This window comes from Melopsittacus undulatus, chromosome 7 (assembly GCF_012275295.1).
Source record: "Melopsittacus undulatus isolate bMelUnd1 chromosome 7, bMelUnd1.mat.Z, whole genome shotgun sequence".
Taxonomy (NCBI): domain Eukaryota; kingdom Metazoa; phylum Chordata; class Aves; order Psittaciformes; family Psittaculidae; genus Melopsittacus; species Melopsittacus undulatus.
In genome coordinates this window covers 72181931-72322486 of record NC_047533.1, presented here as the reverse complement: position 1 = coordinate 72322486, position 140556 = coordinate 72181931, and the positions used below count along the sequence as shown (strand labels likewise).

Genomic DNA, 140556 nt, shown 5'->3' with positions numbered 1-140556 from the left:
GATGCCCCTGAGTCTGCCTCTGAGCTTTCAGATGCTGCTCCAGAACAGCTCAACCCTTCTGAAGGTTGCATGATGTCCATGTCAAGTGCATGGTGATGTGCTTGGCCCTTCAGGACAGAGCAAATGGCAACACATTTCTACCTGAGGGCAACCAAAGTTGATTTAGGGCATTTCCCTGCATCTGTCTCCTGCCCTGCAGGTTATGTGATAGTTTCCACCACCACTCATAGGAAAACATGCAAAGAAAGTGGTTTCTTAGTCCTTCAATTGAAAGGAAAACTAAAATAAAGCTTTTAAGACTGTTGGGAGGAGGGATTGGGAGATCTGAAGTAGTTTCATCTTCTTCAAATTTAGATAAATAAAAGCTGAGTCATTAAATCCGAGTTTTGTGTCTCCATCTGTGCTCAGTGAAGGTGTTTCTGTAGCTCCAGGATTTGTTCAGATAGAGTGAGCTGCAAGAGTTCATGTTTGAACACACACATACACACACACACAGACACACAAACACAAACACACACACACACACACAGACACACACAGACAGAGCTTTCTCCCCTCACTGTGTTCCCATCCCCATCACAGCCTGGGCTCAGGCTGCATGAACTGGGCTCCTTTCAGACTCTTAGAACCAACCAGGCTGGAAAAGCCCTTCAAGCTCATCCAGTCCAACCATTCCCAGCCCCGCCAAGGCCACCCCTAACCCATGGCACTGAGGCCTCGTCTCCATGGGATGTGAACCCTTGCAGGGCCGGTGTCTGCAGCCCTGCCCTGGGCAGCCTGTTCCAATGGCTGAGCACCCTGTGGGGCAGGAATTGTTCCTCAGCTCCATCTAAACCTGCCCTGGTGCAGCTTGAGGCCGTTGCTTCTTGTCCCATCTTTTGGACTAAAACAAACTGGAAATAGGTTTGAGGGGGGCAGCTGATCCAGTTTGACCTCCAGGAGGCTTCAGATCCTGACTGCAATTAGGTTAATCCAGAGAAAGCTATTCTGAGATGCACAGACCATGCACAGAGGGTCCATGGTACAAGTCCTGATGTTCAGACCTGTTCTGAACCACATCCATCCTCCCCAACTGCCCTAGGATGTGATAAAACATCCTTTAATTCCCATCCATTCTAGAAGGGACCTGACTATCTCATAACTAGACAAGGAATTGTAGATGCTGAGTCAGGTGACCCCATTCCCATGCTTATTCTACAAATCACATTGATAATGGTAGAAACACCACATTTCTGAAAGCCAGTCAGGCATGGAGGATGGATGTAGTGGACTTGAGCTTGCCTCACAGCTTAACAGACACAAGAAAATCCATCCCAAGGCAAATAATGGCAAGAAGTTTAAAGGATGGGGTGTCATTGAGGAGGTTCAAAGGTAAGGACAAATGCAATGACCTTCCCCAGCTCCCTTTATTAGGGGCTAAAAAGCAGGAAGGGACAAAGCACCCCATTAGCAAGAACCACATTATCTGCACAGGTCATGAAGACAAGGATGTCTCTTTAAAGAGAGAGTATGACCAAGCTTGTATGGGCACAGAAAGCCTCCAGCAGGCCCCACATCCAGGCTTTCACAAGACAAGCAGTCACAGCTATTTCCATCACAAGTGATGCTGCTCACTGGTCCAAAGCAAGAAGTGCTCCTTGGGGACCAACCACCCTTCCAGGAGTCATCAGCTTTAACAAGACCTTCTGGGCTTTACCAAGGAACTTTCCTCATCACCACAAAAGCTTCTCACAACACTTGCATGTGACTTACCTCATTCTTCATAACAAGACACCAGAGATTAATTAGCTGGGGAGAGCAAGAAAGAAACTTTCTTCTTTGTGAACAAAGTTCACTTCTACAGCTGCCTTGCTCGACAGAGCTGGTCCATGCCCAAAGGCAGTGAGTTGGAGGGTCAGTGTGTTGGCATGTTTGTGTCTTAAGGACAATTTCATGGGCCTGGATCATAGAATCCCAGCCTGGTTTGGGTTGGAAGGAGCTTAAAGCTCCTCCAGCTCCAAGCCCAACCCCTTCCCATGGAGCAGCTGCTCCAAGCCCCTGTGTCCAACCTGGCCTTGAGCACTGCCAGGGATGGGGCAGCCACAGCTTCTCTGGGCACCCTGTGCCAGCGCCTCAGCACCCTCCCAGGGAACAGCTTCTGCCTCAGAGCTCAGCTCAGTCTCCCCTCTCTTGGGCAGGTTCAAGCCATTCCCCTTGGCCTGTCCCTACAGGCCCTTGTCCCAAGCCCCTCTCCAGCTTTCCTGCAGCCTCTTTAGGCACAGACAAGTTTATGGAGAAAAGTTTCTCTCTTATTGCTCTCAAAGGAGCAAACCAACACCAGTATTTTCTAAGGAAGAATTTCCTATCCATCTATGCAGAATATAAACCCTTCTTCATTAAGTTAATATCTGTCATTAGCAACCTTGATAAAAGCAAACACACAGCCAGGACACTGCACACATCCATTTTGCTTTCCTGCTCTGTCCAAGAAGTGTTTTATGGATGCTGAGCATTGAGGCTCAACTGCTTTAGAAATTCTTGATCAATAGAACTGATGGAGGCCAGGTTGGATGGGGCTTGGAGCAAGCTGCTCTAGTGGAATGTGCCCCTGACTGTGGCAGGGTCTGGAACTGGGTGAACTTTAAGCTCCTTTCCAACCCAAACCATTCCATGGTTGCATGAAAGCTGCTTTCACCTCCTCACTTTGGAGTGGGGTTTCTGAAGGACCCCAACACATCAGCACAGTGAGCTGATGTTTCCCATTAGACTTCAACTGACTCTTCAGGCTATGGCCTGTGTCTGCTCTCAACACAAACCACATTGCAGCTGTGTCTGCCCATCACCCTTCACTGCAAGTGCAGAGAACCAAACACTTTTTCCAGAAGAAACCCCTGATATGGAGGTTTAAAATAGATCCAAACTGAATCCAAGCCCCAGATGCATCCTTGTCTCCATAAGGGGAACCTTTGTTGATTAATTCCGATGTGGCAACTTACAACTAGATAGAATAACCCCTTGGACCTGTGTGACTCAACCCTCAGACCATGGAATGAGAAATCATGAGTAAGCAGCAGCTGGGATGGAAAATCAGCTTTGCCTGGATGGACAGACATAAGGAGAAGAGGAGGTGATGGGGGAGCTCTGGACAACACCAACAGTCTTTGAGCCATGAAACAAGTTGGGCACATCTGGATACAACATATGGCCAGAAGCATGGAGCATCTGTGTCATCAGCATCAGATAACAGACAAGGAAAAGCCAACACTGCTCAGACAGGGTCTGCAAAGGCTGTTCCCAGACCAAGTTGCGTGACTGCTTATCACAGGGGATGAAATTCCACCCTGCTCCTAGGTCAGCATGGTGGTAGCTTTCCATGGGGCAGGCCCACCCAGGAAAGCAAGACACCAGCTACATCCTATGGAGGAAATAAGTACATTTCCTAGGAGGAAATGAGTAGATGGGCACATGAAGCTGAGAGCTGCTCTGGATGAGGTTCCCACCACCATGGGGATGGAGACCAGTAAAACACTCACAAAGAGCAGCTTCTACAGGTTGGAGAAGCCCAAGAGGACAAACGTGGTCACACTCAAGTGGTTTCCTCCAGCCACTCTCTTGGCAGCAGGAGACAAAGAAACATGGGAAGAGGTTGGATCACTTCTCCCAGCTCATAGGAACACACAGGGCATGAGGTTAAGGCAGGATTTGGGGTTTCCTCTGTGAATGCACCCAATTACTTACAGATAAAACCATGATGGGTGAAGGTCATAAACAATATATTGAAAAATAATACATTGATAAAATAATAGTCAATAGTTCATGTATGGAAATAAAATTATCTTAAGGCTTAAATGGTAAAGCTCTGGCTGGGCTGTTATGGAAGGAATTGGTCCTGCAAAACATAAGCATCTTCTCATGAACGTCTGAATTCTTCTTAAGAAGTAGGCTTGTTTGGGATGATTTCTTTCCTGTTGGAGGTATTGATCTTTAAGGACAAGTAAATACAATAATATAATGCCTTCATTTGCCACATGAATTAGTGTTGCATTAAATAGATAAGAGGTCACATTGCAGTGATTTTCTGACTCTGTAGTCATGTTTGGGTCAATTAAAGAGAGACCAGAATCCCTGATTGCAGTTCCATGGACTTGTAGCTTCAAGGGAAAAACCAGCCCCTTCTCATCTCAGTTACATTTGCATGTATTTCTTCCTCTGTTCTTATACTTAAAGAACATCTGTATATATAAACCTGTATGACAAGATGACTGCTGCTCATGTTACCCTTAAATATGCATTGACCTTAAAATGATGAGATAACCTTAAAATAAGCATGGTGCCTGGTGAGAAATGAGCATTACTCCTCCTTCCCCTCCCACTTCCCTCTTCCCATCAGCCCCTTTCCCAGCAAGATGACCATTTCTTCAGCACAATTCACCTTCTCCCTCCACCCTTCCCAAAGCAGCTTTGACTTCCCCATTCCCCAGCCTGTGCTCAGATGTTCACTGCACAAAGGCCCTTGACCCACCACCAATGCTCTTCTCAGGGTGCTGGTGGCTGCCTCTGCTGCAAGGACACATTGATGGCTCCTTTCAACACAGAGGACACCACAACCACCTTGTCCCTCTCTGCTAAGGTGCCCCCAGCCTGTCTTGGTGCTTGGAGCAACTGTTCCCCATGGGCAGGACTCAGCATTTTCCCTTTTTGAAGTCTGTGTGATTCCACCTGCACATTTTGGACCCAAAATTGGCCTTTGAAAAGCCATTTTGCTTCATATTCTCCAAATTTAAATATCCTCAGGGTGGCTCTTTGGTGTGTGCAAAAGGAGGAAATGAAACCAAGAGTGGGACATATTGCATGTAGAGAAAAGCAGCTGACAGCAGACAGGGTTTTGGTAAAGCTTTAACACCTTCAGATGGGTTCAGAAGTTCCAGCTGAAGTTGTCTACACCAACCTCAGGCAGGGGGATGAAGGCAACTGCTGTTTCCCATTGCTAATGACTCACACACTCAATGGCCATCTCCTCATCCTCATTCATCTCCTTCACTTTGGGTAGTACTTATATAACTAAGTTATAGATATATAAAGAGCAGACATCTCAGACATAGACCTTGCATCTAACAACAGCAAACCAGGTATTCTCAATACCACTGGTTGTGTAAACAGTGCAAAACATCACCCATCCCACATCTTCTCATGCATGGAAGCATCCTTTTCTCTGTGGTCTCAGCTTTATACACACACATGATGACACTGCAGGTGTCTAAAGCCAGCTGAATGCAGTCCTGCCCATGGGTCTGTCCTTGCTCAACCCAACCTTCCCCTTCTCACTTTCACCCTTTCTCATGATACGGGAAATGCAAATTTCTCCTTTTGGGTTCAAAAACCATAAATCAGAATCCCAGAGAGCTGTGGGTTGGAAAGAACCTGAAAGCTCCTCCAGCTCCAACCCCTGCCACGGGCAGGGACCCCTTCCACTGGAGCAGCTGCTCCAAGCCCCTGTGTCCAACCTGGCCTTGAGCACTGCCAGGGATGGGGCAGCCACAGCTTCTCTGGGCACCCTGTGCCAGCGCCTCAGCACCCTCCCAGGGAACAGCTTCTGCCTCAGAGCTCAGCTCAGCCTCCCCTCAGGCAGGTTAAAGCCTTCATGGGGGTTATGGGGAACCTCCACCTACAGCCAAACATGACAGGAAAGTGCATGTCACACGGATCAGCCTGATCCCCCAGCAGTGCACACTGCCACAATCATGGCATCATTTGGGTTCCAATCCCTTCCAGAGCCTTGTCAAGTGTACATCTGAACAGACCAAAAAGGAGGAGGAAAAAAACCAACAGGCAATAAACAAGCAGGAACACAGACCTGGGCCAAGTTCACCCAAGGCTCCAGAGCATCAGCAGAGCTGGTGATGAGGAGGCAGATTCAAGACCAAGCCAAGTCAGGTCGAGTCAATCCCTTGTGCAGGACCAGGTGCAAAAACTGCTAGGAAGGTGTGTGAGAAATCCTTGGTCACCCCCAAAAGATTCCATAGGTGTGCTGAACTGCTGCTAAACTGGAAACCACAACTGCTCTAGTAAAGCTCAATCTGCCTGTTCTGAGCTTAAATAGAGATGGGGGAAAATAGGAAGAGGGTGGGGATGGAGCCCCAGCTGAGGCTGCTCAGGGGGATGAAGGCCTATTAGTTAAAGCTGGGATAATTCCTCCCTGCCTCAAAATGCCTGTTTTTCCCCCTTGAATACAGGGGAAGTCCTGAGGCCCCAGCTCAGCTGCAGGACATACAGGCACTACATGTGGATAACCCCAGTGGGGATGGAAAACTGGGCTTTCCCTTCACAGAGGGACATCAGCAGCTCCAGAGATGGAGTCACTTGTGCTTCATGTCCCTTTTGAGGACTGTGTGCAAGATCTGGAATGTCTCTCAACCCATTCTCATTGTGTCAGTCTGTGCAGACCAGAACCTTTGCATGGTCCACAAGTATGTCAGAAGCATCCTATGAGCCCTCATCACTGCTGCTGTGCAGCTGTGCTCAGGCATGGCTCATCCATGCCATGTCTCTCAGATGCCCAAGCACCACAATGCCTTTCAGAGGTGATTTCACACCCTTTGCTTTTCCTTCTCTTTGTTTTCCTCTGCTAAAGCATGAGCAGCCCTGGAGGCTTCCTCCCAGGAGAGCACATGCAACTGTATTTACAGCCCCAGCACCACAAGCTGGGCTCTTGCAGTCTGGCAGGAGCTCACCTCTCTTCACATCAGGAGCTGAACAGAGCTGATGCTGGCACCTGGATGTTCTCTGCTGCACTGGGGATAAACCCTTGGCTCCCATCCCTGGGAGGCAGAAGGAAGGCACAGGAGGTAACACCAGCACAAAGCAGAGCCTCACCTGCATTGATGCAATGGGCTTGCTTCTGCATGTCCTCAGTTGTCTTTTTTTCTGTTTTTGTCAGAAATCAGCCTTACCAAAGTGGGTTTTCCTTATAGTAAGAGGGATCAATGTCTGATGCTGGTAGTTTTTCTTTTACACAGGTAGCTAAAGCAAGATGCACTGATTTATTCAACAGTTAAATGAGGATGAATCTTGTTTTGTTATAAAGAAATGCAATATTCCAGATTGTCAGCAGAATATAATCACTTACAAATCAGCCCTTGGAATTAGGTTGGTATAACATCAACTCCTTTGTAAAGCAAGTAACTTAAAGCTCATGGGTTCAGGATGCTGCAGTGTGCTGTAGTTCAGAAAGGTAGAAATCAGTAATTTTACCATTGTGAGTGTTATCTACTGTGAATAAGCACAAATAGTTTGATAAATGCTCCATCACTGGCAGTGTTCAATACCAGGTTGGATGAAGCCTTGGGTGCTATGGTTTAGTGTGAGGTGTCTCTGCCCATTGCAGGGGGTTGGAACTGGATGATCTTACGGTCCTTTCCAACCCTAACTGTTCTATGATACTATGAAATGTGGTTTGGTGACCGAATGATAATCAAAAGCCAAGGGAAAATGTCTGGAGGTCATTCATAGAACTGGGACTTTCTTTTGCTCCACATTCACATCTGATCTTATGAGGTTTGTCTGAAGTGTCTTCTAACGCAAATTTCCTTCAAACTGAAAGAGAATATAGATCTGATTTTTTGTTCAAACCTGAAAACTTGTGTGCTTGACTAAATCCAGAGTTTTAGTTGTCCCAGCATACAAAAACAAAAATGCCATTTGCTGCTTCAACAAACTGCCTCTTTTTTTCTGAATTCCTCATCTGAAAAACATAATATATATATATTGGTTAGAAAATATACAGGAATATTTTAAAATGTCACAGATTAAATGGTCATTGATTGGAGTTAAATATGGTTCAAATCTGAATCTCTATTTTTGATCAGTGTGATAATTCTCATGCTTTTGCCTCAGCAGGGAACACCTGGTCATGGGAGGAAATCACACACAGACTAAATTCATCCTCTTGGGAATTACAAACAGCCCTCATGTACAAACCCCACTTTTTGTCTTGTTTCTACTGATTTACATTGTGAATCTTGTAGGGAATGCTGGAATTATCATCTTAGTTCGGGTGTCTCCCAGCCTCCACACCCCCATGTACTTCTTCCTCACCCATTTTGCCTTCATTGACATCTGCTATTCCACAGTCATCTCCCCCAGGATGCTGGCAGACCTCTTATCAGAGGACAAAACCATTTCTTTCACTGCCTGCATGATGCAGTTCTTCACCTTTGCTTTCTTTGCTACTGTTGAGTGTCACCTGCTGGCCATGATGGCCTACGACCGGCACGTTGCCATCTGCCAGCCCCTGCTCTATGTGACCATCATCTCCAGCCGTGTCTGCTGGCAGCTGGTAGCATCATCCTACCTATTCGCCTTCCTCAGTGCCATCGTCTACACATGGTGTGTGTTTGGAGGTTCCTTCTGTGGTCCCAAACTCATTGACCACTTCTTCTGTGACGTATCCCCTGTGCTAAAGCTCGTGTGCTCTGACACCCACAGCAGTGAGATGGTCATCTTTGCCTTTGTCACCATTAATATTGTGGGAACAAGTGTGATCGTTGCGGTCTCCTACATCTCTATCATCTGCACCGTGCTGAGAATGTGCTCAGCACAGAGAAGGGCCAGAGCCTTCCACACCTGCACATCCCATTTAATGGCTGTTGCCTTGTTATATGGGTCAGCATTCTTCATGTACCTACAACCTCCATCTAGCCACAGGAGCCTGGATAAGGTGGCCTCCATCTTCTACGCTGTGGTCAATCCCATGCTCAACCCATTCATCTACAGCCTGAGGAACAAGGAGGTGAAGGGGGCTCTGGTGATGTGCAGGAGAAGGTTCTTAAACCACTGGCAACATAAAACAGTTCTGTCATCGAGGACATGAACAATTCATCTCAAATGAGAAAGCCTACAGGGCACCAAAACAATGGCATTTTCCCAATTACATCCATGAATTGATGTAGGTTGTTCCACAGTTCCTGCACAATGGCAATGACATAATTGAATGAGAAATGGACTCCCCAAATCACATCAGCCTTCCTCAGAAGGAAACCAAGAATAGTGGAACCTCAGACTTGAACTTAACTCTCAGTTACCTGCTTGGAGGAACAAGTTTCCCTCAGTTATCCCAGGCCTCTTGTCCTCACAGAAAACACCAATCAGGTCTATTCATTTAGAACTTTTCTCACTGATAAAGATGTGGTTTTTCTTGCAAGATTCTTGACCTTGTCCCTCAGCTCCAATAAAATTCCTCACTCTTACCTGTGAGCTCTTTATTAAAGCTGCTGGGGTGGGAGGGAACAGGAAGTGCAGTTTTACATTTGCTGGCTGAGAAAGAGTCAGAGAAAAGGCTTCAAAAGATTCATTGCATTTGTTTGTGCCTTTCAAAGAGCAGAAGTTGGTGGGAATCCACCTTTCAAGCTGCTCCATTCAATATGAAGGGGAATTCCTCCCCAGGCTGCAGCTTCAGACTGAGTTTCACCTCAAGGAAGAAATTGTTGACTTAATTAATTCATTGTAACTAATGTCAGGATGGTTAATGCATATAATTATGTTACTTTAATAATAATATAATTAATAATATAGGCTGAACTGTGCTAACACCACCCAGTGTTAAGTACAATTGGGGCACATCAAGGGGTCCTCCTATTCATCCTAAGCGCCCTATGCTTACATGGAGAGATACATGGAATTCCAGCTGGAGATAAGCACCCATATCCCTTTAGCATGAGCTGGGCATGAAGAAGCACAAAAGGAAAAGGATGTATTTCATTGACAAATGAAGCCTGTGGCTCGTTTCCGTAGATGAAAGACCATCTTGAGCACAGAATTGCTGGTAACTGAGAGCTGTATGTGTCTCAAAGAAGCCAACACACACTGGTGTGGGATAATAACTTTCCTTTGCCTGTTTGAGTGGGAAATAACTTATATTGAGAAAGTATATGGATGGTGAACAGTCTCTTTTGTGTGCTCTGGCAAACACAGCAAGAGAGGAGATGTTGCCTTAGGTCTCAGGGAAATGTGGTTTCTACCTGTGGCCAATGATGGAGACAAGAAAAAATGTCATTAAATGCTGAAGAACTTAAGAGGACATTTGATATTAGACAATTTCCTTGAAAAGATTCAACATAACATGTTTTCCTACTTCTTGTTACATGGATATCTTGGCTTAGATTATATGTATAGAATCACAGAGCCACAGGAATCCCAAGTTGGACCTCAAAGGATCATCTGATCCAATCTTTTGTGGGAAAGGGAGCCTAGATGAGCAGTGTGATGTGTAGGGCTCATCCCTGCTTGATGAATTACCCCACTCTGCTGTCCTTATCTCCTCTTGGGATTCAGGAAGTTTCCAAAGCAGAGACACCTGAAATGCTTAAAGGTTTACCCACACTTGGTGCTACATTCCTAAGGGAGGCCTGGATTGCCATAGTCTTGTGTTTGATGGATCCACATCAGGGAACTGTCCAGGGGAGGCACAATTGTCAGTTCCAGCAATACAACAGGCCTCAGGTTTTGGAAATACGTTTTATACTGAGAGCATCATTGCATGATTCTGCTTCAGTCATTGCAGGGGAAAGGGTCTACACAATGCAGAAACTCCTGCTGGAGACACAAAATGCACACACCAAATATATACCAGATTTCATCTCAATCAAAGTCTAATATTACACTTGGAAAAGGACAAGTCACTATGGACCAGAGAATGACACTTGTATATAATGTTCAGTTCTTTACCCTATTGCTCTCACGGAGAACACTAGCTCCTATTCTGCCCATGCAGGAACATGTTCCAAATAGAGAGGGACAGTCAGAGCAGTGAGCACTGTTGGGTGCAGAGGATGATAGCTCTGCTCTGCAGGAGCCTGGGGACTGCCACAGGGTTTGTATCGTTCATCTCTTTAAACAGAGCCAAAGGGGACAGCACAGTGAGCAGGGACCATCCCACAGTACCTGAACTACAGAAATATGGCAGGAACAGAGACATGGGCCAAGTTCAGACAAGACTCCAGAGCATCAGGAAATCTGGTGATGATGAGGCAGGTCCAAGAGTAAAAACAAGACCCAGATGAAGTAAATCCCCTGGTCAGCATCAGGTCCAGCAATGGCCAGGGAAACCCATTAGGAGACCTAGTCACCATCAAAGAATTTCCTAAGTGTGCACAACTCCTTCTAAACTGGAAACCACAATGCCTCTGATAAAACCCAACCTCCCTGGAGTGAGCTTAAATAGAGATGGGGGCAATTGGGCAGAGGGTGGGGATGGAGCCCCAGCTGAGGCTGCTCAGGGGGATAAAGGCCTATTAGTTCAGCCTGGCACAACTCATCATTGCCTGGAAATGCCCATTTCTCACCCCTGACTACAGTGGAAGCCCAGAGTCACCAGCTCAGGTGCTGGACATCCAGGCACTGCATGTGGATAATCCCACTGGGGATGGAAAACTGGGCTCTCAAGTGTGCACAGAGGGAAAACAGCAGCTCCAGAGATGGAGTCACTTGTGCTTCATGTTGCATTTGGGGACCCTTTGCAAGATCTGAAATGTCCCTAAAACCCATTCTCATTCTGTTCACAAGGTCAGACTAAATTCCTTGCATAGTCCACAAGTATGTCAGAAGCATCCTATGAGGTGCTCATCATTGCGGCTGTGCAGCTGTGCTCAGGCATGGCTCATCCATGCCATGTCTCTCAGATGCGCAAGCACCCCAATGCCTTTCAGAGGTGATTTCACACCCTTTGCCTGACAACAAGCAAAATCCACAGGAAGCATCATTCTCTTCATCTCCAGGGGCACTAATAAACCCCAGGAACAATTTGCTGTAAATATGTGGATTTGGGGACATGTCTTTCCCCTTCTTCCACACTGAGTGGAGGCAGTGCTGGCAAGTGACTGTCTACCTAATTCACCACTGATTATTCCCATAACTTTTTAAACTGGCTTTTCCAATGCTACTTAAAGAGGATTTCAGCCATGCAAAGAAGAGTTCCTGCAACCATTTCTATTCTCACCATTGCCCCTTGTTACCACCTTCCTGTAAACTCACTCCTGACTGTGGTGCCTGACATTGCTGATGGACCCTGGTACCAGCTCCCATCAGCAATGTTCCCCTCAGCTCCCTGCCATGATAATGCCAACCATGGCCCTTGTGCAGCTGTAACTGCCTCAGAAATGCTCCAAAAGTGGATGTGAAAGGTGGGGTTGTTGTGTGGTTTGCTCTAAGGGAGCCCAAAGCCCTGTTGCTTGCTCAAGCTGAGGTCATCTCCTCTGGGTACACTTCATCCCCACACTAATCAGCACAGACAAGAGATAATGACCTGCTGTGGGCTTTGTCACCTCCTGGGGCACAAAGACATTCACAGTCCCCACATCCCCACATCCCATCAAATAGGAAGGGGCTTTGCTGATGCTGGTTCATTGCCAGGCTCCCTGCACAGCTCCAGCCACCTTCATCTTCACATCCATCTGCGAGAGCATCAGGAGGGCAGCAGAGACAGAGCTGAGATGTAAGTGAGGGGCAGCATCTTTCAGCCCATCATTCTCCTGTGCTTCTCTCTTGGCAACAAGCAGCAGCTCCTGTCTTCATCTCCTGCCCTCCTGCAGGCTCCTGGGCTTCTTGATGATGCTCTGGGCTTCCCAGGGAGCTGCTTGTGCTGTGTCCTCCCCATGCAGCTGCTGAGAAGGCAGGTTTGGAGATCAGCCTCCTGGAGAACACACAGGAGGGAGGGGAAACCAATACAAACCTCTGTGTAAACTTGCATAAGATCATAGCTTGCATTGGAAGGGACCTTAAAGCTCAGTCAGTGCCAACGCCCTCCATCCACTACAGCAGGTTGTGGCTAACCTACACTTTCTATACCTCAGGAATCCATTCCAGTAACGAAGAAGCCCAAGCAGAGAGGGAAGGAGCAGGTGGTTGGGAAATGCCCTCAAAAGCATGAAGGATCAACTCTGCACTGTGAAAGCAACACGTTTCTCTGTGTTCCAGGTGGAGCCGTATGGTCTGCAAGCCCCAGGCTCAGCACTAACGCAGGCAATGAAGTGCAGCACTAAGGTAAAGCTGCTCGGGTGTGCAACCTCCCCACTGCTTTCCACAGGGCTCATTGCTCAGCATCTGCAGGTGAGCCAGAGGAGCAGGCACCACCTTGTGCCATGGTGTTGAAGTGCTTGAGCACCCCTTTGTTCTCCCTGTGCTGGGACAGGACTTTCCCCAACCTGTTCCTCATTGATCTGTGCCTCAACTCTCCCTTTACATCCTGCAGGACTGTCTCTGAGCAGCTCCCAGCACACAGAGGCTTTTGCACCTGGCACATCCCTGCCTGCTGGACAAGAAACCTCCAGCCAGCAGCTCACACACAAAGCACCATCCAGCCCATGGCACAAAGCAACTGCACCCAAGTGACCCAGTTCAGCCTGGTGGGGTTCACAGAGGAGCCGGTGACTCAGGGCAACTTGTTCCTGCTCTTCCTGCTCACCTACCTTGTCACCATCGTGGGCAACCTGGGCATCATCATCTTGATCAGGGCCAGCCCCCACCTCCACTCCCCCATGTATTATTTCCTGGGCAACCTGGCCTTTGTAGACCTCTGTTCTTCCACCATCATCACCCCCAAGATGTTGGTTGACTTGATGTTGGAGAAGAAGAGCATTGCTTATGCTGGGTGTGTGGCTCAGGTCTTCCTCTTTCAACTTTCTGGGATTACTGAATGCTTCCTGCTGGCTTCGATGGCCTATGACCGTTATGTGGCCATTTGCCATCCCCTGCTCTACCCCCTTGTCATGTCCCCAAAGTGCTGTTTCCAGCTGGTGACTGGCTCCTACCTCATGGGGCTGACCAATGGTGTGGGACAGACCATCAGCATATCCACCCTGTCCTTCTGCAGCTCCAGCACCATCGACCTCTTCTTCTGTGACATTTCCCCTCTCATCTCCCTCTCCACCTCCGACACCACCCTCAGCCACATCATCCTGACCACTGCAGCATCTCTCCTTGGTGTGTCCAGCAGCCTGGTTGTCCTGCTCTCCTATGTGGCCATCATCCCCACCATCCTGAGCATCAATTCAGCCGAGGGCAAGCGCAAAGCCTTCTCCACCTGCACCTCCCACCTCACCACTGTCAGCATCTTCTATGGGGCATCCTTCTTTATGTATTTATTCCCCAGCTCACACAGCTCAAGAGGAGCAGATAAATGGGCTGTGGTGATCTACACCATGGTGACTCCCATGCTGAACCCCTTGATCTACAGCCTGAGGAACAAGGAGGTGAAGGAGGCTTTGAGGAGACTCTTGAAAATAAAGTGATATTGAATGTTTTAAGTTTAGGAGCAGACAGAATGGAGATGTGGGGAGATGCTCAGCTGTTTGTTAAGTTTCTCAGATGGACAACATTTGCTGGGGGAGTCTTAAGCACCTTAACTTCCATGATGCACTGGCTGCTTTGATATCACCACCTGCATATACAAATAAGAACCTTGCAAAAGCTTTAACAATTCTCTGTACAGAGAGTTGATTTGTGGTGGAAAAACAATACATACAGGAAAAACCACCAACACATGCCAATGTGTGCATTACCTCAGCCCATAGAGCTGCAGCCTCTCCAGGGCTATGGTGAATCCTGGAGCCATGGCTGAGTCTTAGGGCTATCCTAGAGACACAGAATCATGGAATGCTTTGTGTTAGAAAGGAACTTGAAGCTCCTCCAGCTCCAACCCCTGCCACGGGCAGGGACCCCTTCCACTGGAGCAGCTGCTCCAAGCCCCTGTGTCCAACCTGGCCTTGAGCACTGCCAGGGATGGGGCAGCCACAGCTTCTCTGGGCACCCTGTGCCAGCGCCTCAGCACCCTCCCAGGGAACAGCTTCTGCCTCAGAGCTCAGCTCAGTCTCCCCTCTCTTGGGCAGGTTCAAGCCATTCCCCTTGTTCTGTCCCTACAGGCCCTTGTCCCAAGCCCCTCTCCAGCTTTCCTGCAGCCCCTTTAGGCACTGGAGCTGCTCTCAGGTCTCCCCTTCAGGAGCCTTCTCTTGTCCAGGCTGCCCCAGCCCAGCTCTCTCAGCCTGGCTCTGGAACAGAGCTGCTCCAGCCCTTGCAGCATCACAACACATATCAACCACATCCCATATTCACAGCTCACACACACACAATGATGTGCTCAGCTTTGCAGCACAGTTTATGTCTAAAAAGACAAGAGCAACATTTTATGGCAGGTATCTAAGGTAGGAAAAGCATCATCAGCTTGAAGTATCATGAAGTCTGCCTGATTGTGTCTGGGTTATTGGTTTAATCATGCTCAATATCCCATTCATTAAATCTTAGTCACTCAGGAGCTACATAAAAACACAATCTGTGCTTGAGTGTGCCATGATGCCAAAATCCTCCTATGAATCTTCATGTAAAGACATACAGAAGGCAAAACTTATCCCAAAACATAAAAGTCTGTTGGGTCTGTGTGGTTTCTTTCCCTAAAGAGACAAGGTTTGGGTCCATAACTCCCTAACATTTGTCCTGAGAATGAGAGAAGACCCCCAGGCAAATGTCAATGCCTAAGAGAACTCTCATCACCTGCACTTGAAGCTTCATTTCATTCCGGTATCATTTCAACACTGACTTGATGAGCACTGAGTTGTCTAAAGGGGACAAAATGAATCATTCAGTGGCTTAAGCATGTGATGCACAGACTGATGTCAGTCACTGTGGCCAATCCAATGCATTGGGATGGGATTTCTCCCAGTGCCTCTCAGCCTGCAGCACTCCAGGAAGAAATGCCAAAATCCAATTGGAAAGAACATTTGGGGTTGCTCTGCTTGGGTTTGTCTTTAACAGATCAGTGCTTATACTGAGCACACCAGCTACATCTGATCATGAGTTAGCTGAATGCTGTTCTTCATCTGACCATTCGCACCCTATTGTTGCCAGCTCCTCTAAGAAGCAATTCACCTTACTCCAAAACAACCATCCTAAATAGCTTAATTCAGTACTACCTAGGAATTCCCACTTCTCACTGTTGACTGCAGAGCTCAAGTTATTCCCTGCACCAGGACAAAGGGATGTCATAGAATCATGGAATGGTTTGGGTTGGAAAAGACCTGAAAGCCCAACCCCTGCCATGGGCAGGGATGCCTCACACTAGATGAAGTCACCCAGGGCTCTGTCCAACCTGGTGCCTGTTGACTTCACCCTGATAATCCCCACATTGAGAGCCCAGATCCACATCTGGAGGAGCACAGAGCTGAAGGATGCTCTGGGAAGACTCCTAGGAAAAGTTCTTGTTTCCTCCCACATTCAGGCTGGTAAAAAGATGTAATAAACTCGATGTAAAGAACATGGATGTTCTTGAGATTGCACCTTTGTTCTGCACCTACAGAGATGGTAACAGTGAGCACATAACATGGAGAGCTCTGAAAGCTCTGAAATAGACTTTAGGTTGCAGGGAGTAACTGAGGGCAATGGTGCAGAACACTTCATTGGGTGCAATGGCCACACTGAGTATCTGCTTCAAGGACCTGATCCTTAGGGAAATACAGGATGAAGCAATAGAGCAATATCCCCAACCACACAGCACAGGCAATGCAGGGACAGGAGAGGATGCACCTGCGTGCTCTGCCCTGGCAGATGAGCTGCTGTGGGGTTGTCACACAGACATCTTCAGCCTGCTTTTGTTCTTGTGCTCTCTACACTTGTGACCCCACCTTGGACCCTCACTGTGGGGATATGCTCTAGCTCACGGCTCCATGGGACATGTGGGACCCTGCTGGACAAGACCATGAGTGAGTATTCCTGGGTAAAAAGGGTCAGCAAGGGACACAGAATCACATTAGCCAATAAGGTAAATCTTCAAGGGGATTCATCTTTCTTTTCTCTGTCTCCTCATCTCTCTGCCCATCCCTTGTGGTACCTGATGACAAACACTAGAATCAACACATGAGGCCAGATAAGAAAATCATCAAGCCCATTGAGGAGCATCCAGCTGGAGAGGCAATTGAGAGAGGGTCCTCCAAACCTGACTGGAGCAGAGGGGAAGCTGCAAGGAAGCAGCAGGGCACAGCTCATCTTCTGGTCTTCCTATGGAAGGGTCTATCACTTCCATTGCCTATGGAAGGGCTGAAGTAACTCATTCTTAGGCTGGCAATGTCAGGTGAGATGAATTTAGGTTCTGTGCCTGTACTCAGCTGTGCAAACACACACTAGCACTGAATAACTGCTGCTTTCAGTAATGTGCCTAAAACCAGAGCTCCTAACATACACACATTGTAATTAAGGCTTTTCAGTGCACATCCAACCCTTCAGTGTTTGCTCATGCAAAAGAGAAAGCTCAATGAGACAATGTTTTTACTGCTAAGACTGATGACAATGAATCCAACCAGACTGTGTTGGGCTGTAGCAGATGGGGACTCCACATGCATTTGTCTTCAGCCTCTATCTCCAGTTTCTGCATATGAAATTCAAATTAAAGAGTCTTAATGTATGAGCAATTTAATGTGACACCGAGATTGAGATCTCATATTCATAGAAGTCAGGGAATGCAAGGAAGTGTTCAAGGCCAGGTTGGATGGGGTTTGGAGCAACCTGCTCTAATAGAAGGTGTCCCTGCCCTGGACAGGTGGCTGGAACTGGATGAGCTTTAGGGTCCTTTCCAAACCATTTCATCATTCCCTGATACAACACCTCAACCAAACTATAAGAGTGCAGATTCTCTCAATGCTAAATTTACTCTACTTTTCTCTATCCTGTGTGCAGCTGTGCTATGGTACAGAGAGCAATGCCAGCACCATGGAAGCCCTTCCCTTAGCCCATGATCAAGACCCCACACTGCAGCGATGAAACAGCCACTGTGATCCATGTCTCCAGTTCAGTTCCTACACCATGGAAGAGAGGAACCACAGTTCAATCACCAGCTTCATCCTCCTGGCGCTCACCACAGACCCAAAGCTGCAGCTTCTCTTGTTCATGGTGTTCACCTTAGCCTACATCACCACCCTCTATCTGTGACTATCTCATAACTAAAGAAGGAATTGTAGATGCTGAGTCAGGTGACCCCATTCCGGTGCTTACTCTCCAATCCCAATTTCATAATAATAGGAAACCACATTTCTGAAAGCCAGTCAGGCATGGAGGATGGATGTAGTGGACTTGAGCTTGCCTCACAGCTTAACAGACACAAGCAAATACATCCCAAGGAAAAGAATGGCAAGAAGTTTAAAGTATGGGGAGTCATTGAAAAGGTTCAAAGATAAGGAGAAATGCAATGAACTTCCCCAGCTCCCTTTATTAGAACGTCAAAAGCAGGAAGGGACAAAGCACCCCATTAGCAAGAACCACATTATCTGCACATGTCATGAAGACAAGGATGTCTCTTTAAAGAGAGAGTATGACCAAGCTTGTATGGGCACAGAAAGCCCTCCAGCAGGCCCCACATCCAGGCTTTCACAAGACAAGCAGTCACAGCTATTTCCATCACAAGTGATGCTGCTCACTGGCCCAAAGCAAGAAGTGCTCCTTGGGGACCAACCACCTTTCCAGGAGTCATCAGCTTTAACAAGACCTTCTGGGCTTTACCAAGGAACTTTCCTCATCACCACAAAAGCTTCTCACAACACTTGCATGTGACTTACCTCATTCTTCATAACAAGACACCAGAGATTAATTAGCTGGGGAGAACAAGAAAGAAACTTTCTTCTTTGTTAACCAAGTTCACTTCTACAGCTGCCTTGCTTGACAGAGCTGGTCCATGCCCAAAGGCAGTGAGTTGGAGGGTCAGTGTGTTGGCATCTTTGTGTCTTAAGGACAATTTCATGGGCCTGGATCATAGAATCCCAGCCTGGTTTGGGTTGGAAGGGAGCTTAAAGCTCCTCCAGCTCCAAGCCCAACCCCTTCCACTGGAGCAGCTGCTCCAAGCCCCTGTGTCCAACCTGGCCTTGAGCACTGCCAGGGATGGGGCAGCCACAGCTTCTCTGGGCACCCTGTGCCAGTGCCTCAGCACCCTCCCAGGGAACAGCTTCTGCCTCAGAGCTCAGCTCCGTCTCCCCTCTCTTGGGCAGGTTCAAGCCATTCCCCTTGTTCTGTCTCTACAGGCCCTTGTCCAAAGAGATCCTGCAGGTTTCTTGTCATCCCCTTCAGACACTGGAAGCTGCTCTGAGGTCTCCACACAGCTTCTCTTCTCCAGGCTGAACAGCCCCAATGTTATCAGCATGAATCCATACATGAGCTGCTCCAGCCCCTGAGCATCCTCGTTGCCGACCCCTGGACGTGCTCCAGCAGCTCCATGTCCTCCTTGTGTTTGGGACACCAGAGCTGTATCAAACCCTTTGGTCCTTCCCTCAGTTCTTCATTGAGAAAGGTTTATCAAGCAGGCAATGGAGACAGTGGTCACTGCCTTACCTCAAGGATGAGCCTCCTTTTTGGGGGAACTACCGTCATTTAGCACAATTTAGACACAAAACACTATGGTGCTGTCTCAGTCCAGGTAGAAAACAGCTGACCCTTATTTGGACGAATTACTGAAGGCTCAGGCCTTGATTAAAACCACCTGAAGCTGTTTGAAGAAAATGATTTGTTGTGCTGGTTCTCCATACCCTGCACTTGCTGTGTCATCTCCTTGTCTGTAAGAATGAGCAATAGTGAGCAACAAAGGCCAGTAATGATCAGTTCCATGACCACATATCCCACATATTCCTTCCTTACCTGCAAAGCATTGAAGAGCTCCAAGTGTGCTTTCAAAACCTGGATAGATGTGGCAGCAGCTTTCGCTCCCACAGCCTCCTCAGAGCCCCCTGCACCTCCTTGTTCCTCAGGCTGTAGATGAGGGGGTTGAGGGTTTGGGTGAGGATGCAGTAACACAGCGACACCAGCTTTGCCTGATCCCATGAGGATGCCCCATGAGGCTGGACATAGGTGAGGATGGCAGGTGCGTAGAAGATGGTGATGGCAGCCAAGTGGGAGGCACAGGTAGAGAAGACCTTCAGCCTCCTGCTGGCCAAAGGGATGTGCAGGACGGTGTGCAGGATGTAGGTGTAGGACACCAGGATCATCAGGAGAGACACAATGATGTCAAACGCAGCATTGTAAACCTGCAAGACCTCATTAGTGCTTGTGTCTGAGCAGGAGAGCTGCAGGAGGGTGGGCAGCTCGCAGAAGAAGTGGTTGATGCTCCTGGCCTGACAGAAGGACAACCTCCCTGCCAGCGTGGTGTGCACCAGGGAGGTGAGGAACCCCATGGCGTACACCAGCACCATCATGCCATAGCAACGCGCCCTGCTCATGGTAGTGGTGTAGAGCAGGGGCTTGCACACAGCCGAGTACCGGTCGTAAGCCATTACTCCAAGCATGAGGGTCTCAGAGACAGCCATAGCCAGGTAAACATACATCTGAGCAAAGCAACCCCAAAAGGAGATGTGGCTTCTCCCCTGCAGGAAGGTCTGCAGAGCTTTGGGGATGGTAGCAGAGGAAAGGCAAAAATCGATGCAAGATAAGTGGGTGAGGAAGAAGTACATGGGGGTGTGGAGGTGGGGGTCAGTGTTGATGAGCAGGATCATGGTCAGGTTCCCCAGCACCATTAAAGCATAGAGGGATAAGAGTACTGTGAAGATGGTGGTTTGTAGCTCTGGGGCATCAGAGAAACCCAAGAGGATGAAGCTGGAGAGAGCAGTGAGGTTTCCTCCATCCGTCATTTCAACAAGGTGGGGTTTTGGATTGAAATGAAATGAATCAGTGAAATACACCCCTACGAGAGAAACAATGTGGAAGTTTAGTTGGAGTTTAATCCATAAAGTAAATGCAGTAAAAATTGTTGTCTCTGTAATGGTGTGTTTCTGTCTGTAGCCAAAGATCTGAAGAGGTCAAAGAGGTGAAGGAGCTCATTACACAGCCTGAAATTAAAAGAGAATAATTCTAATATGATTGTTATACACGACACTAATGATACCCTGATAAACATCATGTCTATCTAAGAGTAATACAATAAAATCAAATAAATACATCCCCAAATGTGGAAAACAGAAAAGATTTTGTATTTTCTTCACTGATTTCTGAGAATTTTAAGATTTTTTTCCCTCTTTATTGTGTTTTAAATACTGAATCAATGCTCTTCTGTAGCTTCTTTAGTTGTGGTGCATCCTTTTCATCACAACACAAAGCCATGTACTTGAATTTTGCTTTAAGTTCTAAGCGTATTTGCTTTTGAAGAACCCCAATTCTGCATAAGGTTAAGTGAAAGCAGCGGTCTTGGCTCCAGCAGAGCTTTGCTGTGACCGCAGTGAGCTTCCTATGACCAACCCATATATCCACCTGAGGGTGTAAAACATACCAGATACAGACCAAAATGTTAAGGCTTTACTTTGGATATTCTCCGCCAATCAATTCCTCTGCAGATGAATTATCTGATGGAATAACTATGTATGAATGGCTACATCACTGCTAAATTACCACTAAATTTGTTGTATATGGAGTCAGGAATGTGGGGTTTTGAAGCAAACCTATCCCTTCCAGTGCATTTTATTCACACCATGGTCTAGCATAGAATGGTTTGAATCAAAGGTACCTTAAAAGTAATCCAGTCCCAACCTGCTGCCAAAACCCCCACGCTGCATAAGGTTAAGGGAAAGCAGTGCTCTTGGCTCCAGCAGAGCTTTGCTGTGATTGCAGTGAGCTTCTTATGACCAACACAAATATGCACCTGAGGACGTTAAATATATCACCTATAAAGCAAACAGTTAAGGCTTTAGCTTGCATATGCTCATATCCCCCATTCATCCCCTCTGCAGATGGGTTATCTGATGGAAGGTCTAACTATGAATGGCTACATCGCTGCGAAATTACCCCTCAATCAGTTGTAGATGGAGTCAGGAACGTGGGGTTTTGAAGCAAACCTATCCCTTCCAGAGCACTTTTATTCACACCATGGTCTAGCATAGAATGATTTGGGTCAAAGGGACCTTAAAAGTCATCCAGTCCCAACCTGCTGCCAAGAACCCCCACCCTGCAGAAGGTGAAGGGAAAGCAGTGGTCTTGGTTCTAGCAGAGCTTTGCTGTGATTGCAGTGAGCTTCCTATGTCCAACACAAATATCCACCTCCAGGCGTAAAATATATCAGGTATAAAGCAAACATTTAAGGTTTTAGCTTGGATATTCTCAAATCCCCCATTCAACCCCTCTGCAGATGCATTATCTGATGGAAGATCTAACTATTAATGCCTACATCGCTGCTAAAATATTGCTAAGTCATTTGGTCAGGAACGTGGGTGTTTCTGAAGCAAACCTACCCGATACTAGGGCACTTTTATTCACAACATGGGTTATGATAGAATGGTTTGGGTTGAAGGGGCCTGAAAGCTCCTCCAGCTCCAACCCCAACCCCTTCCACTGGAGCAGCTGCTCCAAGCCCCTGTGTCCAACCTGGCCTTGAGCACTGCCAGGGATGGGGCAGCCACAGCTTCTCTGGGCACCCTATGCCAGCGCCTCAGCACCCTCACAGGGAAGAACTCCCTGTTTATCTCCAACCTGAATTTCCCCTGTTCCAGCTTAAACCCATCAGCCCTTGCCCTATCACTACAGTCCCTGAACAAGACTGAAATTCAACATGCCATCCAGTATGTGAGAGGCTGCACACCCAGAGTCAAACTGGACCCAGCACCCATCAAACCCTTTTGTACCTGCTTGGTTAAAGAGGAAGGTGCTGGTGGATGCAGTGCCTGCAGCTCCTGGTTGAACACATGCGATGGGTTGAAGGAGAGATGCTTGTGAGCAGGATGCTGCAGGCTGGCTGGTGGAGGGGTTTTATCTCACAGGAGGCATTACCTCAGAGGCTTGTGTTGTGCAAACTGTTCTCCCAAAGGAGCCTCCTCCATCACATAATTGCTTTGACTTGATCACAAAAATAACCTCTCAATTCCTCTCCCTCCCAACTCCTTCTGGCTGCATCAGCACCTCCAAGAGCAGTTGTGCTGCAGAGACCTGCCCAGGAAGACAGGCCCAGGACACTTTGCTTTGCATTTCCCCATCTATCACATACCTCTTTCTTTCAGTGTTTCCCTCAGGAAGCCCTTTACATCCACAGACATCATCTAATATTGCACTGAAGGGAGCTGAAAGGAAACACAGCAAAGCATCCTCTGTGTGGATGGTTTGCACTGGTCATGGGGAGTCCTTCCATCAGATGCATTTATTTCCATACACTTTCCTAGTGACTGTACAAGAGTTTGCTCAAAAGCATTGTTCTACATGGTTGCTTTGAGGATATAACAGGATGAGCTCAGATTTCCCAGTCTTCATCTGAAGAACCCTGAGTGCTGACGTGTCCTGAAAGCTTCTCCTTGATGAAGAGTCATTACAAAACCCTTACTAGAAATATTAAATGATAACCTTGTCTCAGATATTTAGAAAAGACAAAGGATGGGGCAGATAGAAGAGAAAAGGGAGCTATGAAAGTGTGGGGAAGGAAGAAGGAGAAGTGGCTTTAGATGTTTAGATGGTTTTCTGCTGGAAGGCACCAGACTGTGAGTCCAGGGGATGCACTGGAGGAGGGTAGGGAAGGATTTCTGTGTGGTTTTGAATGTCTTTCTTCCCCATTGGTCACTGGGCTCCACCCAAGGTTTGTGAAGTGGGAAAATCAGTAGAACAGAGGGAGAAATAACCCTCAATCAAAGTTTGGAAAGAAGAAAACTGTGTAATTCAAAGACGATTGAAAAGAAGTACATGAAGGCAAAAAGAGCCACAAAGAATACCTGGGTGTGCTTGTGCAGGGTGAATAATGCAGCTTGAAGTCCCAGAAGCAGAGAGCTGGGTACTGCACTTGCTTCATGAGCTTTGTGAGCGGACCCAGGCCAGCAGCACCTTGGCTGTTGAAGGGGGAGGAAGACCCCAAATCCTCCCTCCCAGCAGCTCTCAGGCTCTTTCCACCCCTACTTAAATTCCCAGCAGAGCAGAGGCTCAGATAGGACTTGTCCCCATTTCCCAGCAGGGCTTTGTTGAGCAACAGACTGTCCCAGCTTTATTTCAGAGCATCCCAGCCCCATATGGGTTGGAAGGGAGCTTAAAGCTCCTCCAGCTCCAAGCCCAACCCCTTCCCATGGAGCAGCTGCTCCAAGCCCCTGTGTCCAACCTGGCCTTGAGCACTGCCAGGGATGGGGCAGCCACAGCTTCTCTGGGCACCCTGTGCCAGCGCCTCAGCACCCTCCTAGGGAACAGCTTCTGCCTAAGAGCTCAGCTCCGTCTCCCCTCTGTCATTTCACATGAGCAAACCTTGTGTTCTGGAGTTGACATACCTGGAAACATCAGTTAGTATTTCCTTAAACCAGAAATAACACCAGAAATCATTTGTTAATATAAAACATGAGGTCAAATACCAACTGGTTTGATGCCAGTAGGGCAAAGCCACCATGTACCTTCTCCTTTTTTCTCTCTGAAGCCTGAAATAAAGTATATTGTTATGTTCAACAACATTGAAATTATAAAATATATTAATTTCAAATAATATGTAAGTAACAATGATGCTGGACAACAACTTTCTTTCCAGTACAGTCACTGTCATGTCTCAGGCTGCAGCCAGAGAATCCTGTCCATCCCAGTACAGCATGTAGCCTTGGTTTAAGGAGTAGTGTGTTTTCCAGGTGTCATGCTTCCTAGTATGTTTAGTCCCTAATTTTTGAAGGTTCTATATCCACCCATCCTTGAAGGTACAATATTCAATCATCCTTAAAGATGCAATATCCAGCCTGCTTCTTCTCCTCACCAGGGCAGTGTAGCCCTTTCCTTTCAGCTGACTAGGAACCATGAATGGACTCTACTTTTTGCTTTCCTCATGGCCTTCTTCATATCCACGTTTCTTAAGCTATAGATGAGGGGGTTCAGCATGGGGACAGCCACAGAGTACAGCATGGAGACCACCTTGTCATGCTTCGAGGACTGTTTGGAGCTGGGGCGCAGGTACATGAAGAGGGAGCTGCCATAATACAAAGCAATGGAGATGAAGTGAGAGGCACAGGTGGAGAAAGCTTTGCGTCGACCAGCCACAGTCGGCATCCGCATGACAGTGGAAAGGACCGACAAGTAGGAGATGAGGATGAAGACCGTGGTGCTCAGTACATTGAACCCCACCACAGCAGAAACCATCACCTCAATGGCATGGGTGTCAGAGCAGGAGAGGGCTAGCAGGGGTGGTCCATCACAGAAGAAGTGATTGATCATCTTGGACCGACAGAATGGGAGACAAAATATGGAAACCGTGTGTATGGTAGAGCTGATCACGCCAGCTAAGTAGGCACCAGCCAACATCCCAATGCAAAGCCTCTGGGACATGACTGTGGAGTAGAGAAGGGGGTTACAAATGGCCATGTAGCGATCGTAAGCCATAGCGGCCAGCACATAGCACTCAGTGGTGGCACAGGTTGCAAAGGAGAAGAGCTGAGTGGCACACCTAGTGAAGGAAATCACCTTCTTCTCCACTAGAACATTCAGCAAGGCTTGTGGGATGATGGTAGAGGAGTAGCAGACATCCAGGAGAGACAAGTGGCTGAGGAAGAAGTACATGGGGGTGTGTAGGCATGAATCCATTCTGATTAATGCAATCACTCCCAGGTTTCCTATGAAGGTAACTACATAGATGACAAGGAATAAGACAAAGCACATCACCCGCAGGTCTTCCCTGTTTGTGAGGCCCAGGAGAATAAACTCAGAGGGGGATGTATAGTTATCTTCAACCATAGTGAACCTGTAAGCAGTTTGACTGTTTTATGTCTTTAAATTGAAATGCTGAATAGGCCCAAATCCCTCAATAATGTTAAGAATGTCAGGTTTTGTCTATCAATCAGTTACACCACTTTAAGTCAATATAGTGTATGTATACATATACACACACACATACATATACATATGTCAATATAAGGTAAATTCTCTTTGAGAGAGGGAAATACCAAGTTCCCAAGGCAGGTCTTGGCTAAACACCACAACCACCACCAACACACTTGGAAGCAAGTGGATATTTTAAGGCAAGGAGGGAGGGCAACACCAGAATGAGTAAACTGCAGGGTTCCTCATAGTTCCTCTCAAGCCATTGACACATGGAAGTCCTTGAATTCCAGAGTAATTGCTGGGAAAAGGGAATTATTTCTCCTCTTTTGGGTGCTGCCAGTCCAGTGTGAGCACATGAGAAATAAATAGCTGTTCTCTGTGTCCCAGGAGCAGCTCTTTGAGGGCAAATGTGGCTTTCCTTAGGGTAGGATGGTGCAGAGCCAGGATTTCTCACCTCACTTTGCTTTAGACACGATGCCTAACTTGGAGATAAAAGATACGTTCAGGCTTGATCAAAGATAAATTCTCCCTGGGAGAAATCAGCAGCTCCTAAAATCACAGCTTACGACAGGTAAAATAAATCCTCATTGATTTTTCCTGCCTAACATTAATCATCACTTGACAGAGTTACACCAGAGAGCAAAGCAGGAGTGCGCATTGCCTGGTATCTGACAAGCAGAGCCATACTGAAGAGTCATCACTATTTGATGACCCATTGCTGAAGGGCTGAGGTGCACCTCCAGAGCCAGACTCCTCATTTCAGATGTCCTATGAGCAACGCATGTGGTCTCCTGGTGGTATTAATGGGGATTTAGAGCTGCTTTTCACTGCTCACATAGAGATGCCAGAGGCAAAGCAGCTCCTGAGACATCACCACAGAGCTGGAAGATGTGACCCAAGTAATGAAAATCGAACTGGTTGGGTCTGGGGCTCAATCCTCCCCCTGAAGCAGCATCCACCTGCCCAGACACACACATCTCCTGCCATTGGAGAACTGACTTGAAGCTCACAATTAACAAAGGCTCACCCTCACTTTTTCTTGCTTGACAAACCAACTGCTTGGTATGAAGCTATCCAAAGTGCAGATATGAAACCTGGGAAGTTTATAAGGCTGCAGCTTGTGCTATACACAACAACTTCCCCCCCAGCAATCTCATCTCCCTGCAGCTTGAACACACTCACTGGAATGGAGATAAACTAAAAACACATACCTTGCCACCCTCATTTAGATATTATCCATGCAGGTTGTGGGTCCACACTCTGCTGAAGAGTTAACTGAATATTTACCCCTGTATTCCTGGAAAAAGGACCTCCATTTGTGGCTTTCCTACTCCGATTTGGTAAGATCTTGTTTTTTGGCCAAGGTTTCAACAAAGGACTCACCAAGCAGACTTGTTGCCAGTGTTATCCAAGATGTAACTCTTGACATTATGGATAGGAGAACGTCCAGCTGCTGTGGAGACCCTACAGCCAAGCAAAACCTTGCAGCACAACCTGCTGGTTAGGTAGCAGTTAGCTTGTTCTCATAGAACCATAGAATCCCAGCCTAGTTTGTGTTGGAAGGAGCTTAAAGCTCCTCCAGCTCCAAGCCCAACCCCTTCCACTGGAGCAGCTGCTCCAAGCCCCTGTGTCCAACCTGGCCTTGAGCACTGCCAGGGATGGGGCAGCCACAGCTTCTCTGGGCACCCTGTGCCAGCGCCTCAGCACCCTCCCAGGGAACAGCTTCTACCTAAGAGCTCATCTGTCTCCATTCTGCCAGTTCAAAGCCATCATAGTGGATGCTATCCTCAAGGTCTCAGTATAGGAACAAGGGGAAGGGGCCAGCTCTATAGAGCTATAACACAGTTTGGATAGCTGCTCTTTCGAGAGTCTTACAGCACAAACTGTCTAATGAATGAAGAAAAGGATCGTTTAAAATGTGAATCAAAAGAGCCCCATGATCACACCACCAGCATCCTTCTGGTTCCTCAAGGTGATGGTTTCTGCTGCCCTGAAATAAAGCAGAGGGGATAAGGTTTGCTACAAATCCTGGGGATCCTGTGGATGCCACAGGACAAAGCAGGGGTTTCATATCAGGGATTTCTTCCTCTTTGCTCTCAGGTCCAGTTGAAATGAGTTTTAATACTCACAGCTTCTCCAGACTCCAGCCAGAAGGGTAATACTGCTCTGTCTTCTCCCATGCAGCATCTACCCATCCTTCCAGAGCCTTGTCCATGTGGTATTCACAGAGCCAGGGATAAAACAAGCCAGGGAATTACACATTAACCACCAGGGAGCTGTCAGACCAGGCAAGGGTCAGCCCAAAGGGCTCCCAGGAGCCAGGTCAGGATACACCCAACAGGGTTTAAGATTAATGGCACCAGAAGGTGTTATTTGAACAATACCAGCTCCAAATTGTTGCCTTTAAGAGTTTTATACAGCCTTCAAATATCCCCACAGGTGGTTTAGTACATATTAGTATGTAGTGTGTCATATCCGTATTCAAAAACAAGATTACCTCTTTGGAAGCACTCTTAGAAGCATTCAACCCTCAGTGGAGGAGAAATCCAGCTCTCCTTTATCTCAGTTTATGCTGCTATTTAGAATGAAAATATAAAAACACAACTTCCTTTTCATTTTGATGCAGCTGCCTTTACTTTTCAATCAGAAATGTTTCCTTTGCTGTGCTCCCAAAGATGAGAGGGGGCTGCAGGGCCTTCCAGGAAGGGACAAAAGTCACCTCTTTGCTCCCAGAAAGCCCTAGTAAGGAATGACCCTGGTTATTCCTGCCTAGCATTTGATGTTCCATAACAAAAGGTGGGGTTCCTACCCCATACAGGTTACCAGGATGGATCCACCAGTAACCCAGGAACTTGGTTACTGTATAGGCATCCTCACCCATTTAATTCAGCATCAAAGAGCACCTAAATAATCCCAGCTGCTCACCTGGGATTGTTTAGGTGGTGATGGGTGTGATTTACATACATCAACAACAAGGAATTAAATCCTTCACCTACATGGGATAGAAGTTGAGGCCTTACCTGTTTTGAGATCTGATGTGTTTTCATTTGCTTTCATTATAAAATCTGGGATGGTTTTGTCAGGACTAAAGATGTGCAATGGGGACACTTTCTGAAAAGGATCTGTGGATCTATAGGAAACAACTGATGGAGAAGGGAGTCATTTAAAATACCAGGAATTAGCACTTCAAATTGTGTCTGGACAGCCCAGACTATTTAAGAGAAAAATCATTTATAAGGCAGAGTGAATTTGATGTCCTCAACATCAGAATGACATGGATCAAGTCCAGAGGAGGCCACGAGGATGCTCAGGGGCAGGAGCAGCTCCTGTTTGGAGCCAGGCTGGGAGCACTAGGGCTCCTCAGCCTGGAGAAGAGAAGCTGCATGGAGACCTCAGAGCAGCTTCCAGTGTCTGAAGTGGGCTACAAGGATTCTGGAGAGGGACTCTTCATTAGGGATTGGAGCAATAGGACAAGGGGTGATGGGTTCAGACTGGAGCAGGGGCAGTTCAGGTTTGATGTAAAGCAGAAGCTGTTCCCTGGGAGGGTGCTGAGGTGCTGGCACAGGGTGCCCAGAGAAGCTGTGGCTGCCCCATCCCTGGCAGTGTTCAAGGACAGGTTGGACACAGGGGCTTGGGTGATGTAGTCTGGTGTGTGGTGTCCCTGACCATGGCAGGGGGTTGGAACCTAGGTCCTTTCCGACCCAAACCACTCTATGTTTCTACAATAACCTACATTTCATACAACCTGAAGCCTCAGCCAAGAATTGCATTAGGAAAAGTGGGGTTTAAAGCATCCTTTCTAAACGTGAGGGGACTTTGAAGCTGTTAAACCATCTGACATTGCTTTAACAGGGTCAGAAAATAAACTATCTACATAGGATCAGCCAATTGTAGAGGCAACATGATGGCCTTAGTTTATTTATCTATTATTGCTCAGTTTCCTGGGCAAGAACAGGCCACTTGGCTATCCAAAGCTTCCCAGCATGTAAGAAAAAGGTTTTGTCTTAAATAAAAAGGAGTGGATATTCCCAACAACGTCCGATAGATGGTGGTGATGTATAAGAAATCCTGATCCATGATTTTCTAGCCACTTACTGCAAATCTTCTACCTTTTGATACCTAAAGGGACTCCTATAACCATTTTGCACCTCTCAGAGGTGACCACAGAGAGCAATGATACCAAGAAGGAACAAAAATCACATAGGAAAAGGAATGGATTTTGTTCAGAAGTGGATGAAATGCAGCTTTTGAGGGGGAAATGGGCATCTAAAAAGCAGGCATATGTGGATACTGTCATGTCCTGCTGGTAACAGTAAGAGTCAGCTTCAGGCTGGTAACTTTAAGAGTAAGAATAAAGAATAAGAGTAAAGAATAAGAATAAAGAATAAATAAAGAATAAAGGATAAAGTATAAATAAGAATAAAGGATAAAGAATAAAGTACAAATAAAGAATAAAGACTTATTTCTTAGTGCTGGCCAGGGTCACATCCCTGTTTGGGTTATTTTCCCCTGTATTAAAGAGTGTTTTTCCCACTGGTGATGCCACAGCTCAAGTGACCACAGGTGGAAAATCTCCATCCAGGACTCAGCCAACCCTTACCTATCAGCCCATCAGCTCCAAATCCCCTCCCGGAGGAGCTTGTTAACACAATTGGATCAGGAACATCTCTCACCTTTGAGTGATGAGCTGCTAAAGAAATAGGGAAGTTTTGGGTGTGTGGGGAAACCCTGTGGTGACTGTTCCCCCTGGTGGCATGGCTGTTTTATAGCAACCAGGATATGGGGGAGCTGCAATTTGTGCCAGGAATTACTTCTTGCATAGCAAATAAAGACTTTTGGTTGGGTTTTTCCATTACTTTCAGTTTTCCTGTTGTTGCAGGGTGTTTGTTTCCATGTTTGCTTTGGGTTTCTCTAATCCCCATTGCCTCAAACCAAAGTGCAACTCTCCTGCGGCAAACCCTACTGATAACATTCTTGCCTTTGTTTTTAACAAACCACAGTGGGGATAAATTAGAAAACTCATTAGAGCCTCGCTTAAAGGCTTTGAGAAAGGCAGAACTTGAGGAGGAAAAATGAAAGGATGAAGTTCTACAGCTGCCTGAAAAGAGGTGGCAAAGCCCAATTTGACTGTGATTTAACTCAGCAGCCTGGTTCCCAACACAGACCTGGTGAAGAATTCGTGTTTCACTCACTTGGCTCATGCACGATATCCCATTGATCCATAACTGCATTAAAACGTCAGATTGGTCATTTAGCTCTTGGGTTTCCATCCTTCCTGGGAAAAGCCCATACCAGCTGGGCCCTGCCCACCCCATAAATCACTGAGACCCCAACTAAACTGAGGCAAGGAAAATAAGTATCATGTGTGTTGGTGTTTGCATTTAACACAAGAATATATTGTGTTACTTATAAATATATACTTTAGGAAGCATTTAATATTGTGTTTTTATATATATACACATATACATATGTGTTTATGTGTATAATTTGCCAGTCATAGGAGCAGTGACCTCCTAGATATCCTTTCTGAACAATAACTATGTCCTGCTGACTTCATCAGGTTGCTCCTGGCCTCATTCAGGCAACTTCTGAACATGTCCATGGGTGGAGGCTCCACAGCCTCTGGGACAAATCCTCATGTTACCCATATCCCTGGATCAGGGTTTTCAAAGCCTGACTTTGATTCTTTCTGCTGTTCTCCTCAGAGCATCCTTCATCTCTTTGTTCCTCAAGCTGTAGACGAGGGGGTTGAGCATGGGGATCACCACCGTATAGAAGACAGAGACCACTTTGTCAGTGTTGAGGGAGTAACTAGAGCTAGGGCGTAAATACATGAAGATGGTTGTTCCATACAACATGGTGACCACAATCAGGTGGGACATGCAGGTGGAGAAAGCTTTTTGCCTGCCTTCAGCAGAACGGATCCTCAGGATGGCAAAGAAGATGAAGATGTAGGAGACCAGAATGGCAGAGATGGTGCTGAGCTCAATGACACCAGCCAAGGAGAAGAGGATCATCTCATTGATGTATGTGCTGGCACAGGACAGAGCCAGGAGAGGAGGAACATCACAGAAGAAGTGGTTGATGACATTGGAGCTGCAGAAGGGCAGCCTGATGATGAAGGTCATCTGGATGATGGAGTTCAGGACACCCCCAATGTAGCACCCTACCACCAGCCCCACACATAACCTCCGAGTCATGACAGAGGAGTAGAGCAGGGGGTTGCAGATGGCCACGTACCGGTCATAGGCCATGACAGCCAGCAGGAAACACTCAGTTGTCACAAACACGATGTAGAAGAAAGCTTGACCCATGCAGCCAGCAAAGGAAATGGTCTTCTTCTCCAATAGGAAGTTCACCAAAGTCCTGGGGGCTACCACAGAGGAGAAGCAGATGTCAATAACGGAGAGGCTGCCCAGGAAGAAGTACATGGATGTGTGGAGCTGTGGGTGACCTTGGATGGCTACAATTATCCCTGCGTTGCCCACAAGGGTGATGGTGTAGATGAGCAGCAACAACACAAAAAGGGCTGCCTTCATCTCCGCTTGGTCACTGAGACCCTTGAGGATGAACTCTGCTGCTGAGCTGTGATTCTGCTCTGCCATTCAGGGCTTTTGTATCTGCCAAGGAAGGAAAAAGTCTGGAAAATACAGGACAGTGGAAACCATGCCTTTATTTGAACTGGAATGGGATAACTTAACAATTAACACCCTGTGCATCGAGGGCATCCCCACTATTCATTTCCAAGGAGCTACAGTGGAATGGACTGCTCTGTGGCCATCTGCTCCAGGCTTGCCCTCCTATGCAGCCCAAGGAAAGAGGAAGCCCCTTCTGAAGTGAAAGCATCCCAGCTCCCCCAAACACCTTTCATTTGTATCACTGAATCCCATTTGGTACCTACAAGTTTGATGAGACCAGTGGCTACAGCAGCAGAGAGGGAGTGATGTGACACAAACCAAGCCATCAGCTCTGCCCCTCATCTCCAGTGATTCAGTTTCTCTGAAGACAGCTCTGATTTTGGCAGCTGTTTCTGGCTGTAACTCATATAAGCCTAAAAGTACTGTAGATTTCCCTTGGTGGTTTTGGAAAAGTCACTGAGATGAAGGAAAAAGAGCCTTTAATTTGCTGGGAATTAAGGAAAGAGAAGGAAAAGGGTGATGCATGACCCTAAAATTCATTTGATACATGAAGAGTTTAATATTGCAGTCTTGGAAATGCTGGGGAAGTGAAGCCAGGAGACTATGAGCAAATTTTGGGTCTGAAGATGTTATTCTCCTAGTACAGTTCAGAGAATATACAATTAAGAGGAGTCAACACCGTAATGAGACCATTGAGCTGTGCTGAACCAAACTCACTCAACACTGGTTGTCTAAGTTAGGCACTAAGTTAAGCTGCTCAACCTCATGGAAGTGTGAATTACAGGTTTCTGCCGCTGATAACATGAAGGTTCAGAATAAAGCAACTAAATCTTTACAGGATTAAAGATAAGAACAAAAATCTTACCCCACCAGATGAGTGTCAGGACCAGAAGACTCAGTGAAGATCCATTTTCCATCAACAGAATATTTCTTCATAGAAATATTCTTTACATTTTAAGGTGAATATCACTATTTCAGGGTCTGTGGCTAGGTTAATCTTTCCTTGAGAGTTTTCTCCTCTCTTCTTCTCCAAGGCTCCTTAAAAATACCATAAGCACCATGATAAGCACCAGTGCCTAAATGGGCTACAAGAAAGACGGAGAGGGGCTTGGGACAAGGGCCTGTAGGGACAGAACAAGGGGAATGGCTTGAACCTGCCCAAGAGAGGGGAGACTGAGCTGAGCTCTGAGGCAGAAGCTGTTCCCTGGGAGGGTGCTGAGGCGCTGGCACAGGGTGCCCAGAGAAGCTGTGGCTGCCCCATCCCTGGCAGTGCTCAAGGCCAGGTTGGACACAGGGGCTTGGAGCAGCTGCTCCATGGGAAGGGGTTGGGGTTGGAGCTGGAGGAGCTTTAAGCTCCCTTCCAACCCAAACCAGGCTGGGATTCTATGAGTACATCCCAGCAGGAATATTTAATCTCTTTAAACCAACAGAGAGGAGAAGATCTTTACCTGGCATAAATCTGAGCAGTCTCTCCATTTGCTGCAGAGATTTCTACCAGAGCAGGGCTAACCTGGACCTTTCATGGTACAGTCTCACATACCTGTGGATGGAGGTCACCTCTTACAGCTGCAAGTTCTCTTCCACATTAGATGACACTGGATATCTGCACAGCAAATCAAGGGGATTATCTCTTGAAGCCATCCTCCTAAGCTTCCAAACAAAAATGTCTCTCCTGAACCTTCAAGTGCTTCCAGCCTATTTTCATTAGATGTTCTTCACTTGCAGCAATGTGTTGCTTTTATATCTCTCCCTGAAGGTCTTTGCAGGCAACTTGGGGTACAAGTGTTTCTCACAGCTTCGGCTACAGTTCAGGTCTCTAAGACACATGCATCTCGATTGTATATTGCTGGCCCCTGAATGAGAACCCATGAGTCACAACAGCCTAAACTACTAATAAAGGCTTAGCTATGCACACAGGCTGATGGAAAATCTCTTCTAATTATTGTCACAAAGATCTATAACCCATTACAACACTCAGCAGCCTCCAGGGACAGGAAAAATAGAGATCCAAACAAACACAAGTTATTCTTCTTGTGAAGAATCAAGGGGGAGGTGAGAAGGTGCAGCCAAAGGGCAGTCTATTTCAATTATCTTAAACACCTGCTGCAAGCAGCTTAGGTAATTACCTCGGGGTGGATGCCTGAAGCAGACAGATGAAGATGAAGGCTGACCCAAGCTTCCAAGCACTAGATGAGCCTGAAAGGCTACTGATGGTTAAGAACAGGGTGAGGGTCTGTCCAGGACCAACTTGTCAGAACATGACTGATTGTCCATTAGACCTTTTTACTATGCTCCAGGTACTTCCAGGAGTATCTCAGCTACCCATTTTTGACTCCTTTTTGCACAGAGTCAGGTCATTCCAGTGCTCCACCTCTATTGCAAGAACCAAACCCATTTCATTACAGCCTGTTTTAAAACGGGTGATGTTAATCCAGTTCTTTCTGCAAACGTTTTGGGAGGGTTGTAGCAGTAAACTGATAGTGTATTCATGGTAACTTCAGTGTCATTTGTCTCTGCTCAACACACTCAATAGACACCAGATTCTTCCAGTGTTTGCAGCATTTTGGGGAGTTTACAATTCACACTGATTCTTTCAGTATAGCTGAGTTTTCCTTTTATATAATAGAAGCCCATTCTTTAAGATTAGACTGACAACATGAACAGAGCCATATTTGGATCAGCTTTGATCCATAAGTGGGATTTATTCATCCATCAGTTGCCAACAGCATTAAGCATTGGTATATGAGGCAACTGTCAAGAGTCTCTTTGCAGTCAGTAGAAACGAAGGTGGTGGCTCAGCTCTTCAGACGTGGGTGTCCAGGACTGCCAGAGACCCACCATACATCCCTCTGCCCCCCCAAAGGACACAAGCCATACCTGCCAGACCTGTGTCCATACATCCCATGATATCTCAGGGGGAATTGGATGGATCAATAGACTCTATGTAGCCCAAAGGAGGATTTGCCATGTCCAGAGAAGAGCCACACATGGTCACATGAACAGACTAAGTTCTCCATCAGAACCAGAGAACACCAGGTAGGAAGGGACATCAAGGATCATCTGGTCCAACCTTTCTAGGCGAAGCATGATCTAAGCTAGATGTTCCAGCACCTTCTCCAGCTGAAGCTTAAGTGTCCAATGTTAGGGAATCCATCACTTCCCTGGGGAGACTGTCACTGAGCTACTGATTTGTATCACTGAGAGCATAGGGGACTGGCTGAGAGATGGACACATGGGATGGGTTTGGGCTCACCTCTCTTCAGTTCAGCGTGACATACAGACTGGCACATGAAGTGTCCCAGGTTATCTTCCAGCCTGTGAACTCCAGTGGTGCCATTCAGTTTGCCAAAGGAATGGGTGAGAAACACTGCAGGACTCACTGGAGCCCATGAGCTTCTGGAGGAAACCATTAACGGCACCAGCACAACCAGCAACACCCTGCACCAACAAACCCAGCTATGGATGGAGAAGAGCAATGCAGACAGCTGTGGTGACCCCAGAGGAGTGTTTGGTTGGGTTTAGCTTCTACAAATGGCAATATTTTAACAGCAGGGTTTATAATTGGGAGGATTCTATGCCAACACTTTCACCAGTGATTCCTGTTTGTTCCCACTTTATCATCAGCCCTTCAGATACAGCTCAAAACACCTTCCCCTTCCCTGAAAAGGTGAATAAAAACACATATTCCAGTTATTGCCAGAATAAACTTATTTTGCTTCTTACAACAGCATGACAAGGAGGAAAAACAACTTGTAGAAAGCAGGTACACAGTCATCAGGTTATTAGGTATAAACCTTCAAAGTGTTTATCACTAAATTCCTTGTCTTGTATCAGCTCTGTTGTGTCTGAGGATGTTTTGAGCATATTCATTTTCCTCTTATAATGAAGGTGGTAATGGAAAGGAGGAGTTTCAAATAAAAAATACATTGAAGTTATATAGAACTGAAATCTGACCTAAGGAAGTGCTATGACCCATAGGCTGGGTGGGCCTCAGCCACCTGAAATTCAGATGTCCTGAAGTTAAATATGTCAGAATCATGATACATGTTCTATATGCAGCTGATATCTTTATATATCTTTATTATATCTTTATGCACCATCATTTACTTGAGCCATTTCCCATGGTGATTTTGCCAAGGTCTTTAGTTCCTTCTAAGGAGGAGACTGAGATCAGATGTAATGTCTACTTATGAAACTCCACTTTTGGCCAGTTATATCCCACAACTAATGGTCTTGTAGATAGAGAACTACATGCTTAGAGGAAAAAGAGATAATAAACGTAGAAATAAGAGTTTTATTGCAACTAATGCAGCATGGCTTTACTGTACATTAAGTTTGAATATATGTACTGAACAATTCCACTCAACAGTACCTTTAGGAACCATCACTGTCCAATCCTTTACACTGTATATTAACAATATCATTTGAAGTATTTATTCACTATAAAAAGCACTTTGAAGGATTAAAGTGCAGCAGGGAAATCTTCAAATACCTTTGAACATTGTTTGATGGGTCATCGATTGGTCTATGATTATGGAAGAAGATTCCAAGAAGTTCCTCTCAAACTTCCCTGTTTCCTGCAGCTTTAGGGAACTTTTCTTCCTCCTCTCTCCTCCAAACCTCCTTGGTCTGCTCCGTGTGTTCTCCTGCATGCTCCCATATGTCATAGGGATTACCTGGAAGCACTGAAATTCACCTTAAGTCCATAGATCACATCTCATGGCTGGAAGAGGTACAGCACTTGGTAGAGTGTCCACCACACTGATGAATGATGTCCAAGGTGTAAGAAACCACAAGTGGGCTCTGGCCAAAGACAGATGAGAAAATAGTCCAAGTCCTCATCAGAAATCTCACAAATGGGTTATTTTAACAGGACTGAGCCTTGTCATCATATTTCCCTTCAGGAAAGAGTCAGTTTGGGGTTGCTTAAGCAGTGCCAGGTACACGAGAAAACTCAACATATTCTTGCCTCCAAATATTCAGGAATAAGCTGGACATTTTAGCATGTTTCATCACAAATCAACCTTTGGTGGCTCTTCAGTGAGTATGTGTTTCTCCTGTCATGAAATACACTATCAGGAGTCAAATGTACAGCAAATTAAGCCCGCATCGATAAAGCTGGTCTACAAAATGGACAATAATAGATAGAAGTATTATCACAGCTTCTCTCCAACCTCAAAAAGACTCCAAACCACCAACCCCATTCCCATTACTGCCCAAGTGTCAAACTATTTACCCCTTTGGCACGAAAATAACCATTCTCCCCACTGTTCTCTTCAGAGCATTCTTTACCTCCTTGTTCCTCAGGCTGTAGATGAAGGGGTTCAACATTGGGGTCACCATCGTGTAAAAGACAGAAACTATTTTGTCCCTGCCCAGGTTGTAGCTGGAACTGGGCCGTAGGTACATGAAGATAAGGGTCCCATAGAAGATGGTAACAACCATTAGGTGCGATGCACAGGTACCAAAAGCTTTGCCCAGCACAGAGCCTGTCCTCAGGACGGTGAAGAGGATGTGGCCATAGGAGATGAGGATGACTGATATTGTGGTGACCTTATTGAAGCCCCCAAAAGCAAATAGCAACATTTGATTGAGGGAAGTATCAGAGCAAGCCAACTTTGAGAGTGGTGGCCCATCGCAGAAGAAGTGGTCAATGACATTGGGGCCACAGAAGGACAACCTCAATGCAAAGCCTGTGAAGATGGCTGAATTAAAAAGCCCAACTGCATAGGACCCAGCTAAGAGGGAAACACAGACCTTCTTGGACATGAGGATGAGGTAACGCAAGGGGTTGCAGATGGCAACATAACGGTCATATGCCATCCCAGCCAGGAGGTAGCACTCTGTGATTACAAAAGCAGCATAGAAATAGAGCTGCAGGAAGCAGCCAGCAAAAGAAATAGTCTTCCTTTCAGACAAGAGGCTCAGCAGCATTTTGGGTGTCACCACAGAGGAGTAGCACAGATCCAAGAAGGACAAGTGGCCGAGGAAGAAGTACATGGGGGTTTGAAGCTGGGAATCAAGCCAGACTGCAGCAATGATGCCAAGGTTTCCTATCACGGTGGTGACATAGATGAGCAGGAAAAGCACAAAGAGGGTAACCTGGAAGTCAAGGCAATCTGTGAACCCCTTGAAAACAAACTCTGTCACTGTAGTACAGTTTTCCCAAGCCATCAGGGTCCAAGAGGCTCCCAGTTCCCAGACAGGGGGGTGGTTTCCATGAGCTTGGTTATGATGGCTTAATCCCTTGCTTAATTATTAGTGGGGTTTAATCCTGTACTCTGAGATAATGAAGACAATAAGAACACTGCCAGGCACCTTGGCAGGATGCTTAGATGGTCCATAACCACCTATCCATGCAGGGAGTCACTGACTACATCTATCACTCAAGTTCTTAAACCAAGCTTTGAATATATCTTCTACCTTCACACACTGCTTTCAAAGGAAGTCTGAAGCCAACAAAACAAGTTTTCCCTTGGACATCACCGTGGTCTTCACTGTTTCCATCTGCCTGCAGTTTTCTCCACATTAAGGGAAGAGCAGCTCATGTTGACTGTTCTGATAATACACAAAGTAAAGGAATATTAACTTTCATGCTGCTTTTCAGGTTGATGATGTCCCAGAGACTCTTTTCATTACCCCAGGTAGCTCAGAGTCTGAATCTGTTGCTCTTTAGTCTAAGTGCTCAGAAATAAAAGCAATATGTTGGTTTTCATTAAAAACCACTGATTAATAACAAGGTTAGTGGCTACTCTGGGGGCTAAACTGCATTTCAATAACTGCTCTCATCTCATAAGAATAAATACATAGAATAGACAGAAGGGCACATGCATTTATCTTTCCTTCTCCAGTATCTTCCATCCTCACTGATGACTTGTTAAAAATGTGCTTTTCCCTTTAATTTCTATCATTCAGCTTACATTTTAAGCAAACAGCAAAGACTTTCAAGCAACTGATTTCATGCCAGATTAAGCTTAGGAAGTAAAACTTCCTTTTAGAAAGGATTTATAACATAACCACGTATCTCAAACACAGACATATGAGAGGAGTTTAAATCTAGTTCCACCACCATCCCCCAAAACAGTACCTGAGATGCCACTTCTGGTTTCCTGTTGAAGACTCAGCCTCTTTCAGGCTGAACTATTATTGTGCCCACCTCTTATTCCTTTCTCCAAGGAAATCATTCAAAGACAGAACCTGCACCTTATCATTGCTGAGGGGGAGCTAGAAAGGCAGCAATACACACAAATAGAGCATATCCTCTTAAATTCACTTGAAATTGTGTATGCTGATCTCTTAAATAGGATAAAATACATCCCCCAAAAGGATTGTGTCAGGAGAGGGGGTAAATACATAAGATACTAAACATTTCTGCTGTACATGTTTATATTTGTCCCAGTATAACCATTACCAGTAAGCAAGGAGATGTTTGCAATGAGAAAAGGCAATTTAAGCTCCTGTGACAATCACTGCTACATTACTTTGGCATTGCCCCTAAGCAGATCTTCCTTGCCCATTTCCATGACTGTTGCACAGAAGCATCTCTGTCTTGATACAAAAAAGTATTTTTCCACCTTCTAGCTTGTTTCATGAATCAGAGGTTGAGAGAAGAGATTTTGTGATTCAATGATGCTGTGCTTCACCATTCCATGAAATCCTCCAAGTCTCCTTTCCTTCTCTGTTTAGTTGTACATGGTGTTGGCTGTCCATGTATGGCTGTGTCTCCCAGAGGCTCATGTCTTCACTATTTATTGCTTTCCAGCTTAGATGGTTGAGATAAGCTGCCAGCAATCTCATTGGGCAAATCATCCCATGCTAATCTTGTTTTCTCCCCCCTTCAAATATAATTGGAAAGTTCCCTTAGTGACTTCACAAGCCAGATATCTGGAGCTATTACTTCCTCAACCCCTGAGATGGACTGTCTTCTGGGAGCCAGAATACACTGAAATCAGAAATTGCTGTGAGGTTATTGGCAAAGAGCATCTCTTAGTAATGACATCTCAGCACCCTGTAACTACAGAAACATTCAAGCTGGAGAGCTTTATGAGTTTTTACTAAGACTGGAAACCCATTACCAGACCACAGTGTTACACACTGTTGTGCTTTAAACCAAGTCCACAAACACCTTGTTCACTCACTCCCCCCCTTTCTCCCCCAGCTCCCGGAGATTAGGAAGGAGAATCCAAAGAATGTAGCTACCACAGGTTGAGATAAGCACAGTTTAATAGCTAAGGCACAACACAAATCACTACTGCCATTACTACTACAAATAATAATGATAAAGCCAATAACAAGTGAAGAGAATACAACACCTCACCAGCCACCAACCCATAACTCACCCCACCCTGCCTGACTGAGCACCGACTGATACCTCCTCCATCCCCCCAGAGCTCCAGCCCTTCCGGGTCTCTCCCGGTTACATCCTGGCCATGACGTGCTGTGGTATGGAATACCTCTTTGGCTAGCCTGGGTCAGGTGTCCTGTCTCTGCTTCCTCCCTGGCAGAGCATGAGGCTCAGAAAAGGCCTTGGACAAACCAAACATAGGAGCAGTAACTCAAAACATACTTGCTATCAGCAACCGTTCCCAGCCCAAAAGTCAAACCACAGTACTGCACCAGCTACCAAGGAGGAGATAAATGACTACTACTGCTCAAACCAGGACACCCACCTATTCAAAAACATTCTACAATTACATTTAGGAAATGGAGGTGATACTAATGACCAGAGAATAACACTTGAGCATAAAGTTCAAGTGATTACTCTAATTCTCTCACTGAATAGACTCTCTCCTATTTTGCCCATTCATGGATATGGTCTGGATGGAGAGGGACTGGCAGAACAGTGAGCACTGGCTGGGCTGTTGGGTGCAGAGGTTGATAGATTCTATCCTGCAGGAGGCTGGAGAGTACCACAGGGGTTTATCTCCCTAACCTATCTAAACTGAACAGAAGGAGAGCACCACGGTGTGCAGGGACCATAACACAGTACCTGAGCAAGAGAAGTAGGGCAGGAACAGAGACCTGGGCCAAGTGCAGCCAAGACAAGCAAGTTGGGGATTACAAGACAGGTCCACAACCAAGCCAAAACAGATCAAATCAATCCCCTGGTCAAGTTTAAGTCCAGCATTTGCCAGGAAAGTCCATGAGCAAACCTAGGTCTAAGGATCATCAAAGGATTTCATAGGTGTGCACACCTCCTGCTAAACCAGAAATCCTCAATTCTAGTCCAACCACCTTGGCCTGAGCTTAAATAGAGATGTTGGGAAAATGGGCAGAGGGTGAGGATGGAGCACCAGCTGAGGCTGCTCAGGGGGATAACGGCCTGGGACAATTCATCAATGCCTCAAACTGCCCATTTCTCACCCTTCAATACAGTGGAAGCCCAGAGTCACCAGCTCAGCTCTTGGACATCCAGGCACTGCATGTGGATAACCCTAGTGGGGATGGAAAACTGGACTGTCAAGTGTGCACAGAGGGAAAAGAGCAGCTCCAGAGAAGGAGTCACTTGTGCTTCATGTCCCTTTTGAGGACTGTGTGCAAGATCTGGAATGTCTCTCAACCCATTCTCATTGTGTCAGTCTGTTCAGACCAAAACCTTTGCATGGTCCACAAGTATGTCCGAAGCATCCTATGAGCCCTCATCACTGCTGCTGTGCAGCTGTGCTCAGGCATGGCTCATCCATGCCATGTCTCTCAGATGCCCAAGCACCACAATGCCTTTCAGAGGTGATTTCACACCCTTTGCTTTTGCTTCTCTTTGTTTTCCTCTGCTAAAGCATGAGCAGCCCTGGAGGCTTCCTCCCAGGAGAGCACATGCAACTGTATTTACAGCCCCAGCACCACAAGCTGGGCTCTTGCAGTCTGGCAGGAGCTCACCTCTCTTCACATCAGGAGCTGAACAGAGCTGATGCTGGCACCTGGATGTTCTCTGCTGCACTGGGGATAAACCCTTGACTCCCATCACTCTGTGGCAGAGAGAAGGCACAAGAGGTAACATCAAGACAAAGCAGAGCCTCACCTGCATTGAGGTAATGGGCTTGCTTCTTTAGGTCCTTTTTACCCCTTTAGTAACGCTGCATCAGAAATCAGCCTTACCTGTGTGGGTTTTCTTTATAAGAAAAGGAAGCAATTGTTTCTGCAGGTTGTTTTCTTTCCCATAGGCAGCTAACGCAAGATGCACTGAATTACTCAAGAGTTCAATGAGGATGAATCTTATTTTGTTCTAAAGAAATGCAACATTCCAGATTGTCAGCAGAATGTAGTCACTAACAAATCAGCACATTGTAACATCAACTCCTTTTTAATGCAAGCAGCTGAATGCTCATAGATTTAGGATGCTTCAATGTGCTGGAGCTCAGAAAACTATAAATCATGAGAATGTTATCTGTTAGGAATGATCTCAAACAGTTTGATAAATGTGGTTTGTTGATTGGAATGATAACTAAAAGCCAAGTGAAAATGGGTGCAGTTCATTCATGTGTAAGCTGGATTTCACTGGGACTGGGACTTTCTATCCCCCTGGTTTACATGTGTTACTATGAGGTTTTCAGGTGTCTTCTGAACAAATTAGCTCTGAAAACTGAAAAGTGAAAGTGAAGAAAGATCTGATTCTTTTCTTTAATCTGAAAACACATGTGCTTGAATGAATTGATAGTTTTAAGGGTCCTAGCACTGAAAATGCCATTTGTTCCTTGAATGTGCTCCTTGTTCTTTTCAAGATACCTCAACTGTATGACACAAAATATATGTAATTTGGGTTAGAAAATACAGTAGAATATACAGTAATTTGACTGTTAAACTGGACAATGTTTGGATTAAACTATGGTCCAAAAGTGCCTAAATAAATCCATCGTTTTCAGTGTTCCAGCATAGAAAACCACAGACACCATTTGTTGCTTCACTGTGCTTCCCGTTCTTTTCAAATACCTTCACTGAAAACCAAAAAACATATAGTTTGGGGTTAAATCTATAGCAGAATATGTGAATTTATGCAAAATGTGGAAGTTAAAATAGTGACTGATAGTTGTTATATATGGTCCAAAAGTGAATGTCAACTTTTTAAAAGTGTTCTGTTTCTCTTCCTTTTGCCTCAGCAGGTAACACCAGGTGATGGGAGGAAATCAAACCCAGATTAAATTCATCCTGTTAGGAATTACAGACAGCCCTCATGCACAGACCCCTCTGTTCGTGTTGTTTCTGTTGATTTACATTGTCACTCTGGTGGGGAACGTTGGCATTATCTCATTGGTTCGGGTGTCTCCCAGCCTTCACACCCCCATGTACTTCTTCCTCACCCATTTTGCCTTCACTGACATCTGCTATTCCACAGTCATCTCCCCCAGGATGCTGGCAGACCTCTTATCAGAGGACAAAACCATTTCTTTCACTGCCTGCATGATGCAGTACCTCATCTTTGCTTTCTTTGCTATTAGTGAGTGTTACCTGCTGGCCACGATGGCCTATGACCGGCACGTTGCCATCTGCCAGCCCCTGCTCTATGTGACCATCATCTCCAGCCGTGTCTGCTGGCAGCTGGTAGCATCATCCTACCTATTCGCCTTCCTCAGTGCCATCATCTACACATGGTGTGTGTTTGGAGGTTCCTTCTGTGGTCCCAACCGCATTGACCACTTCTTCTGTGATGTTGTCCCTGTTCTAAAGCTCGTGTGCTCTGACACCCACAGCAGTGAGATGGTCATCTTTGCCTTTGTCACCATCAATGTGGTGGGCACGAGCATGTTCATTTTGCTCTCCTACATCTCTATCATCTGCACAGTGCTGAGGATGTGCTCAGCACAGAGCAGGACCAGAGCCTTCCACACCTGTGCCTCCCATTTGATGGCAGTTTCCTTATTCTTTGGGCCAGCATTCTTCATGTACCTACAACCTTCTTCTAGTCACAGGAGCCTGGATAAGGTGGCCTCCATCTTCTACGCCGTGGTCACTCCCATGCTCAACCCATTCATCTACAGCCTGAGGAACAAGGAGGTGAAGGGGGCTCTTGTGGACTGCAAGAGCAGGTTTTTCAACCACTGGCAACATAGAAGAGTTTTATCATTAAGGACATGAAGATTTCATGCAATGTCAGACAGCCTATGAGGCACTGAAGCAATGGGATTTTCCACTAATCCTCATGATTCTATGTAGTTTCTTCCACAGTTCATGCACAAAAGTCACTGACATTATTGAATGTGAAATAGCCCCACAAATCACTTCTTTCTTTCTTAGATGGATATCAAGAGGAAAGGAACCTCAACCTTCAATTAACTTCACAGTCACCACCTTGTATGAAGAAATTTCCCTGAATTATCCCAGGCCTCTTTTCCTCACAGGAAACACCAATCAGCTTCATTGAGTTACAACTTTTGTCATTCATAAACATGTCTTTCTCTTGCAAGATTCTTGACCTTGTCCCTCAGCTCCAATAAAATTCCTCACTCTTACCTGTGAGCTCTTTATTAAAGCTGCTGGGGTGGGAGGGAACAGGAAGTGCAGTTTTACATTTGCTGGCTGAGAAAGAGTCAGAGAAAAGGCTTCAAAAGATTCATTGCATTTGTTTGTGCCTTTCAAAGAGCAGAAGTTGGTGGGAATCAAGGTCTCAAGCTGCTCCTTTGAATATCAAGGGGAATCCCTCCCCAGGCTGCAGGTTCAGACTGGGTTTCAGCTCAAGGAAGAAATTGTTGACTTAATTATTTAATTGTAACTAATGTCAGGATGGTTAATGCATATAATTATGTTACATTAATAATAATATAATTAATAATACAGGCTGAACTGTGCTAACACCACCCAGTGGTAAGTGCAATTGGAGCACATAAGGGTTTTCCTATTCATCCTAAGTGCCTTATGCTTACATGGAGAGATACATGGAATTCCAGCTGGAGATAAGCACCCATATCCCTTTAGCATGAGCTGGGCATGAAGAAGCACAGAAGGAAAATGATGTATTTCATTGACAAATGAAGCCTGTGGCTCATTTCCGTAGATGAAAGACCATCTTGAGCACAGAATTGCTGGTAACTGAGAGCTGTATGGGTCTCAAAGAAGCCAACACACACTGGTGTGGGATAACTTTCCTTTGCCTGTTTGAGTGGGAATTAACTTATATTGAGAAAGTATATGGATGGTGAACAGTCTCTTTTGTGTGCTCTGGCAAAGCACAGCAAGAGAGGAGATGTTGCCTTAGGTCTCAGGGAAATGTGGTTTCTACCTGTGGCCAATGATGGAGACAAGAAGAAATGTAATTAAATGCTGAAGAACTTAAGAGGACCTTTGATATTAGACAATTTCCTTGAAAAGATTCACCATAACATGTTTTCCTACTTCTTGTTACATGGATATCTTGGTTTAGATTATATGTATAGAATCACAGAGCCACAGGAATCCCAAGTTGGACCTCAAAGGATCATCTGATCCAATCTTTTGTGGGAAAGGGAGCCTAGATGAGCAGTGTGATGTGTAGGGCTCATCCCTGGTTGATGAATTACCCCACTCTGCTGTCCTTATCTCCTCTTGGGATTCAGGAAGTTTCCAAAGCAGAGACACCTGAAATGCTTAAAGGTTTACCCACACTTGGTGCTACATTCCTAAGGGAGGCCTGGATTGCCATAGTCTTGTGTGTGATGGATCCAAACCAGGGAACTGTCCAGGGGAGGCACAATTGTCAGTTCCAGCAATAAAAGAAACAGGCCTCAGGTTTTGGAAATACGTTTTATACTGAGAGCATCATTGCATGATTCTGCTTCAGTCATTGCAGGGGAAAGGGTCTACACAATGCAGAAACTCCTGCTGGAGACACAAAATGCACACACCAAATATATACCAGATTTCATCTCAATCAAAGTCTAATATTACACTTGGAAAAGGACAAGTCACTATGGACCAGAGAATGACACTTGTATATAATGTTCAGTTCTTTACCCTATTGCCCTCACGGAGAACACTAGCTCCTATTCTGCCCATGCAGGAACATGTTCCAAATAGAGAGGGACAGTCAGAGCAGTGAGCACTGTTGGGTGCAGAGGATGATAGCTCTGCTCTGCAGGAGCCTGGGGACTGCCACAGGGTTTGTATCGTTCATCTCTTTAAACAGAGCCAAAGGGGACACCACAGTGAGCAGGGACCATCCCACAGTACCTGAACTACAGAAATATGGCAGGAACAGAGACCTGGGCCAAGTTCAGCCAAGACTCCAGAGCATCAGCAACTCTGATGATGAGGAGGCAGGTCCAAGAGTAAAAACAAGACCCAGATGAAGTAAATCCCCTGGTCAGCATCAGGTCCAGCAATGGCCAGGGAAACCCATTAGGAGACCTAGTCACCATCAAAGAATTTCCTAAGTGTGCACAACTCCTTCTAAACTGGAAACCACAATGCCTCTGATAAAACCCAACCTCCCTGGAGTGAGCTTAAATAGAGATGGGGGCAATTGGGCAGAGGGTGGGGATGGAGCCCCAGCTGAGGCTGCTCAGGGGGATAAAGGCCTATTAGTTCAGCCTGGCACAACTCATCATTGCCTGGAAATGCCCATTTCTCACCCCTGACTACAGTGGAAGCCCAGAGTCACCAGCTCAGGTGCTGGACATCCAGGCACTGCATGTGGATAATCCCACTGGGGATGGAAAACTGGGCTCTCAAGTGTGCACAGAGGGAAAACAGCAGCTCCAGAGATGGAGTCACTTGTGCTTCATGTTGCATTTGGGGACCCTTTGCAAGATCTGAAATGTCCCTAAAACCCATTCTCATTCTGTTCACAAGGTCAGACTAAATTCCTTGCATAGTCCACAAGTATGTCAGAAGCATCCTATGAGATGCCCATCATTGCGGCTGTGCAGCTGTGCTCAGGCATGGCTCATCCACTCCATGTCTCTCAGATGCGCAAGCACCCCAATGCCTTTCAGAGTTGATTTCACACCCTTTGCCTGACAACAACCAAAATCCACAGGAAGCATCATTCTCTTCATCTCCAGGGGCACTAATAAACTCCAGGAACAATTTGCTGTAAATATGTGGATTTGGGGACATGTCTTTCCCCTTCTTCCACACTGAGTGGAGGCAGTGCTGGCAAGTGACTGTCTACCTAATTCACCACTGATTATTCCCATAACTTTTTAAACTGGCTTTTCCAATGCTACTTAAAGAGGATTTCAGCCATGCAAAGAAGAGTTCCTGCAACCATTTCTATTCTCACCATTGCCCCTTGTTACCACCTTCCTGTAAACTCACTCCTGCCTGTGGTGCTGGGATTACTAATGGACCCTGGTACCAGCTCCCATCAGCAAGGTTCCCATCACCTCCCTGCCATGATAATGCCAACCATGGCCCTTGTGCAGCTGTAACTGCCTCAGAAATGCTCCAAAAGTGGATGTGAAAGGTGGGGTTGTTGTGTGGTTTGCTCTAAGGGAGCCCAAAGCCCTGTTGCTTGCTCAAGCTGAGGTCATCTCCTCTGGGTACACTTCATCCCCACACTAATCAGCACAGAGAAGAGATAATGACCTGCTGTGGGCTTTGTCACCTCCTGGGGCACAAAGACATTCACAGTCCCCACATCCCCACATCCCATCAAATAGGAAGGGGGTTTGCTGATGCTGGTTCATTGCCAGGCTCCCTGCACAGCTCCAGCCACCTTCATCTTCACATCCATCTGCGAGAGCATCAGGAGGGCAGCAGAGACAGAGCTGAGATGTAAGTGAGGGGCAGCATCTTTCAGCCCATCATTCTGCTGTGCTTCTCTCTTGGCAACAAGCAGCAGCTCCTGTCTTCATCTCCTGCCCTCCTGCAGGCTCCTGGGCTTCTTGAGGATGCTCTGGGCTTCCCAGGGAGCTGCTTGTGCTGTGTCCTCCCCATGCAGCTGCTGAGAAGGCAGGTTTGGAGATCAGCCTCATGGAGAACACACAGGAGGGAGGGGAAACCAATACAAACCTCTGTGTAAACTTGCATAAGATCATAACTTGGATTGGAAGGGACCTTAAAGCTCAGTCAGTTCCCACCCCCTCCATCCACTAGAGCAGGCTGTGGCTAACCTGCACTTTCTATACCTCAGGAATCCATTCCAGTAACGAAGAAGCCCAAGCAGAGAAGGAAGAAGCAGGTGGGTGGGAAATGCCCTCAAAAGCATGAAGGATCAACTGTGCACTGTGAAAGCACCACGTTTCTCTGTGTTCCAGGTGGAGCCGTATGGTCTGCAAGCCCCAGGCTCAGCACTAACGCAGGCAATGAAGTGCAGCACTAAGGTAAAGCTGCTCGGGTGTGCAACCTCCCCACTGCTTTCCACAGGGCTCATTGCTCAGCATCTGCAGGTGAGCCAGAGGAGCAGGCACCACCTTGTGCCATGGTGTTGAAGTGCTTGAGCACCCCTTTGTTCTCCCTGTGCTGGGACAGGACTTTCCCCAACCTGTTCCTCATTGATCTGTGCCTCAACTCTCCCTTTACATCCTGCAGGACTGTCTCTGAGCAGCTCCCAGCACACAGAGGCTTTTGCACCTGGCACATCCCTGCCTGCTGGACAAGAAACCTCCAGCCAGCAGCTCACACACAAAGCACCATCCAGCCCATGGCACAAAGCAACTGCACCCAAGTGACCCAGTTCAGCCTGGTGGGGTTCACAGAGGAACCGGTGACTCAGGGCAACTTGTTCCTGCTCTTCCTGCTCACCTACCTTGTCACCATCGTGGGCAACCTGGGCATCATCATCTTGATCAGGGCCAGCCCCCACCTCCACTCCCCCATGTATTATTTCCTGGGCAACCTGGCCTTTGTAGACCTCTGTTCTTCCACCATCATCACCCCCAAGGTGTTGGTTGACTTGATGTTGGAGAAGAAGAGCATTGCTTATGCTGGGTGTGTGGCTCAGGTCTTCCTCTTTGATGTCTTTGGGATGACTGAGTACTACCTGCTGGCTGCAATGGCCTATGACCGTTATGTGGCCATTTGCCATCCCCTGCTCTACCCCCTTGTCATGTCCCCAAAGTGTTGTTTCCAGCTGGTGACTGGCTCCTACCTCATGGGGCTGACCAATGGTGTGGGACAGACCATCAGCATGTCCACCCTGTCCTTCTGCAACTCCAGCACCATCAACCTCTTCTTCTGTGACATTTCCCCTCTCATCTCCCTCTCCACCTTCAACACCACCCTCAGCCACATCATCCTGACCACTGCAGCATCTCTCCTTGGTGTGTCCAGCAGCCTGGTTGTCCTGATCTCCTATGTGGCCATCATCCCCACCATCCTGAGCATCAATTCAGCTGAGGGCAAGCGCAAAGCCTTCTCCACCTGCACCTCCCACCTCACCACTGTCAGCATCTTCTATGGGTCATCCTGCTTCACGTACTTAAACCCCACCTCAGACAGCTCAAGAGGAGCAGATAAATGGGCTGTGGTGCTCTACACCATGGTGACTCCCATGCTGAACCCCTTGATCTACAGCCTGAGGAATAAGGAGGTGAAGGAGGCTTTGAGGAGACTCTTGAAAATGAAATGATCTTGAATTCTCGAAAAATAGGGCCAGACAGAATGGAGATGTGGGGGAGCTGCTCAGCTGTTTGTGAAGTGCCTTAGATGGACGACAACATGTTGAGAGTGTTCTGCACCTGAACTTACATGATGGCTTACTTGATATCACCAACTGAATATACAAATAAGAGCATTGCAAGAGCTTTAAAACTGCCCTGACTCAAGGTATGGGCTTTGCTGTGTGTTGCTTTCCTTTGTCTCGGCAAATCAGAATAAACAGAGAGTGAATTCTACTGTTCCAACAAACCAAACTCCATTTTTAGACTTTATGTGAAGGGCCATAAGAAAAACACACCAACAATTTTAGCAAGATAAATGGAGAGAACCACAAATAATGTGCACACTGTGGATTAAGTCTATATAAGTTTTGATTCTGAAAACTCATTAAATGATTTCCATCTCTATTCACTTTATTTCAGACAGTAAATAACTCAATTTAAATATGGTACCTGGGTGACTTCTGTTGTGAATGAAGGCGCTTTGAAAGCATTTTAAGGCCTAGTAGTGAGGAATCTGCACCAACGGGCAGGTACTAAGAAGGAACCCCTGTCCCCTGATCCATAACTTAGGTTTCCAGTTCCCTGTTAAGCGCAATAAAAGCCATGATCTGCATGGCAGCCTGACCACAACAGAGCACGGAAGCTATGGTTCTGCTGAGCAACCTTCACACCTGATACATGGCATCCCATGGCAGCCTGGAGCAATGGCATTGCCTGCCCTGATGTCTCTCCTCTTGCCTTCCTGCTCAGAGCTGAGGTACTAGAATGGGTTGCCCAGGGACGCTGTGAATGCTCCATCCCTGGCAGTTTTCAAGACCAGGTTGGATGAAGCCTTGGGTGATATGGTTTAGTGTGAGGTGTCCCTGCCCATGGCAGGGGGGGTGGAACTAGATGATCTTGAGGTCCTTTCCAATCCTAAATATTCTATGATTCTATGATTCTATGTGATGGACACACATTGTATGTATAAAACACCCCAAAATACTCCAATGTGAGCATTCCCTCAGCCCATAGAGCTGCAGCCTCTGCCAGGACCATGGTGAAACCTGGAGCCATGGCTGAGCCTTAGGGCTATCCTAAACACATGCAATAAACTGGGTTGGAGTTAAAAGCTCCATGGAGGGATAGAATCAAGCCAGGATCAAAGTGGTTTGCTCATTTCTTAACAACACACAACTAGCAGGCAGCCAGGGTCAATCAGCTGAATCCTGCTTTATTCCTATCATGGTTTAAACCCAAATCGCACAGCTCGTTCACTCACTCCCCCCCTTTCCTCCCCCAGCTCCCAGAGAGATAGAAAATAGAAACCAAAGAATGTAGCCCCCACGGGTTGAGATAAGAACAGTTTAATAACTAAGGCATAACACAAATCACTACTGCTACAAATACTACAAATAATAATAATAATAAAGCAAATAACAACTGAAGAGAATACAACACCTCACCAGCCACCGACCCATAACTCACCCCACCCTGCCTGACCAAGAACCGACCAATACCTCCTCCATCCCCCCAGAGCTCCAGGCCTTCTGGGTAACTCTCGGTTACATCCTGGGTATGACGTGCTATGGTATGGAATACCTCTTTGGCTAGCCTGGGTCAGGTGTCCTGTCTCTCCTTCCTCCCTGGCAGAGCATGAGCTCAGAAAGCCCTTGGACAAACCAAACACTTGAGCAGTAACTCAAAACATACTTGCTATCAGCAACCGTTCCCAGCCCGAAAGTCAAACCACAGCACTGCACCAGCTATCAAGGAGGAGAAAAATGACTACAGCTACTGCTGAACCCAATTCCAAAAGCTACCTTATAATTCCCTGGTTATTATTTAACCCAGACCATGGTTGTTTTCCTGCTGAGCCTTGGGGACAACCAAGGACAGAGGTTTCACACCCTCCCTGAACCCTATGTCAGTGCTTCACTGCTTTTACAGTGCGGTTTTTCCCCTCCCTCTGTTTCTAACTGGAATTTCCCACATTGCACATTCACAATAAGAAATCTCACATTTCCCCTCATCTGCAAGATCAAGCACATGGAGAACTTGCAGGTGGCATCAAGTCAAAAAGAATGTGACACCATTAACTCTTTCACACATCCTTTCTCTGTCCCTGAAACCACAGAATCATGGAATGGGTTGGGTTGGAAGGGACCTTAAAGCTCCTCCAGCTCCAACCCCTGTCACTGCAGGTGGCATCAAGTCAAAAAGAACATGACCCCAGTAATTCTTTCATGCATTCTGAGTCTCTTCAGTCATAGAATCATGGAATGGGTTGGGTTGAAAGAGAGCTTAAAGCTCCTCCAGCTCCAAGCCTGCCACAGGCAGGGACACCTTCCATTAGAGCAGCTAGCTCCAAGCCCCTGCATCCAGCCTGGCCTTGAACACTGCCAGGAATGGAGCATTTACCACTGCTTTGGGAAATGAAGCCTTGGGTGCCATGGTTTAGTGTGAGGTGTCCCTGCCCATGGCAGGGGGGTTGGAACTGGATGATCTTAAGGTCCTTTCCAACAGCAACTATTCCATGATTCTATGTGTCTGCTCCTGATCTGTCCCAGTTATTTCTTCACAATGATACCAGCTCCACATAGACATAATTCCATAGTCCTAGACTATTATCCCAATGAAACATCCACATGAGCATGGGTAGAGCAGGTCAAATTGGATGAACCAGGGTCAAGAAGCATAAAGGCATCTGGAACTGAGTTCAGCTGCCTCAACATTGACTATTAACAACTGGAGATGCCCCTGAGTCTGCCTCTGAGCTTTCAGATGCTGCTCCAGAACAAACCAACCCTTCTGAAGGTTGCATGATGTCCATGTCAAGTGCATGGCCATGTCCTTGGCCCTTCAGGACAGAACAAATGGCAACACATTTCTACCTGAGGGCAACCAAAGCTGACTTAGGACATTTCACTGCATCTGACTCCTGTCCTGCCACTTAAGTGATAGTTTCCACCACCACATTTAGGAAAACATGTCAACAAAGTGGCTTCTTAGTCCTTCAATTATCTTTTTTGTTTTTTCCTCTATAAAGTCTTAGTCCAACTGAAAGGAAAACTAAAATAAAGTTTTTCAGACTGCTGGGAGGAGGGATTGGGAGATCTGAAGTAGTTTCATCTTCTTCAAATTTATCTAAAAGCTGAGTCATTAAATCCGAGTTTTGTGTCTCCATCTGTGCTCAGTGAAGGTGTTTCTGTAGCTCCAGGATTTGTTCAGATAAAGAGTGAGCTGCAAGAGTGCAAGTTGAACACACACACACACACACAAACACACACTCAGCTTTCTCCCCTCACTGTGTTCCCATCCCCATCACAGCCTGGGCTCAGGCTGCATGAACTGGGCTCCTTTCAGACTCTTAGAACCAACCAGGCTGCAAAAGCCCTTCAAGCTCATCCAGTCCAACCATTCCCAGCCCTGCCAAGGCCACCCCTAACCCATGGCACTGAGGCCTCGTCTCCATGGGATGTGAACCCTTGCAGGGCCGGTGCCTGCAGCCCTGGCCTGGGCAGCCTGTTCCAATGGCTGAGCACCCTGTGGGGCAGGAATTGTTCCTCAGCTCCATCTAAACCTGCCCTGGTGCAGCTCGAGGCCATTTCCTCTTGTCCCATCTCTTGGATTCAAACCAATTGAAAACAGGTTTGAGGGGGGCAGCTGATCCAGTTTGACCTCCAGGAGGCCTTCAGATCCTGACTGCAATTAGTTTAATCCAGAGAAAGCTATTCTGAGATGCACAGACCATGCACAGAGGGTCCATGGTACAAGTCCTTCTGATGTTCAGACCTGTTCTGGACCACATCCATCCTCCCCAACTGCCCTAGGATGTGATAAAACATCCTTTTATTCCCATCCATTCTAGAAGGGACTTGACTAGCTCATAACTAGACAAGGAATTGTAGATGTTGAGTCAGGTGATCCCATTCCCATGCTTATTCTACAATCCACATTGATAATGTTAGAAAACCAACATTTCTGAAAGCCAGTCAGGCATGGAGGATGGATGTAGTGGACTTGAGCTTGCCTCACAGCTGAACAGACACAAGCAAATCCATCCCAAGGCAAATAATGGCAAGAAGTTTAAAGTATGAGGTGTCATTGAGGAGGTTCAAAGGTAAGGACAAATGCAATGAGCTTCCCCACCTCTCTATATTAGGGGGTCAAAAGCAGGAAGGGACAAAGCACCCCATTAGCAAGAACCACATTATCTGCACAGGTCATGAAGACAAGGATGTCTCTTTAAAGAGAGAGTATGACCAAGCTTGTATGGGCACAGAAAGCCTTCCAGCAGGCCCCACATCCAGGCTTTCACAAGACAAGCAGTCACAGCTATTTCCATCACAAGTGATGCTGCTCACTGGCCCAAAGCAAGAAGTGCTCCTTGGGGACCAACCACCCTTCCAGGAGTCATCAGCTTTAACAAGACCTTCTGGGCTTTACCAAGGAACTTTCCTCATCACCACAAAAGCTTCTCACAACACTTGCATGTGACTTACCTCATTCTTCAGAACAAGCCCTCAGAGATTAATTAGCAGGGGAGAACAAGAAAGAAACTTTCTTCTTTGTGAACAAAGTTCACTTCTACAGCTGCCTTGCTCGACAGAGCTGGTCCATGCCCAAAGGCAGTGAGTTGGAGGGTCAGTGTGTTGGCATCTTTGTGTCTTAAGGACAATTTCATGGGCCTGGATCATAGAATCCCAGCCTGGTTTGGGTTGGAAGGAGCTTAAAGCTCCTCCAGCTCCAAGCCCAACCCCTTCCCATGGAGCAGCTGCTCCAAGCCCCTGTGTCCAACCTGGCCTTGAGCACTGCCAGGGATGGGGCAGCCACAGCTGCTCTGGCCACCCTGTGCCAGCGCCTCAGCACCCTCCCAGGGAACAGCTTCTGCCTCAGAGCTCAGCTCAGTCTCCCCTCTCTTGGGCAGGTTCAAGTCATTCCCCTTGTTCTGTCCCTACAGGCCCTTGTCCAAAGAGATCCTGCAGGTTTTTTGTAATTCCCTTCAGACACTGGAAGCTGCTCTGAGGTCTCCACACAGGTTCTCTTCTCCAGGCTGAACAGCCCCAGTGTTCTCAGCCTGTTTCCACACAGGAGCTGCTCCAGCCCCTGAGCATCCTCGTTGCCGACCCCTGGACGTGCTCAAGCAGCTCCATGTCCTCCTTGTGTTTGGGACACCAGAGCTGTATCAAAACCTTTGGTCCTTCCCTCAGTTCTTCATTGAGAAAGGTTTATCAAGCAGACAATGGAGACAGTGGTCACTGCCTTACCTCAAGGATGAGCCTCCTTTTTGGGGGAACTACCGTCATTTAGCACAATTTAGACACAAAACACTATGGTGCTGTCTCAGTCCAGCTAGAAAACAGCTGACCCTTATTTGGACGAATTACTAAAGGCTCAGGCCTTGATTAAAACCACCTGAAGCTGTTTGAAGAAAACCATTTGTTGTGGTCGTTCACTGTACCCTGCACTTGCTGTGTCATCTCCTTGTCTGTAAGAATGAGCAATAGTGAGCCACAAAGGCCAATAATGATCAGTTCCATGACCACATATTCCACATATTCCTTCCTTACCTCCAAAGCATTGAAGAGCTCCAAGTGTGCTTTCAAAACCTGGATAGATGTGGCAGCAGCTTTCGCTCCCACAGCCTCCTCAGAGCCCCCTTCACCTCCTTGTTCCTCAGGCTGTAGATGAGGGGGTTGAGGGTTGGGCTGAGGATGCAGTAACACAGCGACATCAGCTTTGCCTGATCCCATGAGGATGCCCCATGAGGCTGGACATAGGTGAGGATGGCAGGTGCGTAGAAGATGGTGATGGCAGCCAAGTGGGAGGCACAGGTAGAGAAGACCTTCAGCCTCCTGCTGGCCAAAGGGATCTGCAGGACGGTGTGCAGGATGTAGGTGTAGGACACCAGGATCATCAGGAGAGGGCACATGGAGTTAAAGGCAGCGTTGTAAACCTGCAAGAGCTCATTAGTGCTTGTGTCTGAGCAGGAGAGCTGCAGGAGGGTGGGCAGCTCGCAGAAGAAGTGGTTGATGCTCCTGGCCTGACAGAAGGACAACCTCCCTGCCAGCGTGGTGTGCACCAGGGAGGTGAGGAACCCCATGGCGTACACCAGCACCATCATGCCATAGCAACGTGCCCTGGTCATGGTAGTGGTGTAGAGCAGGGGCTTGCACACAGCCGAGTATCGGTCGTAAGCCATTACTCCAAGCAGAAAGCTCTCACAGATAGCAAGAGCCAGGAAAATATACATCTGGGTAAAGCAACCCCAAAAGGAGATGTGGCTTCTCCCCTGCAGGAAGGTCTGCAGAGCTTTGGGGATGGTAGCAGAGGAAAGGCAAAAATCTATGCAAGATAAGTGGGTGAGGAAGAAGTACATGGGGGTGTGGAGGTTGGGGTCAGTGTTGATGAGCAGGATCATGGTCAGGTTCCCCAGCACCATTAAAGCATAGAGGGATAAGAGTACTGTGAAGATGGTGGTTTGTAGCTCTGGGGCATCAGAGATGACCAAGAGGATGAAGCTGGAGAGAGCAGTGAGGTTTCCTCCATCCATCATTTCAACAAGGTGATGGGTTTGGATTGAAAGGAATCGGTGAAATACATCCCTAGGAGAGAAACAATGTGGAAGTTTATCTGGAGTTTAATCCACAAAGTAAATGCAGTAGAAAATGTCTTTGCAATTGTGCATTTCTGTCTGTAGCCCAAGATCTGAAGTCAAAGAAGTGAAGGAGCTCCTTACACAGCCTGGAACCAAAAGAGAACAATTCTACCATGACTGATATACACTTCACTAATGATACCCCAATAAGTATCATGTCTATGCAAGAGTAAGACAATAAAATCAAATAAATACATCCCCAAATGTGGAAACAGAAAAGATTTTGTATTTTCTTCACTGATTTCTGGGAATTTTAAGGATTTTTTTTCTCTCTTTTTTTTTATTTTCCTGACTCAATCTATGCTGTTCTGTAGCTTCTTTAGTTGTGGTGCATCCTTTTCATCACAACACAAAGCCATGTAGTTGAATTTTGCTTTAAGTTCTAAGCGTATTTGCTTTTGAAGAACCCCAATTCTGTATAAGGTTAAGGGAAAGCAGTGGTCTTGGCTCCAGCAGAGCTTTGCTGTGATTGCAGTGAGCTTCCTATGACCAACCCATATATCCACCTGAGGGTGTAAAATATACCAGATATAGACCAAAATTTGAAGGCTTTACTTTGGATATTATCTTCTCTGCCATTCAATTCCTCTGCAGATGAATTATCTGATGGAATATCTATGTATGAATGGTTACATTGCTGCTAAATTACCACTAAATTTGTTGTAGATGGAGTCTGGAACGTGGGGTTTTGAAGCAAACCTACCCCTTCCATTGCATTTTATTCACACCATGGGTTATCATAGAACAGTTTGGGTCAAAGGGACCTTAAAAGTCATCCAGTCACAACCTTGTGCCAAGAACCCCCACGCTGCATAAGGTTAAGGGAAAGCAGTGGTATTGGCTCCAGCAGAGCTTTGCTGTGATTGCAGTGAGCTTCATATGACCAATCCAAATATCCACCTACCGGTGTAAAATGCAAATATACCATGTATCAAGCAAACATTTACGGCTTTAGTTTGGATATTCTCATATCCCCAGTTTAGCCCCTCTGCAGATGCATTATCTGATGGAAGATCTAACTATGAATGGCTACATCACTGTTAAAATATTGCTAAGTCAGTTGTACATGGGGTCAGGAACGTGGGTGTTTTTGAAGCAAACCTACCCCGTACTAGGCCAGGATCATGGTCAGGTTCCCCAGCACCATTAAAACATAGAGGGATAAGAGTACTGTGAAGATGGTGGTTTGTAGCTCTGGGGCATCAGAGATGACCAAGAGGATGAAGTTGGAGAGAGCAGTGAAGTTTCCTCCATCCGTCATTTCAAGAAGGTGATGGGTTTGGATTGAAAGGAAATGAATCGGTGATATACACCCCTAGGAGAGAAACAATGTGGAAGTTTAGTTGGGTTTTAATCCATAAATTAAATGCAGTAGCAACTGCAGTAGAAATGCAGCAGAAATGCAGTAGTGTCTTTTTAATTGTGCATTTCTTTCTGTAGCCCAAGATTTAAAGTTAGAGAGGTGAAGGAGTTCCTTACACAGCCTGAAATTAGAAGAGAATGATTCTACCAGGATTGATATACACTGCATTAATTATACACTGAGGAGCATCATGTCTATCTAAGAATAAGGCAATAAAATCAAATAAATACATCCCCAGATGTGGAAAACAGAAAAGATTTTGCACTTACTTCACTGATTTCTGCAAAAATAATTTTTTCTTTCTTTTTTTTATTTTTCTGACTGAATCAATGTTCTTCTGTAGCTTCTTTAATTGTGATGCATCCTTTTCATCACAACACAAAGCCATGTACTTGAAATTTGCTCTAAGTTTCTCTGCTTTTGAAGAACTCTGACCCTGCATAAGGTGAAGGGAAAGCAGTGGTCTTGGCTCCAGCAGAGCTTTTCTGTGATTGCAGTGAGCTTCCTATGACGAACCCATATATCCACTTATGGGTGTAAAATATACCAGATATAGACCAAAATTTGAAGGCTGTACCTTAGTTATTCTCATCTCTGCCATTCAACTCTCTGCAGTTGAATTATCTGATGGAATATCTATGAATGGCTACATCGCTGCTAAATTACCCCTGTATCTGTTGTAGATGGAGTCAGGAACGTGGGGTTTTGAAGGAAACGTACCCCCTACAAGAGCACTTTTATTCACACCATAGGATACCATAGACTTGTTTGGGTTGAAGGGACATGAAAGCTCATCCAGGCACAATCCACTGCCAAGGGCAGGTAGAATTTCCACTACAGCAGGTTGCTCGAAGCCCCTCTGTCCAACGTGGCCTTGAGCACTGCCAGGGATGGGGCAGCCACAGCTTCTCTGGGCACTCTGTGCCAGCACCTCAGCACCCTCACAGGGAAGAACTCCCTGTTTATCTCCAACCTGAATTTCCCCTGTTTCAGCTTAAACCCATCAGCCCTTGCCCTATCACTACAGTCTCTGAACAGGACTGAAATTCAACATGCCATCCAGCAAGTGAGATGCAACATGCCCATGGTCAAACTGGCCCCAGCACCCATCAAACCCTTTTGTACCTGCTTGGTTAAAGAGGAAGGTGCTGGTGGATGCAGTGCCTGCAGCTCCTGGTTGAACACATGCGATGGGTTGAAGGAGAGATGCTTGTGAGCAGGATGCTGCAGGCTGGCTGGTGGAGGGGTTTTATCTCACAGGAGGCATTACCTCAGAGGCTTGTGTTGTGCAAACTGTTCTCCCAAAGGAGCCTCCTCCATCACATAATTGCTTTGACTTGATCACAAAAATAACCTCTCAATTCCTCTCCCTCCCAACTCCTTCTGGCTGCATCAGCACCTCCAAGAGCAGTTGTGCTGCAGAGACCTGCCCAGGAAGACAGGCCCAGGACACTTTGCTTTGCATTTCCCCATCTATCACATACCTCTTTCTTTCAGTGTTTCCCTCAGGAAGCCCTTTACATCCACAGACATCATCTAATATTGCACTGAAGGGAGCTGAAAGGAAACACAGCAAAGCATCCTCTGTGTGGATGGTTTGCACTGGTCATGGGGAGTCCTTCCATCAGATGCATTTATTTCCATACACTTTCCTAGTGACTGTACAAGAGTTTGCTCAAAAGCATTGTTCTACATGGTTGCTTTGAGGATATAACAGGATGAGCTCAGATTTCCCAGTCTTCATCTGAAGAACCCTGAGTGCTGACGTGTCCTGAAAGCTTCTCCTTGATGAAGAGTCATTACAAAACCCTTACTAGAAATATTAAATGATAACCTTGTCTCAGATATTTAGAAAAGACAAAGGATGGGGCAGATAGAAGAGAAAAGGGAGCTATGAAAGTGTGGGGAAGGAAGAAGGAGAAGTGGCTTTAGATGTTTAGATGGTTTTCTGCTGGAAGGCACCAGACTGTGAGTCCAGGGGATGCACTGGAGGAGGGTAGGGAAGGATTTCTGTGTGGTTTTGAATGTCTTTCTTCCCCATTGGTCACTGGGCTCCACCCAAGGTTTGTGAAGTGGGAAAATCAGTAGAACAGAGGGAGAAATAACCCTCAATCAAAGTTTGGAAAGAAGAAAACTGTGTAATTCAAAGATGATTCAAAAGAAGTACATGAAGGCAAGAAGAGTCACAGAGAATACCTGGGTGTGCTTGTGCAGGGTGAATAATGCAGCTTGAAGTCCCAGAAGCAGAGAGCTGGGTACTGCACTTGCTCCATGAGCTTTGTGAGCGGACCCAGGCCAGCAGCACCTTGGCTGTTGAAGGGGGAGGAAGACCCCAAATCCTCCCTCCCAGCAGCTCTCAGGCTCTTTCCACCCCTACTTAAATTCCCAGCAGAGCAGAGGCTCAGATAGGACTTGTCCCCATTTCCCAGCAGGGCTTTGTTGAGCAACAGACTGTCCCAGCTTTATTTCAGAGCATCCCAGCCCCATTTGGGTTGGAAGGGAGCTTAAAGCTCCTCCAGCTCCAACCCCAACCCCTTCCCATGGAGCAGCTGCTCCAAGCCCCTGTGTCCAACCTGGCCTTGAGCACTGCCAGGGATGGGGCAGCCACAGCTTCTCTGGGCACCCTGTGCCAGCGCCTCAGCACCCTCCCAGGGAACAGCTTCTGCCTCAGAGCTCAGCTCCGTCTCCCCTCTGTCATTTCACATGAGCAAACCTTGTGTTCTGGAGTTGACATACCTGGAAACATCAGTTAGTATTTCCTTAAACCAGAAATAACACCAGAAATCATTTGTTAATATAAAACATGAGGTCAAATACCAACTGGTTTGATGCCAGTAGGGCAAAGCCACCATGTACCTTCTCCTTTTTTCTCTCTGAAGCCTGAAATAAAGTATATTGTTATGTTCAACAACATTGAAATTATAAAATATATTAATTTCAAATAATATTTAAGTAACAATGATGCTGGACAACAACTTTCTTTCCAATACAGTCACTGTCATGTCTCAGGCTGCAGCCAGAGAAAATCCTGTCCATCCCAGTACAGCATGTAGCCTTGGTTTAAGGAGTAGTGTGTTTTCCAGGTGTCATGCTTCCTAGTATGTTTAGTCCCTAATTTTTGAAGGTTCTATATCCACCCATCCTTGAAGGTACAATATTCAATCATCCTTAAAGATGCAATATCCAGCCTGCTTCTTCTCCTCACCAAGGCAGTGTAGCCCTTTCCTTTCAGCTGACTAGGAACCATGAATGGACAAAGAGGAGAGGACTCTACTTTTTGCTTTCCTCATGGCCTTCTTCATATCCACGTTTCTTAAGCTATAGATGAGTGGGTTCAGCATGGGGACAGCCACAGAGTACAGCATGGAGACCACCTTGTCATGCTTCGAGGACTGTTTGGAGCTGCGGCGCAGGTACATGAAGAGGGAGCTGCCATAATACAAAGCAATGGAGATGAAGTGAGAGGCACAGGTGGAGAAAGCTTTGCGTCGACCAGCCACAGTCGGCATCCGCATGACAGTGGAAAGGACTGACAAGTAGGAGATGAGGATGAAGACCGTGGTGCTCAGTACATTGAACCCCACAACAGCAGAAACCATCACCTCGATGTCATGGGTGTCAGAGCAGGAGAGGGCTAGCAGGGGTGGTCCATCACAGAAGAAGTGATTGATCGTCTTGGACCTACAGAATGGGAGACGAAATATGGAAACCGTGTGTATGGTAGAGCTGATCACGCCAGCTAAGTAGGCACCAGCCAACATCCCAATGCAAAGCCTCTGGGACATGACTGTGGAGTAGAGAAGGGGGTTAACAAATGGCCATGTAGCGATCGTAAGCCATAGCGGCCAGCACATAGCACTCAGTGGTGGCACAGGTTGCAAAGGAGAAGAGCTGAGTGGCACACCTAGTGAAGGAAATCACCTTCTTCTCCACTAGAACATTCAGCAAGGCTTGAGGGATGATGGTAGAGGAGTAGCAGACATCCAGGAGAGACAAGTGGCTGAGGAAGAAGTACATGGGGGTGTGTAGGCATGAATCCATTCTGATTAATGCAATCACTCCCAGGTTTCCTATGAAGGTAACTACATAGATGACAAGGAATAAGACAAAGCACATCACCCGCAGGTCTTCCCTGTTTGTGAAGCCCAGGAGAATAAACTCAGAGGGGGATGTATAGTTATCTTCAACCATAGTGAACCTATAAGCAATTTGCCTGCTTTATGTCTTTAAATTGAAATGCTGAATAGGCCCAAATCCCTCAATAATGTTAAGAATGTCAGGTTTTGTCTATCAATCAGTTACACCACTTTAAGTCAATATAGTGTATGTATACATATACACACACACATACATATACATATACACACACATACATATACATATGTCAATATAAGGTAAATTCTCTTTGAGAGAGGAAAATACCAAGTTCCCAAGGCAGGTCTTGGCTAAACACCACAACCACCGCCAACACACTTGGAAGCAAGTGGATGTTTTAAGGCAAGGAGGGAGGGCAACACCAGAATGAGTAAACTGCAGGGTTCCTCATAGTTCCTCTCAAGCCATTGACACATGGAAGTCCTTGAATTCCAGAGTAATTGCTGGGAAAAGGAATTATTTCTCCTCTTTTGGGTGCTGCCAGTCCAGTGTGAGCACATGAGAAATAAATAGCTGTTCTCTGTGTCCCAGGAGCAGCTCTTTGAGGGCAAATGTGGCTTTCCTTAGGGTAGGATGGTGCAGAGCCAGGATTTCTCACCTCACTTTGCTTTAGACACGATGCCTAACTTGGAGATAAAAGATACATTCAGGCTTGATCAAAGATAAATTCTCCCTGGGAGAAATCAGCAGCTCCTAAAATCACAGCTTACGACAGGTAAAATAAATCCTCATTGATTTTTCCTGCCTAACATTAATCATCACTTGACAGAGTTACACCAGAGAGCAAAGCAGGAGTGCGCATTGCCTGGTATCTGACAAGCAGAGCCATACTGAAGAGTCATCACTATTTGGTGACCCATTGCTGAAGGGCTGAGGTGCACCTCCAGAGCCAGACTCCTCATTTCAGATGTCCTATGAGCAACGCATGTGGTCTCCTGGTGGTATTAATGGGGATTTAGAGCTGCTTTTCACTGCTCACATAGAGATGCCAGAGGCAAAGCAGCTCCTGAGACATCACCACAGAGCTGGAAGATGTGACCCAAGTAATGAAAATCGAACTGGTTGGGTCTGGGGCTCAATCCTCCCCCTGAAGCAGCATCCACCTGCCCAGACACACACATCTCCTGCCATTGGAGAACTGACTTGAAGCTCACAATTAACAAAGGCTCACCCTCACTTTTTCTTGCTTGACAAACCAACTGCTTGGTATGAATGATCCAAAGTGCAGATATGAAACCTGGATGTTTATAAGGCTGCAGCTTGTGCTATACACAACAACTTCCCCCCCAGCAATCACATCTCCCTGCAGCTTGAACCCACTCACTGGAATGGAGATAAATTAAACTAAAAACACATACCTTGCCACCCTCATTTAGATATTATCCATGCAGGTTGTGGGTCCACACTCTGCTGAAGAGTTAACTGAATATTTACCCCTGTATTCCTGGAAAAAGGACCTCCATTTGTGGCTTTCCTACTCCGATTTGGTAAGATCTTGTTTTTTGGCCAAGGTTTCAACAAAGGACTCACCAAGCAGACTTGTTGCCAGTGTTATCCAAGATGTAACTCTTGACATTATGGATAGGAGAATGTCCAGCTGCTGTTGAGACCCTACAGCCAAGCAAAACCTTGCAGCACAACCTGCTGGTTAGGTAGCAGTTAGCTTGTTCTCATAGAACCATAGAATCCCAGCCTGGTTTGTGTTGGAAGGAGCTTAAAGCTCCTCCAGCTCCAAGCCCAACCCCTTCCAATGGAGCAGCTGCTCCAAGCCCCTGTGTCCAACCTGGCCTTGAGCACTGCCAGGGATGGGGCAGCCACAGCTTCTCTGGGCACCCTGTGCCAGCGCCTCAGCACCCTCCCAGGGAACAGCTTCTGCCTCAGAGCTCAGCTCAGTCTCTCCTCTGCCAGTCCAAAGCCATCATAGTGGATGCTATCCTCAGGGTCTCAGTACAGGAACAAGGGGAAGGGGCCAGCTCTATAGAGCTATAACACAGTTTGGATAGCTGCTCTTTCGAGAGTCTTACAGCACAAACTGTCTAATGAATGAAGAAAAGGGTAATTTAAAATGTGAATCAAAAGAGCCCCATGATCACACCACCAGCATCCTTCTGGTTCCTCAAGGTGATAGTTTCTGCTGCCCTGAAATAAAGCAGAGGGGATAAGGTTTGCTACAAATCCTGAGGATCCTGTAGATGCCACAGGACATAGCAGGGGTTTCATATCAGGGATTTCTTCCTCTTTGCTCTCAGGTCCAGTTGAAATGAGTTTAAATACTCACAGCTTCTCCAGGCTCCAGCCAGAAGGGTAATGCTGCTCTGTCTTCTCCCATGCAGCATCTACCCATCCTTCCAGAGCCTTCTCCATGTGGTATTCACAGAGCCAGGGATAAAACAAGCCAGGGAATTACACATTAACCACCAGGGAGCTGTCAGACCAGGCAAGGGTCAGCCCAAAGGGCTCCCAGGAGCCAGGTCAGGATACACCCAACAGGGTTTAAGATTAATGGCACCAGAAGGTGTTATTTGAACAATACCAGCTCCAAATTGTTGCCTTTAAGAGTTTTATACAGCCTTCAAAAATGCCCACAGGTGGTTTAGTACATATTAGTATGTAGTGTGTCATATCCATATTCAAAAACAAGATTACCTCTTGGGAAGCACTCTTAGAAGCATTCAACCCTCAGCAGAGGAGAAATCCAGCTCTCCTTTATCTCAGTTTATGCTGCTATTTAGAATGAAAATATAAAAACACAACTTCCTTTTCATTTTGATGCAGCTGCCTTTACTTTTCAATCAGAAATGTTTCCTTTGCTGTGCTCCCAAAGACGAGAGGGGGCTGCAGGGCCTTCCAGGAAAGGACAAAAGTCACCTCTTTGCTCCCAGAAAGCCCTAGTAAGGAATGACCCTGGTTATTCCTGCCTAGCACTTGATGTTCCATAACAAAAGGTGGGGTTCCTACCCCATACAGGTTACCAGGATGGATCCACCAGTAACCCAGGAACTTGGTTACTGTATAGGCATCCTCACCCATTTAATTCAGCATCAAAGAGCACCTAAATAATCCCAGCTGCTCACCTGGGATTGTTTAGGTGGTGATGGGTGTGATTTACATACATCAACAACAAGGAATTAAATCCTTCACCTACATGGGATAGAAGTTGAGGCCTTACCTGTTTTGAGATCTGATGTGTTTTCATTTGCTTTCATTATAAAATCTGGGATGGTTTTGTCAGGACTAAAGATGTGCAATGGGGACACTTTCTGAAAAGGATCTGTGGATCTATAGGAAACAACTGATGGAGAAGGGAGTCATTTAAATACCAGGAATTAGCACTTCAAACTGTGTCTGGACAGCCCAGACTATTTAAGAGAAAAATCATTTATAAGGCAGAGTGAATTTGATGTCCTCAACATCAGAATGACATGGATCAAGTCCAGAGGAGGCCACGAGGATGCTCAGGGGCTGGAGCAGCTCCTGTTTGGAGCCAGGCTGGGAACACTAGGGCTCCTCAGCCTGGAGAAGAGAAGCTGTGTGGAGACCTCAGAACAGTTTCCAGTGTCTGAATGGGGGTTACAAGGATTCTGGAGAGGGACTCTTCATTAGGGATTGGAGCAATAGGACAAGGGGTGATGGGTTCAGACTGGAGCAGGGGCAGTTCAGGTTTGATGTAAAGCAGAAGCTGTTCCCTGGGAGGGTGCTGAGGCGCTGGCACAGGGTGCTCAGAGAAGCTGTGGCTGCCCCATCCCTGGCAGTGTTCAAGGACAGGTTGGACACAGGGGCTTGGGTGACGTAGTCTGGTGTGTGGTGTCCCTGACCATGGCAGGGGGTTGGAACCTAGGTCCTTTCCGACCCAAACCACTCTATGATTCCACAATAATCTACATTTCATACAATCTGAAGCCTCAGCCAAGAATTGCATTAGGAAAAGTGGGGTTTAAAGCATCCTTTCTAAACGTGAGGGGACTTTGAAGCTGTTAAACCATCTGACATTGCTTTAACAGGGTCAGAAAATAAACTATCTACATAGGATCAGCCAATTGTAGAGGCAACATGATGGCCTTAGTTTATTTATCTATTATTGCTCAGTTTCCTGGGCAAGAACAAGTCACTTGGCTATCCAAAGCTTCCCAGCATGTAAGAAAAAGGTTTTGTCTTAAATAAAAAGGAGTGGATATTCCCAACAACGTCCGATAGATGGTGGTGATGTATAAGAAATCCTGATCCATGATTTTCTAGCCACTTACTCCAAATCTTCTACCTTTTGATACCTAAAGGGACTCCTATGACCATTTTGCACCTCTCAGAGGTGACCACAGAGAGCAATGGTACCAAGAAGGAACAAAAAACACATAGGAAAAGGAATGGATTTTGCTCAGAAGTGGATGAAATGCAGCTTTTGAGGGGGAAATGGGCATCTAAAAAGCAGGCATATGTGGATACTGTCATGTCCTGCTGGTAACAGTAAGAGTCAGCTTCAGGCTGGTAACTTTAAGAGTAAGAATAAAGAATAAGAGTAAAGAATAAGAATAAAGAATAAATAAAGAATAAAGGATAAAGTATAAATAAGAATAAAGGATAAAGAATAAAGTACAAATAAAGAATAAAGACTTATTTCTTAGTGCTGGCCAGGGTCACATCCCTGTTTGGGTTATTTTCCCCTGTATTAAAGAGTGTTTTCCCACTGGTGATGCCACAACTCAAGTGACCACAGGTGGAAAATCTCCATCCAGGACTCAGCCAACCCTTCCTATCAGCCCATCAGCTCCAAATCCCCTCCCGGAGGAGCTTGTTAACACAGTTGGATCAGGAACATCTCTCACCTTTGAGTGATGAGCTGCTAAAGAAATAGGGAAGTTTTGGGTGTGTGGGGAAACCCTGTGGTGACTGTTCCCCCTGGTGGCATTGCTGTTTTATAGCAACCAGGATATGGGGGAGCTGCAATTTGTGCCAGGAATTACTTCTTGCATAGCAAATAAAGACTTTTGGTTGGGTTTTTCCATTACTTTCAGTTTTCCTGTTGTTGCAGGGTGTTTGTTTCCATGTTTGCTTTGGGTTTCTCTAATCCCCATTGCCTCAAACCAAAGTGCAACTCTCCTGCGGCAAACCCTACTGATAACATTCTTGCCTTTGTTTTTAACAAACCACAGTGGGGATAAATTAGAAAACTCATTAGAGCCTCGCTTAAAGGCTTTGAGAAAGGCAGAACTTGAGGAGGAAAAATGAAAGGGTGAAGTTCTACAGCTGCCTGAAAAGAGGTGGCAAAGCCCAATTTGACTGTGATTTAACTCAGCAGCCTGGTTCCCAACACAGACCTGGTGAAGAATTCGTGTTTCACTCACTTGGCTCATGCACGATATCCCATTGCTCCATAACTGCATTAAAACATCAGATTGGTCATTTAGATCTTGGGTTTCCATCCTTCCTGGGAAAAGCCCATACCAGCTGGGCCCTGCCCACCCCATAAATCACTGAGACCCCAACTAAACTGAGGCAAGGAAAATCAGTATCATGTGTGTTGGTGTTTGCATTTAACACAAGAATATATTGTGTTACATATAATATATACTTTAGGAAGCATTTAATATTGTGTTATTATATATATACACACATACATATGTGTTTATGTGTATAATTTGCCAGTCATAGGAGCAGTGACCTCCTAGATGTCCTTTCTGAACAATAACTATGTCCTGCTGACTTCATCAGGTTGCTCCTGGCCTCATTCAGGCAACTTCTGAACATGTCCATGGGTGGAGGCTCCACAGCCTCTGGGACAAATCCTCATGTTACCCACATCCCTGGATCAGGGTTTTCAAAGCCTGACTTTGATTCTTTCTGCTGTTCTCCTCAGAGCATCCTTCATCTCTTTGTTCCTCAAGCTGTAGATGAGGGGGTTGAGCATGGGGATCACCACCGTATAGAAGACAGAGACCACTTTGTCAGTGTTGAGGGAGTAACTAGAGCTAGGGCGTAAATACATGAAGATGGTTGTTCCATACAACATGGTGACCACAATCAGGTGGGACATGCAGGTGGAGAAAGCTTTTTGCCTGCCTTCAGCAGAACGGATCCTCAGGATGGCAAAGAAGATGAAGATGTAGGAGACCAGAATGGCAGAGATGGTGCTGAGCTCAATGACACCAGCCAAGGAGAAGAGGATCATCTCATTGATGTATGTGCTGGCACAGGACAGAGCCAGGAGAGGAGGAACATCACAGAAGAAGTGGTTGATGACATTGGAGCTGCAGAAGGGCAGCCTGATGATGAAGGTCATCTGGATGATGGAGTTCAGGACACCCCCAATGTAGCACCCTACCACCAGCCCCACACATAACCTCCGAGTCATGACAGAGGAGTAGAGCAGGGGGTTGCAGATGGCCACGTACCGGTCATAGGCCATGACAGCCAGCAGGAAACACTCAGTTGTCACAAACACGATGTAGAAGAAAGCTTGACCCATGCAGCCAGCAAAGGAAATGGTCTTCTTCTCCAATAGGAAGTTCACCAAAGTCCTGGGGGCTACCACAGAGGAGAAGCAGATGTCAATAATGGAGAGGCTGCCCAGGAAGAAGTACATGGATGTGTGGAGCTGTGGGTGACCTTGGATGGCTACAATTATCCCTGCGTTGCCCACAAGGGTGATGGTGTAGATGAGCAGCAACAACACAAAAAGGGCTGCCTTCATCTCCGCTTGGTCACTGAGACCCTTGAGGATGAACTCTGCTGCTGAGGTGTGATTCTGCTCTGCCATTCAGGGCTTTTGTATCTGCCAAGGAAGGAAAAGGTCTGGAAAATACAGGACAGTGGAAACCATGCCTTTATTTGAACTGGAATGGGATAACTTAACAATTAACACCCTGTGCATCGAGGGCATCCCCACTATTCGTTTCCAAGGAGCTACAGTGGAATGGACTGCTCTGTGGCCATCTGCTCCAGGCTTGCCCTCCTATGCAGCCCAAGGAAAGAGGAAGCCCCTTCTGAAGTGAAAGCATCCCAGCTCCCCCAAACACCTTTCATTTGTATCACTGAATCCCATTTGGTACCTACAAGTTTGATGAGACCAGTGGCTACAGCAGCAGAGAGGGAGTGATGTGACACAAATCAAGCCATCAGCTCTGCCCCTCATCTCCTGTGATTCAGTTTCTCTGAAGACAGCTCTGATTTTGGCAGCTGTTTCTGGCTGTAACTCATATAAGCCTAAAAGTACTGTAGATTTCCCTTGGTGGTTTTGGAAAAGTCACTGAGATGAAGGAAAAAGAGCCTTTAATTTGCTGGGAATTAAGGAAAGAGAAGGAAAAGGGTGATGCATGACCCTAAAATTCATTCGGTACATGAAGAGTTTAATATTGCAGTCTTGGAAATGCTGGGGAAGTGAAGCCAGGAGACTATGAGCAAATTTTGGGTCTGAAGATGTTGTTCCCTCAGTACAGTTCAGAGAATATACAATTAAGAGGAGTCAACACTGTAATGAGACCATTGAGCTGTGCTGAACCAAACTCAACTTTGGTTGTCTAAGTTAGGCACTAAGTTAAGCTGCTCAACCTCATGGAAGTGTGAATTACAGGTTTCTGCCGCTGATAACATGAAGGTTCAGAATAAAGCAACTAAATCTTTACAGGATTAAAGATAAGAACAAAAATCTTACCCCACCAGATGAGTGTCAGGACCAGAAGACTCAGTGAAGATCCATTTTCAATCAACAGAATATTTCTTCATAGAAATATTCTTTACATTTTAAGGTGAATATCACTATTTCAGGGTCCATGGCTAGGTTAATCTTTCCTTGAGAGTTTTTTCCTCTCTTCTTTTCCAAGGCTCCTTAAACAGACCATAAGCACCATGATAAGCACCAGTGCCTAAATAGGCTACAAGAAAGACGGAGAGGGGCTTGGGACAAGGGCCTGTAGGGACAGAACAAGGGGAATGGCTTGAACCTGCCCAAGAGAGGGGAGACTGAGCTGAGCTCTGAGGCAGAAGCTGTTCCCTGGGAGGGTGCTGAGGCGCTGGCACAGGGTGCCCAGAGAAGCTGTGGCTGCCCCATCCCTGGCAGTGCTCAAGGCCAGGTTGGACACAGGGGCTTGGAGCAGCTGCTCCATGGGAAGGGGTTGGGGTTGGAGCTGGAGGAGCTTTAAGCTCCCTTCCAACCCAAACCAGGCTGGGATTCTATGAGTACATCCCAGCAGGAATATTTAATCTCTTTAAACCAACAGAGAGGAGATCTTTACCTGGCATAAATCTGAGCAGTCTCTCCATTTGCTGCAGAGATTTCTACCAGAGCAGGGCTAACCTGGACCTTTCATGGTACAGTCTCACATACCTGTGGATGGAGGTCACCTCTTACAGCTGCAAGTTCTCTTCCACATTAGATGACACTGGATATCTGCACAGCAAATCAAGGGGATTATCTCTTGAAGCCATCCTCCTAGCTTCCAAACAAGAATGTCTCTCCTGAACCTTCAAGAGCTTCCAGCCTATTTTCATTAGATGTTCTTCACTTGCAGCAATGTGTTGCTTTTATATCTCTCCCTGAAGGTCTTTGCAGGCAGCAGACACAAACACTTGGGGAACAAGAGTTTGTCACAGCTTCGGCTACAGTTCAGGTCTCTAAGACATGTGAACCTCGATTGTGTATTGCTGGCCCCTGAATGAGAACCCATGAGTCACAACAGCCTAAACTACTAATAAAGGCTTAGCTATGCACACAGGCTGATGGAAAATCTCTTCTAATTATTGTCACAGAAATCTATAACCCATTACAACACTCAGCAGCCTCCAGGGACAGGAAAAATAGAGATCCAAACAAACACAACTTATTCTTCTTGTGAAGAAGCAGCCAAAGGGCAGTCTATTTCAATTATCTTAAACACCTGCTGCAAGCAGCTTAGTAATTACCTGGGGATGGATGCCTGAAGCAGACAGATGAAGATGAAGGCTGATCCAAGCTTCCAAGCACTAGATGAGCCTGAAAGGCTACTGATGGTTAAGAACAGGGTGAGGGTCTGTCCAGGACCAACTTGTCAGAACATGACTGATTGTCCATTAGACCTTTTTACTATGCTCCAGGTACTTCCAGGAGTATCTCAGCTACCCATTTTTGACTCAGTTTTGCACAGAGTCAGGTCATTCCAGTGCTCCACCTCTATTGCAAGACCAAACCCATTTCATTACAGCCTGATTTGAAAATGGGTGATGTTAATCCAGTTCTTTCTGCAAACGTTTTGGGAGGGTTGTAGCAGTAAACTGATAGTGTATTCATGGTAACTTCAGTGGCATTTGTCTCTGCTCAACACACTCAATAGACACCAGATTCTTCCAGTGTTTGCAGCATTTTGGGGAGTTTACAATTCACACTGATTCTTTCAGTATAGCTGAGTTTTCCTTTTATATAATAGAAGCCCATTCTTTAAGATTAGACTGACAGCATGAACAGAGCCATATTTGGATCAGCTTTGATCCATAAGTGGGATTTATTCATCCATCAGTTGCCAACAGCATTAAGCATTGGTATATGAGGCAACTGTCAAGAGTCTCTTTGCAGTCAGTAGAAATGAAGGTGGTGGCTCAGCTCTTCAGACGTGGGTGTCCAGGACTGTCAGAGACCCACCATACATCCCTCTGCCCCCCCTAAAGGACACAAGCCATACCTGCCAGACCTGTGTCCATACATCCCATGATATCTCAGGGGGAATTGGATGGATCAATAGACTCTATGTAGCCCAAAGTGGGATTTGCCATGTCCAGAGAAGAGCCACACATGGTCACATGAACAGACTAAGTTCTCCATCAGAACCAGAGAACACCAGGTAGGAAGGGACATCAAGGATCATCTGGTCCAACCTTTCTAGGCGAAGCATGACCTAAGCTAGATGTTCCAGCACCTTCTCCAGCTGAAGCTTAAGTGTCCAATGTTAGGGAATCCATCACTTCCCTGGGGAGACTGTCACTGAGCTACTGATTTGTATCACTGAGAGCATAGGGGACTGGCTGAGAGATGGACACATGGGATGGGTTTGGGCTCACCTCTCTTCAGTTCAGCGTGACATACAGACTGGCACATGAAGTGTCCCAGGTTATCTTCCAGCCTGTGAACTCCAGTGGTGCCATTCAGTTGGCCAAAGGAATGGGTGAGAAACACTGCAGGACTCACTGGAGCCCATGAGCTTCTGGAGGAAACCATCAATGGCACCAGCACAACCAGCAACACCCTGCACCAACAAACCCAGCTATGGATGGAGAAGAGCAATGCAGACAGCTGTGGTGACCCCAGAGGAGTGTTTGGTTGGGTTTAGCTTCTACAAATGGCAATATTTTAACAGCAGGGTTTATAATTGGGAGGATTCTATGCCAACACTTTCACCAGTGATTCCTGTTTGTTCCTACTTTATTACCAGTCCTTCAGGTACAGCTCAAAACACCTTCCCCTTCCCTGAAAAGGTGAATAAAAACACATATTCCAGTTATTGCCAGAATAAACTTATTTTGCTTCTTACAACAGCATGACAAGGAGGAAAAACAACTTGTAGAAAGCAGGTACACAGTCATCAGGTTATTAGGTATAAACCTTCAAAGTGTTTATCACTAAATTCCTTGTCTTGTATCAGCTCTGTTGTGTCTGAGGATGTTTTGAGCATATTCATTTTCCTCTTATAATGAAGGTGGTAATGGAAAGGAGGAGTTTCAAATAAAAAATACATTGAAGTTATATAGAACTGAAATCTGACCTAAGGAAGTGCTATGACCCATAGGCTGGGTGGGCCTCAGCCACCTGAAGTTCAGATGTCCTGAAGTTAAATATGTCAGAATCATGATACATGTTCTATATGCAGCTGATATCTTTATATATCTTTATTATATCTTTATGCACCATCATTTACTTGAGCCATTTCCCATGGTGATTTTGCCAAGGTCTTTAGTTCCTTCTAAGGAGGAGACTGAGATCAGATGTAATGTCTACTTATGAAACTCCACTTTTGGCCAGTTATATCCCACAACTAATGGTCTTGTAGATAGAGAACTACATGCTTAGAGGAAAAAGAGATAATAAACGTAGAAATAAGAGTTTTATTGCAACTAATGCAGCATGGCTTTACTGTACATGAATTTTGAATATATGTACTGAACAATTCCACTCAACAGTACCTTTAGGAACCATCACTGTCCAATCCTTTACACTGTATATTAACAATATCATTTGAAGTATTTATTCACTATAAAAAGCACTTTGAAGGATTAAAGTGCACCAGGGAAATCTTCAAATACCTTTGAACATTCTTTGATGGGTCATCGATTGGCCTGTGATTATGGAAGAAGATTCCAAGAAGTTCCTCTCAAACTTCCCTGTTTCCTGCAGCTTTAGGGAACTTTTCTTCCTCCTCTCTCCTCCAAACCTCCTTGGTCTGCTCCGTGTGTTCTCCTGCATGCTCCCATATGTCATAGGGATTACCTGGAAGCACTGAAATTCATCTTAAGTCCATAGATCACATCTCATGGCTGGAAGAGGTACAGCACTTGATAGTGTCCACCACACTGATGAATGATGTCCAAGGTGTAAGAAACCACAAGTGGGCTCTGGCCAAAGACAGATGAGAAAATAGTCCAAGTCCTCAGCAGAAATCTCACAAATGGGTTATTTTAACAGGACTGAGCCTTGTCATCATATTTCCCTTCAAGAAAGAGTCAGTTTGGGGTTGCTTAAGCAGTGCCAGGTACACAAGAAAACTCAACACATTCTTGCCTCCAAATATTCAGGAATAAGCTGGACATTTTATCATGTTTCATTACAAATCAACCTTTGGTGGCTCTTCAGTGAGTATGTGTTTCTCCTATTATGAAATACACTATCAGGAGTCAAATGTATAGCAAATTAAGCCCACATCGATAAAGCTGGTCTACAAAATGGACAATAATAGATAGAAGTATTATCACAGCTTCTCTCCAACCTCAAAAAGACTCCAAACCACCAACCCCATTCCCATTACTGCCCAAGTGTCAAACTATTTACCCCTTTGTCAGGGAAATAACCATTCTCCCCACTGTTCTCTTCAGAGAATTCTTTACCTCCTTGTTCCTCAGGCTGTAGATGAAGGGGTTCAACATTGGGGTCACCATGGTGTAAAAGACAGAAACTATTTTGTCCCTGCCCAGGTTGTAGCTGGAACTGGGCTGTAGGTACATGAAGATAAGGGTCCCATAGAAGATGGTAACAACCATTAGGTGCGATGCACAGGTACCAAAAGCTTTGCCCAGCACAGAGCCTGTCCTCAGAACGGTGAAGAGGATGTGGCCATAGGAGATGAGGATGATTGATATTGTGGTGACCTTATTGAAGCCCCCAAAAGCAAATAGCAACATTTGATTGAGGGAAGTATCAGAGCAAGCCAACTTTGAGAGTGGTGGCCCATCGCAGAAGAAGTGGTCAATGACATTGGGGCCACAGAAGGACAACCTCAATGCAAAGCCTGTGAAGATGGCTGAATTAAAAAGCCCAACTGCATAGGACCCAGCTAAGAGGGAAACACAGACCTTCTTGGACATGAGGATGGGGTAACGCAAGGGGTTGCAGATGGCAACATAACGGTCATATGCCATCCCAGCCAGGAGGTAGCACTCTGTGATTACAAAAGCAGCATAGAAATAGAGCTGCAGGAAGCAGCCAGCAAAAGAAATAGTCTTCCTTTCAGACAAGAGGCTCAGCAGCATTTTGGGTGTCACCACAGAGGAGTAGCACAGATCCAAGAAGGACAAGTGGCCAAGGAAGAAGTACATGGGGGTTTGAAGCTGGGAATCAAGCCAGACTGCAGCAATGATGCCAAGGTTTCCTATCACGGTGGTGACATAGATGAGCAGGAAAAGCACAAAGAGGGTAACCTGGAAGTCAAGGCAATCTGTGAACCCCTTGAAAACAAACTCTGTCACTGTAGTCCAGTTTTCCCAAGCCATCAGGGTCCAAGAGTCTCCCTGTTCCCAGACAGGGGGGTGGTTTCCATGAGCTTGGTTATGATGGCTTAATCCCTTGCTTAATTATTAGTGGGGTTTAATCCTGTACTCTGAGATAATGAAGACAATAAGAACACTGCCAGGCACCTTGGCAGGATGCTTAGATGGTCCATAACCACCTATCCATGCAGGGAGTCACTGACTACATCTATCACTCAAGTTCTTAAACCAAGCTTTGAATATATCTTCTACTTTCACACACTGCTTTCAAAGGAAGTCTGAAGCCAACAAAACAAGTTTTCCTTTGGACATCACCGTGGTCTTCACTGTTTCCATCTGCCTGCAGTTTCCTCCACATTAAGGGAAGAGCAGCTCATGTTGACTGTTCTGATAATACACAAAGTAAAGGAATATTGACTTTCATGCTGCTTTTCAGGTTGATGATGTCCCAGAGACTCTTTTCATTACTCCAGGTAGCTCAGGGTCTGAATCTGTTGGTCTTCAGTCTAAGTGCTCAGAAATAAAAGCAATATGTTGGTTTTCATTAAAAACCACTGATTAATAACAAGGTTAGTGGCTACTCTGGGGTCTAAACTGCATTTCAATAACTGCTCTCATCTCATAAGAATAAATACATAGAATAGACAGAAGGGCACATGCATTTATCTTTCCTTCTCCAGTATCTTCCATCCTCACTGATGACTTGTTAAAAATGTGCTTTTCCCTTTAATTTCTATCATTCAGCTTACATTTTAAGCAAACAGCAAATACTTTCAAGCAACTGATTTCATGCCAGATTAAGCTTAGGAAGTAAAACTTCCTTTTAGAAAGGATTTATAACATAACCACGTGTCTCAAACACAGACATATGAGAGGAGTTTAAATCTAGTTCCACCACCATCCCCCAAAACAGTACCTGAGATGACACTTCTGGTTTCCTGTTGAAGACTCAGCCTCTTTCAGTCTGAACTATTATTGTGCCCACCTCTTATTCCTTTCTCCAAGGAAATCATTCAAAGACAGAACCTGCACCTTATCATTGCTGAGGGGGAGCTAGAAAGGCAGCAATACACACAAATAGAGCATATCCTCTTAAATTCACTTGAAATTGTGTATGCTGATCTCTTAAATAGGATAAAATACATCCCCCAAAAGGATTGTGTCAGGAGACGGGGTAAATACATAAGATACTAAACATTTCTGCTGTACATGTTTATATTTGTCCCAGTATAACCATTACCAGTAAGCAAGGAGATGTTTGCAATGAGAAGAGGCAATTTAAGCTCCTGTGACAATCACTGCTACATTACTTTGGCATTGCCCCTAAGCAGATCTTCCTTGCCCATTTCCATGACTGTTGCACAGAAGCATCTCTGTCTTGATAGAAAAAAGTATTTTTCCACCTTCTAGCTTGTTTCATGAATCAGAGGTTGAGAGAAGAGATTTTGTGATTCAATGATGCTGTGCTTCACCATTCCATGAAATCCTCCAAGTCTCCTTTCCTTCTCTGTTTAGTTGTACATGGTGTTGGCTGTCCATGTATGGCTGTGTCTCCCAGAGGCTCCTGTCTTCACTATTTATTGCTTTCCAGCTTAGATGGTTGAGATAAGCTGCCAGCAATCTCATTGGGCACATCATCCCATGCTAATCTTGTTTTCTCCCCCCTTCAAAAGTAATTGAAAAGTTGCCTTAGTGACTTCACAAGCCAGATATCTGGAGCTATTACTTCCTCAACCCCTGAGATGGAATGTCTTCTGGGAGCCAGAATACACTGAAATCAGAAATTGCTGTGAGGTTATTGACAAAGAGCATCTCTTAGTAATGACATCTCAGCACCCTGTAACTACAGAAACATTCAAGCTGGAGAGCCTTATGAGTTTTTACTAAGACTGGAAACCCATTACCAGACCACAGTGTTACACACTGTTGTGGTTTAAACCAAGTCCACACACAGCTTGTTCACTCACTCCCACCCTCTCTCCCCCAGCTCCCAGAGATTAGGAAGGAGAATCCAAAGAATGTGGCCCCCACGGGTTGAGATAAGCACAGTTTAATAGCTAAGGCATAACACAAATCACTACTGCCATTACTACTACAAATAATAATGATAAAGCCAATAACAAGTGAAGAGAATACAACACCTCACCAGCCACCGACCCATAACTCACCCCACCCTGCCTGACCGAGCACCAACCGATACCTCCTCCATCCCCCCAGAGCTCCAGCCCTTCCGGGTCTCTCCCGGTTACATCCTGGGTATGACGTGCTATGGTATGGAATACCTCTTTGGCTAGCCTGGGTCAGGTGTCCTGTCTCTGCTTCCTCCCTGGCCGAGCATGAGCTCAGAAAAGGCCTTGGACAAACCAAACATTTGAGCAGTAACTCAAAACATACTTGCTATCAGCAACCGTTCCCAGCCCGAAAGTCAAACCACAGCACTGCACCAGCTACCAAGGAGGAGATAAATGACAGCTACTGCTCAAACCAGGACACCCACCTATTCAAAAACATTCTACAATTACATTGAGGAAATAGAGGTGATACTAATGACCAGAGAATAACACTTGAGCATAAAGTTCAAGTGATTACTCTAATTCTCTCACTGAATAGACTCTCTCCTATTTTGCCCATGCATAGATATGGTCTGGATGGAGAGGGACTGGCAGAACAGTGAGCACTGGCTGGGCTGTTGGGTGCAGAGGTTGATAGATTCTATCCTGCAGGAGGCTGGAGAGTACCACAGGGGTTTATCTCCCTAACCTATCTAAACTGTACAGAAGGAGAGCACCACGGTGTGCAGGGACCATAACACAGTACCTGAGCAAGAGAAGTAGGGCAGGAACAGAGACCTGGGCCAAGTGCAGCCAAAACAAGCAAGCTGGGGATTACAAGACAGGTCCACAACCAAGCCAAAACAGATCAAATCAATCCCCTGGTCAGGTTTAAGTCCAGCATTTGCCAGGAAAGACCATGAGCAAACCTAGGTCTAAGGATCATCAAAGGGTTTCATAGGTGTGCACACCTCCTGCTAAACCAGAAATCCTCAATTCTAGTCCAACCACCTTGGCTTGAGCTTAAATAGAGATGTTGGGAAAATGGGCAGAGGGTGAGGATGGAGAACCAGCTGAGGCTGCTCAGGGGGATAACGGCCTGGGACAATTCATCAATGCCTCAAACTGCCCATTTCTCACCCTTCAGTAAAGTGGAAGGCCAGAGTCACCAGCTCAGCTGTTGGACATCCAGGCACTGCATGTGGATAACCCCTGTGGGGTTGGAAAACTGGGCTTTCCCTCCACGGAGGGACATCAGCAGCTCCAGAAATGGAGTCACTTGTGCTTCATGTCCCTTTTGAGGACTGTGTGCAAGATCTGGAATGTCTCTCAACCCATTCTCATTGTGTCAGTCTGTTCAGACCAAAACCTTTGCATGGTCCACAAGTATGTCAGAAGCATCCTATGAGCCCTCATCACTGCTGCTGTGCAGCTGTGCTCAGGCATGGCTCATCCATGCCATGTCTCTCAGATGCCCAAGCACCACAATGCCTTTCAGAGGTGATTTCACACCCTTTGCTTTTCCTTCTCTTTGTTTTCCTCTGCTAAAGCATGAGCAGCCCTGGAGGCTTCCTCCCAGGAGAGCACATGCAACTGTATTTACAGCCCCAGCACCACAAGCTGGGCTCTTGCAGTCTGGCAGGAGCTCACCTCTCTTCACATCAGGAGCTGAACAGAGCTGATGCTGGCACCTGGATGTTCTCTGCTGCACTGGGGATAAACCCTTGGCTCCCATCACTGTGTGGTAGAGAGAAGACACAGGAGGTAACACCAACACAAAGCACAGCCTCACCTGCATTGATGCAATGGGCTTGCTTCTGCATGTCCTCTTTTCCTCTTCAGTAAAGCTGCATCAGAAATCAGCCTTACCTGTGTGGGTTTTCTTTAGAAGAAGAGGAAGCAATGGTTTCTGCAGGTTGTTTTCTTTCCCATAGGCAGCTAAAGCAAGATGCACTGAATTACTCAAGAGTTAATGCGGATGAATCTTCTTTTGTTCTAAAGAAATGCAACATTCCAGATTGTCAGCAGAATATAGTCACTAACAAATCAGCACATTGTAACATCAACTCCTTTTTAATGCAAGCAGCTGAATGCTCATAGATTTAGGATGCTTCAATGTGCTGGAGCTCAGAAAACTATAAATCATGAGAATGTTATCTGTTAGGAATGATCTCAAATAGTTTGATAAATGTGGTTTGTTGATTGGAATGATAACTAAAAGCCAAGTGAAAATGGGTGCAGTTCATTCATGTGTAAGCTGGATTTCACTGGGACTGGGACTTTCTATCCCCCTGGTTTACATGTGTTACTATGAGGTTTTCAGGTGTCTTCTGAACAAATTAGCTCTGAAAACTGAAAAGTGAAAGTGAAGAAAGATCTGATTCTTTTCTTTAATCTGAAAACACATGTGCTTGAATGAATTGATAGTTTTAAGGGTCCTAGCACTGAAAATGCCATTTGTTCCTTGAATGTGCTCCTTGTTCTTTTCAAGATACCTCAACTGTATGACACAAAATATATGTAATTTGGGTTAGAAAATACAGTAGAATATACAGTAATTTGACTGTTAAACTGGACAATGTTTGGATTAAACTATGGTCCAAAAGTGCCTGAATAAATCCCTTGTTTTAAGTGTTCTAGCATAGAAAACCAAAGACACCATTTGTTGCTTCAGTTGCTTCCCGTTCTTTTCAAATACCTTCACTGAAAACCAAAAAAACATATAATTTGGGGTTAAAACTATAGCAGAATATGTGAATTTATGCAAAATGTGGCAGTTAAAATAGTGACTGATAGTTGAATATGGTCCAAAAGTGAATGTCAACTTTTTAAAAGTGTTCTGTTTCTCTTCCTTTTGCCTCAGCAGGTAACGCCAGGTGATGGGAGGAAATCAAACCCAGATTAAATTCATCCTGTTGGGAATTACAGACAGACCATGTGCACAGACCCCTCTTTTTGTCTTATTTCTATTGATTTACATTGTCACTCTGGTGGGGAACGTTGGCATTATCACATTGGTTCGGGTGTCTCCCATCCTCCACACTCCCATGTACTTCTTCCTCACCCATTTTGCCTTCACTGACATCTGCTATTCCACAGTCATCTCCCCCAGGATGCTGGCAGACCTCTTATCAGAGGACAAAACCATTTCTTTCACTGCCTGCATGATGCAGTACCTCATCTTTGCTTTCTTTGCTATTAGTGAGTGTTACCTGCTGGCCACGATGGCCTATGACCGGCACGTTGCCATCTGCCAGCCCCTGCTCTATGTGACCATCATCTCCAGCCGTGTCTGCTGGCAGCTGGTAGCATCATCCTACCTATTCGCCTTCCTCAGTGCCATCATCTACACATGGTGTGTGTTTGGAGGTTCCTTCTGTGGTCCCAACCGCATTGACCACTTCTTCTGTGATGTTGTCCCTGTTCTAATGCTCGTGTGCTCTGACACCCACAGCAGTGAGATGGTCATCTTTGCCTTTGTCACCATCAATGTGGTGGGCACGAGCATGTTCATTTTGCTCTCCTACATCTCTATCATCTGCACAGTGCTGAGGATGTGCTCAGCACAGAGCAGGGCCAGAGCCTTCCACACCTGCACCTCCCATTTGATGGCGGTTTCCTTATTCTTTGGGTCAGCATTCTTCATGTACCTACAACCTTCTTCTAGCCATAGGAGCCTGGATAAGGTGGCCTCCATCTTCTACGCCGTGGTCACCCCCATGCTCAACCCATTCATCTACAGCCTGAGGAACAAGGAGGTGAAGGGGGCTCTGCTCAAGTGCAGGAGCAGGTTCTTCAACCACTGGCAACATAGAAGAGTTTTATCATTAAGGACATGAAGATTTCATGCATTGTCAGACAGCCTATGAGGCACTGGAGCAATGGGATTTTCCACTAATCCTCATGATTCTATGTAGTTTCTTCCACAGTTCATGCACAAAAGTCACTGACATTATTGAATGTGAAATAGCCCCACAAATCACTTCTTTCTTTCTTAGATGGATATCAAGAGGAACCTCAACCTTCAATTAACTTCACAGTCACCACCTTGTATGAAGAAATTGCCCTGAATTATCCCAGGCCTCTTTTCCTCACAGGAAACACCAATCAGCTTTATCCGGTTATAGCCTTGGTCACTGATAAAGACGTCTTTCTCTTGCAAGATTCTTGACCTTGTCCCTCAGCTCCAATAAAATTCCTCACTCTTACCTGTGAGCTCTTTATTAAAGCTGCTGGGGTGGGAGGGAACAGGAAGTGCAGTTTTACATTTGCTGGCTGAGAAAGAGTCAGAGAAAAGGCTTCAAAAGATTCATTGCATTTGTTTGTGCCTTTCAAAGAGCAGAAGTTGGTGGGAATCAAGGTCTCAAGCTGCTCCTTTGAATATCAAGGGGAATCCCTCCCCAGGCTGCAGGTTCAGACTGGGTTTCAGCTCAAGGAAGAAATTGTTGACTTAATTAATTCATTGTAACTAATGTCAGGATGGTTAATGCATATAATTATGTTACATTAATAATAATATAATTAATAATACAGGCTGAACTGTGCTAACACCACCCAGTGTTAAGTACAATTGGGGCACATCAGGGTTTTCCTATTCATCCTAAGTGCCTTATGCTTACATGGAGAGATACATGGAATTCCAGCTGGAGATAAGCACCCATATCCCTTTAGCATGAGCTGGGCATGAAGAAGCACAGAAGGAAAATGATGTATTTCATTGACAAATGAAGCCTGTGGCTCATTTCCGTAGATGAAAGACCATCTTGAGCACAGAATTGCTGGTAACTGAGAGCTGTATGGGTCTCAAAGAAGCCAACACACACTGGTGTGGGATAACTTTCCTTTGCCTGTTTGAGTGGGAATTAACTTATATTGAGAAAGTATATGGATGGTGAACAGTCTCTTTTGTGTGCTCTGGCAAAGCACAGCAAGAGAGGAGATGTTGCCTTAGGTCTCAGGGAAATGTGGTTTCTACCTGTGGCCAATGATGGAGACAAGAAGAAATGTAATTAAATGCTGAAGAACTTAAGAGGACCTTTGATATTAGACAATTTCCTTGAAAAGATTCACCATAACATGTTTTCCTACTTCTTGTTACATGGATATCTTGGTTTAGATTATATGTATAGAATCACAGAGCCACAGGAATCCCAAGTTGGACCTCAAAGGATCATCTGATCCAATCTTTTGTGGGAAAGGGAGCCTAGATGAGCAGTGTGATGTGTAGGGCTCATCCCTGGTTGATGAATTACCCCACTCTGCTGTCCTTATCTCCTCTTGGGATTCAGGAAGTTTCCAAAGCAGAGACACCTGAAATGCTTAAAGGTTTACCCACACTTGGTGCTACATTCCTAAGGGAGGCCTGGATTGCCATAGTCTTGTGTGTGATGGATCCAAACCAGGGAACTGTCCAGGGGAGGCACAATTGTCAGTTCCAGCAATAAAAGAAACAGGCCTCAGGTTTTGGAAATACGTTTTATACTGAGAGCATCATTGCATGATTCTGCTTCAGTCATTGCAGGGGAAAGGGTCTACACAATGCAGAAACTCCTGCTGGAGACACAAAATGCACACACCAAATATATACCAGATTTCATCTCAATCAAAGTCTAATATTACACTTGGAAAAGGACAAGTCACTATGGACCAGAGAATGACACTTGTATATAATGTTCAGTTCATTACCCTATTGCCCTCACGGAGAACACTAGCTCCTATTCTGCCCATGCAGGAACATGTTCCAAATAGAGAGGGACAGTCAGAGCAGTGAGCACTGTTGGGTGCAGAGGATGATCGCTCTGCTCTGCAGGAGCCTGGGGGCCACCACAGGGGTTTGTATCGTTCATCTCTTTAAACAGAGCCAAAGGGGACACCACAGTGAGCAGGGACCATCCCACAGTACCTGAACTACAGAAATATGGCAGGAACAGAGACATGGGCCAAGTTCAGACAAGACTCCAGAGCATCAGCAACTCTGATGATGATGAGGCAGGTCCAAGAGTAAAAACAAGACCCAGATGAAGTAAATCCCCTGGTCAGCATCAGGTCCAGCAATGGCCAGGGAAACCCATTAGGAGACCTAGGTCACCATCAAAGAATTTCCTGAGTGCGCACAACTCCTTCTAAACTGGAAACCACAATGCCTCTGATAAAACCCAACCTTCCTGGAGCGAGCTTAAATAGAGATGGGGGCAATTGGGCAGAGGGTGGGGATGGAGCTCCTACTGAGGCTGCTCAAGGGGATAAAGGCCTATTAGTTCAGCCTGGCACAACTCATCATTGCCTGGAAATGCCCTTTTCTCACCCCTGAGTACAGTGGAAGGCCAGAGTCACCAGCTCAGCTGTTGGACATCCAGGCACTGCATGTGGATAATCCCACTGGGGATGGAAAACTGGGCTCTCAAGTGTGCACAGAGGTAAAACAGCAGCTCCAGAGATGGAGTCACTTGTGCTTCATGTGCCCTTTTGCGCCCTCTATAAGATCTGAAATGTCCCTAAAATCCATTCTCATTTTGTTGCCAAGGTCAAACTAAATTCTTTGCATAGTCCACAAGTATGTCAGAAGCATCCTATGAGCCCTCATCACTGCTGCTGTGCAGCTGTGCTCAGGCATGGCTCATCCATGCCATGTCTCTCAGATGCCCAAGCACCACAATGCCTTTCAGAGGTGATTTCACACCCTTTGCTTTTCCTTCTCTTTGTTTTCCTCTGCTAAAGCATGAGCAGCCCTGGAGGCTTCCTCCCAGGAGAGCACATGCAACTGTATTTACAGCCCCAGCACCACAAGCTGGGCTCTTGCAGTCTGGCAGGAGCTCACCTCTCTTCACATCAGGAGCTGAACAGAGCTGATGCTGGCACCTGGATGTTCTCTGCTGCACTGGGGATAAACCCTTGGCTCCCATCACTCGGTGGCAGAGGGAAGGCACAGGAGGTAACACCAACACAAAGCACAGCCTCACCTGCACTGGCGCAGTGGGCTTGCTTCTGCATGTCCTTGTGTCCTCTTCAGTAAAGCTGTGTCAGAAAACAGCCTTACCAATGTGGGTTTTCTTTATAATAATAGGGAGCATTTGCTTTTGCAGGTTGGTTTTCTGTTACATAGGCAGCTAAAGCAAGATGCACTGAATTACTCAAGAGTTAAATGCGGATGAATCTTGTTTTGTTATAAATAATTGAAGCATTTCAGATTGTCAGCAGAATATGGTCACTAACAAATCAGCCTTTGATATCAGCACATTTAAACACCAGCTCTGTTTTCAAGTAAGCAACTGAATGCCTATGGGTTTAGGGTGCTTCAGTGTGCTGGAACTCAGAAAGATATAAATCATAACTTCAGTAATGTGAATTTTATCCTTTATGAATTATAAATAACAGTTTGTTAAATGCAAATTTAAGACTGGCATTAGTATTAAAAGCAAAAAGAAAATGTGTGGAGGTCATTAGTGTGTAAGCTGGGATTTCATTGGGAATGTGACTTTCTCTTGCTCCAGGTTTACTTGCACTCCTATGAGGTTCCTCCAAGCTGTCTTCTGACAACAAATTGAATCCAATCTGAACGTGAGTAAAGATCTGATTCTTCAGTCAAACTTTAAAAATCAGGAGCTTGAATAAATTCATAGTTTATGTTTCTAAGCAGAGAAGCATAAAGATGCCTTTTCTTTTCCTTCAGGCCCTCTCTGTTCTATTCTAAATATCTCCTATGAAAACAAAACATATAATTTGGGTTTAAAAAATACAAATCAAAAATATTAATTCCACAAAAACATGGCAGCTAAATTGGTGACCAACTGTAGTTAAATATTGTCCAAAAGTGAATTTCTATTTGCAATGATTTTCATGTTTCCCTTCCTTTTGCATTGGTAGGTAACACCTGGTCATGGAAGGAAATCAAAGCCAGATTGAATTCATCCTGTTGGGAATCACAGACAGCCCCTGTGCACAGACCCCTCTTTTTGTCTTGTTTCTAATGATTTACGTTGTCACTCTGGTGGGGAACATTGGCATTATCACATTGGTGAGGGTGTCTCCCAGCCTCCACACCCCCATGTACTTCTTCCTCACCCATTTTGCCTTCGTTGACATCTGCTATTCCACTGCCATCTCCCCCAGGATGCTGGCAGACCTCTTATCAGAGGACAAAGCCATTTCTTTCACTGCCTGCATGATGCAGTTCTTCACCTTTGCTTTCTTTGCTGTTGTTGAGTGTCACCTGCTGGCCATGATGGCCTACGACCGGCATGTTGCCATCTGCCAGCCCCTGCTCTATGTGACCATCATCTCCAGCCGTGTCTGCTGGCAGCTGGTAGCATCATCCTACCTATTCGTCTTCCTCAGTGCCATCATCTGCACATGGAGCGTGTTTGGAGGTTCCTTCTGTGGTCCCATCCACATTGACCACTTCTTCTGCGATGAATTTCCTGTTCTAAAGCTCGTGTGCTCTGACACCCACAGCAGTGAGATGATCATCTTTGCCTTATTCACCATCAATGTGATGGCCACAAGTGCAGTCATTTTGCTCTCCTACATCTCTATCCTCCGCACAGTGCTGAGGATGCGCTCAGCACAGAGCAGGACCAGAGCCTTCCACACCTGTGCCTCCCATTTGATGGCTGTTTCTATATTCTTAGGGTCAGGATTCTTCATGTACCTGCAACCCTCTTCTAGCCACAGGAGCCTGGATAAGGTGGCCTCCATCTTTTACACCATGGTCACTCCCATGCTCAACCCATTCATCTACAGCCTGAGGAACAAGGAGGTGAAGGGAGCTCTGATCAAGTGTGTGAGGAGGTTGTTCAACCAGTGGCAACATACAAGACTTGTATCATGGAGGACATGAATACCCTACATCAAGTGAGAAAGTTTAAACTAATGGGGTTTTCCACTCATCCTCATGGCTTTAGACATGTTCTTTCACAGTTCCTGCACTAAAGCCAATGATGGTACTTAATGAGAAATAGAACCCCCCTTACATCTTCCTTGGAAGGAAACCAGGAGGAGCAGGAACCTCAAACCTCATTTCACTTCTCAGCTACCAGCATCTAGGAAAACATTACCTTGAATTATCCCAGGCCTCCTTTTCCTCACAGGAAACACCAATCAGCTTTATTCATTTCTCACTTCTGTCACTGATAAATATCCACTTTTCTTGCAAGATTCTGGACCTTTTCCCTCAGCTCCAATATCTGTAATATGTGTCTATGTGTGTAAATATATGTATGTGTGACAGAGGAATACACATTAAATGTTCAAAACTGGTATTGCAAGTAAAGTGACACACACAGACTTGGACTCCATGTGTGGATCTACATGACTGTCCTGCACAGAATCATCTCTACCTTGAGACAAAACTTCTTTTCTCACCTCCTGGCTTGTTTTATAAATCAGAGCTTCAGGGAAGTAAGTCATAGAGTCATAGAACAGTTAGGGTTGGAAAGGACCTTAAGATCATCCAGTTCCTACCCCCTGCCACAGGCAGGGACACCTCATACTAAACCATATCACCCAAGGCTCTGTCCAACCTGGCCTTGAACACTGCCAGGGATGGAGCATTCACAACCTCCCTGGGCAACCCATTCCAGTACCTCAGCACCCTAACAGTAAAGAATTTCTTCCTTAGATCCAATCTAAACCTCTGCTGTTTCAGTTTCAACCCATCACCCCTTGTCCTATCACTAGAGTCCCTAAAGGACATTCCCTCCCCAGCATCCCTGTAGCCCCTTCAGATACTGAAGCTGCTCTGAGGTCTCCATGCAGCCTTCTCTTCTCCAGGCTGAACAGCCCCAACTTTCTCAGCCTGTCTCCATACAGGAGCTGCTCCAGTCCCTGATCATCCTCGTGGCCTCCTCTGGACTTGTTCCAACAGTTCCATGTCCTTTTTATGTGTTGAGAACACCAGAACTGCACACAGTGCTCCAGGTGAGGTCTCATGAGAGCAGAGCAGAGGGGCAGGATCACCTCCTTTGACCTGCTGGTCACTGTCGTGGTTTAAACCAAGTCCCCCAACTCCCGAAAAGTTAGGAAGGAGAATCCAAGGAATGTAGCCCCCACGGGTTGAGGTAAGAACGATTTAATAGCTAAGGCACAACACAATAATAATGATACAGCAAACAACAAGCGACAAGAATACAACACCTCACCAGCCACCAACCCATAACTCACTCCACCCTGCCCGACCGAGCACCGACCAATACCTCCTCCATTTTCCTCTAGAGCTCCATCCCTCCTGCTCTCTCTCTCCCAGCTGCATCCTGGGCATCACGTGCTATGGTATGGAATACCTCATTGACTAGCCTGGGTCAGGTGTCCTGTCTCTCCTTCCTCCCGGCCTCCCCTCCTCCCCAGCAGAGCACGTGCTCAGAAAAGGCCTTGAACACAAACACCCCCAAAACATGCTCACTATCAGCAACTGTTCCCAGCCCGAAAGTCAAAACACAGACTGCACCAGGTACATGAAGGAGAAAAATGACTGCTACTGCTGAACCCATGACAAGCCTGAGGAACCAGGAGGTGAAGGAGGCACTGAAGACACTGCTCAAGAGACAGACAGCTTCCTAACAGAAGGATCCCAGGGGTTATGGACCCAAAGATGCACACAGTGAGAAGTGCAACAACCTTGTCTTGTTTGTGTTTTCCTTTGACACTTTTCCCATTATAAGCAGGAACAGAAGCTCTTCTGATCCTGAAGTGCACCATGATGGACAGGAGATGTCACTGGGCAGTCAGTTCTCCTCTCCTTCCCACATCTCACCATACACAATTGATTTCTGCTATAAAATGGGATGTCAGCAGTAGCTGAGCTTGTTGCACATCACCTTCACACTGTGCTTTGCCTGAATTAAACATTCATTCATTAGGCCCAAACCAGGAGCTGGAGCTCCATGTGTCAGAGAATCATAAAGTGGTTTGGGTTCGAAAGCACCTTAAGATCATCCAATCCAACCCCTGCCATGGGCAGGGACACCTTCCACTGGAGCAGCTGCTCCAAGCCCCTGTGTCCAACCTGGCCTTGAACACTGCAGGAATGGAGCATTTACCACTGCTTTGGGCAACCAGAAGTCATGAGGTAACATGTGCCTGTTCCTGACCTCTCCCAGTTATTTCTTAACAACGATGCCAGCACCACATAGACATAATTCATAGTCCTAGACTATTATCCCAATGAAACATTCACATGAGCATGGGTAGAGCAGGTCAAACTGAATGCACAAGGGGCAAGAAGCATAAAGGCATCTGGGACTGAGTTGAGCTGCCTCAACATTGACTATTAACAACTGGAGATGCCCCTGAGTCTCCCTCTGAGCTTTCAGATGTTGCTCCAGAACAACCCAACCCTTCTGAAGGTTGCATGATGTCCATGTCAAGTGCATGGCCATGTCCTTGGCCCTTCAGGACAGAACAAATGGCACCACATTTCTACCTGAGGGCAACCAAAGCTGACTTGGGACATTTCACTGCATCTGTCTCCTGTTCCGCAACTTAAGTGATAGTTTCCACCAGCACTCATAGGAAAACATGCAAAGAAACTGGTTTCTTAGTCCTTCAATTATCTTTTTTCTTTCCTCTATAAAGTTTTAGTCCAACTGAAAGGAAAACTAAAATAAAGCTTTTAAGACTGTTGGGAGGAGGGATTGGGAGATCTGAAGTAGTTTCATCTTCTTCAAATTATGATAAATAAAAGCTGAGTCATTAAATCAGTTTTGTGTCTCCATCTGTGCTCAGTGAAGGTGTTTCTGTAGCTCCAGGATTTGTTCAGATAAAGAGTGAGCTGCAAGAGTGCAAGTTTGAACACACGCACATGCACACACACAGACACACACACACAGACACACACACACACACTCACACACACATATACATGCACACGCACACTCACACACACATATACATGCACACGCACACACACACACATATAAACGCACACACACACTCACACACACACAAACAGCTTTCTCCCCTCACTGTGTTCCCATCCCCATCACAGCCTGGGCTCAGGCTGCATGAACTGGGCTCCTTTCAGACTCTTAGAACCAACCAGGCTGCAAAAGCCCTTCCAGCTCATCCAGTCCAACCATTCCCAGCCCTGCCAAGGCCACCCCTAACCCATGGCACTGAGGCCTCGTCTCCATGGGATGTGAACCCTTGCAGGGCCGGTGCCTGCAGCCCTGCCCTGGGCAGCCTGTTCCAATGGCTGAGCACCCTGTGGGGCAGGAATTGTTCCTCAGCTCCATCTAAACCTGCCCTGGTGCAGCTTGAGGCTGTTTCCTCTTGTCCTGTCTTTTGGATTCAAACAAACTGCAAACAGGTTTGAGGGGGGCAGCTGATCCAGTTTGACCTCCAGGAGGCCTTCAGATCCTGACTGCAATTAGGTTAATCCAGAGAAAGCTATTCTGAGATGCACAGACCATGCACAGAGGGTCCATGGTACAAGTCCTTCTGATGGTCAGACCTGTTCTGGACCACATCCATCCTCCCCAACTGCCCTAGGATGTGAGAAAACATCCTTTAATTCCCATCCATTCTAGAAGGGACCTGACTATCTCATAACTAGACAAGGAGGGACCTGACTATCTCATAACTAGACAAGGAATTGTAGATGTTGAGTCAGGTGATCCCATTCCCATGCTTATTCTACAATCCACATTGATAATGGTAGAAACACCACATTTCTGAAAGCCAGTCAGGCATGGAGGATGGATGTAGTGGACTTGAGCTTGCCTCACAGCTTAACAGACACAAGGAAATACATCCCAAGGAAAATAATGGCAAGAAGTTTAAAGTATGAGGTGTCATTGAGGAGGTTCAAAGGTGAGGAGAAATGCAATGAGCTTCCCCAGCTTCCTTTATTAGGGGACCAAAAGCAGGAAGGGACAAAGCACCCCATTAGCAAGAACCACATTATCTGCACATGTCATGAAGACAAGGATGTCTCTTTAAAGAGAGAGTATGACCAAGCTTGCATGGGCACAGAAAGGCCTCCAGCAGGCCCCACATCCAGGCTTTCACAAGACAAGCAGTCACAGCTATTTCCATCACAAGTGATGCTGCTCACTGGCCCAAAGCAAGAAGTGCTCCTTGGGGACCAAACACCTTCCAGGAGTCATCAGCTTTAACAAGACCTTCTGGGCTTTACCAAGGAACTTTCCTCATCACCACAAAAGCTTCTTACAACACTTGCATGTGACTTACCTCATTCTTCATAACAAGACACCAGAGATTAATTAGCTGGGGAGAACAAGAAAGAAACTTTCTTCTTTGTGAACAAAGTTCACTTCTACAGCTGCCTTGCTTGACAGAGCTGGTCCATGCCCAAAGGCAGTGAACTGGAGGGTCAGTGTGTTGGCATCTTTGTGTCTTAAGGACAATTTCATGGGCCTGGATCATAGAATCCCAGCTTGGTTTGGGTTGGAAGGGACCTTAAAGCTCCTCCAGCTCCAAGCCCAACCCCTTCCCATGGAGCAGCTGCTCCAAGCCCCTGTGTCCAACCTGGCCTTGAGCACTGCCAGGGATGGGGCAGCCACAGCTTCTCTGGGCACCCTGTGCCAGCACCTCAGCACCCTCCCAGGGAACAGCTTCTGCCTCAGAGCTCAGCTCAGTCTCCCCTCTCTTGGGCAGGTTCAAGCCATTCCCCTTGTTCTGTCCCTCCAGGCCCTTGTCCCAAGCCCCTCTCCAGCTTTCCTGCAGCCCCTTCAGCCACAGACAGGTTTATGGAGAAAAGTTTCTCTCTTATTGCTCTCAAAGGAGCAAACCAACACCAGTATTTTCTAAGGAAGAATTTCCTATCCGTCTATGCAGAATATAAACCCTTCTTCATTAAGTTAATATCTGCTATTAGCAGCCTTGATAAAAGCAAACACACAGCCAGGACACTGCACACATCCATTTTGCTTTCCTGCTCTGTCCAGGAATTGTTTTATGGATGCCGAGCATTGAGGCTCTGCTGCATAAGAAATCATTCAATAGAACTGATGGATGCCAGGCTGGATGGGGCTTGGAGCAAGCTGCTCCAGAGGAATGTGCCCCTGTCTGTGGCAGGGGATACAACTGGATGAACTCTAAGCTCCTTTCCAACCCAAACCATCCCATGGATGCATGAAAGCTGCTTTCACCTCCTCACTTTGGAGTGGGGTTTCTGAAGGACCCCAACACATCAGCACAGTGAGCTGATGTTTCCCATTAGGCTTAAACTGACTCTTCAGGCTATGGCCTGTGTCTGCTCTCAACACAACCACATTGGAGCTGTGTCTGCCCATCACCCTTCACTGCAAGTGCAGAGAACCAAACACTTTTTCCAGAAGAAACCCCTGATATGGAGGTTTAAAATAGATCCAAGCTGAATCCAAGCCCCAGATGCATCCTTGTCTCCATAAGGGGAACCTTTGCTGATTAATTCCGATGTGGCAACTTACAACTAGATAGAATAACCCCTTGGACCTGTGTGACTCAACCCTCAGAGCATGGAATGAGAAATCTTGAGTAAGCAGCAGCAGGGATGGAAAATCAGCTTTGCCTGCATGGACAGACAAAAGGAGAAGAGGAGGTGATGGGGGAGCTCTGGACAACACCGAGAGACTTTGAGCCATGAAATAAGTTAGAGCACATCTGGATACAACATATGGCCAGCAGCATGGAGCATCTGTGTCATCAGCACCAGATGACATCCAAGGAAAAGCCAACACTGCTCAGACAGGGTCTGCAAAGGGTGTTCCCAGACCAAGTTGGGTGACTGCTTATCACAGGGGATGAAATTCCACCCTGCTCCTAGGTCAGCATGGTGGTAGCTTTCCATGGGACAGGCCCATCCAGGAAAGCAAGACACCAGCTACATCCTATGGAGGAAATAAGTACATTTCCTAGGAGGAAATGAGTAGATGGGCACATGAAGCTGAGAGCTGCTCTTGATGAGGTTCCCACCACCATGGGGATGGAGACCAGTAAAACAGTCACAAAGAGCAGCTTCTACAGGTTGGAGAAGCCCAAGAGGACAAACGTGGTCACACTCAGGTGGTTTCCTCCAGCCACTCTCTTGGCAGCAGGAGACAAAGAATCATGGGAAAAGTTTGGATCACTTCTCCCAGCTCACAGGAACACACAGGGCATGAGGTTAAGGCAGGATTTGGGGTTTCCTCTGTGAATGCACCCAATTACTTGCAGATAAAACCATGATGGGTGAAGGTCATAAATAATATATTGAAAAATAATAACTTGATAAAATAATAATCTATAGTTAATGCATGGAAAACATTACCTTAAGTCTTAAATGCGGAACCTCTGGCTGGGCTGTTATGGAAGGAATTGGTGCTGTAAAACATCAGCATTTTCCCATGAACATCCAAATAATTTATAACAAGTAGGCTTGTTTGGGATGATTTCTTTCCTGTTGGGAGGATTGCTCTTCTTTAAGGACAAGTAAATACAATAATATCATGCCTTCATTTGCCACATGAATTAGTGATGCATTAAATAGATAAGAGGTCAAATCGCAGTGATTTTCTGACTCTACAGGTATGTTTGTGTCCGGCCTCTGGTCAAATGTTCACTGCAGAAAGTCCCTTGACCCACCACCAATGCTCTTCTCAGGGTGCTGGTGGCTGCCTTTGCTGCAAGGACACATTGATGGCTCCTTTCAACACAGAGGACACCACAACCACCTTGTCCCTCTCTGCTAAGGTGCCCCCAGCCTGTCTTGGTGCTTGGAGCAACTGTTCCCCATGGGCAGGACTCAGCATTTTCCCTTTTTGAAGTCTGTGTGATTTCATTTTCCAATTTTGGACCCAAAATTGGCCTTTGAAAAGCCATTTTGCTTCATATTCTCCAAATTTAAATATCCTCAGGGTGGCTCTTTGGTGCTCACAAAAGGAGGAAATGAAACCAAGAGTGGGACATATTGCATGTAGAGAAAAGCAGCTGACAGCAGACAGGGTTTTGCTAAAGCTTTAACACCTTCAGATGGGTTCAGAAGGTCCAGATGAAGTTGTCTACACCAACCACAGGCAGGGGATGAAAGCAGCAGCTGTTTCCCATTGCTAATGGTTCACACACTCAATGGCCATCTCCTCATCCCTATTTATCTCCTTCACCTTGGGTAGTACTCATATAACTAAGTTATAGATATATAAAGAGCAGACATGTCAAACATCCACCTTGCATCTAACAACACCACACCAGCTATTCTCAATACCACTGCTTGTGTAAACAGTGCAAAACATCACCCATCCCACATCTTCTCATACACAGAAGCATCCTTTTCTCTCTGGTCTCAGCTTTACACACTCATGCTGACAGTACAGGTGGTTAAAGCCAGCTGAATGCAGTCCTGCCCATGGGTCTGTCCTTGCTCAACCCAACCTTCCCCTTCTCACTTTCACCCTTTCTCATGATACAGGAAATGCAAATTTCTCCTTCTTGGGTTCAAAAACCATAAGTCAGAATCTCAGAGTGCTTTGGATTGGAAGTGCCAAAGCCACTTCCAAAACAAAGTGCTGCCAATCTACTGAAGAATGAAAGTCTAATGTTGTACTTGGTAAAGGAGAAGGCACTAAGGAAAAGATAATAACAACTGAATATAATGTTCAATTTCTTACTCTACTCACGTCACTGAAAATCCTATCTCCTCATTTGCCCATGTAGGGACATGGTCTGGATGCAGAAGGACTGGCAGAGCAGTGAGCACTGGCTGGGCTGTTGGGTGCAGAGGGTGATGGGTTCTGCTCTGCAGGAGCCTGGAGACTGCCACAGGGGTTTGTGTCTTGAATCTCTATAAAGAGGGGCAGCAGAGAACACAATGGTGTGACAGGGCCCATCCCACAGTACCTGAGCAAGAGAAGTAGGGCAGGAACACAGACCTGGGCCAAGTTCAACCAAGGCTCCAGAGCATCAGCAGAGCTGGTGATGAGGAGGCAGATTCAAGACCAAGCCAAGTCAGGTCGAGTCAATCCCTTGTGCAGGATCAGGTGAAAAAACTGCTAGGAATGTGTGTGAGAAATCCTTGGTCACCCCCAACAGATTCCATAGGTGTGCTGAACTGCTGCTAAACTGGAAACCACAACTGCTCTAGTAAAGCTCAATCTGCCTGTTCTGAGCTTAAATAGAGATGGGGGAAAAATAGGAAGAGGGTGGGGATGGAGCCCCAGCTGAGGCTGCTCAGGGGGATAAAGGCCTATTAGTTAAAGCTGGGATAATTCCTCCCTGCCTCAAAATGCCTTTTTTCCACCCTTGAATACAGGGGAAGTCCTGAGGCACCAGCTCAGCTGCAGGACATCCAGGCACTACATGTGGATAACCCCAGTGGGGATGGAAAACTGGGCTTTCCCTCCACAGAGGGACATCAGCAGCTCCAGAAATGGAGTCACTTGTGCTTCATGTCCCTTTTGAGGACTGTGTGCAAGATCTGGAATGTCTCTCAACCCATTCTCATTGTGTCAGTCTGTTCAGACCAAAACATTTGCACAGTCCACAAGTATGTCAGAAGCATCCTATGAGCCCTCATCACTGCTGCTGTGCAGCTGTGCTCAGGCATGGCTCATCCATGCCATGTCTCTCAGATGCCCAAGCACCACAATGCCTTTCAGAGGTGATTTCACACCCTTTGCTTTTCCTTCTCTTTGTTTTCCTCTGCTAAAGCATGAGCAGCCCTGGAGGCTTCCTCCCAGGAGAGCACATGCAACTGTATTTACAGCCCCAGCACCACAAGCTGGGCTCTTGCAGTCTGGCAGGAGCTCACCTCTTCACATCAGGAGCTGAACAGAGCTGATGCTGGCACCTGGATGTTCTCTGCTGCACTGGGGATAAACCCTTGGCTCCCATTACTCAGTGGCAGAAGGAAGGCACAGGAGGTAAGACCAACACAAAGCACAGCCTCACCTGCAGTGAGGCAGTGGGCTTGATTCTGCATGTCCTCGTGTCCTCTTTCATAAAGCTGTGTCAGAAAACAGCCTTATCAACGTGAGCTTTTTTTTACAATAAGAGAGAGCAACGTCTGATGCAGGCTGTGTTTGGTTTACATAGGCAGCTAAAGTAGATGCACTGAATTACTCAAGACTTAAATGGGAATGATTCTTCTTTTGTTTTAAGGAAATGTAACATTTCATATTGTCAGCAGAATGCTGTCACTAACAAATGAGCCTTTGGTATCAGCCTGTTATAACATCAACTATTTTAATGCAAGCAACTTTATGTCCTAAGGTTTAGGATGCTTTATCCTGCTGGAGCTCAGGAAGGTATAAATCATGAATATAACAAAGTCTATTTTATCTGCCGTGAATGATCTCTAATAATTTGATTAATGTGGTTTGGTAACTGGAATGATAACCAAAAGCCAAGGGAAAATAGATGCATGTCATAAATGTGTAAGGTGGGTTTACACCGGGATTGGGACTTTCTCTTGATTCATGTTAATGTGCACTCTTCTGAGGTTCCTCTGAGGTTTACTCTGGCACAAATTGTCTCTGAACATAAAGTGATTGATAGATCTTATTCTTTTCTCAAATCTGAAAAACCCACGTCCTTGAATAAATCCACAGTTTTGAGAGTCCCAGCATAGAAATCTAACAATGACGTTTGCTCCTTGTTCTTTCTGAAATACCCCAATTCAAATCCATTAAGTATATATAATGTGGGTTACAAAATGCATACACTAAAATGTAGTATCTCACATGGTCACTGACTGGAGATCGATGTGGTCCAGATTTGAATCTCAAATTTTGATCATTGTGATAATTCTCTTGCTTTTGCCTCAGCAGGTAATACCTGGTCATGGGAGGAAATCACACTCAGACTAAATTCATCTTCTTGGGAATTACAGAGAGCCCATATGCGCAAACTCCTCTTTTTCTCTTCTTTCTGCTGACGTACATTGTCACTCTGGTGGGGAACAGTGGGATTATCATCTTGGTAAGGGTGTCTCCCAGCCTCCACACCCCCATGTACTTCTTCCTCACCCAGTTTGCCTTCGTTGACATCTGCTATTCCACAGTCATCTCCCCCAGGATGCTGGCAGACCTCTTATCAGAGGACAAAACCATTTCTTTCACTGCCTGCATGATGCAGTTCTTCACCTTTGCTTTCTTTGCTGTTGTTGAGTGTCACCTGCTGGCCATGATGGCCTACGACCGGCACGTTGCCATCTGCCAGCCCCTGCTCTATGTGACCATCATCTCCAGCCGTGTCTGCTGGCAGCTGGTAGCATCATCCTACCTATTCTCCTCCGTCAGTGCCATAATCTATACATGGAGCGTGTTTGGAGGTTCCTTTTGTGGTCCCATCCACATTGACCACTTCTTCTGTGATGTTGTCCCTGTTCTAAAGCTCGTGTGCTCTGACACTCACAGAAGTGAGATGGTCATCTTTGCCTTTGTCACCATCAATGTGGTGAGTGCAGTTGTTGTCATTTTGCTCTCCTACATCTCTATCATCCGCACCGTGCTGAGGATGTGCTCAGCACAGAGCAGGGACAGAGCCTTCCACACCTGCTCATCCCATTTGATGGCTGTTTCCTTGTTCTTCGGAACAGTATTCTTCACGTACCTACAACCTCCATCTAGCCACAGGAACCTGGATAAGGTGGTCTCCATAATCTACGCCGTGGTCACCCCCATGCTCAACCCATTCATCTACAGCCTGAGGAACAAGGAGGTGAAGGGGGCTCTGATCAAGTGTGGGAGGAGAATGCTCAACCAAAGGCAACTGAGACGAGTTCTGTCATCCAGAACATAGGTAGGATGATGCAACCAGCTGCCACTTCATGTCCAGTGTGAAAGCCTATGGGGCACTGAAATGCTGAGATTTTACAGTGATACTCATGACTTTATGGAAGTCCTTCTGCAGGTCCTGCACAAAAGTCAATGACAGTATTGAATGAGAAACAGACCCTCAATATCACACCATTCTTGGAAGAAAACAAGAGGAGACTGAGCTTCAAACTTCATTTCTGTTCACAGTCTCCAGCCTGGAGGAAGAAATTACCCTCAATTATCCCAGGCATTGTTTCCATACAGGAAGCACCAATGAGCTTCATTGAGTTACAACTTTTGTCATTCATAAACATGTCTTTCTCTTGCAAGATTCTTGACCTTGTCCCTCAGCTCCAATAAAATTCCTCACTCTTACCTGTGAGCTCTTTATTAAAGCTGCTGGGGTGGGAGGGAACAGGAAGTGCAGTTTTACATTTGCTTGCTGGGAAAAGTAAGAGTAAGAGAAAAGGTTTCAAAAGATTCACTGCATTTGTTTGTGCCTTTCAAAGAGAAAAACCTGGTGGGAATCAAGGTCTAAGCTGGACCTTTGAATATGTCGTGGTTTAAACCAAATCCTCACAGTACTCTCACTCATTCTTCCCCCTTTGCTCCCCCAACTCTCGGAGAGTTAGGAAGGAGAATCCAAAGAATGTAGCCCCCATGGGTTGAGATACAAACCGTTTAATTGCTAAGGCATAACACAAATCACTACTGCCATTACGACTACAAATAATCATGATAATTCCAATAACAAGTGAAGAGAATACAACACCCCACCAGCCACCGATCCATAACTCACCCCAACCCTGCCCAGCTGAGCACCAACCGATACCTCCTCCATTTCCCTTCAGAGCTCCACCTCTCCTGCTCTCTCCCCCAGTATGCATCCTGGGCATCACGTGCTATGGTATGGAATACCTCATTGGCCAGCCTGGGTCAGGTGTCCTGTCTCTCCTTCCTCCCAACCTCCCCTCCTCCCTGGCAGAGCACGTGCTCAGAAAAGGCCTTGGACAAAAACACCCTCAAAACATGCTCACTATCAAGCAACTGTTCCCAGCCCAGAAGCCAAACCACAGCAGTGCACCAGCTACAAGATGGAGAAAAAATGACTGCTACTGCTCAGCCCATGACATTATCCACCCTTATTCCATACCATTCACATCATGCCCAGATCCCACATTTCCAATACACCATCACTCTTAAGTCCACCCCTCGATCATGAGTCAATCTCTATGTTGCATCTCTGGACTGGTGGCCTGAAATATCTGGGCCCACCAGGCTCAAAATCATTCACCATCCCCTTCAGCAGCTCTACAGCTTGCTGCTGGGGACTCCATACAGCTGCCTTCCACTTCCAATGCTTACAAAGCACTGGAGGGTCCCAGTGGACCAGATACTCGCCCATACTGTCCCACATGCCCTTCCACTCATGACTGTCCAGCCTTGGGGACAGTCTCCTGGTGCCCCTATATCCTTGTCTAACCCTAGACAAGACCCAAACCTGACTCTGCTTAACTTTGGGATCAGACAAAATGACTGTGTGTAGAACACACTCTGTGTGTGTGCCACCATGCTGATCCCTAACACAATCAGCAGGCAGGTCCCAAGGGCACCCAAAACCATTCATAACCATCAGAACTCTCAGCTGCTGCTGCTGCACTTGTCACCGGGGCTGATGTAGCTGCCCTGCTTGCCAGCTCTCCCACCACCAGCTTCTCTTCTCCTGAGTCCGGATCTTCCTCCTCTGCCTTGCTGGGAAGTGCTGCATGGTCTCCTGCATCCTGCTGGGGCTCGGCGGGCGACTTCCGGGAGGACACTCTCAGTTGTCGCAGGGTTCGGAACGGCTGCAGGACTTGGCTCTTCCGGCGCCTGCTCCCCCTGCTTGGCTACTGCCCCTCTCTGCTCCTCTGCCGCCTCCCCTGGATGCTCTGCTACAGCCGTTTGGTTCCCAGGGCAGCTCTCTCTGGCAGCCTCAGCTGGTGCTGCCGGCTCCTGGGGCTGCTCCTTCCTGGCTTCAAGCAGCCTCAAGCAGACGGAGGCGAGGACAAGGGCAAGGATGGTGAAGAGCAGCAGGACGGCCTGGTACAAGTCCAAGTCCACGGCCATGTCCATCCCCCCCTGCTGCCGGAGCCCCACCATATTACAAGCCTCCGACATAAAGTACAGTGAAACAAAAACTTTAGCCCAAGCCCCATGATCCACAAACACAAACACATCCAATCCATGCACAAAGTACCCGGCAAAATCCCGAAACCGCGAGATCCAGAGAAAAACCTCTAAGAGCCAATAAATCAGCATTGTGACAAGAGACCATAAATCCGCTCAGATCTGTTCTTATCTCAACCCCTCGGGCCCCAATTTGGGTGCCAAAAATGTCGTGGTTTAAACTAAATCTGCACAGTTCCCCCTTTGTTTCCCCTCCCCCCCCCTCACCTTCCCACTCCCGGAGGGATGGGAAGGAGAGCCGGAGGGATACAACTCCCACGGATCGAGGTAAAATCAGTCCAGCAATCAAGGTATAACAGAAATAACTACCGGTACCAACAACAAATCAATGTGAGAGGAGACAAACAGGGAGAGAGAATACGATACCACCCGCCGCCACGAGGCCAGCCCTGGAAGAAAAAAGAGAGCTTCCCCGCTCCCCTCCTAGCCAGCTTCCCATTGCCTCCCCCAGCCCAGCCCGGCGTGTTAACTCCTTCCCTCCCGGCCAGCTTCCAGTCCCTTTCCTGAGCAGGACGTGCTGTGCTATGGAACCTCCCCGACTACCCCAGACCAGGCACCCTATATCTCCCTCCTCCCAGGCAGAGCATGAGCTACTGCTGAACCCATGACAGCACTTTACCCCAGCCCTCTGGCTGCTGTTTTCCTGAGCACACCAAAGACACTCTTCAAGACCCAGACACTTCCCAAATACAAGTTACTTCTCACTCACAACACGTAGAGGAAAAATGTTTTCCCACACCAGTGGTTTTTTGCTTCTCCTGACCCAAACAGCTCTCAGTGACCATTGATTCTGGGTTCAGGATTGTCTTTCTCCTATGGAAACTTGCCTCATGCTGTATGCATGAGTGCACCACTTGGTCTTTCCTGGTGTGCTTTAGTGTGAGCTGGGCTCAGACACGGGATGTGGGTGCTTATCTCCAGCAGGAATTCCATTTATCTCACCATTTAAGTAAAGAGCATTTAAATGAGTGTAAAACACCACTTAAAATGAATGAGAGGACCTCTTGGTATGCCCAGTTTGTCCTTAATACTGGGTAACCACAGCACAGTTCATCAATCTCAATTATGAGCTATATTTTCAACACTTCATTACATGAAGTAAAATCTAGTCTGAAGCTGAAGCCTGGGGAGGGATCAACCCTTGATATTCAAAGGTCCAGCTTAGACCTTGATTCCCACCAGCTTCTGCTCTTTGAAAGGCACAAACAAATGCAATGAATCTTTTGAAACCTTTTCTCTTACTCTTACTTTTCTCAGCAAACAAATGTAAAACTGCACTTCCTGTTCCCTCCCACCCCAGCAGCTTTAATAAAGAGCTCACAGGTAAGAGTGAGGAATTTTATTGGAGCTGAGGGACAAGGTCAGGAATCTTGCAAGAGAAAGACATGTTTATGAATGACAAAAGTTGTAACTCAATGAAGCTCATTAGTGCTTCCTGTGTGGAAATGATGCCTGGGATAATTGAGGGTAATTTCTTCCTCCAGGCTGGAGACTGTGAACTGAAATGAAGTTTGAAGCTCAGTCACCTCTTGTTTTCTTCCAAGAATGGTGTCATATTGAGGGTCTGTTTCTCATTCAATTCTGTCATTGACTTTTGTGCAGGACCTGCAGAAGAACTTCCATAATGTCATGAGTATCACTGGAAAATCTCAATATTTCAGTGCCCCATAGGCTTTCACACTGGACATGAACTGTTCATGTCCTGGATGTCAGAACTCGCCTTAGTTGCCTATGGTGGAGCAATCTCCTCCCACACTTGACCAGAGCCCCCTTCACCTCCTTGTTCCTCAGGCTGTAGATGAATGGGTTGAGCATGGGGGTGACCACTGTGTAGATGATGGAGGCCACCTTATCCAGGTTCCTGTGGCTAGATGGAGGTTGTAGGTACATGAAGAATGCCGTCCCGAAGAACAAGGAAACAGCCATCAAATGGGATGAGCAGGTGTGGAAGGCTCTGGCCCTACTCTGTGCTGAGCACATCCTCAGCACGGTGCGAATGATAGAGATGTAGGAGAGCAAAATGATCATGCTCGTGCCCACCACATTGATGGTGACAAAGGCAAAGATGACCATCTCACTGCTGTGGGTGTCAGAGCACACGAGCTTTAGCACAGGAACTTCATCGCAGAAGAAGTGGTCAATGTGGTTGGGACCACAGAAGGAACCTCCAAACACACACCATGTGTAGACAATGGCACTGAGGAAGGCGAATAGGTAGGATGGTACTACCAGCTGCCAGCAGACACTGCTGGAGATGATGGTCACATAGAGCAGGGGCTGGCAGATGGCAGCGTGCCGGTCATAGGCCATCATGGCCAGCAGGTGACACTCAATAGCAGCAAAGAAAGCAAAGGTGAAGAACTGCGTCCTGCAGGCAGTGAAAGAAATGGTTTTGTCCTCTGATAAGAGGTCTGCCAGCATCCTGGGGGAGATGACTGTGGAATAGCAGATGTCAGTGAAGGCAAACTGGGTGAGGAAGAAGTACATGGGGGTGTGGAGGCTGGGAGACACCCGAACCAATGTGATAATGCCAACGTTCCCCATCAGAGTGACAATGTAAATCAATAGAAACAAGACAAAAAGAGGGGTCTGTGCACGAGGGCTGTCTGTAATTCCCAACAGGATGAATTCAGTCTGGGTTTGATTTCCTCCCATGACCAGGTGTTTCCTGCTGAGGCAAATGGAAGAGAAACAGCACAGTGATTAAAAATTGATTTACTTTTGGACCACTTCTAACTGAAATCAATTAACAAAGTAACTGTCACATTTTATGGAATTAATATATTCCAATGTATATTCCAGCCCAAATTATATGCATATTATATTTTATTAGTTGAGGTAGTTTTATCAGAGAGTGTTTTGAAGCAACAAATGGCAAATTTTTCTATGCTGAGCAACCTTAAACTATGGATTTATTGAAGCCCATGAGTTTTAAGGTTATTTCAATTTTGTGAATAGAATCAGATCCTTATTCAGTTTCAGTTTGGAGGTAATTTGGGAAGGAAGACACCTCACAGGAACCTCGTAGGAGTGTACAGAAACCTGGAGAAAGCTCCAGTGATAAACGTGTTTACACATCCTCCAGACATTTCCTTTGGCTTTTGATCATCATTCGTTACCAAAACACATTTCTCGAACGATTTGAGATCATTCACAGCAGAAAACATTCACATTGCTAAAGTCATGATTTATATATTTCTGAGCTCCAGCACACTGAAACATCCTAAACACATGGGCATCGAGATGCTTACTTGAAAGCTGAGTTTATATTACAACATCCTAACTCCAAAGTCTGATTTGTTAGTGACTGTATTCTGCTGACAGTCTGAAATGGTGCATTTCTTTATAAAAAAATAAGACTCATCCTCATTTAAGTCTTGAATAAATCAGTGCATCTTGCTGTAGCTGCCTGTGTAAAAGAAAACCTGCATAAACCATTGTGACCACTTATTTTAAAGAAAACTCACGTTGGAAAGGCTTTTAACTAATGCAGCTTTCCCAAAGGGGACACAAAGACATGCAGAAGCAAGCCCACTGCCTCGGTGCAGGTGAAGCTGTGCCTTCTGTTGGTGTTACCTCCTTTGCCTTCCTTCTGCCACACAGTGCTGGGAGCCAAGGGTTTATCCCCAGTGCAGCAGAGAACATCCAGGTGCCAGCATCAGCTCTGTTCAGCTCCTGATGTGAAGAGAGGTGAGCTCCTGCCAGACTGCAAGAGCCCAGCTTGTGGTGCTGGGGCTGTAAATACAGTTGCATGTGCTCTCCTGGGAGGAAGCCTCCAGGGCTGCTCATGCTTTAGCAGAGGAAAACAAAGAGAAGGAAAAGCAAAGGGTGTGAAATCACCTCTGAAAGGCATTGTGGTGCTTGGGCATCTGAGAGACATGGCATGGATGAGCCATGCCTGAGCACAGCTGCACAGCAGCAGTGATGAGGGCTCATAGGATGCTTCTGACATACTTGTGGACCATGCAAAGGTTTTGGACTGAACAGACTGACACAATGAGAATGGGTTGAGAGACATTCCAGATCTTGCACACAGTCCTCAAAAGGGACATGAAGCACAAGTGACTCCTTCTCTGGTGCTGCTGTTCTCCCTCTGTGCACACTTGAGAGCCCAGTTTTCCATCCTCAGTGGGATTATCCACATGCAGTGCCTGGATGTCCAAGAGCTGAGCTGGTGACTCTGGCCTTCCACTTTATTGAAGGGTGAGAAATGGGCAGTTTGAGGCATTGATGAATTGTCCCAGGCCGTTATCCCCCTGAGCAGCCTCAGCTGGTGCTCCATCCTCACCCTCTGCCCATTTTCCCAACATCTCTATTTAAGCTCAGCCCAAGGTGGTTGGACTACACATGAGGATTTCTGGTTTAGCAGGAGGTGTGCACACCTATGAAATCCTTTGATGATCCTTAGACCTAGGTTTGCTCATGGACTTTCCTAGCAAATGCTGGACTTAAACCTGACCAGGGGATTGATTTGATCTGTTTCAGCATGGTTGTGGACCTGTCTTGTAATCCCCAGCTTGCTTGTCTTGGCTGCACTTGGCCCAGGTCTCTGTTCCTGCCCTATTTCTCTTGCTCAGGTACTGTGGGATGGTCCCTGCACACCGTGGTGCTCTCCTTCTGTTCAGTTTAGATAGGTTAGGGAGATAAACCCCTGTGGTACTCTCCAGCCTCCTGCAGGATAGAATCTATCAACCTCTGCACCCAACAGCCCAGCCAGTGCTCACTGTTCTGCCAGTCCCTCTCCATCCAGACCATATCCATGCATGGGCAAAATAGGAGATAGTCTATTCAGTGAGAGAATTAGAGTAATCACTTGAACTTTATGCTCAAGTGTTATTCTCTGGTCATTAGTATCACCTCCATTTCCTCAATGTAATTGTAGAATGTTTTTGAGTATGTGGGTGTCCTGGGTTCAGCAGTAGCAGTCATTTATCTCCTCCTTGGTAGCTGGTGCAGTGCTGTGGTTTGACTTTTGGGCTGGGAACGGTTGCTGATAGCAAGTATGTTTTGAGTTACTGCTCAAGTGTTTGGTTTGTCCAAGGCCTTTTCTGAGCTCATGCTCTGCCAGGGAGGAAGCAGAGACAGGACACCTGACCCAGGCTAGCCAAAGAGGTATTCCATACCATAGCACGTCATACCCAGGATGTAACCGGGAGAGACCCGGAAGGGCTGAGCTCTGGGGGGATGGAGGATGTATCGGTCGGTGCTCAGTCAGGCAGGGTGGGGTGAGTTATGGGTCGATGGCTGGTGAGGTGTTGTATTCTCTTCACTTGTTATTAGCTTTAACACTATTATTTGTAGTAGTAATGACAGTAGTGATTTGTGTTATACCTTAGCTATTAAACTGTGCTTATCTCAACCCATGGGGGCTACATTCTTTGGATTCTCCTTCCTAATCTCCGGGAGATGGGGAAGCGATAGGGGGAGTGAGTGAACGAGCTGTGTGTGAACTTGGTTTAAACCATGACAGTTGTTTTTGGCACCCAACGTGGGGCACGAGGGGTTGAGATAACAACAGATCTGAGCGGATTTATAGTCACTCATCACAATGCTGATTTATTGGCTCTCAGAGTTTTTTCTCTGGATCTCACAGTTTCAGGATTTTGCCAGGTACTTTGTGTATGGATTAGATGTATTTGTGTTTAACAATCATGGGGCTTGGGCTAAAGTTTTTGTTTCACTGTACTTTACGGCAATGACTTGTAATATGGTGGGGCTCCGGCAGCAGGGGGGGATGGACATGGCCGTGGACTTGGACTTGTACCAGGCCATCCTGCTGCTCTTCACCATCCTTGCCCTTGTCCTCACCTCCATCTGCGTGAGGCTGCGTGAAGCCAGGAAGGAGCAGCCCCAGGAGCCGGCAGCACCAGCTGAGGCTCCCAGAGAGAGCGGCCCTGGGAGCCAAACGGCTGTAGCAGAGCATCCGGGGGAGGCGGCAGAGGAGCAGAGAGGGGCAGTAGCCAAGCAGGGGGAGCAGGCGCTGGAAGAGCCGAGTCCTGCTGCCGTTCCGAACCCCCCGACGGCCGAGAGTGTCCCCCGGAAGTCATCCGCCGACCCCCAGCAGGATGCAGGAGACCACGCAGCACTTCCCAGCAAGGCAGTGGAGGAAGATCCGGACTCAGGAGAAGAGAAGCTGGTGGTGGGAGAGCTGGCAAGCACGGCAGCTACATCAGCCCCAGTGACAAGTGCAGCAGCAGCAGCTGAGAGTTCTGATGGTTATGAATGGTTTTTGGGTGCCCTTGGGACCTGCCTGCTGATTGTGTTAGGGATCAGCATGGTGGCACACACACAGAGTGTGTTCTATCCACAACCATTTTGTCTGATCCCAAAGTTAAGCAGAGTCAGGTTTGGGTCTTGTCTAGGGTTAGACAAGGATATAGGGGCACCAGGAGACTGTCCCCAAGGCTGGACAGTCATGAGTGGAAGGGCATGTGGGACAGTATGGGCGAGTATCTGGTCCACTGGGCCCCTCCTGTGCTTTGGAAGCATTGGAGATGGAAGGCAGCTGTATGGAGTCCCCAGCAGCAAGCTGTAGAGCTGCTGAAGGGGATGGTGAATGATTTTGAGCCTGGTGGGCCCAGATATTTCAGGCCATCAGTCCAGAGATGCAACATAGAGATGTCTCATGATCGAGGGGTGGACTTAAGAGTGATGGTGTATTGAAAATGTGGGATCTGGGCATGATGTGAATGGTACGGAATAAGTGGTAGATAATGTCATGGGTTCAGCCGTGGCAGTCATTTTTCTCCTTCATGTACCTGCTGCAGTTCTGTGGTTTGACTTCTGGGCTGGGAACAGTTGCTTGATAGTGAGCATGTTTTGAGGGTGTTTTTGTTCAAGGCCTTTTCTGAGCACATGCTCCAGCCAGGTGGAGGAGGGGAGGCCGGGAGGAAGGAGAGACAGGACACCTGACCCAGGCTAGCAAATGAGGTCTTCCATACCATAGCACGTGATGCCCAGTATGCATACTGGGAGGAGAGAGCAGTTTAATGCAGTATTTGGGATTTCCTTTATGAATGCACCCAATTACTTGGAGATAAAAACATGATGGTTGAAGGTCCTAAATAATATGTTGGAAAAAATACCTTGATAAAATAATATCTAGTCATTCCTATATGGAAAAACTAATCTTAATGCTTAAATGCTAAAGGCCTGGCTGGCCTGTTATGGGAAAAATTGGTCCTGCAAAACATAAGCATCTGCCCATGAACATCCATATTCTTTGTAAGAAGTAGGCGAGTTTGGGATGATTTCTTCCCTGTTTTGGGGGGGGGGGTGTTTTTACATAAGGACAAGTAAATACAATCATGCCTTAATTTACCACATCAATTAGTGTTGCATTAAATAGAGAAAAGATCACTTTGGAGTGACTGTCTGACTCTGTGGTGATGTTTGGGTCAACTAAAGAGAGACCAGAAACCCTGATTTCAATTCCATGTACATGTAGCTTCAAGGGAAAAACCACCCCTCCTCCTCATCTGAATTGTACTTGCATATATTTCTTCCTCTGTTTTTATTTATATTTAAAGAACGTGTGTGCATATGAATCTATATGACAAGATGCCTGCTGCTCGTGTTATCCTTAAATATGCATTGACCTTAAAATGAGCAATGAGAAGACGACCTTAAAATACACATACTGCCTGTTGAGAAACGAGCATCACTCCTCCTTCCCCTCCCACTTCCCTCTGTCCATCAGCCCCTTTTCCAGCAAGATGACCATGTCTGCAGCACAATTCACCTTCTCCCTCCACCCTTCCCACAGCAGCTTTTCCTTCCCCATTCCCCAGCCTGTGCTCACATGTTCATTGCAGGAAGTCCCTTGACCCACCAATGCTCTTCTCAGGGTGCTGTGGGTGCCTTTTCTGCAAGGACACATTGATGGCTCATTGCAGCTCTGTGGCCACCACAAGCACCATGTCCCTCTCTGCTAAGCTGCCCCCAGCCGGTCCTGGTTCTTGGAGCAGCTCCTCCCCATGGGCAGGACTCAGCATTTCCCCTTTCTGAAGTCTGTGTGATTCCATCTGCCCATGTTATGAATGGGTTCAGAAGATCCAGCTGAAGTTGCTGCACCCACCTCAGCAGACAACTGAAGACAACTGCTGTCTCCCATTACTAATGGCTCACACACTCAAAGTCCATCTCCTCATCCTCATGCATCTCCTTCACTTCTGGAGTACTTATAGAACTAAGTTATAATTACATAAAGAGCAGGCATCTCAAACACACACCTTGCATCTGACAACACCCAAACCAGCCATTCTTAATAACACAGCTTGTCTAAGCAGTGCAAAACATCACCCATCCCCCATCACATACCCACATCACACACACAAGCATCCCTTTCTCTGTGGTGTCTGCTTCGCTGACACATGCTGACACTGCAGGTGTCTAAAGCTAGCTGGGTGAGTCCTGCCCATGGGTCTGTGTCCCATGGGTCTGTGTGTCTTTGCTCAACCCAACCTTCCCCTTCTCACTTTCACCCTTTGTCAAGATACAGGAAATGCAAACTGGTTTTTCTTGGGTTCAAAAACCATCAATGAGAATCCCAGACTGGTCTGGATTGGGAGGGAGATTAAAGCTCATCCAGCTCCAACCCCTGCCACAGGCAGGGGCACCTTCCACTGGAGCAGCTGCTCCAAGCCCCTGTGTCCAACCTGGCCTTGAGCACTGCCAGGGATGGGGCAGCCACAGCTGCTCTGGGCACCCTGTGCCAGCGCCTCAGCACCCTCACAGGGAACAGCTTCTGCCTCAGAGCTGAGACAAGGAGGCACAAAATAAAAGACAAACCTTCATTAAAAAGTAGAATCGGTTCTAAATAACATGAATTGTGGTGGCTTTGGAACAGGAGTCATAGAAAATATCTGAGGTACATGTTTCACAGAAGAAAAAAAGTGATAGAGTGCAGTTAGAGAACATAATGAGAATCCTTGTATAAGATAAGCCATTGGAGTTGATGTAGTTTTAGGCCCTTATGGCCTTAGTACAAACATAAATGTAAGAGAAAAGGATAGAAAACCAGGAAGTGTAGATAACTAGTATCTAAACCTTGCAGATGGCCAGGATGGGCTGCAGCTGAGCTAACTGAGCAGCAGAAGGACAGGATGATTACATGGGCAGTGTTCCCCAATCCATTCAGCTGGTGTAAGTATTGCCTACTGTGTGTGCTTCAAGGACTGGAGATTTCTCCAAATCAGAGCTTATCTCAACCCACCCCCATGTCTTTCCAAGCCATAAACAGTGATAAAGGTAGATGAACTCACCAGTGTTTGATGAAGATCTTGCTTCTTCCACCAGGACCTCAGCAGGGCTCTTTGCTCCAGGATAGCAATGGCATCTAAAAGAAGCCATTCTAATACCTCCCAATTCTCTTTCAAAAGCAGGAGAGAGACCTTGGCCATCAGCTTTAAAGGGAGGAAGACCAAACTGAGACTCTGCCTTTCATTTGTGCACTGAGGGAAACTAAGGCAGCTCTGTTTCCAGCTAGCCTAGAGAAGAGGTGGTACTCCATGTTCCTGGATCTTCCCATACATCTGAATTCCACACAGTGGAGAGGAGTTACCACCCCAGTGCAGGATCTACATGTTTGAAACCCAAGTCCCCAAATCATTTCCAATCAACTGGGAGAACAAACACCACATTCCCCTTGCTTCTGGGTCTGTTCTAACCCACCAGCTAAAGGAGACACAGCAAGAACCCCCAAAATTATTTTCTTCACCCCCTTTTAAATACACATCCTACTAAAAGCCAAACATGAGTGTCTCTCCTTACCTATCTATGAGCCAAGGTCCCATGACAGCTGATGAGACTCAGGCCAATGCAATCAGCAGACTTCATCCAGATCTCTTCAGCTGGAGCAATGGAGGTGTCTGCATTGCAGTGAGAGGCATGAACCCCACCAAATCTCCCTCAACAATAAAGGGAGCTCATGGACCCAGTAAACACATAGGGGTGACCTGGTGCATTCAAATGTAAGCAGATAAGTCCTTGCCTAAAGACGTTTGAGCTGACTCCTAAATCCAATCACTCAGTACTCAAAGAAGGGGCAGCAGCTCCTGCCCAGCATTTGCTCAGCTGCCTTTAAACCAGATTTAACTCCAATGAAAGCAGCTCCACCTGCAAGTGGAGAGCTAAAGCCATTAGGAGCTCATCAGCAGCAATGCCAGAAGCCACCTCATTGCCTGCTCATCATGACCCACCAGGAAGATGTATTGCAATGCTGCTGCTGCTTTTGCTTCCTAGAATGTCACCTTGTGTTTCCTCTGCTCTCCTGCTCAGATGATAACCCCATTGAAGGCAGTGGCATCCCTTCGACACAGCAAAACACTGCTTTCCTTAAATACACACAACAAGGAGCAAAAAGCTTTTGGTTTTGAGAGCAGCAGCTCCAACAGGAAGCCACAATGAGCAGAGCAATAGGGTTGTAGGCACAGACTTGTGTTGTTAAGACACGAAGAGCTCATGTTCCTGTTTAAACACTTGGTGTGATGAAGGAGAGAGCAGCTGGACATAAAGTCATTGAACATTGTTGTAGAAGGCTGCAGAGAGACCTTCTTGTGGCCTTTCAATACCTGAAGGGCACTACAGGAAAACTGGAGAGGGGACAAGGGCTGCAGGGACAGGCCAAGGGGAATGGCTTTAACCTGCCAGGGGGAGACTGAGCTGAGCTCTGAGGCAGAAGCTCATGGATGGATCTGGATGAGCTTTAAGGTCCCTTCCAGTCCAGCCCAGTCTGGGATTCCAGGATTCTCTGCTGTGCCAATGTGGGTCACTCTGCACTTGCCGTAGGTGCCGTGACGCCTGTTCCATTGCCCAGGCTGAGCTGTGACCGCTCGCATGCTGCACCTCCGCACCAAAGGCACTGAGGAAGAGCAGCCCGGGAGGGACCTCCCCGAGCCGGCTGGGCAGAGCCTGGTGCCCCCCCCTTGCAGTGACTCCCGCAGCACCCCTGGGTGCCCAGTGGCCATGGGCACGATGCTGCCGCCATCACAAAGCCCTGGCGGTCGCTGTGGATTTGCCCATTGTGACAAATGGGGCCCCCACGCTGAGCTGAGCGGGGGCTATTGAAGGAGCCAGAGCCCTGCAGGAACCAGTGCACAGGAGACCCCTCCTCTGAGGGTCGGGAGCTGCATCTGCCGTGGCTGCCCTGCACATCCAGGGCCGTGTGCTTTGACTTTGCCATCCTGTTTGAGTGTGGCTGCAAAGACATTGTGGGTGCTGCTGTGAAGGGAGGAGAAGCTGTCAGGAGAGGTGCTGGTGCCATGGCAGCTGTAGGAGCAGGGCATGGCTGAGGAGGAGCTCAGCCCTGGGCTTGTTGATGTGCTTGGAGCTCAGCTCTGCCTGCAGAGGTGCTGGGGGCAAAGCAGGAGCCTTGTGTGTGCAGGAGCTGCTGGGGTCAGAGGTGCTCAGAAGGTGTCAGGGCAGGAGAACTTCTCCCTCCCTCTCAGAGCCTGGGAAGTGCAAGGGTCACCCCAGATCCCAGGAACACCCCCTTAGTTTCATCCCCCCCTGGGCAGAGGGATGAGCTCATCACCAACATCCTCACAGGTCAGATTTAGGGAGAACCCCCCAGCTGCAGACCCAAAACCTGGTAGGGTCCCCCAATATCTGCGGTTCCCCCCTCCCCAGTTATCTGTGGGGTGGTCTCTGGTGGCTGTAGCCCCTGTTTGAGGGCTCCATTTTGTTATGAAAATTTTGTCTTAGCCATGTTCTGGTCCAATTAATGTTATTTACAATTGATTAATATCAGAGGCAATAAGCAAGCAGCGCTGGGTGCGCTAGGGAGTCTCTGCTCCATCAAGGACACACACCGGGATCTTTGGAGTACAGTCTCTTATACTTCTCAGTCTTGGGTTTTAGAGAATCCTGTTGTCTTCTTTACCCAAATGTCGATGTGGCCCTTTCCTTTGTTCTGTGCTTGTTTGCTGGGGTCTTTCTCCAGTGAAGACATTGCTGAACTATCTTGGTAACAGATTAACACAAAAACGCTTACAAGCTTAACTGTAGTCTTAACACCCAAATTTAGAGCCCCATATCCACCCAAACCCAAACCCTGCAGCTCCAAAGCCACCTCTCCTCAGCGCAGCAGCCAGGAGCCCCCTGAAAAGGGAAGCGCTGAGAAGTGGGGTGCCCTCAGCACCTGCCTTGGAGTCCTCTGAAATGATGTGGTATTTGCCTGGTAGCCAGGTTTGCAGCATCCTGTAACAAGATGTATCTCTTGGTTATCTAACTTCCTTAATCCAGTCAAACAGTTAAACAGAAGCACCCTTTGGAAAACAAAGCGATTGATTAGGAGAGATTATCCCCTTTCTTTCTCCCTCCCTTTCATCATTGTATTGACAGGAGCACTTATGGTAATCACGGTCACAAAGGAGGGCTGGTTTCACACAAAGTGCAATGGGGACAAGGTCTCCTAAGTTCCTGACACCAATCATTCCTGTATATTTCATAATTGATCTCCCAAATTACTCTGCCCCCTGCAGAGCTTGGGCACATTCCCATGAACCTGCAAATCCCTCAAAACCTCCAGTTCCCTTCTGAACCCCAAGTCCCCCCATTTACTGCCATGGGCCAACAGGGGCACTGAAGAGTCAGGGTACCCTGGCACAAATGTAACCCCTAGTTTTGGGACATTGGATGTTCCCCAAATCCCTGCACCACCCCGGGGAGCTTTGGGGATCCCCCCAATGCCTGAATCCCCTCTGAGCCCCAAAACTCTTTCTCTCAGCCCATCTCCACCCTGGGGGAATGTTGCTCACCCAACAGCGACTCAGGTGCCCTGGGAACCAGGTACCTCCCATTTTTGGCACATGGGAGCTCCCCCAATATAATGTGCCTCCTACAGCGAGATTTGGGGAACCCCCCCAAGCTTCCAAATGTTCCTTGAACTCCAAATCCCCCTGAACCCTCAAATTCCTCCCATTTATGGCAATGTGGGTCCCTAGGGCATCCAATGAGATTCGGCTGGCCTGCAACTTATGGAACCCCCCATTTTCGGGATATGGCAAGTCCCTCAAATAACTGAGCAACCTGGAGGAGTTTTGGGGACCAGCTTGAATCCCCCAAATCCCCCCAGGACCCACCAAAATTTCCGCAAACCCAAAGCCCGCAGCTCCAAAGCTGCCCCAGCTCAGCACAGTGGCACAGACCCAGTAGAAAAGGGGTGTCCTGAAAAGTGGGGTCTCCCCAGCACCCGCCCTCGGGGTCCCCCAAGCTGCTGTGTAGGCCCGAATTTACTGGGGGACCCCAATATTGCTTTGGGTTCAGTAGTGAATTCAGGTTGCCAGAGGGTGTGGAGCCCTCAGAAGAGGCACCCCAAAAAATGGCCACCCCAGACCCACCCTGCCACAGCAAAAGGCCTTGAAGGCACCCAAAGCAATAGTGGTGCCCCCAAAATCCTGGGGTAACCCCAAATCTCCCTGAAGCACTGCAAGAGCAGGGAGGACCCCCAAATGGGGGTCTGGGGCAGCCTAAAAGTGACCCTCTCTCCCTCACCACCCCGGGCACGCCCAAATGAACCCAGGGACCCAAAATCCTGGAGGGGACCCACCAAACACCCCCACCCCAAATGGGGATGCCCCCAAAAGGCTGCTCTCTCCCAAAGCCACCAGACCCAAATTCCTGCTGGTTGCCCCCAAACCAGACCCCTTGAGGGACTGCAACACCCCCCCCATATCAGGGAACTGGGGGGAATCTCCAGAGTTGGGGGGGATCTAATTTGGAGTGTTCCCCCCAAAAGACCACCAAGAAGGAGGTCAGGTGGGGGATGAGTAGGAGCACCTGCAGTAGGGACTGGGAGCACTGGGATATAGAAACCCCAGCAGTATTTGGGGCCATAGTGGCCATATCGGTCTGTACTGGTGCAAACTGGTCTGTACTGCTCCATACTGGGATGTGTAAATGTGCAGATGACACCAGCTTGGGCGGGAGCATTGATCTGGTGGAGGGTAGGAAGCTCTGCAGAGGGATCTGGACAGGCTGCATCCATGGGCTGGGGCCAATGGGATGAGCACTGGGATTAAGGCTCCAGCATCGTGGGCTGGATCAGCAGCAGTGTGGCAGCAGGGCCAGGGCAGGGATTGTGCCCCTGCACTGGGCACTGGGGAGGCTGCACCTCGAATCCTGTGTTCAGTTCTGGGGCCCTCACTGCAAGAGAGACCTTGAGGTGCTGGAGCGGGGCCAGAGAAGGGCAATGGAGCTGGTGCAGGGCCTGGAGCACAAGAGAGATGGGGAACGGCTGAGGGAGCTGGGGGGTTCAGATGGAGAAGAGAAGGCTCAGGGGGGACCTGATGGCTCCCTCCAAGTGCCTGCAGGAGGATGGAGCCAGGAGGGGCTGGGCTCTGCTCCCAAGGAACAAGGGATGGGACAGGAGGAACCGGCCTCAAGCTGCACCAGGGCAGGTTTAGATGGAGCTGAGGAACAATTCCTGCCCCAGAGGGTGCTCAGGCATTGGAACAGGCTGCCCAGGGCAGGGCTGCAGGCACCATGCCATGGGTTAGTGGTGGCCTCGGCAGTGCTGGGGTAAGGGCTGGACTGGATGAGCTTAAAGGTCTGTTCCAACCTGGTTGATTCCATGATTCTGTGACCCTTTCTGCTGAGGCACTGGTGAACCAGGGGTTTTCTGTTGGTGTTCTCTGGGTGAAGGGAGGTGCTTCTAAACCTGTGAGGGTTTGAAAGGCTGTTGTAACGCTGGGACTAAAGGCAAGAGTCTGAATTCCTTGGTTCAGGGGTGACTTGAACATTAAAGTTGTTTTTGTTCCATCAGGGCCAATTTCAACAGGTCAGAGGAAGAGCCATGCTCAGCAAACCCCCATTCTGCTATGAGAGGCTGTTGGGGATGTACAGGCCCCAGTGACTGGTATGGTTTTAATTCCTGTATTAGGCATTTCCTGCTTCCTCATGCTCTGGATTCTATTGCCATGTTTTTCTCTTTCATAACAGTGAGTACAGTGGGAGAGCAATGACAGAGAATCCAAGGCCATATTTCCTCCAGCATCCTGGAGGACCCATAAGCTGTTGTAATTCCTTCCTAGACTGGGTAATCTGCCCTTGTTCTGTTTCTCTGAAGGTGTCTGTAGCAATCACTGCACTGCTGCTATCCAAGTACCCCCTGATTTGACTGGTTTCTGCTTGGTTTGTGACATTGCTTAGGTGGAACTTCAACTTCTGCACCATGGAGTGCTTGCCACACTGTGATTGCTGCAGTTCTTGGGGGCAATCTCCTCTGATTCAGACATCATCTATATAATGGTACATTTTCACCTTCTGAGGAAGTGAGACCTCCTGTGGGTTTGTGGTGTTCATGGGAGGGAGCTGAGTCCCCTTCCAGCCCCAGGCCTACAATCCTAGGATGAGATGGCTCAACTGACCAGGCTGGATCCCTTCCTTCAGCAGGGGTAAAGGAGATCCCAGCCTGTCCTGTCCTGCCTGTCCTGTCTCATGATGGAACAAGAAACAGGCTGCCCACAGAAGTAGTTGTGTCACCATCCCTGCAGGTACATAAAAGACATGTTCTAAAGGACATGGTTAATGTGTTGATTTGCAGTGTTCTGTTAATGCTGGACTTGATGTTCTTAAGGGTCTTTCCCAACCTAAATGGTTCCATGATTCTACTGACTCTTGTTGTTTAGACCAAACTCTGTCTCCTCAGAGCAATGACAGTGCAGGAAGGCAGTTTGTTCCCAGCTGAGGGAGGGAGCATCAGTGCTTGCTTCAGGCTGTTTCCCATGGGGTTCCCCTGGAGCCCCAGGGAGGCCTGGAGGGAGCCCAGAGGGGCAGAGGCAGAGCCACCTTGGGCTGGGCCTCTGCTGCTGAGCTGGGACCCAGGGGAGAGCTATGAGCCTCAGAGAGCTTAAAGGCACTTGGCAGTGAGGGATGCTGAGGAGGAGGAAAAACCTTCTGGAGCAGTAACCTTCCCAGCCCTCTTTGTGGTAAGGCTCTGGGTGTAGGGCAATGAAGCTGCGGTTTCTCTGTGTAGATAAGGAGGAGGATGTGGTGCAGAGCAGGGCTTCCCTCTGCACCATGGCAGGGACAGGACAAGGCAGGTCCCTTGTGCCGGGTTGTGCTGGCTGCAGGCTGTGAATGTGGGTGTGCAGCCAGGGGTGCCCAGCGCTGTCCTTGCGAGCAGGGTCCCTGCAGCCCAGGGGCTGTGTGCAGGGGCAGGGACTCTGCTGCCTGCCAGGGTCAGCACTCAGACTGACTGGGAGCTCCACATGGTGCTGGGGAGGAAGCTGAGGAGGGGAAGGAACAACTCCTGTCAGGGAAAGGAAAATGTTCTTGTGCACTGGAGAGGGTGCAGTGTGGGTCAGGGCTGCTCAGAGCTCCACATCACTCTGAGCACGTTTGCAGAGGGTCCTTCTGAAAGACACTGAGGCAGCGTTCACCTTTGAAGACAAGATTCTGATCTCTGATGTTTTCACTCTTGGTGGGCAGGTTGGGCAGTGGGAGCTGGGAATTCACTTCTGTGCTTTGGAGGAGGCAGCGAGAGTCTTGTCAGGACTTGTGTGAGCTGCTCCTGAGCCCCTGCAGAGGCAGAGATGCCCCTGGGCAGAGCCCTGCTGCCGGGAGGGGTGTGCAGGGCAGAGCTGAGCACACAGCCCATGGGATGGGCTCTGGCAGCACTGAGAGGGAGCAGAGCTGGGCACAGAGCAGCAGCTCCTGGCAGGGACAGCTCCAGGCAGCAGAGCCATGGGCAGGGAGTGGGAGGAAAGTGCAGCCCAGGCCTGGGGAGGCTGCGTTCAGGCAGCTCTCTTGGTGTCTGCCTTCCACTGCAGGTGGCTGCTGGACATGCTCTGATGGGCAAGGAGCTGACTCTAGAAAGTGCAGGGCAGCTGAGAACCAGACTGATGGACACTGCAGCAACCTTGAGTAGGCACTAACCCACAGACAGTTGAGCCCTTCTGTCTGTCCCATTATGAGATTCTTCACAGTTGCCTTCAGAAACTTACATAGGAATTGTAACCCTGAAAAAGTCACTTGTCAGCTGTGACACTGGGAAAACAAACAAACCAACCAACCTCAGAGACAATAATGACCAAGTCACTCTCAGCCTTTCCTCTGCAACCTGAAAGTGATCACAGTTGTGAGTGTGTAAATTGCCCTTCTGTACCTGACATCCCTCATGTCCTAACCTGTCACTGCCTGTTTCTCCCATGACAGTGCCCCATGCCCAGAGGCAGCAGATGTCCAACGGCAGCTCCATCACCCACTTCCTCCTCCTACCATTCACACACACGCGGGAGCTGCAGCTCTGCCACTTCTGGCTCTTCCTGGGCATCTCCCTGGCTGCGCTCCTGGGCAACGGCCTCATCATCACCAGCACAGCCTGCGACCAGCACCTCCACACCCCCATGTACTTCTTCCTGCTCAACCTCTCCCTGCTGGACCTGGGCTGCATCCTCACCACTGTGCCCAAATCCATGGCCAATTCCCTCTGGGACACCAGGGCCATCTCCTACACAGGATGTGCTGCACAGCTCTTTTTCTTTCTCTTCTTCATTTCAGCAGAGTATTTTGTCCTCACTGTCATGTCCTATGACCGCTATGTGGCCATCTGCAAGCCCCTGCACTATGGGACCCTGCTGGGCAGCAGAGCTTGTGTCCACATGGCAGCAGCTGCCTGGGACAGTGGGTTTATCTATGCTCTGCTGCACACAGCCAATACATTTTCACTACCCCTCTGCAGAGGCAATGCTGTGGAGCAGTTCTTCTGTGAAATCCCCCCGATCCTCAAGCTCTCCTGCTCACATTCCTACCTCAGGGAAGTTGGGCTTGTTGTGATTGATATCTGTGTAGTATTTGGCTGTTTTGTATTCATTGTGGGTTCCTATGTGCAGATCTTCAGGGCTGTGCTGAGGATCCCCTCTGAGCAGGGACGCCACAAAGCCTTTTCCACGTGCCTCCCTCACCTGGCTGTGGTCTCCCTCTTTGTCAGCACTGGTCTCTTTGCTTACCTGAAGCCCCCCTCCATCTCCTCCCCATCCCTGGATCTGGTGGTGTCAGTGCTGTACTCGGTGGTGCCTCCAGCAGTGAACCCCCTCATCTACAGCCTTAGGAACCATGATCTTAAGGATGCAATGAGGAAGCTGCTGACTCGATGTGTTTCAGCATCCATACACTGCCTGCTTTACCATGGAAAGAGCTCCAAATGTAGGTCATGACAGGCCACGCCTGTCTTTGCTGCTTTACGTATGTTTTCCTGTTTTATATTTGTGGTGATGTTGTCTTCATAGAAATGTCAGTTTTCATCTCCTCCTTAAGTGGCCACTCGTGTTGTCTGACCCACAGACTTTGTGTCAATGGGGCTCTCATTGTATTTCAGTAAAATAAATGATCCTGCAGCAACTTCTCTGTGTTATTGTCCTCCCATAGCAGGAATGAAGGGGAATGAAAGCAGCTTTGTGGCTGCTCCAGCTCTGGGATGGCTGCTCTGTGCCTGCAGCAGGAAGAGCTCTTGAGGAGCCCAAGGGTCGGAGCTGTTGTGCTGGTGTGAGGAGATGGGATGTCCTGGGGGGGGCTGCAGAGCTCTCAGGGTGTCCTGGGCAGGAGAGCAGGGGACACAGGGGTCCCTGCAGGGGACTGCCCTGCAATGGCCCAGGCTGGGGCTGCCTGGCTGGGAGCAGCCCATGGGAAAGGTCTGGGTGGGCAGGAGCTGGACAGGAGGCAGCTGTGCCCTGGCAGCAAGGGAGGACAGCAGCATCGTGGGCTGTATGAGCAGGAGCACGGCAGGAGAACAAGGGAAGGGATGCTCTGGGATACTGCAGCCAGGCTTTAGATAACCGATTTAGGAATGCTGTTGGCAAGCAAGAGTGGGCTTAGCATCCAGCCTCAGGACAGGCAGGAACTGGAGCACGGTGCCTGTGGGGAGAGGCCTGGGGAGCTGGGCTTGTCCAGCCCACAGAAGGGAAGCCTGATGGGGACCTGAGATCTTGGGAAGGCTGTTGGGGACTGGCTGCCTGTACTGGCAAGGAGGACATGGAGAATACAGAGCCAGGCTCCTCACCATGGTGCCTGGTGGGATGACAAAAGGCAATGGGGGATAGTGAGAGAGGAGAGGTTGAGCCAGGACAGAAGGAAACCTTGTTCCAATAGGCTCAGGCAAGTGCTCCATCCGGTCACCCCGAGAGGCTGTGCAGTCTCTGGCCTTGGGGATTTCCAGCTCACACTGAATCAAGCCTTGAAGCACTTGCTCAGATCCTGTTTCTGATGGGTTGCACTGAAGACCTCCTGCGGTCTCTTCCAAACTTTGTTCTCTTATGATCCTACAATGATGGGCTTATGAAGGGCCACAACGATGCTCTAAGGGCTGGAGCACATCTCCAATGATGACAGCTGAGAGAGCTGAGGGTGTTCAGCCTGGAGAAGAGGAGTTTCTACGGAGACCTTACTAAACCTATAGCTAAACAGGGAATACAAGAAATCTGGAGAGGGGCTTTTTACAAGGCTGTGCAGTGACAGGGTGAGGGGAAGTGGCTTAAGCTGAAAACAGGAAGATTTAGCATGAACATACAGAGGAAGTTGTTCCCTTTTAGTGTGCTGGAATAATCACACAGGGTGCCCAAAGAACCTGTGACTGCCTCATCCCTGGCAGTGTTCAAGGCCAGGTAGGATGGGAGTCATCTCTGAAGCAGTGGTTTGCCAAACTCTGATGTTCACAAGGGATGTCAGATGAAATCTGACTTTATTGTAAATTTCTCTACCTGGATTCATGACACGGATAAGTTTGGACTGCAAAGAGAGGCTCAGCATGGCCTTCGATTCATTTTGACTGTCTTATTTAATTACTGGCTTAACAATGCTTGGGCTTTTCTTTGACTATTACACATTACTTAGCAACAACTGAAAAACATCAGTGTTATCAGCTCTGTTCCCAGCCTGAAAGTCAGAACACAGCTTGTTTTGACTGCACCAGCTACTAAGAAGGAGAAACATTGACTGCTACTGCTGAACCCAGGACTACAGAGAAACATGGTCACCCCCTGGGGAAAGCTTTGAGAGCTTCTGAACTCTTCAGTTGGTTCCTGGTGGCAATGAGCAGAGTGCAGGGAGCTGAGGGAGGGTGGAGGGAAGTCAGCAAGAAGCAAGGTGATGGTTCAGGGCTTTAACAAACCCTTACAAGCAGGACAGAGCCCAGCAATGGAGAGCAGTTGATGTCTGTAGGTGGAGGAGGAGTAGGTGTTCCTGCAGTGTGGCTGCAGGCCCTGGACACACCAGAGGCTGTCTGAGAAGTTTCCCTGATGGGAACATGCCTCAGTGTGGCACATGGGGAATGCCCAGAGCTGGGGGGGCCTGAACACTGCTCATCTGCCCCATGAGCCGACCTTCCTGTCTCCCTCTCCTGCACTGCCCAAACTCGCCTGGAATGCAGGATCCATCCCTGAGCCAATGCAGGAACCTCCTGCAGTCAGGTGTCTGCTGCAGGGGAAGTGCAAAGCTCCTGTGAGACACTGGTGAGTGCGGGCAGACAGTGGGGTGTGCGCAGCAGAGAGGGGGCTACAGGCAGGAAGCTGTCCCAGATGAGGTGCCCTGTCCCCACAGCATGGGATACCTTGCACCCAAGGACAACACCTTTCCTGTTGGCTCTTGCCAGCAAGTTCTCAATCCAGACCATTGGCTTTTCCCACTGCTCTCCCATGGTGCTCAGCTCTCTATCCTGATGGCATCCCCCATTCCTCTAGAAGCCTCCTTTAGATCAGCTTGATGAGGGATATTCACTCCACCTGATGAATTGACACTATAGTAGCAGCCTGCAACTACTGGAAATGTGTCTTCAGAGATGATGGAGGTTTTCTTGCTAGCAGGAAGAGAAGGAAACCTCTACAGAGTGCAGCCTGGAAGGTTCAGACTCCAGGTTAGGAAAGAGAAATGTGTGTCAAAAGGTGGACTTGTGGTGCAAGAGGTGACCCAGAGGGAGTCTGGCTCAGCCCATGGCTTTGTGTTTCAAGGCACAGACAGCCATGGGTGCAGAGATGGGACTGAAGGGACAGAAATGCCAGGGGAGAGCTGGCTGGGAAAGCAAGATGGGTGTCAGCAGCCTGAAGGGAAAGAGGTGCAGGCATGGGCCAGTGCAGGACAGCCTGCAGCAGAGATGAGGGAGGATTCTGGCAAGGCTGAAAGGCCCCAGAGAACAAAAGGTCTCTGTCCCCTGCCCTACGGCACTTGCCTCTTTCATCAAGGCCTGGGAGGAGAACTTTCATTCTCAGCATTTCAGGCTCTACTTCTCCAAGTGCTGTGCTCAGGGCTTGGCCTTTCTGCTCATCAAACACACCAAGGGTGTTCTCACCATCAGACACCTGCACTTTGCCTTTGTCTGCTGTAATCACAGCCTCCAGGTACTTGCTTTAATGAGTCCCTGGGGCGGCTTTGTCAGTAACAGCCCTCAGTGGGGCCCATTAATGCTGAAGGGACTTGGGGCTTTGTTTCTGACTTGGACTTCTTGAGAGGTTTCTTCAGTCTCCTCTCAGCACCTGAGGTTCATGGACTCAGCCCAAATACCCCATGGGGCTCATTAAACCCTGACGAGCCATGTCTCACCCTGTGCATTTTGTCAAGTCTTCCAGATTGTCTTCCAGGGAATTTGGAGGTTTCTGAGTGCAGGGAGATTACAAAGAGCATCTGATAAAAGTGATTTGAAAGGGTTTATTTTATCACTTTTCCGTTCAGAAATTCCTGTTCCATTGCCACTGATCCCGAGTGTCTCTTCCAGAAGCTGCACAGGCAGGAAAAGCAACCCTTAAGGTCCAGCGCTGCACTGAGCACCTCGCTCCTCACCTCCCCACCCAACATTGCTCTCAGCGTCCACCCGGGACTTGCACCACTTCTCCTCACACCGGAATTCTCCATTGAATCTGGTGTCTGATGCTGCAGCTCCTGTGCACAGCTCCAGCATGGAGGGAAGCAAGGAAAAGTGTCCTACACAGTCAAATACACTCGAGCACCACGTGCCTGGTGCAAGCAGCACCTCACGGGGTCCTGGTCCTGCACAGGGGTAATCTCATGAGGAAGGGTTTAGAGGCACAGGTGGGTAGAAAGAGGTGGCTGTGAACATGATTGAAGAGTTGTCCAAGGAGGCAATCAGACCATAGAAATACTTGCAAGCCTTTATGGCCTGAAGCTCAAAGCAGCAGCTTGGGGGAGAGGACTCCGAATGAGCAGAGTGATGGGAGGAAACAAGTGGAGAATTCCTCCTGGCCCCCATTTCCCAATGACAGCCCTCAGTGCAAGCAGTTGGGCCAACACTGTGCAATGTCTTTCTTGACTCCCTGTCTAATAGGATGGAGCCTTTCCAGGTCCCTGGTGGCTGACAGCAGAAAAGGAAAAGCCTTGGAATGATCTCACCTGGTTAACCCTGCCTTGAGCAGGGCAGAGAGACAAGAGGATGTTCAGGGGGCTCTTAAAACCTGAGTTCTTCCAGGATTCAAGGAATCTTTTCCTGGAGAGAAAGAATAGACAGAGGGAGAAGGAAGAGCAGAAAGGCAGTTTCTTTGGGTTTACTGAATCGGTTTCATTATTTATTATTATTATTATTTATTTTATTTAATTACTTTTCATAATTTTAGTTACATTCTATTATAGTATTATGACATTATAAAAATAAGTGAGGTTTAGAGTTTGGGTGAGGACCAGGGTTTTAGATCAGGAATAGGGTTCAGAGTCAGGGTTTAGGATTTGATTTAGGCCACAGCATCACAGCAGAGGGAGGACAAGGACATGAGGAGTTTGGGAGATGCCAGTGCCCCATCATTGCCCCATAGAGCCTCATTATTGCCCTATTGTTGCCCCATAGAACCCCACTGTTGCCCCATAGAGAGGCATTATTACCCCACTGTTGCCCCATAGAGCTTCATTATTATCCCATAGAGCCTCATTTTTGTCTCATGATTGCCCCATAACTGCCCCATAGAGCCCCATTATTTCCCGATAGAGCCCCATTATTGCTTCATTGTTGCCCAATAGAGCCCATTGGGCTATTCTATTCTTTTCCTCCTTCTTAACAGACATCCTCAAATGAGTTCAGATTGTTTTATAAAGAATGCACAAAAGCTTCGATTATTTCTTCATTGCCTTACATTTTGGTGTTCAGGTTTTGTTGTTCTGTTTTGTTGGGGTTTTTTTGATTTGCTTTCTTTTTTCCCCATTCTTGTGCAGTATTATCCTAGAGTTGTATGAAAACTTCATGGGGATCCTACTGCCCTGATAGTGGAGTATCCCAGACACACTGGGGAAACCCAAATGTGGTTTTACACAGGGTTCTCACACCCTTCAAACGTTCACGTACCACACACTTGCACCAAGCACTAGCACTCTCACTACAAATTACTAGTCCAAGTCCAACTCAGCCAGGCGCTCATGCTACTTCTGCTGCAGTCCTGCTCTTGTCTATTGATGCAGATGTGCCTGGACCAGTCCTGCAAGAGACACTGATTAAAGGTGTGTGGGACAGTGGGAGGGTTTCAAAGACATGCTGGAGGGGCTGGGATTCTGCCCTTATTTCTGCTGTGCTGCAATACCCCTTCTCCTTCACAGACAGCTCTAAGATACCCTAAAGAAAAGTCCTAGATCAGGGCTGGGCTGAAGCTTCCAGTGAAAGTCCACTACCTCATCACACCACAGTGTACATATAAATATATATAGGCACATGTGTAAATAAAAGACCTATTAATACTTGAAAGACTGGTTGATCTAGTAGTTATGGGGAAGAGAATTTTCATAAGATGCCCTGTGGGTCCCACCAACCAGGGTCCCAAACGCCAGTGACAGGGTGACAAGAGGCAGCAAAGATGCCATCCCAGGGGAATCAGTCTCCTGAGACAGGGGAGGGAAAAACAACCCAAAAGTCAAACAACCTGAAGCAAGCACTAGTGCTGCCCCCCTCAGCTGCAGACACACTGCCTTCCTGCAGTGCCATTTCTCTGATGAGACAGAGTTTTGTCTAAACAAGATTTTGTAGAATCATGGAATCATTTAGGTTGGAAACGACCCTTAAGAACATCGAGTCCACCATGAACCCAACACTGGCAAGTCAACACATTAACCATGTCCTTTAGAACATGTCTTTTATATAACTCCACGTATGGTGACACAACCACTTCTGAGGGCAGCCTGTTTCTTGTCCCATCATCAGACAGGACAGGCAGGACAGGACAGGCTGGGATCTCCTTTACCCCTCCTCAAGGAAGGGATTCAGCCTGGTCAGTTGAGCCATCTCATCCTAGGATTGTAGGCCTGGGGCTGGAAGGGGACTCAGCTCCTTCCCATGAACACCACAAACTCACAGGAGGTCTCACTTCCTCAGAAGGGGAAAATGTACCATTATACAGATGATGTCTTAATCAGAAGATGCTGCCCCAAGAACTGCAGCAATCACAGTGTGGCAAGCACTCCATGGTGCAGAAGTTGAAGTTCCACCTACACAATGTCAGAAACCAAGCAACCAATACCTAATCATGAATTAAAACCATACCAGTCACTGGGGCCTGTACACCCCCACCACTCTCTCACAGTAGAATGGAGTTTTGCTGAGCATGGCTCTTCCTGTGACCTATTCAAACTGGTCCTGATGGTACAAAAAGAACTTTAATGTTCAGGTTGCCTCTTTCAAAGACACTGAACCCCACGGAGCGACCCCTCCATCCCAGTGCTCCTGAGGGCCCCCAACACCCAACGGATGGGGTGGGGCAAGAAAATTCGTGTGCTCTGGCTCAGCTCCAGCATCAGGGCAGGAGCCCAGGAGCCTCGGGGACCTGCCCCTGGGCTGTAGCCTTGGGCACAGAGAGTCCGTGGGGAGAGGGGAGAGGAGGGACGTGGGGGGCACAGCTCCAAAGGCAGCAGCGCTGCTGTCACAGAACACACCACACAAACTCTTATGGACATCAATAAAGCAGAGTCCAGCACAGAAACCTTCTTGTGTGCCCCGTGGGGACAGGGATGCCCAAGCCCTCACAGGGTGCCCACAGAAGCTGTGGCTGCCCCATCCCTGGCAGTGTTCAAGGCCAGGTTGGACACAGGGGCTTGGAGCAGCTGCTCCAGTGGAAGGTGTCCCTGCCCATGGCAGGTGCTGCAACTGGATGAGCTGTAAGGTCCCTTCCAGCCCAACCCAGTCTGGCATTCCAGGATTCAGGAATCAGTACCATGCTGAGGAGAGGATGACCTCAAAAGGAGGATGGAAAGGGGACTTTCCCAGAGCATTTCCCAGTTTGGAATATAGGAAACATTGGACCGAGGCCATGCAGCCAAAGGGAGGCAGAGCAGCTCTGCTGGGCTGCAGCTAAGGGCTGTCCTAGGCAGAAGTGGGAAGGAAGCAGAGAACAACACAACGTCCTTGGATTGGGGTTACCCAGCTTTGCAGTGACAGGAACTGTCACAATAGTTCCAATTGGAGAAAAGATTTAATTTCATTTCTTTCATTTAATATTGTTTCGTACAAGTAAAATATTCCTCACATTGAGGGTAGTGAGACAGTGACAGACTTTTTCTGAGAGGAGCAGTGCCTGCGCAATTGCTGGCAGTGCTCAAACGCAGGTTGCACAGAGGGCCATGGGATCAAGCTGCTCCAGTGGAAGGTGTCCCTGCCCATGGCAGGGGTTGGATCTGGATGAGCTTTAAGGTCCCTTCCAGCCCAACCCAGTCTGGGATTCCAGGATTCTCTGCTGTGCCAATGTGGGTCACTCTGCACTTGTCATAGGTGGCCGTGACGCCTGTTCCATTGCCCAGGCTGAGCTGTGACCCCTCGCATGCTGCACCTCTGCACCAAAGGCACTGAGGAAGAGCAGCCCCTGAGGGACCTCCCCGAGCCAGCTGGGCAGAGCCTGGTGCCCCCCCCTTGCAGTGACTCCCGCAGCACCCCTGGGTGCCCAGTGGCCATGGGCACGATGCTGCCGCCATCACAAAGCCCTGGCGGTCGCTGTGGATTTGCCCATTCTGACAAATGGGGCCCCCACGCTGAGCTGAGCGGGGCCTATGGAAGGAGCCAGAGCCCTGCAGGAACCAGTGCACAGGAGACCCCTCCTCTGAGGGTCGGGAGCTGCATCTGCCGTGGCTGCCCTGCACATCCAGGGCCGTGTGCTTTGACTTTGCCATCCTGTTTGAGTGTGGCTGCAAAGACATTGTGGGTGCTGCTGTGAAGGGAGGAGAAGCTGTCAGGAGATGTGCTGGTGCCATGGCAGCTGTAGGAGCAGGGCATGGGTGAGGAGGAGCTCAGCCCTGGGCTTGTTGATGTGCTTGGAGCTCAGCTCTGCCTGCAGAGGTGCTGGGGGCAAAGCAGGAGCCTTGTGTGTGCAGGAGCTGCTGGGGTCAGAGGTGCTCAGAAGGTGTCAGGGCAGGAGCAGCCCTGGGCAGTGCAGCTGCTGGTGCTGTCACTGGGAGCTCAGCACAAGGGGACCTGCCTGGCTCCAGCAAGGCTCACGGAAGCTCACCGGGCATTGGGGAAGGTGGCAGGGCCCTGGCAGGTTCCAGTGATCCCTGTGCCGGCATTCCAGAACACACAGACATTTCTGAACTGAAAAGTGATAAAATAAATACCTTCAAATAGCTTTTATCAGATTATCTTTGTAATCTCCCTGCTCTTGGAATCCTCCAATTGTGCTTTGTGATCTGAAAGACTTAACTAAACCCAAAGGTTTTAATGAGCCCCACGGAGTATTTGAGCTGAGTGCGTGAGCCTCAAGCACTGAGAGGAAACTGAAGAAAGCTCTCAAGAAGTGCAAGTCAGAAACAAAGCTCCATGTCCTTTCAGCATTAATGGGCCCCACTGAGGGCTGTTCCTCACAAAGCCCCCCCAGGGACTCATTAAAGCAAGTACCTGTAGGCTGTGATTACAGCAGACAAAGGCAAAGTGCAGGTGTCTGATGGTGAGAACACCCTTGGTGTGTTTGATGAGGCAGAAAGGCCAAGCCCTGAGCACAGCCCTTGGAGAAGCAGAGCCTGAAACCCTGAGAATGAAAGTTCTCCTCCCAGGCCTTGATGAAAGAGGCAAGTGCCATAGGGCAGGGGACAGAGACCTTTTGTTCTCTGGGGCCTTTCAGCCTTGCCAGAATCCTCCCTCATCTCTGCTGCAGGCTGTCCTGCACTGGCCCATGCCTGCACCTCTTTCCCTTCAGGCTGCTGACACCCATCTTGCTTTCCCAGCCAGCTCTCCCCTGGCATTTCTGTCCCTTCAGTCCCATCTCTGCACCCATGGCTGTCTGTGCCTTGAAACACAAAGCCATGGGCTGAGCCAGACTCCCTCTGGGTCACCTCTTGCACCACAAGTCCACCTTTTGACACACATTTCTCTTTCCTAACTTGGAGTCTGAACCTTCCAGGCTGCACTCTGTAAAGGTTTCCTTCTCTTCCTGCTAGCAAGAAAACCTCCATCATCTCTGAAGCCACATTTCCAGTAGTTGCAGGCTGCTACTATAGTGTAAATTCATCAGGTGGAGTGAATATCCCTCATCAAGCTGATCTAAAGGAGGCTTCTAGAGGAATGGGGGATGCCATCAGGATAGAGAACTGAGCACCATGGCAGAGGAGTGGGAAAAGCCAATTGTCTGAATTGAGAACTTCCTGGCAAGAGCCAACAGGAAAGGTGTTGTCCTTGGGTGCAAGGTATCCCATGCTGTGGGGACAGGGCACCTCATCTGGGACAGCTTCCTGCCTGTAGCCCCCTCTCTGCTGCGCACACCCCACTCTCTGCCCGCACTCACCAGTGTCTCACAGGAGCTTTGCACTTCTCCTGCAGCAGACACCTGACTGCAGGAGGTTCCTGCATTGTCCAGGCTCAGGGACGGATCCTGCATTCCAAGCAAGTTTGGGCAGTGCAGAATGCAAACGAGGGTCTGGGACATCTGAGGTGGTTGAGGACTGAGAGCAGGGCTATGGAAGAAGCCGGACGGGTTGTGGGGAATTCACAGGCACTGCCCAATGCCCAGAAAACCATAGCTCTGTGAGCAAAGGAACACAGTTATCACCAACACAGCCCAAACACTGCACTGACCCTAGGCAGAGCCCTGAGTGCTGCAGGAGGGAAAGGATATCCTTTAGCAGGTCCTGGGGGTCAGGCTTTGACCACTCTGAAGGTAAAAAACACAAGGGCCTACATGGAGAGTGGGGTCTCCAGCGCCCTCAGAAACGGGGTTTTCCTTGAGCCTTCAGTTTCTTTGTTTGTTCTCTCAGTACATGCAGGTCTGGAACTTGGCACCACAGGGCTCATTCACATGCAAAATGCTCATCCAGTTCTAACCCCTGCCACGGGCATGACCCCTTCCACTGGAGCAGCTGCTCCAAGCCCCTGTGTCCAACCTGGCCTTGAACACTGCCAGGGATGGGGCAGCCACAGCTCCTCTGGGCACGCGGTGCCAGCGCCTCAGCACCCTCCCAGGGAAGAGCTTCTGCCTAAGAGCTCATCTCAATCTCCCCTCTGTCAGTTTAAAGCCCTCCCTTCTTGTCCTGTCACTACACACTCTTTAAAAGAATCCAACTCCAGCTTTCTTGTAGGCATGACATCCAGTCCTGGGAGGAAAACTCATTGTCTGAATCAGCACATGAATAATTATTTACACCATCTTCAAACCATTGTGAAACCACTGTTGAAATAAGATTAATTTCATGGCTTAATCAGCATTAGATTCCCATTTGATTTTCATTCAGTCCCTGATTAATTAATATTGGTCATTAATAAGGCCCTTTCAGTTCTCCCCACAAGGATGACTTCTCTAAACCATTCCCTGTGAAGCACCATGAGTCACAGCTCCAAGTCCATTTCCCTTCAGGTGTGCAGCAGCAGATCCAGGCAGTGCCCCCGCTGCCCACTGAGGCCATGGCAGATGGAGGAAGCCCAGCACATCCAGGCTGGGTACAGAGAGAGCTTCAGAGAAGGTTCCCGAGAGCAGGACAGCTCCTGGCACAGGGACTACCCCAGCTCCAGCTCCAGCCTCCACCGCATGCCCTGTGCCTCCTGCCTTTGGCAGTGGGGTCACAGCAGGGCCCTTTGTGACCCGGTCTGTGACACTGCCAGCGTGGGCACGGCCCTTGTGCTGCCCTTCCCTCCCCATGCCCACATCCCTCCATCCCGCAGGGGGGCACAGAGACCCCGCAGCCACCTCAGGGGGAAACTGCGGGGAGTCACCTGTGAGGCCCAGATCCCTGCTCGGGTCTGTGGGTGCTGAGCAATTGTATTCTCTCCCCTTGGTATTTCCCTTATCATTATTGGTGGCAGCAGTAGTGGCTTTGTGTTATACCTTAGTTACTGGACTGGAGCCAGTGGGAGGGGGAAGAAGGAAGAGAGTCAGTTTCTGGGGAGAAAGGTAAAGGCAAGAGAGACAGAGCTAAGCGGCAGATAAAACACATCCCTCAACGGGTTTTAGAAGCCCACTCAAAGGAAAGATCTAGTCTCTGATGCAATCTGGATTGACATGCCCACTCCATGTGGCAGGGCAAGCTCATGGCTGAAGCTGAGCTGGTATCAGGATTGGTTCAGCTTTCAATAGCTGAGCTAGTGGAGAGGCAAAGACATGTTCCTTGGCCTCCCTCTGCTCAGCTTTGGGCCAAGGCAGGGGAGCAGGCCTGCTGTCCTGTGCCTGGTCACTCGCTAAGGTGGTTGTGTGTTCTTGGAAGCCCCAACAGAAAGCAGGGATGCTTAAAGCTGGTAGTTGCAAAGCAGGGGAGGAGCAGTGGGCAGGCTGCCTTACCTTTCCCAGGTGGTAGTCTGCTGTCCCTGGCTTTGCTGTTTTGTCTCCTCCAAGGCTGTTTTTAGTTCCATTGTGTGCATGGGAGCCCCCATTTGTAGATGTCCAGTTCCACCTTGGGGAATGCAGAAGGACCTGGTGTCTGTAAGAGAGGCAGGGAGGTTGCTGGGTACACAAGTGTTCTGCTGACAGAATGCTTATTTCTGTTCAAGGTGGTTTGAATCCTACTGACCCTTAACGCTCTCACAATGTAATTAAAGAGACCCAAGCTGGATCAAGCTATTTTTAAAGAAGTCATCTGTTAGAAACATGCATGCCAGGAGGTAAACTGCTCTTCCGTTAGATTTATTCTCAGTTACCTTTATGCAGGTGTTGGTTTGGGGATGCACCTGTGGAGCTATTGGTGACTCCCATCCAGTGCAAGTGGGTTCATTCACTGGCAGCAGATGTCTACATTCAAGACATGGTGCCATGTGAAGAACAAGACACATCACTTCATGTCATTAAGGCTATCAAGAGGTTTTCAGGATTTTCCTGGTTAGAGTCTGCAGCAGCAAAGTCACTAGAAACAGAGCAACTGATAACCACAGCTGCTGGTACTGATCCTTACAGATCAAAGGCTATTGAGAAAACATGAAGACAACTGCAAAGAGTGACTTTACTGACAACTGAAACTAGGCCAGAATGGTACTAAGTGAATTTTCAGTAAATTTAAAAAAACAGAGAGAAAATAGTTAGAGGCATGACTGTAAAAACTTGGTGCTCTTACATATATGCCCACTCCTGCCACTGTTCATGGCCTGAGGCATGATTCTACAGCTATGACACAAGCAGTAGTTACTGACTAACTGCACTAGTTGGCTCTGGAACAAGATGCATGCACACTTACTGAAGATGCAGTGGTTGTTGCAGCATCCGGAGGAACCTGAATTTGGTCATGTTTCCTGACACTGGCAAACAAAACACAATTTACTTTTCCAGTCTTATCCTTATGTGCCATATGTGGCACTTGAAGGAATCTATGGTTCATTTTGCCCATCATTTAACAATTCCATCCGGTGCTAAAGGTATTGAACAAAATCCCAGAATGCCAGAATCCCAGACTGGTTTGGGTTGGAAAGGACCTTAAACCTCATCTAGCTCCAAACCCTGCCACGAGCAGGGACACCTTCCACTGGAGCAGCTGCTCCAAGCCCCTGTGTCCAACCTGGCCTTGAGCACTGCCAGGGATGGGGCAGCCACAGCTCCTCTGGGCACCCTGTGCCAGTGCCTCAGCACCCTCCCAGGGAAGAGCTTCTGCCTAAGAGCTCATCTCAGTCTCCCCTCTGGCAGCTAAAAGCCATTCCCCTTGGCCTGTCCCTACAGGCCCTTGTGCAAAGCCCCTCTCCAGGTTTCTTGTAGCCCCTTTAGGCTTTGGGAGCTGCTCTCAGGTCTCCCCTTAAGGAGCTTTCTCTTCTCCAGGCTGCCCCAGCCCAGCTCTCTCAGCCTCAGATGTTCATCTCCTGGGCTGGGGGTGAAGGCCAAGGATCCACAGAGGATGTGGAGGAGCAATTCATAAAATACACTATACTTTCACACACTTGGTTTTGCAGTCAAATCAAAATGCAACGGCTTATGAACTTGATCTTAAACACAATCAAGACTGCTCCCATGTGTGAAATAACTGATATGTCAGTAATATTGTCTGAATGCATAGAATTAAGTGCAAGTAGAGCTGGTGTATTTAAACATACTGGTTAACTTTCTAAGTTCCTTCATGAAATGCACCCTCATGAAAACCATCCTGAAATGCAAACCAAAGCCTTGAGGCTCAAAGTTTCCCATGAACACGTCAGAGAAGTTTTTCCCCGGATTCAAAGCTCTTCTTCAGACCTGATGTCATTTCTACAATAGTATTTGTGCCTCCTTCCTGCTGATCCTTCCCTGCAAGAGGGATTCCAAGTGGGCTCCAGCCCTGCCTGCACTTCCCCTGCTGGGTCAGGCCCCGCTTCCCGTGCCCTCCTGGCACAGCCCAGCCCACCTCACCCCACTGCAGCCCTGCTGTGCCCCCTGCCCACCCCGCTCCATCCCATCCCACAGCCCTGACCCCCCCACTGCATCCCTGCTCCCGACCCCTTGCCCCGCCGCTCCATCCCAACCCACAGCCCTGCCCTTCCCACTCAATCCCTGCAACAGCCCCGCTCACCCGGCTCCTGCCCTGCTTCATCCAGCTCTATCCTGGTTCTATCCCTGCTCCATTCCACTTCGATCCCACCTCCATTCCGCTCAATCCTGTTTCGATCCTGTTATAAGTGAGTCTCAATAAGGGGCAGAGACTGGCTATTTGAAATTAATTAATTTATTAATCAAGCAATAGTAAGCAAAGCAGCGCTGGGCGGCCGGGGAGCCTCTGCTCCACCAAAGGCGGGTGCTCCCCTTCTTTGAGGTTGTGGTTCTTATAGTCCTTTACTTACGATATACGAGTCCTTTCGTGGTGTACTCCGCGTCTGCGCCAGTCTGTTGTTAGGGGGTCTTTTTCTGCCTCCCAGTGGTCGCTGGGATGAAGGCCCCAAGTCTTTTTCTTGTAATTGTCTTGTGACAAATAGTTATTCATCATGTCTTGCAAAAATACAGAGCTTGCACAAGTATTCTTTACATTACCGGAGGTCTGTGGCTAATACAAGGACTATTCCTTATCTGTTTAATGTCGACATCCCTTTTTTTTTTTTTTTTTTTTTACTAGTATAAGCATGATTTGATTAACAAGCATTATCTCTTTTATTACAGATCCAGGCTCCATTCCTCTCCACCACCCTCCCCCCCCCCCCCCCCCCCCCCCCCCGAGCCTACCACAGACACCTCCGCAAGGACCCAGACACAGGATGTTCTGCACAAATGTCTGCACCTGATCCTGGGGCTGGCTCAGTGCTGAGAGCTCTTCTGCAGCCAAATGCAGATCGTATTTTACAGTCCTACAGTCACAGCCTGGTTTGGGGTGGAAGGGACCTTAAAGCTCACCCAGTCCCAACCCCTGGGTGCCCAGAGGCCATGGGCACGATGCTGCCGCCATCACAAAGCCATGGCGGTCGCTGTGGATTTGCCCATTCTGACAAATGGGGCCCCCACGTTGAGCTGAGTGGGGGCTATTGAAGGAGCCAGAGCCCTGCAGGAACCAGTGCACAGGAGACCCCTGCGTTGGGAGCTGCATCTGCCGTGGCTGCCCTGCACATCCAGGGCCATGTGCTTTGACTTTGCCATCCTGTTTGAGTGTGGCTGCAAAGACATTGTGGGTGCTGCTGTGAAGGGAGGAGAAGCTGTCAGGAGATGTGCTGGTGCCATGGCAGCTGTAGGAGCAGGGCATGGGTGAGGAGGAGCTCAGCCCTGGGCTTGTTGATGTGCTTGGAGCTCAGCTCTGCCTGCAGAGGTGCTGGGGGCAAAGCAGGAGCCTTGTGTGTGCAGGAGCTGCTGGGGTCAGAGGTGCTCAGAGGGTGTCAGGACAGGAGAACTTCTCCCTCCCTCCCAGAGCCTGGGAAGTGCAAGGGTCACCACAGATCCCAGGAACACCCCCTTAGTTTCATCCCTCCCTGGGCAGAGGGATGAGCTTATCGCCAGCATCCTCACAGGTCAGATTTAGGGGGAACCCCCCAGCTGCAGCCTCAAAACCTGGCAGGGTCCCCCAATATCTGTGGTTCCCCCCTCCCCAGTTATCTGTGGGGTGGTCTCTGGTGGCTGTAGCCCCTGTTTGAGGGCTCCATTGTGTTATGAAAATTTCATCTTAGCCACAGTCTAATCCAATTAATGTTATTTACAATTGATTAATATCAGAGGCAATAAGCAAGCAGCGCTGAGTGCGCCGGTGAGTCTCTGCTCCACCAAGGACGCACACCGGGATCTTTGGAGTACAGTCTCTTATACTTCTCAGCCTTGGGTTTTAGCCAATCCTGTCGTATTCTTTACCCGAATGTCGACGTGGCCCTTTCCTTTGTTCTGTGCTTGTTTGCTGGGGTCTTTCTCCGGTGAAGATGTTGCTGAACTTTATTGGTAACAGATTAAAGGAAAAACACAAGCTTAACCATAGTCTTAACATTTTGTTCTATACCTTGTATGGTTATTTGCCTGGTAGCCAGGTTTGCAGCATCCTGTAACAAGATGTATCTCTTGGTTCTCTAACCTCCTTAAGCCGTCAAACAGTTAAACAGAAGCACCCTTTGAAAAGCAAAGCGATTGATTAGGAGAGATTATCCCCTTTGTTTCTCCTTCCCTTTCATCATTGTATTGACAGGAGAACTTATGGTAATCACGGTCACAAAGGAGGGCTGGTTTCACACAAAGTGCAATGGGAACAAGGTCTCCTAAGTTCCTGACACCAATCATTCCTGTATATTTGACAATTGGTCCCCCAAATTACTCTGCCCCCTGCAGAGCTTGGGCACATTCCCATGAACCTGCAAATCCCTCAAAACCTCCAGTTCCCTTCTGAACCCCAAATCCCCCCCTTTTACTGCCATGGGCCAACAGGGGCACTGAAGAGTCAGGGTACCCTGGCACAAATGTAACCCCTAGTTTTGGGACATTGGATGTTCCCCAAATCCCTGCACCACCCCGGGGAGCTTTGGGGATCCCCCAATGCCTGAATCCCCTCTGAGCCCCCAAACTCTTCCTCTCAGCCCATCTCCACCCTGGGGGAATGTTGCTCACCCAAGAGCAACTCAGGTGCCCTGGGAACCAGGTACCTCCCATTTTTGGCACATGGGAGCTCCCCCAATATAATGTGCCTCCTACAGCGAGATTTGGGGAACCCCCCCAAGCTTCCAAATGTTCCTTGAACTCCAAATCCCCCTGAACCCTCAAATTCCTCCCATTTATGGCAATGTGGGTCCCTAGGGCATCCAATGAGATTCGGCTGCCCTGCAACTTACGGAACCCCCCATTTTCGGGATATGCCAAGTCCCTCAAATAACTGAGCAACCTGGACGAGTTTTGGGGACCAGCCTGAATCCCCCAAATCCCCCCAGGACCCACCAAAATTTCCGCAAACCCAAAGCCTGGAGCTCCAAAGCCGCCCGAGCTCAGCACAGTGGCACAGACCCAGTAGAAAAGGGATATCCTGAAAAGTGAGGTCTCCCCAGCACCCACCCTCGGGGTCCCCCAAGCTGCTGTGTAGGCCCGAATTTATTGGGGGACCCCAACATTGCTTTGGGTTCAGTAGTGAATTCAGGTTGCCAGAGGGGGTTGATCCCTCAAAAGAGGCACCGCAACAAAGGGGCACCCCAGACCCATCCTGCCAGGCCTTGGAGGCACCCAAAGCAATCGTGGTGCTCCCCAAAATCCTGGGATAACCCCAAATCTCTCTGAAGCACTGCAAGAGCAGGGAGGACCCCCAAATGGGGGTCTGGGGCAGCCTAAAAGTGACCCACACCCCCCCACCACCCCGAGCACTCCCAAATGAATGCAGGGACCCAAAATCCTGGAGGGGACCCACCAAACACCCCTTGAGAGACTGCAACACCCTCCCCATATCAGGGAACTGGGGGGAATCTCCATAGTTGGGGGGTGCCTAATTTGGAGTGTTCCTCCCAAAAGACCACCAAGAAGGAGGTCAGGTGGAGGATGAGTAAGAGCACCTGCAGTAGGGACTGGGAGCACTGGGATATAGAAACCCCAGCAGTATTTGGGGCCATAGTGGCCATATCGGTCTGTACTGGTGCAAACTGGTCTGTACTGCTCCATACTGGGATGTGTAAGTGTGCAGATGACACCAGCTTGGGTGGGAGCACTGATCTGCTGGAGGGTAGGAAGCTCTGCAGAGGGATCTGGACAGGCTGGATCCATGGGCTGGGGCCAATGGGATGAGCACTGGGATTAAGGCCAGCATCGTGGGCTGGATCAGCACCAGTGCGGCAGCAGGGCCAGGGCAGGGATTGTGCCCCTGCACTGGGCACTGGGGAGGCTGCACCTTGAATCCTGTGTTCAGTTCTGGGGCCCTCACTGCAAGAGAGACCTTGAGGTGCTGGAGCGGGGCCAGAGAAGGGCAATGGAGCTGGGGCAGGGCCTGGAGCACAAGAGAGATGGGGAACGGCTGAGGGAGCTGTGGGGTTCAGATGGAGAAGAGAAGGCTCAGGGGGGACCTGATGGCTCCCTCCAAGTGCCTGACAGGAGGATGGAGCCAGGAGGGGCTGGGCTCTGCTCCCAAGGAACAAGGGATGGGACAGGAGGAACCGGCCTCAAGCTGCACCAGGGCAGGTTTAGATGGAGCTGAGGAACAATTCCTTGCCCAGAGGGTGCTGATGCATTGGAACAGGCTGCCCAGGGCAGGGCTGCAGGCACCATGCCATGGGTTAGTGGTGACCTCGGCAGTGCTGGGGTAAGGACTGGACTGGATGAGCTTAAAGGTGTGTTCCAACCTGGTTGATTCCATGATTCTGTGACCCTTTTTGCTGAGGCACTGGTGAACCAGGGGTTTTCTGTTGGTGTTCTCTGGGTGAAGGGAGGTGCTTCTAAACCTGGTGAGGGTTTGAAAGGCTGTTGTAACGCTGGGACTAAAGGCAAGAGTCCGAATTCCTTGGTTCAGGGGTGACTTGAACATTAAAGTTGTTTTTGTTCCATCAGGGCCGATTTCAACAGGTCACAGGAAGAGCCATGCGCTGCAAACCCCCATTCTGCTATGACAGGCTGTTGGGGATGTACAGGCCCCAGTGACCTGTATGGTTTTAATTCCTGTATGAGGTATTTCCTGCTTCCTCATGCTCTGGATTCTATTGCCATGTTTTTCTCTTTCATAACAGTGAGTACAGTGGGAGAGCAATGATAGAGAATCCAGGGCCATATTTCCTCCAGTACCATGGAGGACCCACAGGCTGTTCTAATTCCTTCCCAGAGTGGGACATCTGCCCTTGTTCTGTTTCTCTGAAGGTGTCTGTAGCAATCACTGCACTGCTGCTATCCAAGTACCCCCTGATTTGACTGGTTTCTGCTTGGTTTCTGACATTGCTTAGGTGGAACTTCAACTTCTGCACCATGGAGTGCTTGCCACACTGCTGTTGCTGCAGTTCTTGGGGCAATCTCCTCTGATTAAGACATCATCTATATAATGGTACATTTTCACCTTCTGAGGAAGTGAGACCTCCTGTGGATTTGTGGTGTTCACGGGAAGGAGCTGAGTCCCCTTCCAGCCCCAGGCCAACAATCCCAGGATGAGATGTATCAACTGACCAGGCTGGATCCCTTCCTTGAGGAGGGGTAAAGGAGATCCCAGCCTGTCCTGTCCTGCCTGTCCTGTCTGATGATGGGACAAGAAACAGGCTGCCCACAGAAGTGGTTGTGTCACCATCTGTGGAGGTTCTAAGGGGCATGGTTAATGTGTTGACTTGCAGTGTTCTGTTAATGATGGACTTGATATTCTTAAGGGTCTTTCCCAACCTAAATGGTTCCATGATTCTACAGACTCTTGTTGTTAGACCAAACTGTGTCTCATCAGAGCAATGACAGTGCAGGAAGGCAGTGTGTCTTCTAGCTGAGGGAGGGAGCATCAGTGCTTGCTTCAGGCTGTTTCCCATGGGGTTCCCCTGGAGCCCCAGGGAGGCCTGGAGGGAGCCCAAAGCAGCAGAGGCAGAGCCATCTTGGGCTGGGCCTCTGCTGCTGAGCTGGGACCAAGAGGAGACCTGTGAGCCTCCTTAAAGAGCTTAAAGGCACTTGGCAGTGGAGGATGCTGAGAGCTCCCTGCAGGAGAAACCTTCCCAGCCCTGTGCATGGTAAGGCTGTGGGTGCAGGGCAATGCAGCTGCAGCTGCTGCAGGGATCTCCTCAAGCTGCTGCCTGGGACAGTCCATGGGATGTGTCAGGAGGACTCTCTTGGTTTCTGTGTGTAGATAAGGAGGAGGATGTGGTGCAGAGCAGGGCTTCCCTCTGCACCATGGCAGGGACAGGACAAGGCAGGTCCCTTGTGCCGGGTTGTGCTGGCTGCAGGCTGTGAATGTGGGTGTGCAGCCAGGGATGCCCAGCGCTGTCCTTGCGAGCAGGGTCCCTGCAGCCCAGGGGCTGTGTGCAGGGGCAGGGACTCTGCTGCCTGCCAGGGTCAGCACTCAGCCTGCCTGGGAGCTCCCACGGTGCTGGGAGAGAAACTGGGGTGGGGGGGAAGGAACAACTCCTGGCATGGAAGAAAAAGTGTTCTTGTGCACTGGAGAGGGTGCTGTGTGGGTCAGGGCTGCTCAGAGCTCCACATCACTCTGAGGACATTTGCAGAGCATCTTCTGAAAGACACTGAGGCAGCGTTCACCTTTGAAGGCAAGATTCTGAATTTTGATGTTTTAACTCTTGGTGGGCAGGTTGGGCAGTGGGAGCTGGGAATTCACTTCTGTGCTTTGGAGAAGGCACCGAGAGTCTTGTCAGGACTTGTGTGAGCTGCTCCTGAGCCCCTGCAGAGGCAGAGATGCCCCTGGGCAGAGCCCTGCTGCCGAGAGGGGTGTGCAGGGCAGAGCTGAGCACACAGCCCATGGGATGGGCTCTGGCAGCACTGAGAGGGAGCAGAGCTGGGCACAGAGCAGCAGCTCCTGGCAGGGACAGCTCCAGGCAGCAGAGCCATGGGCAGGGAGTGGGGGGAAAGTGCAGCCCAGGCCTGGGGAGGCTGCGTTCAGGCAGCTCTCTTGGTGTCTGCCTTCCACTGGAGGTGGCTGCTGGACATGCTCTGCTGGGCAAGGAGCTGACTCTCTCTACAAAGTGCAGGGCAGCTGAGAGCCAGACTGATGGACACTGCAGCAACCTTGAGTAGGCACTAACCCACAGACAGTTGAGCCCTTCTGTCTGTCCCATGCTCACTCTTCACAGTTGCCTTCAGAAACTTTCTTTGGAATTTTATCCCTAAAAAAGGTGCTTGTCAGCAGTTACACTGACAAAACAAGCAAACCAATCAACCTCAGAGACAATCATGAGCAATTCACGCTCAGCCTCTCCTATGGAGTCCAATAGTACATCAATGTGTAAATTGCACTTCTGTACCTGACATCCCTCCTGTCCTAACCCGTCACTGCCTGTTTCTCCCATGACAGTGCCCCATGCCCAGAGGCAGCAGATGTCCAACGGCAGCTCCATCACCCACTTCCTCCTCCTGCCATTCGCACACACGCGGGAGCTGCAGCTCTGGCACTTCTGGCTCTTCCTGGGCATCTCCCTGGCTGCGCTCCTGGGCAACGGCCTCATCATCACCAGCACAGCCTGCGACCAGCACCTCCACACCCCCATGTACTTCTTCCTGCTCAACCTCTCCCTGCTGGACCTGGGCTGCATCTCCACCACAGCCCCAAAATCCATGGCCAATTCCCTCTGGGACACCAGGGCCATCTCCTACACAGGATGTGCTGCACAGGTGTTTTTCTTTGTCTTTTTCATTTCAGCAGAGTATTTTGTCCTCACTGTCATGGCCTACGACCGCTATGTGGCCATCTGCAAGCCCCTGCACTACGGGATCCTGCTGGGCAGCAGAGCTTGTGTCCACATGGCAGCAGCTGCCTGGGCCAGTGGCTTTCTCAATGCTCTGGTGAACACAGCCAATACATTTTCACTACCCCTCTGCAGAGGCAATGCTGTGGAGCAGTTCTTCTGTGAAATCCCCCCGATCCTCAAGCTCTCCTGCTCACATTCCTACCTCAGGGAAGTTGGACTTCTTGTGCTAGGTTTCTCTTCAGCTATTGGCTGTTTTGTGTTCATTGTGGTATCCTATGTGCAGATCTTCAAAGCTGTGCTGAGGATCCCCTCTGAGCAGGGACGCCACAAAGCCTTTTCCATGTGCCTCCCTCACCTGGCTGTGCTCTCCATGATTGTCAGCACTGGTACCTTTGCCTACCTGAAGCCCCCCTCCATCTCCTCCCCAACCCTGGATCTGGTGGTATCAGTGCTGTACTCAGTGGTGCCTCCAGCAGTGAACCCCCTCATCTACAGCCTGAGGAACCAGGAGCTCAAGGATGCTGTGAAGAAGTTGGTGACTGGATGTTTTTGAACAGCCATACAGTGCCTGCTTTCCTCTAAAAATGGCTGCCAGTGTAGGTCATGACATGCCATGTCTGTCTTTGCTGCTTTACATTTGTTTTCCTGTTTCAATTTGTGGTGATGTTGTCTTCAGAGAAATGTCAGTTTTCATCTCCTCCTGCTTAAGAAACCACCCTTGTTTTGTGACCCATAGACTTTGTGTCACTCTGGGGCTTTCACTTTATTTAAGGGAAATAAATGATCCTGCAGCAACTTCTTCTCTGTGCTATGTCCTCACATGGCAGGAATGAAGGGGAATGAAAGCAGCTTTGTGGCTGCTCCAGCTCTGGGATGGCTGCTCTGTGCCTGGAGCAGGAAGAGCTCTTGGGGAGCCCAAGGGTCGGAGCTGTTGTGCTGGTGTGAGGAGATGGGATGGCATGGGGGGGGTTGCAGACCTTTCAGGGTGTCCTGGGCAGGAGAGCAGGGGACACAGGGGTCCCTGCAGGGGACTTCCCTGCAATGGCCCAGGCTGGGGCTGCCTGGCTGGGAACAGCCCATTGGAAAGGTCTGGGTGGGCAGGAGCTGGACAGGAGGCAGCTGTGCCCTGGCAGCAAGGGAGGAGAGCAGCATCGTGGGCTGTATGAGCAGGAGCACAGCAGGAGAACAAGGGAAAGGATGCTTGGGAATGCTCCATTCAGGTTTCAGATCCCCAGTTTAGGAATGCTATCAGCAGGCAGGACTGGGTTTAGCAATGGGCCCTCAGGACAGGCAGGGACTGGAGCATGATGTCGTGGTTAAAACCAAGTCTGCACAGCTCATTCACTCACTCCCCCCCCTTGCTCCCCTGACTCCCAGAGAGTTAGGAAGGAGAATCCAAAGAATGTAGCCCCCCGGGCTGAGATAAGCACAGTTTAATAGCTAAGGCATGACACAAATCACTGCTGCTACTACTACTACAAATAATAATGATAAAGCAAACAACAAGCGAAGAGAATACATCTCACCAGCCACCGACCCATAACTCACCCCACCCTGCCTAACCGGACACTGACCGATACCTCCTCCATCCCCCCAGACTTCCCCAGCCCTTCCGGGTCTCTCCCCGTTACATCCTGGATAAGACATGCTATGGTATGGAATACCTCTTTGGCTAGCCTAGGTCAGGTGTCCTGTCTCTCCTTCCTCCCGGCCTCCCCTCCTCCCTGGCAGAGCATGAGCTCAGAAAAGGACTTGGACAGACAAAATATTTCAGCAATAACTCAAAACATACTTGCTATCAGCAACTATTCCAGCCCGAAAGTCAAAATGCAGCACTGCACCAGCTACCAAGAAGGAGAAAAATGACTGCTACTGCTCAGACCAGGACAGGAAAGGATGGGGTATCTGGGCTTACCCAGCCCAGAGAAGGGGAGGCTGATGGGGAGGTGGTGCCTGGTGGGAGGACAAAAGGCAATGGGGTATAGTGACAGAGGTGAGGTTGAGCCAGGACAGAAGGAAACCTTGTTCCCATAGGCTCAGGCAAGTGCTGCATCTGGTCACCCCGAGAGGCTGTGCAGTCTCTGGCCTTGGGGATTTCCAACTCAGACTGAATCAAGCCTTGAACCAAGTGCTCTGATCCTGTCCCTGATGGGTTAGACTGGATGCCTCCTGGGGTCCCTTCCAACCTCTGTTCTCCTATGATCCTACAACGATGGGGTTATGAAGAGCCAAAAAGATGCCTCGAGGGCTGGAGGACATCTTAGCTCTGCCTGCCCCATCCCTGGCAGTGCTAAAAGCCAGGTTGGATGGGAGTCAGGTTTGCTCTAAGGCTGTGTTTTGCCCAGATCTGACGTTCACAAAGGATGTCAGATGAAATCCCAGAATCATTTCATTTGAAAAGACCCTTGGGAACATTGAGTCCAGCCATTGACTGCTGTGCTCTAAGGGCTGGAGCATGTCCCCGATGAAGAGAGGCTGAGAGAGCTGGGGGTGTTCT

General features: G+C 47.8%; 17 protein-coding genes and 1 pseudogene across 18 annotated transcripts; 9 read left to right on the top strand and 9 right to left on the bottom strand.

The window, feature by feature from the left end:
- The first annotated feature begins 7888 nt into the window (after positions 1–7888).
- Positions 7889–8848, top strand: LOC101873319 (olfactory receptor 1038-like). Its single transcript, XM_034064484.1, has one exon. The coding sequence runs from the start codon at positions 7889–7891 to the stop codon at positions 8846–8848; it is 960 nt and encodes a 319-aa protein (XP_033920375.1).
- Positions 8849–13334: 4486 nt separating this feature from the next.
- On the top strand, positions 13335–14261 carry LOC117436430 (olfactory receptor 5G3-like). The gene has a single exon (XM_034064483.1). The coding sequence runs from the start codon at positions 13335–13337 to the stop codon at positions 14259–14261; it is 927 nt and encodes a 308-aa protein (XP_033920374.1).
- Positions 14262–19667: 5406 nt separating this feature from the next.
- On the bottom strand, positions 19668–20621 carry LOC117436429 (olfactory receptor 8I2-like). The gene has a single exon (XM_034064482.1). It carries the CDS (start codon positions 20619–20621, stop codon positions 19668–19670), a length of 954 nt encoding a protein of 317 aa, XP_033920373.1.
- Positions 20622–24702: 4081 nt separating this feature from the next.
- On the bottom strand, positions 24703–25650 carry LOC101870360 (olfactory receptor 1020-like). The gene has a single exon (XM_031051448.2). The coding sequence runs from the start codon at positions 25648–25650 to the stop codon at positions 24703–24705; it is 948 nt and encodes a 315-aa protein (XP_030907308.2).
- A 5753-nt stretch (positions 25651–31403) lies between these two features.
- On the bottom strand, positions 31404–33427 carry LOC117436484 (olfactory receptor 1052-like). Of its 2 annotated transcripts, none has more exons than XM_034064668.1 (2): positions 33391–33427; positions 31404–32344 (listed from the first exon to the last, which is right to left on the bottom strand). In XM_034064668.1, exons 1-2 carry the CDS (start codon positions 33425–33427, stop codon positions 31404–31406), a joined length of 978 nt encoding a protein of 325 aa, XP_033920559.1. The 2 variants fall into 2 exon arrangements, with proteins under 2 accessions (XP_033920559.1, XP_033920560.1); XM_034064669.1 differs by lacking the exon at positions 33391–33427 and adding an exon at positions 33271–33292 and having other exon boundaries at positions 31404–32314.
- A 4180-nt stretch (positions 33428–37607) lies between these two features.
- Positions 37608–38549, bottom strand: LOC101871648 (olfactory receptor 5F1-like). Its single transcript, XM_005140106.2, has one exon. It carries the CDS (start codon positions 38547–38549, stop codon positions 37608–37610), a length of 942 nt encoding a protein of 313 aa, XP_005140163.2.
- A 4935-nt stretch (positions 38550–43484) lies between these two features.
- On the top strand, positions 43485–44444 carry LOC117436428 (olfactory receptor 1038-like). Its single transcript, XM_034064480.1, has one exon. It carries the CDS (start codon positions 43485–43487, stop codon positions 44442–44444), a length of 960 nt encoding a protein of 319 aa, XP_033920371.1.
- Positions 44445–48927: 4483 nt separating this feature from the next.
- On the top strand, positions 48928–49854 carry LOC117436474 (olfactory receptor 5G3-like). The gene has a single exon (XM_034064595.1). It carries the CDS (start codon positions 48928–48930, stop codon positions 49852–49854), a length of 927 nt encoding a protein of 308 aa, XP_033920486.1.
- A 5615-nt stretch (positions 49855–55469) lies between these two features.
- Positions 55470–56420, bottom strand: LOC117436427 (olfactory receptor 8I2-like). Its single transcript, XM_034064479.1, has one exon. It carries the CDS (start codon positions 56418–56420, stop codon positions 55470–55472), a length of 951 nt encoding a protein of 316 aa, XP_033920370.1.
- Positions 56421–61124: 4704 nt separating this feature from the next.
- LOC117436426 (olfactory receptor 1020-like) lies at positions 61125–62079 on the bottom strand (annotated as a pseudogene).
- Positions 62080–67855: 5776 nt separating this feature from the next.
- LOC117436481 (olfactory receptor 1009-like) lies at positions 67856–69740 on the bottom strand. Its single transcript, XM_034064645.1, has 2 exons — positions 69719–69740; positions 67856–68766 (listed from the first exon to the last, which is right to left on the bottom strand). Exon 2 carries the CDS (start codon positions 68726–68728, stop codon positions 67856–67858), a length of 873 nt encoding a protein of 290 aa, XP_033920536.1. The 5' UTR covers positions 68729–68766; positions 69719–69740.
- A 4300-nt stretch (positions 69741–74040) lies between these two features.
- Positions 74041–74982, bottom strand: LOC117436485 (olfactory receptor 5F1-like). The gene has a single exon (XM_034064670.1). It carries the CDS (start codon positions 74980–74982, stop codon positions 74041–74043), a length of 942 nt encoding a protein of 313 aa, XP_033920561.1.
- A 4198-nt stretch (positions 74983–79180) lies between these two features.
- LOC101873485 (olfactory receptor 1038-like) lies at positions 79181–80869 on the top strand. The gene is made up of 2 exons (XM_034064478.1): positions 79181–79189; positions 79907–80869. The coding sequence occupies exons 1-2, from the start codon at positions 79181–79183 to the stop codon at positions 80867–80869; spliced, it is 972 nt and encodes a 323-aa protein (XP_033920369.1).
- Positions 80870–84906: 4037 nt separating this feature from the next.
- Positions 84907–85866, top strand: LOC117436425 (olfactory receptor 1038-like). The gene has a single exon (XM_034064477.1). It carries the CDS (start codon positions 84907–84909, stop codon positions 85864–85866), a length of 960 nt encoding a protein of 319 aa, XP_033920368.1.
- A 9914-nt stretch (positions 85867–95780) lies between these two features.
- LOC117436424 (olfactory receptor 1020-like) lies at positions 95781–96740 on the top strand. The gene has a single exon (XM_034064476.1). The coding sequence runs from the start codon at positions 95781–95783 to the stop codon at positions 96738–96740; it is 960 nt and encodes a 319-aa protein (XP_033920367.1).
- Positions 96741–100678: 3938 nt separating this feature from the next.
- Positions 100679–116104, bottom strand: LOC101868899 (olfactory receptor 1020-like). The gene is made up of 2 exons (XM_034064475.1): positions 116091–116104; positions 100679–101651 (listed from the first exon to the last, which is right to left on the bottom strand). Exons 1-2 carry the CDS (start codon positions 116102–116104, stop codon positions 100679–100681), a joined length of 987 nt encoding a protein of 328 aa, XP_033920366.1.
- Positions 116105–116154: 50 nt separating this feature from the next.
- LOC117436423 (olfactory receptor 14C36-like) lies at positions 116155–117141 on the top strand. The gene has a single exon (XM_034064474.1). It carries the CDS (start codon positions 116164–116166, stop codon positions 117139–117141), a length of 978 nt encoding a protein of 325 aa, XP_033920365.1. The 5' UTR covers positions 116155–116163.
- A 20547-nt stretch (positions 117142–137688) lies between these two features.
- On the top strand, positions 137689–138612 carry LOC117436515 (olfactory receptor 14C36-like). Its single transcript, XM_034064857.1, has one exon. The coding sequence runs from the start codon at positions 137689–137691 to the stop codon at positions 138610–138612; it is 924 nt and encodes a 307-aa protein (XP_033920748.1).
- The last annotated feature ends 1944 nt before the right edge of the window (positions 138613–140556 follow it).

Bases quoted from the DNA above. Each gene is read 5' to 3' on its own strand.
- LOC101873319 (XM_034064484.1), top strand. From the start codon at position 7,889: ATGGGAGGAAATCACACACAGACTAAATTCATCCTCTTGGGAATTACA.
- LOC117436430 (XM_034064483.1), top strand. From the start codon at position 13,335: ATGGCACAAAGCAACTGCACCCAAGTGACCCAGTTCAGCCTGGTGGGG.
- LOC117436429 (XM_034064482.1), bottom strand. From the start codon at position 20,621: ATGACGGATGGAGGAAACCTCACTGCTCTCTCCAGCTTCATCCTCTTG.
- LOC101870360 (XM_031051448.2), bottom strand. From the start codon at position 25,650: ATGGTTGAAGATAACTATACATCCCCCTCTGAGTTTATTCTCCTGGGC.
- LOC117436484 (XM_034064668.1), bottom strand. From the start codon at position 33,427: ATGGTATTTTTAAGGAGCCTTGGAGAAGAAGAGAGGA. The intron at 32,345-33,390 runs GAAAACTCTCAA...TACAAAAGCCCT, and splicing joins CCTTGGAGAAGAAGAGAGGA to GAATGGCAGAGCAGAATCAC.
- LOC101871648 (XM_005140106.2), bottom strand. From the start codon at position 38,549: ATGGCTTGGGAAAACTGTACTACAGTGACAGAGTTTGTTTTCAAGGGG.
- LOC117436428 (XM_034064480.1), top strand. From the start codon at position 43,485: ATGGGAGGAAATCAAACCCAGATTAAATTCATCCTGTTAGGAATTACA.
- LOC117436474 (XM_034064595.1), top strand. From the start codon at position 48,928: ATGGCACAAAGCAACTGCACCCAAGTGACCCAGTTCAGCCTGGTGGGG.
- LOC117436427 (XM_034064479.1), bottom strand. From the start codon at position 56,420: ATGGATGGAGGAAACCTCACTGCTCTCTCCAGCTTCATCCTCTTGGTC.
- LOC117436481 (XM_034064645.1), bottom strand. From the start codon at position 68,728: ATGAAGGCAGCCCTTTTTGTGTTGTTGCTGCTCATCTACACCATCACC.
- LOC117436485 (XM_034064670.1), bottom strand. From the start codon at position 74,982: ATGGCTTGGGAAAACTGGACTACAGTGACAGAGTTTGTTTTCAAGGGG.
- LOC117436425 (XM_034064477.1), top strand. From the start codon at position 84,907: ATGGAAGGAAATCAAAGCCAGATTGAATTCATCCTGTTGGGAATCACA.
- LOC117436424 (XM_034064476.1), top strand. From the start codon at position 95,781: ATGGGAGGAAATCACACTCAGACTAAATTCATCTTCTTGGGAATTACA.
- LOC117436423 (XM_034064474.1), top strand. From the start codon at position 116,164: ATGTCCAACGGCAGCTCCATCACCCACTTCCTCCTCCTACCATTCACA.
- LOC117436515 (XM_034064857.1), top strand. From the start codon at position 137,689: ATGTCCAACGGCAGCTCCATCACCCACTTCCTCCTCCTGCCATTCGCA.